Genomic DNA, 134,166 nt, shown 5'->3' on the forward strand with positions numbered 1-134,166 from the left:
CTGCTGCGACCCTCCGGGAAGCCTTCCCTACTTCCCCCCGGAAGCTTCTGTCCCCCAGCCTCTGTCCCCCACCTAGGAAGACTCCTGGGACGCCCCTTCCTGGGCTGTGAGCCCCACAAAGACAGAGGTTCCCATGGCCCATACACAGGATGTCCGTCCATGGGGCCAGCTGCCTGCTAGAAGCCTTACTCTCTAACACACCTGGAGGAAGTAGAAGGCGGGTATCAGCTGGGGACTCCCAGTGGAGTGTGTTCATTTTAAAAATGAGAGGACTGGACGCAGCCTAAATGCCCACTGGCGGGTGAATGGATAAAGGAGACGGGGTGCATATACACAGTGGAATGTTACTCAACCATGGAAGGGAACGGAATTGGGTCATTTGCAGAGATGTGGACGGACCTAGAGACTGTCATACAGAGTGAAGTAGGTCAGAAAGAGAAAAACAAATATCGTGTATTAACTCATATATGTGGAAGCTAGAAAAATGGTACAGATGAAACTGTGTTTGCAAAGTGGAAATAGAGACACAGACGTAGAGAATAAACGTATGGGCACCAAGGGGGGAAAGGGAGGGTGGGATGAATTGGGAGATTGGGACTGACATATATATACTACTGTGTATAAAATAGATAACTAATGAGAACCCACTGTATAGCACAGGGAACTCCACTTCGCTGTACAGTAGAAACTGACACGACACTGCAGAACAACTATAGCCCAATAATAACAAACAGACAAAAAAATGAGAGGACTGAAGGTCAAGGAAGGAAAGCAACTTGCCCAGCAACACCAGCCTCCAGGCAATGCCCAGCTCTGAACCCACTGACATGCACTCGTCATACCCCATCAGGTGGGTACCTCCTCCTACAGCCCCAGGCTTGAGACCCTGAGCAGCTGCTGCGACGGTGGCAGCGGTGCCCACTCCCCACCAGGGACTCTGCCCCCGCGCAGCCCCGTGGAGGCTTCCCGTGCTGCCTCTCCCAGCTGCTGGGGCACCTGGATAGCCCCTGCTCGTGTCTGACACTGCGCCCCAGGTGAGGGGAAGACACCTGTCCTGGCTTTTCCCCATTCGAACAGGGCCCTGTGGGATGCTGGCTGCAACCGCATTTTGGGAATTGAGTCCACAGGCTTCTTTAAAAAGGAAAGAAAAGCCAGCCGCCTGCTGGCGGGTGCACAAGGGGGCTGGCAGGTGTATGGGACCATCTAGCACTCGGGTTACAGGGAAGTTTCCGTTCCTGCCCCTGAGGAAGCTCCCTGGGCCCTGATTGGCTCGGGCTGAGCGGCTTCTGCTCTCTCCAAGGAGAGCCCGGTATAATAGAAACCCGGGCCGTGAGCTCAGACCCGCGGAGGCCGGAGGAAGCACCTGGGGCTCCCTCTTCCCGGGCCAGGCGTGCCCACCCAGGTGCCCGGCGGCGCAGGGGGTGCGCCAGGGCCAGGAGGCTGACACGGCCTAGACACCCCACAAGTCCAGCGGCACCCCGAGGCCGCGGGACCCCAGGCGGGGAGAGCGGGACCCCAGTCCCGTGTCCCCGACCCTGCAATGATGGGCGAGGCCCGGGCCGGTGGGGACCCGGCGCTGCGCCGCCTCCTGAGGCTGCACCGCACGGAGATAGCCGTGGCCGTGGACAGCGCCTTCCCGCTGCTGCACGCGCTGGTCGACCACGACGTGGTCCCCGAGGACAAATTCCAGGTGGGCCCCTATCCAGACCAGCGACCCAGCAACACGCCCCAGCCTTCCCCACGCCCGCGCCCAGGAGCGGGCAAGGTCGCGGAAGACCCGTTCCAGAGGGACCCTCCCCAGCCCCGCCCCTCCCCACTCTCCCGCCCCCAAGCCCCAGCGCCAGGGTAAGGTCCCTGCCGCTAACCCGCAGCCTGCCCCACGCCCCACCCGCCAGCGGAGCGAACGGTCTCCAAGACAAGTTCCGGTGCCCCCCCAGATCCCCAAAGCCCCCTCCCAGCCCTCCCCAAGCCTCCCTCCAAGTTGAGCCCAGTCTCCTAAGATGAATTCCAGGTGGCCCCCCACCTCACCCCAGCACCCCCCTGCCATCCCCCACCTGCCCCAAGCCAAGGGGATGGACACAGGTGCCCAAGTCTCCAGCGGCCTCCTCGGGGTCAGCATCTGCCCTCTGGTCCCGCAGTGGAGCCGGCAGGAAGGGGGGTACCCGGGAAGGGCGGGGCCCCCATTCCCGCTCTGCTTCAGGAGACGCTGCGTCTGAAGGAGAAGGAGGGCTGCCCACAGGCCTTCCACGCGCTCCTCTCGTGGCTCCTGACCCAGGACGCGGCCGTCATCCTGGACTTCTGGAGGGTCCTCTTCAAGGACTACAACCTGGAGAGATACCCCCGGCTGCAGCCCATCCTAGACGGCTTCCCCAAAGGTGGGGGGCGCTGGGGGCTGGGTCCCGGCCGCAGCCCATCCTAGACGGCTTCCCCAAAGGTGGGGGCACTGGGGCTGGGTCCCGGCCGGCTCGGCCTCCCTCCCTGGGGCTGGCAGCAGGAGTCATCCTCTGAGCCCCAGCTGGACTGTGAGAGGGGAGGCGTGGGGCTGTTTAGGGAGCCCCGGACACCACCTAGACCATCTTGGCTTCTAAGAGCAAAGAGCTGAGGCCTCACCTGCCTGAACGGGGCGTCGGTTCTGGGCTTGAAGCTCAGCCTCCGGCCCTGCACACGCCCGCAGATGTGGACCTCAGCCAGCCCCGGAAGGGGAGGAGGCCCCCGGCTGGCCCCAAGGCCACCGTGCTGCTGCCCAGGCCTCCCACCAAGAGGAAGGCCCTGGAGGAACCGAGGGCCACCCCGCCGGCAGCTCTGTCCCCGAGGGGCACCTCCAGCCCAGGTACCCAGCTTGAGGAGCCGGTGGGCTCACAGATCCCCTCACGGAGCCCTACACCCCCTGACCACTCCCCCTCCCTGACCTGGTCCGGGAGCATCTGTCCCTCCTGCTTGGCCCAGAGTCAGCCTGGCAGAGGTCCCTCTGGGGACTTGGACGGACCCCCTGTATGAGCCCCGCAGCCCTTGTTGACCCCCGGGCCCTGTGAGTAGGCAGGTGGGTGTACTTCCTGTCTCCTGATGTGGACACCAGAGCCCGGTAAAGCAAGGGGACACACCAGAGTCCGGGAGACCCCACCTGGCACTCTCCCACCTGCGCCCTGGCGTTGGCCCAGCAGCGGGAGGAGGGCCAGGCTGTCCCTGCTCCCCGACAGGCTCCCACATCAAGGCCAAGCCCTCCAAGAAGTCAGAGAGCAACGCAGAGCCACAGCGCCTCCCGCTGGGCAACGGTGAGCCAGGCCCCAGGTCTGGGGGTCAGGGGTCCGTCTTGGGAGCTGGGACCATGCTGGCCTGGGGTCACCCCACCTATGCCCCTCTGAGTGCCCCATCCTTCAGGGCCAGCTCCGACCCTGCTTCCTCCAGAGAATACCCCCTGTCCCTTGGCCAGAGGCAACCTGGGACCTGGAGACCTCCCATGGGCCCCTGGTGCTGGCCTGAGGGCAGGCTCTGGGGACCCTGCCTCCCTCCCAGCCCAGCCCAGGGCCACATCCCAGCGTCTCTGTTCATTCCCGCCAGCTGGGTTCGGACGGCTCGTACACCACACACCAGACCACACCACATACGTGTACACGCACACGCACACGCACTCCATGGCCCGTCTCTGCACTTACGTGTGGGCTGGCTGTCTGTCTGTGGAGGGGCTGGACACCCTCCCCAGCCTGCCCTGTGTGGAAAGAAGGAAGGATTCTGCTGCCCAGACGCCCCGCACTCCCCACTGCCCGTGCTCAGGAGCCATCGTCCCAACAGGTGACCCCCCGTTTGGTGCTCCTTTCCCCAGGAATTCAGGCCATGTCCGCTTCAGTCCAGAGAGCCATGGCCGTGTCATCTGGGGACGTCCCAGGAGCCCGTGGGGCCGTGGAGGGGATCCTTATCCAGCAGGTGTTTGAGGCAGGTAGACGGCGCTTGGGGAGGGGCTGCCAGGGATCCACGTCCCGCTCAGCTCCCCGGTGGCTCCGGAGCATGGACAAGGCACCCCTACTCCCTGCAGTGGGTCTGCCGTCTCTGGAGCGGATGCTCTGGGCAGGGCTTGGGGAACTCCTGGACTCTAAGCTGGACAACCTGCGGCCCCAGCCCCGCCCGCCCCATCCTTGCAGCTCCTCCTTCCTCCACTCCCTGTGCCGCACACCCTCTGGGGACGCCGAGGACCCTGGGAGCTGGTGCGGGCTCCAGGCTCACCCACAAGGGACGGTCCCAAGTAGTTTCCTAGGGCTGTTATGACGAGTTGCCACAAACGGGGTGGCTTAAAGCAACAGAAACACCAAAATCAAGGTGTGGGCGGGGCCGGGCTTGCTCCCTCCGAGGCTCTAGGGCAGAGGCTTCTCTGCTTCCTCCAGCTCATGGCAACCCCCATGCCCCGGCTTGTGGTCACATCACTCCAGCTCCTCGCCACAGAGGCTCCTCCCTGTGTCTCTCTGCGTCCTCTCGTCTTCTCATAAGGATGCTGTCCTTGGACTTCGGTCCAGTGCAAGTCCATCTTAACATCTACAAAGACCCTACTTGCGAATAAGGCTGCATTCCGAGACTCCGAGTGGATGAGAATTTGGGAGACGTGCTTCCCCCCAGCAGAGAATCCCTGCTGTGTTCAGGACCCGGGGCCCAGAGCTGACTGGGGTGGGGTTTGTGGGGGGAGGAACAGCCAGCTGTAGAGCCTCCCTGCCAGGCCCCCCCCCCCCCGACCCGTCTCCTCCCAGGTGGCTCCAAGAAGTGCATCCAGGTTGGGGGGGAGTTTTACACTCCCAGCAAGTTTGAAGACCCCAGCGGGGCAAAGAACAAGACCCGAAGCGGCAGCAGCCTGAAGACGTTGGTCCGAGCCAAGGGGACCCAGGCTCCTGCCCCTGTGAGCGCTGCTGGGACCGCCCCTGGGGAGGCCTGGCCCTCGGCCCCTCCCCCAGCACCCGGGGCAGCAGCGTCCTGTCACCTCTGGTGGGGAGCTCTGCTGGGGCTGGGGACTGCCCCTCCCGCCCGAATGCCTCCCCTGCTGGTGACCCTCTCTCTTCTCCCTGGCAGGGTGGAGGCGATTCGAGGGCAGGCCAGCGGGACAGGGCCCCGGGACCCCCTGCCCTTCCCAGTGAGCCCCAGCTGCACCAGGTAACGCTCAGAGCGCCCCCAGGATCCTGAGGGCGGGGCCTCCTGCCGATTTGCCGCTTGTCCAGGGCAGTCACTCCAGGGACCGGAGGACAGAGGTCTAAGCTTCTGTTCACAGGGTGGAACACTTTACTTTTAATAGCATTTTTTTCTGATAATACGCAATTGTAAAAATTCACATAAGTTAGAGCACGTGAGTCCTCCCAGGCTCTTAAAAGCACAGCGCTCGGTCCAGCTGCCAGCTGCCCACGCCTCACAGTTGGGCCCTTGGTATGGCTGCGTCCCCTGCTAGGAGCCAGGAACCCAAGCGTCACGTACGCCCTTGGGCTCCCAGCACCGTTTCTGCCGGGGATCCCGACACCCCCGCCAGGCGCTGTGCTGGCCCCCGGGGAACGAGGAAATGAGAAGGACTCACGCCTGCCCCCAGGAGCTCCTGGGCTGCTGGGGCCTGGGGGGGGGGTTGCTACAATGAGTGCGCTCATCACTGTGAGGGGCTGCCCAGCCCTGTAGTCCCCGGGGGGCTTCTGAAGGAAGTGGCGTCCAGGGGGGCACGGTGGGTGCTATCCAGGCAAGGGCGCAAGCAGGCCTCAGGCGGAGGGGACAGCGGGTGACCAGGGCCAACGGGAACACCGCTGGGCCTGCCCCTCCGCTGCCCCGTGGGTGTGGCCGTGTGGTCTTGGGGCCGCCTGGAGCACAGGCACCCGCGAGGAACCAGCCTTCCTTAAGGACCGTTCTTCCCAAGAGGGATGGGCCAGCAGGTGTTCGGGGCTAGAGTCTCAGAGGTGGGGGGGCCTTGGGGAGCCCTGGGGAGCAGGCAGTCAGGGCGGGATTTCAGCAGGGAGCCGGCGAGGGGCGTCTCTCGGGGAGGGCGCTGCCCCATCCCGGGTCTTCCAGACGCCGCGTGTCTCTCACCCGCGCCAGAAGAACGAGGATGAGTGTGCGGCGTGCAGGGACGGCGGGGAGCTCCTCTGCTGCGACGGCTGCCCCCGCGCCTTCCACCTGGCCTGCCTGACGCCCCCGCTCCACCAGATCCCCAGGTGGGCCTGGCCCCGCCCAGCCTCCTCACTGGCCCGCCCTGAGTGGGAGGCCGCCAGCAGTGTCTCCACTCCAGGGATGGGCAGTGAGGCCAGCCTGGGAGGGGGCCTTGGCTCAGGTCGCCGGCCGGTGGGGCTGGGGCCCGGGATCCTCCCACCCATGTCCCCGCGTGGCCGCGCTGTCCCCCCCAGCCTGGCCAGCAGGCCGCTGAGGCCCAAGGCAAGGGACGGCCGTCCCGTCCCATCTCGCCCCATCTCCCCCAGCCCAGAGCGCCACAAGCAGCCGACCAGCGGCACTAAGCAGGGTCTGACTCCAAGTCGGGCTGGGGAGCACAGAGGCCGCAGAGCTGCCCCCCAAGGGCCGGTGGGGGCCCAGGCTAGGTCCAGCGCAAGGCCCCCTGCCCCGGCCCTCCGGGACAGCGCTGTCCGCTACCAGCAGCTTCCGCAGGTCAGGGCGGCCTGGGTGCAGGGCGGAGCGCTGGGTGGGCATTCTCGCCCCGACCCTGCCCCGCTCACCGCACGACCTTGACCAGGTCACATCTCTGGCCGGGTCATCCCTCAGCTCTGCTCAATGCTGCCCGCCTTCCATTCTCTTCCTTCCTGCCCTTGACCGGCCCCTGTTCTGCTGGGCACCGTCCCCCCGTGGAATCGAGGGAGGCCAGCCTCGGGAGGCCCGACCTGCAAGGCAGGGCCCGCGAGAGCCAGGCACAAGCCAGGCCGCGGCAGGTTCGCGGGTGTCGGGAATGCTTGGGGCTCATCCGAGAAGCACTCGGGGGACGTGCCAGGCTGGCGAGGGCCGCCCCAGCAGGCTTAGCTACCCCAGCATCCCGGGCTCTCCTGCTCACCGGCCGGGCAGGCCCTTCCCCCGTGGCTCTGCCCGTTCCCCTTAGTTTTCCCATCGGGGAACGGAAAGGGTGACCTGGAGAAGCCCTCAGGCCTCCCCTGTGTTGCGGGCTTGGGAGTCCACTGTCCCCTCTGCCTCGCCCTGCATGTCTCTGGCCGGTGACAACGCGACCAGTGGGACCTGGAGGTGCTCCAGCTGCCTCCAGGGAAGAGCCCAGCGGGACCTGCCCCGGACTGAGGAGCCCCGGCCCCAGGAGCCGCCTGCAGAGACCCCGGTACACACAGGCCCACTCCCAGGCCCTCTGTCTGCCGCTGCCTGCCTCCTGGCCGCTCCTGTGGGTCGGGCCTGCCCCAGCCAGAGAGCCACGTGCCCCCCACCCTGGCCTGGCCCCGTCAATTCCGCTTTCTCCTGTGGGACCACGGGGGCGCAGGCCACCGGGAAGTGGCCCTTACAACGGCCCCGCTTCTCAGTCCTCTGCTTCGGGGGCCTTCAGCTCCATCAGCCCAACACAGGGGACGCACTTCGACCACCGATAACATTCTCCGAAAATGTTTTAAGTGTTCTGTTACCGCAAAGTCACAACGGATACGATGCGTGCCCCAGCATATGCCGAGTGTGTACTCCGACAGCCCGTGAGGGCCACGGGGCCCCGCCTTTAGATGGGGAAAGGGTCAGGGAACTTGCTGGGACCACAGAGCCGGGAACGGCACCCGGGCCTTTCCCACCCAATGTGGCGCTCTTCCCCACGACGCCAGCCCCCGGTTCCCAGGGCCCCAGTGGTCACTAACTCCTGGGTGGTGCTGGGCAAGTCCCCTGCAACACCTCTCAGAACCGACCCTCCGGTTCCAGGTCCTCCTGGCACTGAGGTCAGCGGGAGAGGAGGCCAGGGGACCGCCCAGCGAGCGCCCCACTGGAATGGATGCTGCGGTCACCTACAAGCACCTGCTGGCCTCACCTCCTGCAGCCCCCCCGCTTGTGCTGGACCCCTCGGCCCTGCACCCCCTCTTGTGTGTGGGCCCTGAGGGGCAGCAGGTGAGCGGGGTGATGGGGTCAGGGTGGCTGTCTTCAGGGAGCTCAGGGTCTACAGGGGCAGCCCGGTGAGCCTGAAACAGGACAGTGACAGGCGGGGGTAAGGAGGTAGGATTCAGATGGAGGTTAGGGGTGGGGGCCGCGGGGAGGGCGGGTGGAGGAGGCTGGAGGGAGGCCCAGGGGCTCTTGGGGTTGCTAGATCACCCAGAACGAGGTGCGGGCTCTGTGGGGGAGGGTGAAGGGAAGGGGGCTGCTGGAGGGATTCCAGAGGACGCGACCGTTCTCTCATCACTCTCGAAAGCCCCCTCACAAGGGCAGGACGATAAAGTGGGTAGAGTTCGCAGCCCCAGGTCTCCCAGGCCCTCCTGCCTCCTCTGGAACGGACGCCCTTCTGGGTTCCCTTGACTAGCCCTGAAGGGGGTCCGGGCCCACCAAGGGGGACCAAGACGGGACACCTAGTTTCACCAAGCTGCAGCCCAAAGGTGCTGGGGCGCCCTTGACCTCTCTAGTCCTCGATCCCGAAACCTCGGACTCGCCCCCCACCCCGTGCGCCCCTCCCCGGCCCCCGGTCACCCCGCCGTGGTCCGTCTGCAGGGCCCGGCGCCCGGCGCGAGGTGCGGGGTGTGCGGGGACGGCACGGACGCGCTTCGGTGCTCGCACTGCGCCGCCGCCTTCCACTGGCGCTGCCACTTCCCCGCCGGCGCTGCCCGGCCCGGGTGAGTACGGGGCCGGGACCGGGAGGAGGAGGGGGAGGGCCGGCGACCCCCCAACGGCTTTAAGATTGCGGGGTGCAGAGGGCACTCCCAGCCCTGCCCCAGCCCCGGCAGCCTGCAGCCTCTCCTCCGCTCGCCAGGGCCGCCCCGCGCTGCAAATCCTGCTCCGGAGACCCCGCCCCGGCCCCCGGGGAGGGGCCGCCCGCCGCGACTCCCGCCCTGAGCCCCGCCCGCCCGGCTCCCGGGACCCCCAAGCTCATCGCCAAAGCCGCCGCCGCCGGCCCTGGGGCGCAGGTGAGGGAGGACCCCGCATCTCCAGGGGAGGCCCCGGCCCGGGCGCCAGCTTCGCGGGTGTGCACCAAACCTGACCATGTGTTTATTCTGTACATACGATATATTTGTTTAAATCGACTCCCGTCTGATACCTTAAATCTGCAGAGAAAGGCAACCCTCCCAAGCCACAGCGGCTATGCAGCCGCCGGTTGGGGTTGGTTGCAGGCCCAGAGCTCCGCTAACCCCCCAGCTGCCCTGGCCCCTTCCGCACCCCCCGGAGTGCCCTGTGCAGGGAGCGCCATCCTCATCCTCGCGGTGGGGCGGGGCAGGGGAGAGCGGAAGGAGAGACGTGTGACTCCACCCGTGTCATCTCGCCTCCAATCCTCCAGCGGCCTTGGGCCCTGGGACCTTGGGGAGGAGGGACCAGCCTCACTGGACCTTCGCTTCCCAGGGCTCCCTCAGAGGCAGGGAGGCCCGTGTGTCTCCTCCTCAGAGGCCTGCGGAAGGTGGCGCATCTGCCCCGACTGCCCACAGCAGGGGCCTTCCTGCCCACATCCCTGCCCCCGAAGAATCCTTGGGGGCCCGGGGTGGTGATGTCCTACCCCCGTCCATGGTCCGTCCTACCTCCCAGTCCCGCCTCGTAATCCCCTGCACGCATGGTGGGTGACAGGGCACCCCAGGCGCCGGGCACAAGAGGGCTCACACCTACTGGCGTTCCGCTCCTTCTGGAAGCCTCTCTCCGGATCCCCAGCCCTCTGCACTGTGTGTGCCAAGCCCTCACCCAGGGCTAGTGGCATCAAGGGCTGGAGAAGGTCCCGAGGTTTGGCTGATCTGAGCTACAGACTGGGCCATTGCATGTGGTTCCACTTAGCACGGCCTCGCTCCGCCTAGCCCGCGAGCCAGGGGGGGTGTGCCACGTCCCCAGCTCTGGCCCTCGCCCCTCAGGGGCACGGTTGGCCCCGCAGGCTTGTTGGGTGGCTGAAGGGTGGCTGTGGGACCAGGCTCTTTCCTGTCTGGGCCTCACGTTTCCCATCGGTGACAGGGTCCCTTCCAGCTGGTCCTTGCCCCAGAGGGGTGGCAGGGACCTGGCCAGGCAGCCCCGAGCTCACCCGCGCCCACTCTGCCTCCGGAGCGGATGTTAGAATTCAGTTCCCGGGGTCCCGCCTGGAGGAGCGCGCAGCACCCCACTGCCCTGGCGCGGACACCGCCTCGAACCGCTGCTGCTGCCTCTGTAGGGAGTCCTGCTGCTGTGGGGATGAGCCCGGCAGGGGTGCGGAAGGTGGCCTGACCTCCTCCCTTTGCTGGGTTCCAGGCGGGGGACGATTCTGCTGTTCACGAGCCAGTTCTGCACAGGGATGACCTGGAGTCCCTCCTGAGTGAGGTAACACGTCACCTGGCTGGGGCCACACCCGCCCCCCTCCGCCTCCGCCTCCGCGGCCTCTGAAGCAGCCAGCTCTCAGGCCACGGGAGCAGCTGGACGCCACAGGCCCACGTCACCCCAGATGGCGCTGGCCCCTCCGCGCACAAACGAGCCAGAGCGGGCCCCAAGCTGCTCCCCTTTCTAGCTGCCCTGGAGGTCCCGGGGCCTGGACCCTGGAGAGCTGGCGGCTGCAGGAACCTGCGCCAGGGCCACTGAAGCCTGATGTGGAGGCCGTGACTTTCCCTGGGGCTAGGCACTCTGGGACCACGCCCCCTTGCACATCCCTCCCTCCCCCTCCTCAACCCAGGCCCCTCCACCCGACGATGAACAGCTAGAATCACTGGGAAGAAAAGGTGGCTTTTAGAAAAGGTTAAAGTCCTCCAGCCACCCCCAGACCCCAGGTGGCCAGTACGTGTCCTCAGGGGCCTGGCGTGGCACCTTGGGGATCCCAGCTGACCACGGGGGCCCTGCCTTGGGTGCTGGGCCAAGCACGGGCAGTCCCAGACACTGAAGCTGTCTCTAGAGGCCCCAAGAGGGCCAGGGGTGACCCGAGGTGCCAACATAGGTGGGCAGAGTGGGGCAGATTCACCAGCCCCTGTGGAGCAGGTCACCTCCGTTCTGCTGGAATATCAGGCATTCCCGCGGCGCCTCCAGTCCCGCTGGAGCGTCAGGCCCTGCGCAGAGCTGGGCAGAGTGAGGGAAGGAGCTGGTCCTGCCGAGACATCCGGGAAGAGGCCACCAGTTGACAGAACAGCCGTGGTGGCTGTGCCTGGGCTTACGGGAAGCTCGGAGGAGGAGTGTGGGATGAGGCGTGCCCCCCGTTTCCGCATCTCTGTATAGGAGGGCTGGGTTGGGTAGCACCTTCCCACCACGATGTTTATGACGCAGGTGGCCCTGGAGGCCAGGGCAGGCACGCCTGTGCCCCGAGGTTCTGGCCCAAGCCCCGCTCTCTGCTCTGTCGTGCAGCACTCCTTCGACGGCATCCTGCAGTGGGCCATCCAGAGCATGTCCCGCCCGGTGGCCGAGGCGCCCACCTTCCCCTGCTGATCCAGGACCCCCGCCTTCAGGCAGCGTGGGAGGAGGCGGGCAGCACCTGAGGACGCCGCCAGCGCCAGAGCAGCCCTCACACGCACGGCCACTGGCTTGGAAAGGGACCGAGGGGGAGGTTAGGACCAGGCGCTGCGACGTTCCGAGTGCCGTCGACAGCCAGCCTGTCAGCAGCCGTGCCCGTGGCGGCACAAAGCCGTCGTGTGCGCTGAAATTAAAGTCACTTCTGTGGGTTCGACATGCTCTCCAGTGCAGTGTGCTTGTTTCGGGGCGGGGGGGGTCTGTTCCCCTGTGTTTCTGGTGCCCGTCGTGTAGGCTGAGCTGGCTGGAACAGGAAGAGAATGCCCGGAGCAGGAGTCCCTCTGCTCCACCCTCTGCTGGAGCCCCCAGGGGCTTGCCCTGCCCCCAGCACAGCCCCTGCCCCACGTGGCCTGGCCCCACCCCCCACACGCTCCTAGCTCCTGTGCTCCTCGAAGGGCCAAGCTCGTCCCCACCCCAGGGCCTTTGCACGGGCTTCTCCCTCTGCTCAGAGCTCCTCTGCCTTGGTGCTCCGCATGTCTGTTTTCTCACCTGTGAGATCTCAGCTCCTCGTTCATTCATTCAGAGTCATTTATTCGGGAAACCTTTGCTGTGGCTCTTCTATATGCTGAGCATTAGGGGTCCTAGAGGGACATGCCGGTGACAGGCTACTCACAAGAGGGGGCGACCTCACACAGAAGCAGGAAAGAGGACGGGGTCGGGGGCTGGAAGCTAGAGTGGTGTGTCCGGGGCAGCCATGAGGTCAGCTGATGGGAGCACCGTGGCCGCTGTGGACAGCGCTGTGTTTATTTCGCTCGTGGCACCCACCGCTGGGAGACAGCCCGTCAGAATTGAGTCCTTTCCTAGTGGTGTCTGTCTGCCCTTAAAGAGGCCACTGTGGGACCTGGGACCCTGTCTGGCTCTCAGCCATGTCCCCAGGGCCTGGCACAGATGCTGGGGCGGTGTTGCCTGAAGGAGATGTCAGGGCTGTCGCAGCCCCACCTGCAGAGCCCCCCGTGATAGAAGCCCTGACGGGGGTCAGAGCCCTGCGGAGGGAGGGGTGGCTGCAGGCCTCATGGGCTCTGGGGGCAGAGGCGGGACGTGTGCTGATTTGGCACTTGTGGCTTTTGTCCCCACCCCAGGTGGGGGGCCGGCAGGCAGTAGCAGCAGGAATGGGGGTCCCAGCTCAGGACACACAGCCCTTGGACTTCTGGGGCCTCGTGGCTCACTGAGCCCCTCTGGAGCCCCTCTGTGCCGGGCACACATTAGGTGGCCTCTGCGGGGGCGGCACAGGGCGCGTCGGCCCACCCAGGACAGTACTGGGGAGGGGCTGGCCGATGCCCTCCAGCGGAGGGGGTAACTGCCCCAGGCCACAAGGTCGAGCTGTTTATTCAAACAGGGACGCACTGGTGAGGACACTAGCATCATATGAATGAGTAGACAGCTGTTCCAGGCCGGGCCGGGCTAGGTGGGCAGCAGTGGGGCGAGGGAAGTGGGCAGTGACGGCAGGAGGGACACAGCAGCCGTGGCCGCATGTGGAGCGTCCCAGCTTGGAGGCCAGATCACATCTGTGGACAAGGGAAGGGCCAGAGCGGGGAGGAAACCAGAGTTGAGGCTTGGTGGGGGTGGGGGGATGCCCTGGGCAGGGTCCTCCGGGGTTGGGGGGGGGAATGCCCCAAGCAGGGTCCTCTGGGCTGGGGGGTGGGGAAATGGAGCGGAGGCCCTTCCCGACGCGGCGGGGGTGGGGGGGGCCCTGCTTACCTGAGAGCTGCTCTTCCCCACAGAGCCCAGCTGCTGTCTCTGCCCCCGGCCGCCACCCACCCACAGGACGAAGCAGGGCTGGATGAAGTTTGCAGAGGCCGGTGGGGATGACGTGGTGTGGGTACCATGGCAGTGGTGGAGGAGTATATCGGGGAGCTGACCAGGGTGAACACAGGTGTCACAGACCCCCAGCCCATCGTTGTCACACCCTCCCAGGACCCCCACCGCTGCTGAGCACAGCCGCGGCCGGCCCTCCTCTGAGCCCACTGCAGCCCCGGCACCGCTGGGTCTCACGCCAGGCTCTGGATACCCGGCCTCGTCAGAATCCTTCTGTGGATGGGTCCATGGAGACCCTCCACCGGGGGCTCAGTGCTCCCTTTGGTGGCCTCCACTGCACCCGTGTCACTTTCCACAAGTTCAGGAAATGTCACTTTTGGGAGCTGAGCACGGGGGGCGGGGGGGGTGGGCTCGCGGCAGTCCCGAGTCCCATCTGTCTGTCCGTCTGTGGTGTGCATGGAAGGAAGTGTGGGAAGCAGGAAGCACGCAGGGGCCGTGAGCTGCATCCTTCCCTGCCGTCAGCAGCCTGAGTTTGCTGATGCTGTGTTCGTCCTGCATTTTAAGCAAAGTGGATACAAGGACGAGACAATGACTCCCTGCCCTTTTGCAGCCCCTGCGCTTTGCTTGCTCCTCAGGGGCCGACCGTCCATCCCCTGCTCCTGTCTGTCTGTCTGTCTGTGGGGCCGGAAGCTGGCTTGCACAGCCAGCACCGAACGACTGCCGGCCACGCGACACCCTGAAGCGTGTGTCTGCCCAGTGGGTGAGGGGGCAGCAGCCAGCGGTTTCACGTGTACAGCCCGTCCCCGGGCTCGTTTCTTGGGCTGCTGCGACAAAGTGCCACTGACCGGGGGGCTCAAATGACAGACGTTTATTCTCTCCCAGTCCTGGAGGCTGAATTCCCACATCCGGGTGCGGCAGGGCTGGTCCCTCGCAAAGCCCCCCTCCTGGGCGTGTGGACCACTGTCTCTTCCCTGGGTCCTCACATGGTTGTCCCTCTGTGCAGGTCAGTGTCCCGATCTCCCCTTCTCAGGGGGACACCGGGGCGCATCCTAACAACCCCGTTTACCTTGGCCACCTCCGTGAGATCCTGCTTCCAAGTACGGCCACGTTCTGAGGTGCTGCAGGCTGAGGCTTCAGCGTGTGAGCTGGGTGGGGGCACAGACGCTGCCCTTGACCAGACTCCACCCGGGCTCCTCTGAGCTGGCTCAGGCTTGGCCTCTGTCCTTGGTCCTTAGTTTTGGCAAGAGTCTTGCCAAGTCATTTTCGGGGAGATCCCCATCCTTGGACTCTGATGTCTCTCGATATCTGCTGCATTTCTCATCCCCACCCTCAACAGCTGGTCACCTGGCCCGCCCTCAGGAAGGGCCCCGTCGAGGGGCTTAGCCGCATCCTGCTCTTTGTAATTTCCATCCACTGGCCTCACCTTTGCTCCTTGGCCATAAATCCCCACTTTCCACGTTGTATTCAGAGTTGAGCCGGACCTCTCTCCCCTCCTGCAAACCCCAGTGCAGGGGTCCCCCTAGAACAAAGTTCCTTACCACCTTAGCAAGGGTCACGAGTACCTGTTTCTTTAACAGGGACAGGATTTGGCCATGACACCAACGTCGTTCTTTTCATCTGCACGGGGCTGGCAAAGGTCTTATTTTCCCGCACTTGGTTGGAGGCTTAGCTGTCAGTGTTCTGAAGTTGTTAACAATCTGTGAACAAGGGGTGTGAATTTCATACCCTATCGTGCTGGACCCCTGGACGGGGTCGGGGGTCATCACTAACAAGCGGTGAAGAGCCCGGTGCAGGCGGACGTGTCGGGGGCTGGGTGGGCTTGGGAGCAGACAGCGCTCTGGACACGGTCAGAGTCGAGATAACCGAGCGGGGCTGAGCCCTTGGCGGGTGGTCTGAACTGGACTCGCCCTGTCACCCGAGCTCCGGTCATCTGACTGTCAACCTGAAGCTTCCAGGAGGGTCGCCTCACCTCTGTTAATTCTCTCAGGACGTGCAGTCCCTCTGGGAGGTTGGTGGCAGCACCGCAGGCAGGGGTCTCACAGGGGTCCCGGGGACAGGCACTCAGGGGGGACCAGGCCCCCGGGGGGGCTCTGACAGCCGCTCTGCTCCACCTGCGGCTTTTCCTGCAGCTTGGCTCTAAGCTGCCGGGTAACTGATGACCGCAATGGTGAGCTCCATGCAGCCCCGCTGAAGCCCCCCAGCCCTCCGACAGACACCACCCACCAGAGGACGCCCATCCCAAACATAACACACCCCAGTCTCAGGGAAGCCCCTCGTTCTCGCCACGCCTCCTCTCCATCCCTTCAGGACACAGTCCCCTTTGCCTGGCCACTTGCTCTCTGACCGTCCCCTCCAGACGGTACGTGCCTGGGGCAGGTTTGCACAGAGCCCAGGCTGGCCAGCGCCGCACAATTAGTGAATCCGACTCTGAAAATGAACTAAACGTTCAGTATCCAAGGAGAAATAATCCCAGAGGTTGGGATGTTATCCAGACAGACAATAAGAATGATAACCAAAGCCCGGTGGGTGAACAAGATACTTATTAAATTATATTTATATGTATGTAAAATCCACGTATACACACAGAGTGCATACGTGTGTACATACACTCTGTCCGTCCATCCCCTTATCTCTTTATATATAGAGCGTGTACGTGTGCACTTAGAAAGTGTCTATCTCTCTTCCTATCTATCTACCTATCTATCTATGACAGAGTATGTACAGTTGACCCTTGAACAACTCAGGAGTGACCCCTGTACAGTTGAAAATCTGAGCATAACTTTTGACTCCCTTGAAACTTAATTACTAATAGTCTACTGTTGATCAGAAGTCTTACCGATAACATAAACAGTTGATTAACGTGTATTTTGTATGTTATATGTATATATATATATTTTATGCATTCATGACGTACTTAACTTTTTGGATAATTCTAGGTTATGTGGCTCGTCTGCAAGTTTTTTTTAAATGATCACAAATTTCCAGAAGTTTTTCCAATATATTTATTGAAAAAAGTCTGCATATAAATGGACCCACAGTTCAGACCCATGTTTTCAAGGGTCCCCTGTATATTTATATAGAGACAGAACGTATATAAAAAGAGAGCATATGTCCATAGACGTGTGTATGAATATATGTGTGTACACGCATGTAGACATGCATACGTACATGTGTGTGTATATGCGTGTGTGTGTGTGTATATAGAGGGGAATACTGGAAGAAAACACTGAGAAGATGAGGACAGTTGTGTTGAAACAAGGATTAGAGATGATGTTTCCTTTGTAAACTGTTCTGTCACTCTGGTTGATTTTTAAATAACTTAAAAAGTATGAATTCCAAAAGGCACAGCTGCTTGCCACCGTGTCCCTGCGTCCTGGCTGAGGCGGGCTGGTGCAGCAGGTGGCCAGGCTGTGCTCTCCGTGGCTGGGCAGTCGCCCCCCTTCTGCCCCGAGCCCCGGCTGCCTGGCTTCACGGATCCCTGCACGAGCGGATGTGGGAAAGCCAAGGGCGTCTTCCTCCCGTGTGTTGAAGGGCAGCGTTCCATCCCAAGGAGGCTGAACTCCCGGCACCCTGTTCTCTGCAAATGGCTCCCGTCATTCCAAGGGGGGTGGACGTTACTTTACGGGGCGATCAGGGGCAGCCCTGGGGATGGGGGTGGGACAGGTGCAGCAGCAGTGCTTCCAGAGCTAAAGGGGCGCCCGGGAGGGCAGGGTGTCAGGGGGAAGAGGATCTCCAGCCCCGACTGCCCCCCCAATCTCCCACGGCATGCAGTAGCCCCCCTCCCTCGTTCCCCACCTGCACGCCCAGACCCTCCTGCTGGGCCTCTTAGACACCTCACAGATCTGTCCCCTCTCCACCATCACCGCCCCAGAACAGCCATCACTGCTCACGGCCCCCAGATGCGCCACCCCTCCCTCCATCCTCCACTCAGAGCCGTCTTCCTGAAATTCCTACCCTGTCCTGAACGGAACATTCGGGGGGCTGGAGAGGGGGGCACGGGGCCATCGTACTGCTCTCTCTGCCTACGTGCACGCTTGAATCCTCCACGGCAAAATGGAAAAGCAAGCCAACAAACCCCAGACCACAGGCCTTCAAGGCTCTCCCGAGTTGCAGGGGGATGATCAAAACCCCTCTTCTGCTTTCAGCCAGGTCTGCCCTGCCTCTCTCCCGGAGGGGCCATCCTGGGCACTCACGGTCCCCCCGTCCCCCACCTCCCTGGGCAGGGTCCCCTCCCCGCGTCTCTGTCCAACTTTGTACCCCATGTGCAGCACCTGTGTCTCCTGGGCTCACAGACTATGAGCCTGGAGCAGGCAGACAAGGCTTGTGGTTGGAGCCCAGGAAAGGGTCGTCCCTGTGGTTGACGGGCTGGGATCTGAAGTGCTTCTGCAGCCGGTGCGAACAACCAGGCTGGGCCAGTACAAGGTCGGGGTCCCCCAGTATGCAAGCCGATCTACCCCTCACAGTCTTCCAGAAGAACGGCGGGCTTAAACACGGCCCCCCCGGCCAAGCGTTGAGTGGTCCTGAGGCTTCTGCCGATGAGCCTGGTGGGAGAGGAGGGGTCAGGCTGGCTGATAAATGGAGCCCCCATCCGTCCCTCTCCCCAGCAGAGGTCAGGAGCTCTACTCTGGAGGTCGGGCAGAGTGTCTGGACCTGGGAATGCCATAAACAACTGAGGCAAGGGGTCCACATGGAAAGTGAGTGGCCAGATCACCAGGCAGAAGGCTGCATGAGGGGCTCCAGCCCCTCTTCCAGCTCCTGACGCGATCTTCCCTCCAGACAAGAGGCTGGAAGATTCTTTTCTTGAATCTGACCAACCTAAAGGGACAACAGTTCTGGGGGTTACCCAAAAAATGGCCCAGAAAGCTCACCCTACAGCAAGACTCAACAACCAAAAGTCACATTCAGAGGTTCTGCCTCTTAATCACAGATAGCCAAGGATTCCCAGACATTGGAGAAGCCCCTAGGATGGCAGAGACCAAGACAAAAGGAAAGAAAGAAAGCAGCACAGATGAAAAGAGAGACTCAGAAGGGAGGAATGAATGTTAAAAAAACCAAATAAAACTGTAAGATTCTTAGAGAGATAGGCCCTGTATTCATGAAACAAGAACAAGACTCTGTTAAAAGGAACAGCTCTTGGAAATCAAAACTGTGACGGCAGACACGGAGAACTTTACACCAGGTTGGCGTGGCAAGCTGAAGAAAGCTCTCTGAACATATAGCAGAATGAGTTATAAAATAGGAAAGTCAAGCTAAGACTTTCTAAAAATGGAAAGTAAAGGATAGGATATCAAAATGTAAATACCAGGAGTTCCAGAAAGAGTAAAGGGAAAACGCAGAGAGGAAAGAGTTGTCGGGGAAATGGTGCAGGAACTTGTCCTGGATAGAACACACGCACTGCTGCCGTGGAAGGACCGAGAACGTGCCCGGCCCCGCACTGGGAAGCAGACCCACACAAGGCATTTCCTGTGGAATTTCACAGCCCCTGGGAAAGGAAGGTCCTGCACGCTTCTAGGGAGGAAATATTGGGTCCTGTGCACACACAGAGGAGTCAGGCGGCTTTGAGCTCCCAGTTGCAACACTGGAATCAAGGAATGATGGAAGCCACCTTCCAAGTTCTGTAGGACGATGATTTCTCATCCAAGATTCTACACACAGCCAAGTCTTCAATCAAGTAACAGGGTCGAGAAAGGCCAATTTCACACAGGCAGAATCTCAAAACGCCCTGAGCCCTTTCTCAGGAACCTCCTGGAAGATGTGTGCTCTGCCCAAACGAAGGAGGACGATTTGGGAGCTGGTGACCACGAAGTCCACAAGGGAAACTGATGGTGACAGAGACCCCAGGACGACAGCTGTGTGCCCAGTGGTGAGGCCACCATCCACACAAGGGCGGGGGGCCTCGGGGCACAGAGAGTTTGAGGGCTGCCTGTGAGACCCTGCCATTCTTCCATCTTCTTAACCTGAGGCCAGGAGGTCAGTCAAGTGGCCCAGATTCTTATCCGTGCCTGACTTGGCACAGCTGTGACTAATGAGGTCCCTCTTTCCCCTCTGTGATAATTTAAGAAATATGTGCTGTTACTCGTGATAAGAACACTTAACATACGTGTACCCTCTGAGCCACGTTTTAAGTGTCCACTACAGAATGATTAACTTCCAGCACCAGGCTGGACAGTGAGCTCTGGGACACACTCGTCTTGCAGAACTGAAACTCTCTCCCTTTGACTCATACCTCCCCCTGCCCCAACAATGGAATATTTTTACGTAAACTTTGTATTAGAACATAACATATATAAAGAAAAAGGGACAAATCATAGGTGATCAGCTTGTTGAATTTTCATAAAGCAAACACACCTGTGTCACCACTCAGCTCAAGAAACAGAATGCTACCGGGACTGCCCTGGCCGTCCGGCAGTGAGGCCTCCGCACTCCCAAGGCAGCGGGCCTGGGTTCAATCCCTGGTCAGAGAAATAGATCCCGCATGCCGCAACTAAGGGTCCGCATGCCGTTACTAAAAAAAAAAAAGACCCTGCACACCACAGTGAAGATCCCGTGTGCCGCAACTAAGACCCAGCACAGCCAGATAAAAAAATAAATTAATTCAAAGAAAGAAACAGAATGTTACCCACCCCCACCCCCAGCCCCCCACCCCACTGGGTGTCTTGGGCCCTGTCACGATGGATGCCTTTCCTCAAAGCCCCCGATTTGGTTCACGGGGACTCTCCCACCAGCGACCAGTCTTCCTGAGGGCAAGGGTCCAGTCTGTTTGGTGACTGGGCTGGAGTCCCACCTTTCGGGGGACCTGGATCCGGGGAGGGGCTTCATGGCTCCGAGTGACTGACCCACTGACCACCCAAGATAGAGCCCCCTGTCCTGACCCAGGTGCCCACCCCACACGATGCCTGGTGTGCAGGTTTCCAAGGGTCCGGCAAACATTTACTGAAGTAAGGGATGCATGAATGGATGGATGGATGCTGGCTGGTTTTCCTCTTAACTCTTTTCGCATCTTAATCATGCACCCCTCCGGGTGGGAGGGCCATCACCAGGGGTGCCCCGAGTCGGGGTGGAGCTTCTGTGGCTCCTGCAATGAACGAAGTTGAAACAGACCGGCGCCTGGAATAAGAAATTCCTGCGGGAAGCCGGGCAGGCAGCGATTGGCAATGGGACTCGTCTGGCCTCCCTTGGCTGGCCTTCCCTCGGCTGGCCTTCCCTCAGGTCTGGTCACCGTGCTTGACCAACTTTGCCGCAGGGTGTGACTAACAGACCCAGACGGCCGCGATCCGCCCCCTCAATAAACGCGCCCCTTGTTAGACTGAACAGGTTTAGAAACTTGAACAAAAAGGCCGGCGCTGCCGGGTCGAGCCCCAGTTCCGCCGCCCAGGTGCCGGGTGCACGTCGGCCCCGCCCCGGCGTGGACAGCGGTGACATCACACAGCGCGGGGCGGAGCGCAGGGCGCGGGGCGGGGCCAGCGACAGCGGCGGCGCGCGGCGGGAGAGCGAGTGCGGCCGAGTCGGCGCCACCATGGCCACCGTGGATCTGGAGAAGCTGCGGATGTCCGGGGCCGGCAAGGCCATCGGCGTGCTGACCAGCGGCGGCGATGCGCAAGGTGGGCGCGGGCACGCGGGGGCCGGTCGCCGGCGGGCGGGGGTGCTGCTGTCCCCGGGTCCCTGGGGCGCTCCCGCTCCCTCGGCGGCACCTGGGGCACGCGGTCAGCAGGTCCTCCTCCCGGCCTGCGCCTCCCGCCTCCTCCTCCCCCTCCCAGCCCCGGTCCCCTTCCCGGTCCGCGTCCTGGACCCGCCCCCGCGCGCCGGGGGCCCGCGTACGTGCCGCCCACCACGGCCTCTGCGTCCGGCCCGCCGGGGGTGTGTCCGCGCTGCCGGCCGTGGCCGGACAGGGTGCTCTCGCCGGCCGCCGCTCCTGCCGACCCCAGGCCCTCCCCGCACCCCTTCCCGGTGGCGCGTCTCAGAAGCACCATTTCCTGGAGGCCAAGCTGAGCGGAGGCCAGTGAAGGATGGGCAGGTCCCCGCAGGCCCACAGAGCCCCGGCTCTAACCAGGTCGTTATGAAACACGACTCGGGGGCACCGTGCTTCCCCCAAACCACTGCCTCCAGGGCCGCTCTGGGGCATTTTCTTTAGTGCAGAGCTGTTCCCACCCCCCTTGTACAGGGGAGGCCAAAGGTGGTGGCCTTCCTGCTGACCTGCCCAGGGTCCTGCAGCTGGGACCTGGCAGAGCTAGATGAGTGCCCCTCCTGGGGTCTGTCCTGGTGCCCTGGACTTGTCCTGACTGCTGCTCTCCTCAGCACCTCTGGCCTGGGATGGCCAGTGTCACACCTGTCGGGCTTGGCCGTATGGCCACACCACACACCTTGAACCTCAGGAGACACCTTAATTAGCCCAGGAAGCAGGCCTGGAAGGAGCCTAGCCGGCACTCTCAGGCTGCACAGGCGGGCCTGATCTGCCTCCTTCCAGATCAGAAAGTCCAGACGCAGAATTGCTCTCCCTGCCTCAGGCCCCCGACTCCCCGCTCCCCGCTCAGAAGCAGGGAAGAGCTAGAAGGAGCTTTCACAGGAGCAAGCCCAGGAAGGCAGAGACATCAGCCACTGTCTGCGTCCCGGCCTGTGTGGGTTTGGGCTGAGCCCTCCGGACCTGGTCTGGCGGGCGGACAGTGTGCTCCGCTGCACGTCCGCAGCCCCGCGTGGCCAGAGCGCTTGCCTGTTGCTGGGCAGCGGCGGCTCCCTCTTAGGGCACGGCCAGTGGGCCGGGGCCAGGTGGGAGGAGAGTGGTCTTGGGGAAGCATTGCCCTGTGAGATTGGACCACGGGAAGGGCCTGGTATGTGGGGGACAGACACTTCCTGAGAGGCTGGGCCCGCCTCTCCAGAGAGGCCCTTCCTCTGCGAGGCCCCAGCTCCCCGGCTCGAGCAGGCACAGGGGTCTCCACCCAGGCTCCTGTCTGCACCATGGAGACAACAGCACTGGAGGGAGGGCTGGGAAAGATAAATGCACGTTGAGGCAGGGGAGCCGAGCCGGTGGGTGGCACAGACTAAGCAGGACGAGGGATCAGTGGGGGCAGCTGAAGGGCCAGGGAGGAAGAGGCTGCCGGCCTGGGCCGGCGGGCCAGTGGAGGGCAAAGCCTGTATGACCTGTAGGTCTCCCCTTGGCCAGCCCGGCCCTGATGCCCCACATGGAACGAGCAGTGCTTCCTGGACACCCAGGAGTGTGGCCGTCAGCGCACTGCCAGCTGGGCCGGCCACCTCACCTCGCGCTGTGTCCTCGCTTCCCTAGACCCCTGGCTGTAACGTGGTTTTCTGATCGGGGCTGCGAGAGAGGAGGGCTCTGCAAGCTTCCCCAGTTTAGGGCTCGGGCTGATGCCTGGGGGAAGATGCCAGGGCCAGCTGGCTCTCTGGGGGGCAGGGAGCCTTTCCGTATTGTAAGTTCTGAAGGCCAGCCTGTGGGTGTCCGCGCCGGGCCTGCGCCCTCTCGCCGGCACTGCTCCGGGGAGCTGGCTCCAGGCGATGGGTTCTCGGTTTGCCCTCAGGGGCCCCCGGGGCCTTCCAAATAGAGGCCGACCTCTAGGGACCTGATGGTGCCGGGCGGCCCTCCCCGCGGGCCCCCCCGGGTGGGCGCGGGGCTGACAGCCGCCGTGGAGAACGGGCACCCACCCCGACCTGCACTTGCCTCCCCGAGGCTCAGGTCTGCATTTGTTGGAGTGAGTGGAAACCAGCCAGCCTCGCGGCAGTGGGCGGCGGGGGAGCGGGCAGACCCTGTCCCGGGGGGGCCGGCCTCCACCAGCTCTCTGACTTGACCCGAGCACATCCCTCGGGCCTCAGTTTCCCCTTCTGTAAACAAGACAAGCCACCTGGCAGGTTCCTTCCAGCCAGCCTGAAAGTCACGTCCTCTGCCCTTCCCGTTGGCAGGGAGTAGGTGTCCGTGCGTTGAGGGAAGGTGGTCGTTACGGATGTTACTTTGTGCAAAAGTGACTAGAAGACTATAACACAGCCCCGCCGCCCACTGGTTCCACGCCTCGGTCTCGCCCCTGGGGCGGACCCCACCCTGTCCCTCAGTAACGCGCAGGACCTGCCTTTTCTGGGTGGATCCGTGTGGACGTGGATGTCCTGTATTTGCGGGTGAGGACGGCCCCCATCTCGTTATGTCCCAGCCTGGCTCCAAGTCTTCACATCGACTGATGCTAAGTGTGAATCTGCGGGGCCCCGTGTCCTGCCAGGATCACCTCTTTCTTGTCCATTTTGTTTTCCCGGAAGCTAACTGTGAAGAGAAGTCACCTTATGAACAAAGGCATCCGCCTTCGGACATCAGTTTGGCGGTGGTGTCGGTTTCCTCCAGCAGGAAGTCATCTGTTGCAGTGTCCCTGGCCCATCGGAGGCTGGAGGGTGGAGTGGAGGGTCCAGGGCTGCTCCTTCAGCGGGCGATGCAGCTGCTCTCCTCCCTGCTCCTCTGGCCCTGTGGGGCTTGTGGCTGCCACCCTGGGTTTATTTTGAGAAAGAAAAGCAGATTAAAGGGCAATAAAAAAGGCCCTTTCAGGAAGGCAGCTTACAGTGAGGTTTACAGGGAAACCCACGCCCTCAGGCCTCCGTATCCATGGTAGCTGGCACAATTCCATTCTAAGATTGAAGAGTTTTCCTGTGATATGGTCATTTGTTCTTTTCTACAAGACTGAGCACACTACCCTAAGCCTGGGGCCCTTTGCAGTCCCTGGGTCTCCAGCCACTGCCCCCACCCCTCCCACCGCCCCATCCGGAACTGCTGGCCTCCCTCCAGTTGCCAGGGGGTGGGGCTTGGACTTGAGCCTGCAGTGAGCCCACAGTGGCCTCACCCCGGCGAGGGCAGCCGGGGAGGCAGATACCTGAGGGTGGAAAGCCTGGGCTGCCCAAGGCCCCAGAGGCGGCCGAATGCTTCTGCAGGACCAGGGCCTGCTGGGGGCCGGGGGGGCAGCTTTGCAGCTGTCTCATGTCCCTCCGTGTCCCTGCCCTGCCCCCCGCCAGCGAGGGCAGGCAGGGCAGGGAGCTTGCAGCTCGAGGCCCCTGACCTCAGGCAGCAGGACTGTCAGCCCTTCGGATCCGGTTCCTGGGGCAGCCGGGCTGTCTGGGGGTGGGGGTGGGGTACACTCTCTGGGCTCCTACCCCTAACTGCAGTCACTGAAACCCCACTTCCATTCGTTTGGGGGCCGTGAGACTTTTATGATTTCTTTAGAAATGGGGTTCTTTCGCTAAAGGCAGGTGTGTCAGCTGTGAGTGTGGCCAGCTCAGGGCCCTTCTGGCCTCTGCTCTGCCAGCCGTGACATCTGGGCACCTCGGCCCCGGGAGTCCCTGGCTCTGGACGTCAGAGAGCAGGAGCCTCGGCTGCTGGCTGGGGACAGGGCAGCTTGCCGAGCCCAAGGAGGGTCCAGGGTACATCCTGGCACTGCCCTCACCTGCCGGGGTTCCAGCGGCTCCCCTGCCTTCCCTCTGGGACCTCGGTTTCTCATCTGGAAAATGGGGGCAGTGGCAGTGGGCTGATATCCTGGGAGCCCGGTGCCGTGAGCCTGCACTGGGGTAGGCTCTGCCCGCTGGGCTCTTCCTGAGGTGCCCATATGCTATATAGCCCTCCACGGTCCTCTGGGAGCTACGGGCTCCCCCTGGGCCCGCCTTCCAGGCTGGAGACGGGGTGAGACTAGTGTAAGTACGGTAAAGGTCGAGAGTCTTTACGTCAGGGTCACCCTGTGGACCACACAAGCTACGAGGGACCCTGGGGGTGACGGCACTCCCGCAGGACACCCAAGCTGATGGGCACTGCCCGTCCACCAGCTCAGAGCGCCCGGGGGTGGGGCAGGGCTCCTGGGGCCTCGGCCACCCTTGGCTGGGGCCCCGCCGCCTCCAGGGAAAGGCTTTCACAGCTTAGGGACAGGACCACCAGGAGGAAGCCGGGGGAGCAGGGGCGGTCCTGGGCCAGACCACGTGCAGGTCATGTCCGCGATCCAGCCTCCAGACCCAGGGTCAGAGGCTGGAGCCCAGGGCAGGTGACTGGCCAACTGTCTTCCTCTCTGAGTACGTGGGGGCCGCCCTGCCTGCCCCTTTGTATCGAACCACTGACATCTTTTGTGACGGGCAAGAAGGTTTGAGGCAAAGTGCCTGCAGCCACTGATTCCAGGCTCCTGCCCCCGCAACCCTTTGCCCCTCGCCCGTCCCTGGGCCCCAGCCAGGTGGCAGTCAGTGTGGAGGCTGGGCCCGCCCCAGGTGCCCGCACAGGGCCCCTGACCTGGCACTGTCCAGGCCTGCAGCAGCTGCAGCCCCGGGTGGGGCCGCGTCCCACCCACAGGCAGGGCCGGGCCACGGCGTGGGCCGCTGCTGGTGCTCGAGTCTCTCGTGGAGCTGCCCACGTTGTGCCTTGTGAGCCTGACTGTGTGCGAGACCCCGGGGACGCAGCGGGACGGCCCCCCCGTGGAGGGACACTTTTCCCTTCTCTGGGTCTCAGTCTCAGAACTGACCACGAGGGAAGGGGACTGAGGTTCCTCTGGGCTCTTCTGAGCATTTCCTGCCCCCTCGTCCTGCCCCACGAGTGTCCGTCTTTCCAGGAAGCCTATACTGCACGGTGGCTGCTGTAGACGGGGGCTGGGGGCTGGGGGTCCCAGGGCTGGGGGACAGGGAGGAGAGGTGACCCGCTGAGCCTGGTGGCCCCGGCGTATGTTTGCAGGCTAGGGAGCAGGGGCGCCGGCCCACTCAGCTGCACTGGGGCCGTGCGACCCCCAGGAGCCTGAACTTGGCCCTAGGGGGTGCTGTCCTCCTCTCCTGTCTCGCGGAGCCCACCCTGCAGGCCAAGGGGCAGGGGGCTCACGGCCCCAGGGCCACAGGCACCGACCTCAGGGTGCTCCCCAAGCTGCCCCCCGGGGTGGTGGCCCAAGAGTAGCAGCGGCTGCGGGCGCATTTGGGAGGCGGCTGCCCCCGCGTCCCACCTGCCCCGTTTTGCATCTTGGGGCCATGTGCCCGACCTGCTGCGATTCCCCCAGGGCCCTGGGGGCCGGGGCCGGGGGCTGTGCTGGGCAGCAGAGGCCGCAGGTGAGCGTGGTGGCGGGGATGCGGCCGGAAGCGATGTCGCACGTCTGCAGGTGCCTGTGCTCCGGGCTCAGGAGGAGTCGGGCCCTGGCGGGGACCTTCCCGGTTTAACTCTGGGGCGGCTTATTTCCGAGTGCGAAGCCGATACAATGCGGGGGGGCTCACCCCGTGCTGGACTCGGAGTCCTGGCTCGGCGCCCCCCGAGATGTGGGAGGGACGGTCCAAGGCGCCCACGCTCCGCGTCTCCACTGACGGCGTCTCCCGGCCCCCTTCGCAGGCATGAATGCTGCCGTCCGAGCCGTGACGCGCATGGGCATTTACGTGGGAGCCAAAGTCTTCCTCATCTACGAGGTAAGGTGCGGGCAGGGCGGTCGTCGCCCCACGCTCTGGCAGGGAGCAGTGCGGGGAGAGGGGTGAGGAAGGCGGATGGGGCAGGGCTGCCAGGCTCTGGGGTGTGGATGGGGAGTCCGCCCTCAGCCTGGGCGCTCACGGGTGGGCGCGTCCCCTGAGAGAGAGGAGGGTGTGAAGCTGCTGTTCTCCTCAGAGGCCGGGACCTCAGCCCCACCCGTCCTCCGACGCCCAGCCCTCCTGTACCCTCATCACCTAACCCGAGCTCGAGCTACCCTCGTGACAGCAGAAAACGGGCTCCTTACGCAAAGCAGCAGAGAATCATGGTGCCACTTCGCTCCGGCTAAAGCTGGTGCGCCCTTCGCCTTAGCCCCCGTTCCTGTCCCCCCAGGTCACACGCGCACACACACACTCTCTCTCTCACACACACACACACACACACACACTCTCTCTCTCTCTCTCTCACACACACGCACACACACTCTCTCTCTCTCTCACACACACACACACACACACACACACACACACACACACACACACACGTCCTGGAGTTCTCTCCCACTGCGTTACTTTGTTTTCACTCTTTGCTAAAGTGTAGCGAATCCCAACCTGCTCTGCTCTCCCCAGAGCTTCCCTCCTCCCATCTTGGGTGTGTCCATGTCCCGTCCCTTCACTCTGGTCCAGGTCCGGCCCTTCCTCCCCAGCCTTGTCTGTATGGGGCTGTTGAGTGAACAGATGGGCGGGCAGTTCTGCAGACCCCTCCCTCCTGCAGAGTCCAGACCCTCAGGCCAGGCTGGGACGACCAGGACCCTGCAGAGCCTTAGGTCATGTTTCAGGAGCACATCTCAGAGTCTCAGGACCTGTGGCCTCAGGAGCTGGGCAGGTGGAACCCATGCCCTGATAATGGTCTAGAACCTTCTGAAGGACAGGGTGAGATTCTTCAGGGAGTCGCCTAGTTTTGTGAACAAGTGGTCTCCAATCAGGGCGGGGTGGGTCCAGGGCGCGGCTCCTGGAGGTTGTACACATGTGACAGGGGCATCCCTTCACCTCCCTGACCCTTGGTTTCTTCTATGAAGTGGGGATGTTAGGGCGAAAAGCTAATGCAACACTGAGAGTTAAGGCACTTTTCACGGCCCCTGGCGCCGAGAAGGGGTCAGTGAACGGGGCTGCCTTATTCACGTGACAGCCCAAACTGCACCTGCGGGCTCAGAGCTGCCACAAGGATGGCTGCTGGAAGTGCCCTGGGCCTGCGGCCAGTTCTGAGGCTGCCTGGGTGCCCAGCCAGGTGGGAGTGGAGAAGGCAGAGGAGTGGGGAGGGGAGAGGGGAGAGGTGACACAAAGTGGCTGGAGGTGTGCAAAGACATTCCAGAAGGTTCCCAGGCCAGGAAAGGAGGACTGTGTCTGTGAGACTTTGACTCCAGCCGGGAGCACCGTGGGGCTGGGGTCTTGCGGACTCAGGGTGGCCTCTTTTGTCACTTGCTCTGGACAGCGGCTGTGGGTTTTCAGGTTACTTTCCTGCTTCTCTGTGGGGAGGGGGTGGGCGCGGCGGCGGGGGGGGTGTGTCCTAGTGGCCAAATTCCTGACCGGACAGAGAGGGGCGAGGGGGGGCCAGGCCTGGCCTGAGCTGGGGAGGGTAGCTTGGCGATCCCTTAGACGGGGGTCTCGTCCTGAGGCCCTTCTCCCAGCTGCTTCCCCCTCTATTCCCAGGGGTGGGAGCATTTGCCCCGCCCGCCCCCAGGCCCCGCTGCCCAGGACCCTGCAGGCCCCGGCTGATCTAATGCCAAGTGTGGGAACGGAGGAGGCGGGTCGCAGAGCCGAACCCAGGCAGGGGCGGTGGCTCGTGCTGCTTCGTTGGAGGTGCTGGGAGGGCTGCACGGAGGAGGTGGCCCCGCTCACTGCAGCTCGGCGGCGCCTCGTCTTCTCACCATTTGTGAAAGCACGTGTCCTCTCTGCAGACTCTATAAAGAGCTCCTGCTAATAAGAAGGGGTTGGCCACACGAGAACAGAAACAGGCAAGACGCTGGAATGGTCGCCCTCGCAGAGGCTGTCCAGGTGGCCTGTGGCTACGTCATACCCGAAACAGCATGTGTCGTCAGGGAAACGCAGGGGAGAAGCCCTGCGGGGACCACATCCAGCCTCCGGGATGGGAGACGCCCTGCAGGGACCACATCCAGCCTCCGGGATGGAGACCAGCAAGGGCCAGCGCGGGGGTGGGGCGCTCTGAGGCCCTGGCCGCGTTGCTGACGGACGGGGTGGCCACCGGCGCCTCTGGGCACTGTGGCAGCGCTGTCGGTGGCCGCTTGCACACCCGGTGACCCAGGAGTCCTTTCCCGGGAGATACAGAGCGTTATTTCCAATAGCCCCAAACCGGATCCCTCCAGAGTCCATCAGCGGTGGACAGGTCACAGACTGTGGGAGTGCGCAGGGGACTGCCGCACGGCAGCGAGCGCAGACACAGTCGCACGTGACCTCGTGGGGCCTCGCAGATGCCCGGCCGCGCGAAGGGGGGACGCAGAGGGGACGCTGTGCTGTCATTTCCGCATCTAATCGGCACCCTTGGGAGGCAGGGAAGCGGGTGTCTCTGGCAGGGAGGGTCCTGGAAGGCAGAGGGGCTGCCGGGCGCTGGGCTGGATCTGGTTCTGACCCGGGCGCGGTGACCCAGCTGCGGCTCGTGGGCATACGTCCAGGGCTGCCTGCGACAGGAGCGCTGCCGGGCAAGTCGTGCTCTGTCTGTAACGCGCCCCCTGCAGGCCCCACAGATCGTGCCTGGGAGGCATCTGGGCAGCCCGGCCTCTCCCCTGACACCCCTGACCCCAGCAGACCCTGGCTTCGTCCCCCAAGGCCCTGGGGGTGGAGGGGCCTCTGTGCTCAGGACCCCTGGGCCCACTTCCTGCCAGATGGGCTTTTGGCCGAGGTTCTACGTGTCCTGCTGCTGTGGGCGCCCGTCTCACGCCTGTCCCCTCACTTTCAGGGCTACGAGGGCCTCGTGGAAGGGGGCGAGAACATCAGGCCAGCCAACTGGCTCAGCGTCTCCAACATCATCCAGCTGGTGAGGCCCACGGCCCTTCCCGCCATGAGCACACGTGTGCACCGGGGACGTGCACACGGGCACATGGAGGGACGCACGGAGGGATGTGCAGGTGCACACACACGCACAGACACACAGGGACACACAGAGACACACATAGAGACACACAGGCACACAGAGGGACACAGAGGGATACACAGGTGCACACACCAGACACACACAGAGACGCACACACAGGCACGCAGGCGTACACGCCATCCCGCAGGGGCTTGGCTCCCGGCTGACTGTCGTCCGACCGCCTTGGGGACGCAGGAGTGGGAGGTCGTGGGGGTGCAATGGCCCCGGAATGTCTCAGCTTCCAGCTGCGGGCTCTGGGAGGGGAGGACACCCTGGAAGAGGCATGCTTGGCCTCAGCGGCCTCTCTGCGCCTCCCCCGCCTTCCCCTTCGTCATCCTACTTACTGAGGGCGGGGCGCTGAGCGCCTCGCTGGGGCCAGGGGTTCCTGGGAGCGGGGATCTTTGAACCAGGTCTCTGTAGGGAGACCCGAGTCCTCCCACAGAGCAGGGCCCGCTGTGGGGCACCTGTCACCTGTGTATCCTAGACCCCCAGCTGATACCTGCTTATTTAAGAGGCCTGTCGTCGTCACACGCTATGTATGGGTCAGCGGAGCAGTGGGCGGCGGGCCTGGACCCTGGGTCATCCAGGCACAGCCAACCCTGCCATGCCACCCAACCCTCCTGCCCGGGGTGGACGTCCCCAAGGGACTGCGCGCTCCAGGCGCTCGTGGGAGCGGCCCGTTTGCTGAGCCCTCAACGGTCCAGTGGGGCACAGACAACCCTGTTCTTCATCAGAGCCCCCCACCCCGTGTCCTTCTGCTCTGGTGCGGTGCTCCCTGACCCCGTCACGGGTGGGGCTGCAGCCTGGGTGCCTCGTCCTCCACCCCAGGGGTCCAGGGAGGGCGGCCATCACGCCTCAGGCCTGGATCCGGCCGTTGCTCTGCTCTGAGCCTGTGTCTGAGGACGGCTGTGGCCTCTGTCCTGAGAGACCGCCCGGGGAAGGAGCCTTGGGCCAAGTGTTAGCTGGGGTGTGAAGCTGCATGAAAGGTGGGCAGGTGAGGATGCGGGCTGGTGTTGAGACGGGTGGGGAGCGTAGAGCATGGGGGCAGCGGGGAGGGGCGCAGGGGAGGCTGGGCTGGGCCAGGGCCAGCTCTGATGTGCGTTTTCCGTGAAGCCCGGGGCCCAGCCCGGTGCTCTCGGTGGTCTGGGGAGCAGCACATTGTCCCCACCAGCTGGCCGAGCGCAGGGGCCGGCAGTGCTGCCTGTGGGCAGGGCCTGGGGAGCCTGGGCTGAGGCTGAGCCGGTGGCAGGGGAGGGGGGCACGCGGACGACGGCATGAGCTGCCCAGGCACGTCCCTGCGTTGGTGCCCGGCCGTGTGGGCCAGAGTGCGTGCATGCGAGCGTGTGTGCACGCCTTACAGACCTCAGAGCCTGCTCACCCCTTACCTGTCGAGCTCCCCGAGCCCGACGGCGGACAGTCTCCTCCTTGCACACGTGAGGAGAAAGTCCAGGGGGTTGGGGCAGGGGGAGGCGGGCACCTGCCCAGGCTTCCGAGGAGCCCCTGGACTTGGCCCTCCGTTCCTTGGGGTCTCCCAGGCCGCCCCTGCCCAGTACCCGGGTCCCCCTGGCGCGCCCCGTTGGCCCAGGCTGCCCCTCCTCCGTGCAGGGCGGCACCGTCATCGGCAGCGCCCGCTGCAAGGCCTTCACCACGCGGGAGGGGCGCCGGGCGGCCGCCTACAACCTGGTCCAGCGTGGCATCACCAACCTGTGCGTCATCGGTGGGGACGGCAGCCTCACGGGTGCCAACATCTTCCGCAGCGAGTGGGGCAGCCTGCTGGAGGAGCTGGTGAGCGAAGGTGGGTCGGCGGCGGAGCAGCTGGGGCCGGGAACAGGCAGGACCAGAGGAAGCGAGCTGCTGCTTGGCTGCTGGCCGGGGGTGGGGGCCTGGCCTGAGACCAGGCGGACCCTCGGTGGCTCCAGGAGCCACGGGCCCGGGTTTGGCCGGTAGTGAGGCCTGTGGGGACCCAACGTCAGGGACCCCCAGGCAGTGCTGTCCTCCTGGTGCTGGATGGCAGTTCCCAGGCTGACTCACCTGCGCTGTGAGTGATTCATTCCCCAACGTGGCTTACGGCCTTGTCACAGGTTGCAGAAGTGTGATAGTTAAAATTTGGTAACGTAAGACACAGAGTCCTGGGGGGTCACCAGTCGGAAAGTGACCTGCTGGAGCTTCGTTGGTTCTGTGCTGCTCGTGGGGGACCTGGAAGTGAGGGGTGCACTCACCAGGGCTCCCCTGGACGTCTCCCAGAGGGTGACAAGTCCGTAATCAGCGGTTCGGCCACGGCCGCCCGGCCCCAGGACCCCTGCTGCGGGCCCTGGGGACCTGACCAGGCCGCACTGCCGGGTGGGCTGGGGGAGGGGGTGGGGATCGGGGTCCGGGCCCCGTGTTGTGGCCAAGGGGGCCGGGTGGGGCTGCTGCGGCTGCAGCTGGGCTGGCCTCCTCCTTCTCAGGCAAGATCTCACAGAGCACGGCTCAGACCTACTCGCACCTGAGCATCGCCGGGCTGGTGGGTTCCATTGACAACGACTTCTGCGGCACCGACATGACCATCGGCACAGACTCGGCCCTGCACCGCATCATGGAGGTCATCGACGCCATCACCACCACCGCCCAGAGGTGAGTGAGGCCTGCGGCCCCCCCGCCCAGCCAGGCCACCAGGCAAGAAAGCTTGGGATCCCGTCTCCCGACGAGGGCTGAGGCTGCCCTTCTGCAGGGTCAATGGCTTGTCGGCGTAATTCCACCCCTAGGAGCCTGTACTGGCTGCCCCCAGCCCCCGTGTCGGGGGAGACTTACAGCGGGGTGAGCAGAGGGGCTTGGGGGTCTGGTCCCCACCCTGCCCTAGGTGGGCAGGGGCTCTGACAGGTCTCCGGCCCTGGGGCAATGGTGCACCCCACAGGGGGTCCTCAGGCTGCTGGCTGGTGACGGCCAGGCCCCAGCAGGGTGAATGGCCTTCAGCCTCAGGAGCAAAGATCGGTGAAAACCAGCGTGAAGCTGGCCGTGAGCCCGAGACAGAGGTGGCCCTTTGCCCAGGGCCTTGGCCGCCCTGGGAATGACAAGGGCTGTCTGTTGCTCCCACATCCTCTGTCTCTCCTGGGCACGCCCTTGGCGGAGCTGGGGCCATGGGTGGTGTGGTACGAAAGGCCAGGCTTCGTGGCTCAGCTCCGCTCAGGGGGACTTTGCACTGATGCCATCTGCCCTTTCCACGTCCACAGCCACCAGAGGACCTTCGTGCTGGAGGTGATGGGGCGGCACTGTGGGTAAGAGGGCTGCCCGGGTCAGCCAGGGGGCCCGGGGCTTCGGGGCAGTGGGAGCAGGGTGCAGCGCCTCCAGGGCTCCTGGCACGTGGCAGGTGCTCACTTGACACTGTGGGTGTGAGAGCCGGGGTGTGGGGAGTCCTGACTGTGGGGCTGGGTGCCGCTCAGAGCTGTACCTCCCCTGTGACCCAGGGACCGGGGCCGTGGTGTCGGGTCGGGGCCCACCTACTGCAGCCCCTCCCCCTCCTGCCCCTCCAGATACCTGGCCCTGGTGTCCGCCCTGGCCTCCGGGGCCGACTGGCTGTTCATCCCTGAGGCGCCACCCGAGGACGGCTGGGAGAACTTCATGTGTGAGCGGCTGGGTGAGGTGAGGGCCAGGGGGTCTTCTCCCAGGGTCCCTGCCGTGAGCTGCGTGGCCTGTGTCCCCCACGAGAGTGTCCCTGGGGTCACGTGGCCAGCTTTGGCCGATTCACTTCTCTCTGGTTCAGCAAGCATCTGCACGTATCCCCCCCGGGGGCGCCAACGCCCATGGACACACCCGGGGGCTGCCCCGGAGCGCAGAGGGGCCTGAGGGGCACACTCACCACTGCCCCAGGCTGGGCTCTGCGTGGTCAGTGCTGACATGGGCGAGGGGTGGGAGCAGGGACATGGTCAAGCTGGCTCCCTCGGGCCCCGACCACTGAGCCTGGGCAAGGGGAGGTGGCTTTGTGAAGATGGGTGGACGGGAACCTGGGGCAGTGGCTGCAGCAGAAGAGGCTGTGGAGGCAGGAGCAGATGGGGGTCTGAGGCCTCATCCAGGAGAGATGAGCAGGGGTGCCTGAGACGGGGGGCCTGGAACGCGGCTCTCCAGGCCCTTCAAGGTGGAGCTGGGGGCTCTGGCACAGAACAGGCAGATACTCTGCCCCGGGCATCCCCGAGGCCCCCCAGCTAGGATAGGCTGGGCCCTCGGCTAGGCCAGTGGTGGACTGGAGGGCTGTGACAGGGGGGAGGCGCCTTCAGATCAGGGGTCGGGGGGCACTCGAGGGCTGCAGTCTGGATTCAAGGCAGGGGAGCCCCTGAGACTGTGCACCCCAGTTCGCACTCGGGCCCAGCCTGGGGCCCTAACGGGCGGTGTCTACCCCCCAAAGTCCTCTGCAACCTGGCCCAAGGGCAGGGCGAGTGTGGAGGCTGCCCGGGGCCGGGCCTTTTGTTTGCTCTGTTGTCCTGGGAGGTCAGTGCCAGGCCGTTTCCTGAGGGAGAGGCGGGCGGCTCGGGGCTGGCTCTGGAGCGTCCGTGTCCCCATGTGACCGAGGTGGTGGCATCACTCCCGTCCGCTGCCGGAGGCTGCTCTCCCCACCTCCCACTCACACCCCAGGGTTTTGTACCCCTGCCCAGGGCCGTGGGAGGGGCCGAGGGCCATGACTGGCCTCTGGAACCTTCCCCAGTGAAGACAAGGGTAAGGCCGAGCTGAGCCTGGCAGCGAAGCTGGCCAGAGGTCTCTGTCCTCTCCTTGGGGGACGTCCTTGCACCCCAGGGTGGCCTTGTGGCCTCGCCTGGGTAGAGGGGGCCTCTGGTGGTGACAGTCTCTGGCTGACCTCGGCCTTGGCCTACTCGCTGAGAACTTGGGGCTGGGTCTTCCTGGAAGTGGCCTGGACTCAGGCCTGGCCTCACATTCTGGTTCTTTGCTGCTGTGTGTAAGGCCCCCGCCCCACCCCGCCCCGGGGTTCCCTGAGCTTCAGTTTCCCCACCTGTTACGTGCAGGTGTCACCCTCTGCCCTGCCCACCTCCTGGGCTGCAGCGAGTGAGGCTGAGGGAGGTGTGGGCTCTTCTGGCTGTCTCCCTTCACTGCACCGGCCCGCCTGCTCCAGGCAGCCCTCTGCTCCTGGCTCCCCCGCCCCTCTGTACCCGGGTTTGCAGGAGCTGCTCTGACCCTATCTTTCTCTCTAAGTCTCTCCGGGTGCTGTGGGGCAAACTTCTGAGGTTGGTGGATCAGAGTGAATCCCACAAACATTTGCTGAGGAAATACATAAACAAAAAGTACTTTCAAATCCCCAAAGAGCTTTGCCTTTGCGACAGTTAAGTGCCGCTCATTCGTCCATCACCAGCTGATGGAGGGAATCTTCCCGCAGTCCGGGGAGGGGGAGGGGGAGGAGGAGTCCTCCAGTCGCCCAGTCTCTACCCCCAGGAGGGGCAGCGGGGTCCTGGTTCACCCGCCTCAGCCCACCCATCGCCCACGTGAGCCCCGCGGCGTGGACCCGGGGAGGGCTTGCAGTCGCGACCGTGTCTGGGGCGGGGTCTGCGGGCTGGCGGCTGAGCGCTGCCGCGTCTCTGACCCAGACTCGGAGCCGAGGGTCCCGATTGAACATCATCATCATCGCCGAGGGCGCCATCGACCGCAACGGGAAGCCCATCTCGTCCCGCTACGTGAAGGACGTGAGTGTGGGGGCCCTGGGGAGGGGGCTCCCCTTTATCTCCAGTCCCCGAGTGCTCTTGCTGGGGCCCCACCCCCAGCTCCTGGAGGGAGCTTTCTTGTCCCTAACGATTGCCAGATGTGGGGTGGGTGCAGCCGGGACCCCTGAGAAGCCCCGGCCCCTCTGAAGCTGAGGTGTGGCTCCCGCCTGCTGGGAACCCCCAGCCCTCTGGTTTCCAGTCTTCATTCAGACCATCCCCCATCCTAGGGGCCCTGTCCAGCCCCCCACTGACAGGGGAGCCCACTGCCTATCCAGTGCCAGATTCATAACAGAACAACTTTGGGGGGAATCCTTCGTCCCTGTGAGCGGCACCCACCTGCCGGGTTCTGCCCAGGGCCCTGGGCCCCTGTCCCCCAGTGGGCCACAGCCCCTGGGAGCCCCCACGCTCCTCACTTTGGCCGCCCACCCTGTCCTTGAGTCCCAGCCAGGTGCTGCCAGGAGCTGGCCTCTCCGCCGACCCTGTGCGCTCTGCTTCCTGCCACAGTTCCTGGCAAGGCCTGACCCGCAGGGGCTGGAGACCATGATGAGCTCCTGCAGCCGGCACGTGTGGGAGCACACGCCCACACACTCACATGGAAACACACACCCACACACACAGGAGCACACGTGCACACGCTCAGGCTGTAGGCGTGAACCCTGGGCTGGCTCTGTGGGGCCCCTGGGGAGCTGACACCCTGAAATCCCTGAGGCAGGGTTGGAGGGGGAGGGGAGAGGGCTGGGGGCCACAGGGTGGTGGGACAGGGGGGTAGAGTGGCAAACTCAGGAACCCCCTCTCTGTCCCCACGAGCAGCTAGTAGTCCAGAGGCTGGGCTTTGACACACGTGTGACCGTGCTGGGCCACGTGCAAAGGGGAGGGACCCCCTCGGCGTTCGACCGCATCCTGGTAGGTGGGGCGTCCCCCTGGTGCACGGGTGGTGTGGTGGGTGTGCATGCGTGGGTGTGCGTGAACATTTCTTCACTGCTGCTGGTGCTTGTGGGTGAGACCACGGCCTGGCAGCCTAGGCCACACCCTCCTGGCGACGGCTTTGGCAGGACCTTGGGAAAGGAGGGCCGGGTGAGCGGCAGGTCGACGTCTGGTTGTTCTGAGTCTGGCCCAGGGCCTGGGTGCCCAGCTCCGGGGCCTGGGTGCCGAATCCTGATTACCGCTGGTCCCACCCCATCCTCTGCAGGGTGGGAGTCATGCTGCAGCCCCACAGGGCCAGGGCCCAGGGCCAGGGAGGCCCCGAGGTGGTGAAGCGCCCGCCTGTGAGGCGCTGGTCGCCGGGACTGGGGGCTGGAGACTGCAGGGCTGGCCGGAGCTGTGCCTGGGCCACCGTGCTGGGTGAGGCCGGGTGGCCAGCGTGGGCCTGGGGGAGCCGCTGGACCGAACCTCTCCCAGGAGGCCTCAGTGCGTCCCCATCCCACACAGAGCAGTGGGGACACTGGCCTCAGAGGGGGTCTGGCCCCAGGGGTGCACTCGGGACGGAGGGTCAAGCACTGGCCCTCCACCAGGCCTGGCGCACAGAAGGGGCTGGCGAGTGCCAGCATGGGCCCGGGTCTCACCTGGTGGCAGGAGAATGGGCTCACCTGCTGCTTTTGCAGATGGTGGAGACACCGGAGGCCTGGGTCGGCGGCAAAGGGGCTCCAGAGGCACAGCTTACCGCTGGTCCCCGAGCCCAGGCCCTGCAGGGCGACACCTGCCCACAGTGGGTTACAGGAGAGCGGCCGTCACACGGTTCCCGAGGGACACAGGAGCATTCTCCAGGGCTGCTCCCGACACCCACCTGACCAGTGTGGGAGGCCAGGGGCGCGGTCTGGGGGCGCCAGTGTCTCGCCGAGCTGAGCCGCGGGCCTTGGTCTCTGGCGCGCCTGTCTGTTCCCGTTGGCCGTGGCAGAACCCCTGTTTGTGATTTGTCTCCATGGAGGGCGGTCCTTACCTGACCAGTTTTAGCTGGTCCGGCCCGCCAGCCCATGCCCAAGTTTGCACACACACCGGGACAGCTGTGACAAAGGAGCCCCAAGCGAGAAACCTCGTCATAGTGGAGAGAACTCCAGAAACCCCAGTCCAGCCCTGGCCCTGCCACTGCAACCCCGGGGTGCAGGGGCCACGCCCTCCTAGCAGGGCCGGCTGAGACCCGGTGAAATGGTGCCGGGGGGCTGCTGTGAAACGTGGTCATGCTAAGTCACCATTTCTAGAATAAACAGCGTCGCTGACTCCAGAAGCTTCTAGCGTGTGCGTGCGCGTGCGTGTCCGTGTGCGTGTGGCTCTGAGAGCCAAGGGCGTGTGCGTGGCGTGGGGCCGGCTCCGTGCGGCTGTGCCCGCCTGAGCCCCGCCTGCCCTTCTTTCTGCTCAGAGCAGCAAGATGGGCATGGAGGCGGTGATGGCCCTGCTGGAGGCCACGCCCCACACGCCGGCCTGCGTGGTCAGCCTCTCCGGGAACCAGTCCGTGCGGCTGCCCCTCATGGAGTGCGTGCAGATGGTGAGTGCCCGCCGCCCGGGCGCCGGCACGGGGGCTTCCCGGGAGGTGCCCCTTCCAGGGAGGGGAGGACCTGGCAGGCCAGGTGGGGTCCCCTTGCCCCTCAGCCCTCTCGATTCCGACAGCTGCCCGGCGGGTCTGGGTCAGGCCCCCCGCGTTGGGCTCAGACGCATGTGCCAGGCCTCCGCCTCCAGCCTGTGCGTCTTGTTTTCTTTAAGACCAAGGAGGTGCAGAAGGCCATGGATGAGAAGAGGTTTGAAGAGGCCATCCAGCTCCGAGGCAGGTGAGGGCCTGGAGGGCCTGGTGTTGGGCAGCTGTCTGCTCAGTGGGGCCACAGCAGACTCCGAGTGGCTCGCACACGGCCACCCCCCGACACGGGGACGTGCCCACTTGCAGAGGTGGCGCTCTGAGACCTTCCTCCTGGGGCGTGCATCGTGTAGGAGGGACAGGGCCCGACAGTGTCGGAGAAGTAGGCAGGCTGTGTGCATGCGCCCCGCGGGGCTGGTGGGGCCTGCAGGGCGCTGGGGGGATGGGGGGGCACAGCACAGGGAGGGTGCCTGGGAAGGGGGAGGGGGAACTACAGAAGACAGCAGCGAGGCAGGCCAGGGGGGGCCAGGTCAACTGGCCCTGCAGGTCTGCTTCCTGTGGTTCCCGTGGCCACGCGTCCTGCCCCACTGCGGAGCCGCCGAGACCACGCAGGCTGAAAGCGGGCGCTCGCTTTGCGGAGGGGGGCGTTGGGATCGCGTGTCCATGGGAGCCTCTGCCGCCCGGCGACGGCGCCCAGCCAGGGTCCGTGGCGACAAGAGTGGGGAGGGGGGCCGCACCCGTGTCCAGTCCTCTGAGGCTGTGCTGCCGGCGCCGTGCTGTGCTGAGCTGTCCCGCTTTCTTTCCAGGAGCTTTGAGAACAACTGGAACATTTACAAGCTGCTTGCGCACCAGAAGATCTCCAAGGAGAAGGTGAGGGGCGAGCCGCAGAGCCCACACCTGGCTGCGCCCTCGGCCTCCTCCCGCCTGCCCTGCCACCCCGCCAGGGAGCGGGGAGCTGGCGCCTCTGAGCCAGGACCCGCCCTCCCGTCTGGGGTCTGAGCTGTGAGCTGAGAGGACCACACCTGGCCTCTGCTTGACCAGCAGGTCCCAGACAGGCCTGGGGATTACGCTGGCCTGTTGCTTATCAAACAGCAGGAGGAATTTAAGTCAGGAGAGGAGGTTTAACTCAGGAGACGCGGGGTACAGTGTTATGACACATTCCAAAATAGGTAAAACCCTCAGGAAATGGACTCTCTTCACAATAAAGATGACAGCAGGCTTCGTTTCTGAAACCACAAGGGCAAGGAAAGGGTCCCACCAAGACAGTCTTGGACGGTGGGGTCCTGGCCCCCCATTCATCCCGGGAGCTGGTCAGGGCTGGGCATCGGCTTCTGGCAAGGCAGGGTGGTCCCCATATCCCCTTCCAGAACCGCCTGGGGCATGACCACCTCGGGCACGTCAGGCTGGTATTACCAGGACCCACTAGAGCCAGGCTGCCCAGCAGAGCCGGTGGCCACACGTGGCTGAGGAGTGCTGGCAACATGGCTGTCCTAGTGAGGTGTCCCTGCATGCCACGCGGGCGCAGGTTCTGGGCAGCAGCGAGGGAAACGGCTGTGGAAGCGCCCGATAGCAAAATGTCTTACACTGATTCCGGGTTGAGGTGATGACGTGTTGGTTCTGTCAGGTTCCAGTAACCCTAGGATTGAAAGAGCATCGCCTGCTTCTTTGCACTTTCTTACCGTGGCTGCGGTGGCCCCCTTCCCTCCACGCACCCGTGTTGCTCGCCAGGGACTTTCTGGGGTGCTGCTGCCCTGAGCCCTGAGCGTGGGGTGGTTGCCCAGGGCCTCCAGGCAGGCGCTGACTCTGGCCTGAGCCACTGCTGCCCCGTGAGCCGCGCTTGGCCGACAGCGGCCCGAGTCCCGCTCCTACCTTTGGCCGAGGACTTTGCGGTAGCGAGCGGGGCCTGCACCGCAGCTCATGTGGTCTCGGGCACAGCCTTGCGGTGTCAGGAGGACAGGCCTTTGTCGTGCCCAGGGGGGAGTCCCATCTCTGGGCTGTGTCCAGGCTGCCACGGGGACTGGGGGGAGGACAGGCCTTTGTCGTGCCCAGGGGGGGTCCCATCTCTGGGCCGTGTCCAGGCTGCCACGGGGACTGGGGGGAGGACAGGCCTTTGTCGTGCCCAGGGGGGGTCCCATCTCTGGGCCGTGTCCAGGCTGCCACGGGGACTGGGGGGAGGACAGGCCTTTGTCGTGCCCGGGGGAGTCCCATCTCTGGGCCGTGTCCAGGCTGCCACGGGGACTGGGGCCTCTTCTCCGGAAGCGGCTCTCTGCTGACTTCTGTCTGGGTCGGCGGTCCCCAGCCCCGCGCTGGGGCTCATGCTCTTTTCTCCCCACCTTCTCTGAAGACCAGCTTCTCCCTGGCCATCCTGAACGTGGGGGCCCCAGCGGCTGGCATGAACGCGGCCGTGCGCTCGGCGGTGCGTACCGGCATCTCCCAGGGCCACACGGTGTACGTCGTGCACGACGGCTTTGAAGGCCTGGCCAAGGGGCAGGTAGGTGAGGCCGTGCCTGAGGCCGGGCGGGGGGCGGGGCCTGCGGGGGTGGGCCCGTGTGTCTTTGGTCAGTTTAGGACGTGTCCCCGGCTTGCTTACGAGCAAACAAGGACCAAGGGGCTCGCCATGTGGGTATAAGGGCCAGGCCAGGTCCTCTCCTTGGGGTGGAGGGGGAGCACCTGGGTCCACTTTAGCCCGGCCCAGGCCCCGAGACCCCGCTCTGACCTGTGGTAGGACGGTCAGTGCCAGGCACGGCCTCTGTCCCCCCTCCCCCGAGGACGTGTGCTCCCCGAGGACAGGTCCATCACCTGAGGAGGGGTGGGCCAGCACCCCTGGTCTGCCCCCCCTGAAGCCGCGCCTCGCCCTGCAGGTGCAAGAAGTGGGCTGGCATGACGTGGCTGGTTGGCTGGGGCGCGGTGGCTCCATGCTGGGGACCAAGAGGTGAGCACCTGGCTGCCGAGGGCAGCAGGGGGGTGGGATGCAGGCGAAACCAGCCCCGTGGCCCCGGGCTAGGTCTCCTCTGGCTGGTAGCCTGTCCAGAGCGGAACACAGACCCTCCTGCCTGGGGCTTCCTGGCCAAGAGCTCCCTTGAAGTCACCTGTGTAGAGGAAGGCTGCTCGGGCGGCTCCGCACCTACAGAAGGGACCTCCTCGGGCAGGAAGTGAGGCTCACAGCCAGGCTGTCGGGAGGGCAGTGGCCAGTGCCCAGCAAGGGCGTTGAATAGGCGCCAGGCCGCTGGTGGGCCCTGCCGCCCCCGGGTGCCTCACCTTTGCGTCCACCTCTAATTGGGAATCCCACCGCCACGCCCCAGGCCTGCCTTCTCCCAAGGTCAGGCACGGTGCAGACGTGGGTCCTTCCAGCCTGGCGTTCTGTACAGATGCAGCACGTCCATCTCATTTATCTCCCACTGCAGGACACTGCCCAAGGGCTACATGGAGAAAATTGTGGAAAACGTCCGCATTCACAACATCCACGCCCTGCTGGTCATCGGGGGCTTCGAGGTGAGGGGGCAGCTGCCGGGGAGCAAGCGGGGGTGGAGGAGGCCCCAGGGTGTGGGCCGCCGAGGTGGCCCTTCCGGAAGCCCCATGTGCAGGAGGTTACCTTGAGCCAGCTGGACTGATGGGGCCACCAGGGTGAGTGTGGCAGGGCTGGTGAGGAGGGGGAGGGGGGCGGGAGGGGGAGGGGGGTGGGGCGGGAGGGGAGGGGGAGGAGAGGGAGGGGGAGGGGGGAGGAGAGGGAGGGGGAGGAGAAGGAGGGGGAGGGGGGAGGAGAAGGAAGGGGAGAGGCAGGGGCAGCTCTGACCGCAGGGGAGGGACAGTGGGGGTGAGACGGCCCAGGCAGGAGGGTCGCGTGGCCTCAGCCTCCCGCTGCCGAGGCGGTGGTCCAGAGTGTCTCTCGGCGGAGTTCTGGGTGGTGGGGGGCATGTCGGTGTGATGCTGGGGCTTGGTCAGCCCCCGTAAATGACAGATACCCACTCTTGCCCTTTCGTGAAGGAGCCCAAGCCCCCGCAGACTGCATGGAGTGGGCTGGGGTCAAGGCAGGGTGGGCGGGCCTCCTTCCTGTCCTCCTTGGAGTCCAGTTTCCCCAGTGAAGGCGGCTGCAGAGCTCCAGGATGGGGCCCGCCTGGTCTCGGTCCTGGGTTGTGGCAGGTGGGCCCAGACGCCCATCGCCAGGCACACAGCCGGGAGCAGGACCCAGGGGCCCCTCCTCGTGCCTCGTCCGGCAGCCCGGCCCCCCCCGATTCCTGCAGGCCTACGAGGGGGTGCTGCAGCTGGTGGAGGCCCGCGAGCGCTACGAGGAGCTGTGCATCGTCATGTGTGTCATCCCCGCCACCATCAGCAACAACGTGCCGGGCACCGACTTCAGCCTGGGCTCGGACACCGCCGTCAACGCCGCCATGGAGGTGGGGCGTGGGGCCGCTGCCCCCACTTAGGCCGGCAGTGGGCGGACGGGGCGCCTGGGGGGGGAGAGCGCCCAGAGGGTCTGCCGAGGGGTGGGATGGGGTGCGGGGCCCCCACCGAGGCTGGCGGCCTGCATGGGGAGTGGGCAGGACATGGCTGCCCCCGAGGTCTCAAGGATGGCAGAGAGGTTGTGACTCTGGGGTCACCAGGGTGTGATGATGACGGTGGTCAAGGCTGCCACTGACCTAACTGAGCTACTGTACTGGTGTGGACGCCGGGCCACGGTTCTGTCCGGTGAAGCAGCCACACGTGGCTCTAGGGGAAACCCAGGGCTCCGGCTGGGACATGGGAGGGTGGGAGCTGGGAGCCCGGTTCCTGGAGGGGTCCCAGCAGGCTGGCGCCACCAGGGGCTCTCTGGGGGCATCCCCACCGCTGTCCCCACTCTCTAGACCTTTCCCACCTTCGACTCTAACCCCACATGAGCCTAGCTTCCCCAGGGGTTCATCATCTCCGTTTTGGGGGGATCTGAAGCTGGAAGGGGGCGTGTTGCTCAATCAAGTGCTGCGTGTTTTTAGATGGAGGAGAAAATACAAGTGAAACAAGAGGCTAAAGGAGATCCCACCCCACCCCCATCTCCTGACCCAGAGTCCCATGATCCTCAGGGGTTTTCTTTGAATTTACCTCCCATCTGAACTGGCTGTGGGTCGCCCACGGCCCCTCTGAACCTTCTGGTGCCCCTGCCCCTCACCAGATGAGGGAGGACAGGGTTCGGTTTTCATTTGCAGCTCTGATTTCTGGTTGAATATTTTTCTATATGTTTATTGCCCAATTGTCAGGGGGTTTTTTTGAAATTATCTTTTTCCACCATTTGCCTATTTTTCTCTGGGCACGTTTTCTTTTTTATTTGTAAACGTTGTTTACATATGTAGGCTATAGACCCTTTGCCAAACATTGCAGCCGTTTCCTCCACTTTGCTCTTCATCTGTTATCTGGGGTCTATCCTCATAGTTCAGACACCAGTAACCTACATATCTGTTTTATTTCCTCAGTTCTTTATTTAATGCTTGAACTTCGTTGAACTGTTCAGTTAGGATTGTCATCACTTGTCGTGTTATCATTAGCGTCTGCAGAGCACTCACTTCACGTCGTCAGGGCCCCTATTTACGAAGACCCTGCCGTGGCAGACTGTCTTCCCCCATTGGCACATGAGCCGATTAAGGCCAGTGTGTCCCTGGTCCAAGGTCAGGGAGAGCCTCCTAGAGTGTCCCTGGCCCCTACCCACTAGATGCTGGTGACGCCCACCTTGTCCTGGGGGCACCAACGCCTGGGCTGAGGACCCAGTTCCGTGTGGCCGCGTGGAGGGCGTGTGCTGAGGGCTGCCAGTGCCCTGGGCACATGGGGCAAGGGCTGTCCCAGCCGCATTGGGAGAGAGACCCGGGTCCCCGCAGCGTCGTGGGTCCCCGCGGTCCGAGGGGAGGGCTCTGACCCGCACCCTGGCCCTCAGAGCTGCGACCGCATCAAGCAGTCGGCCTCGGGGACCAAGCGCCGTGTGTTCATCGTGGAGACCATGGGGGGCTACTGTGGCTACCTGGCCACCGTGACCGGCATCGCTGTGGGGGCCGACGCCGCCTACGTCTTCGAGGACCCCTTCAACATCCAGGACTTAAAGGTGAGCCGAGCCCGTACCCTTCTCCCGGCCAGGCTGAAGGGGCCCCTCCCGAGACGCAGTGGGGCAGGCCTGCAGAGGAGGCGGGGCCCTGCCAAGCAGCCGCGGCCCGGCAGGCTGGGGCCTCGCTGCCTTCGAGGGGACACAGCCCGTGACCCTCTGCACCCCTTCCCCGACCGGGCAGTGCTCCTGCCTCCCTGTGGCCTCCGTGGCTGGCCCCGGCCCTCCCCCCGGGGCTTCACGGTCCAGCCACAGGCCCACACCTGCACCACCCACACAGCCCTCCAGCAACCGCAGCCTGGTCCCCGCCCCCCGCCCCCAGGCTGATCTGGGTCTTCTCAGCCCCACCTGTTGGCTAGTCCGGAATAGGCCCTCCCAGAGAGCCTCAGGCTGCGGGAAGGGGTGTGCAGTGCAGGCTGCTGCCCCCAACTCCGCTCAACCCAGGTCTTCACCCCACAGGCCAACGTGGAGCACATGACCGAGAAGATGAAGACGGACATCCAGAGGGGCCTGGTGCTCCGGTGAGGCTGCCAGCGAGCCTGCAGGGTCCAGCAGGGCGGCAGCTGGGTGGGGCAAGGCTGGGGGGCTTAGGAAGGAGTGGGTGGGGTCGGGCTTTCCTGAGAGCCTGTGGCCGAGCCGGAGGCCTCCCCGGCCGCCCCCACCCACTTCTTCCCAGAAACGAGAAGTGCCACGAACACTACACCACGGAGTTTCTGTACAACCTGTACTCCTCCGAGGGGAAGGGCATTTTCGACTGCAGGACGAACGTCCTGGGCCACCTGCAGCAGGTACGGGTTCCGTGGAGGGCTGCTCCCTGGCCCCCGGCCCCCAGCTGTGCCCGGGCCGACGGGTCCCAGGAGGCCGTGGCAGGATGAGGACCCCTCTCTGTGCCCCTCCTCATGGGGCACCTGGCTGTAGGTGCCCCTTCGTCCTCACACCCCTGAGCAAGGCTCGCGTCCTGCCCACGCCGCAGCCTGAGGAAGGGGCGGGGCCGGGAGCCACTTCCACCCTGACAAGCTCCTCCCCTTCTGGCCCCCTGGAGGCCCTGCAGGAAGCCCGCGCTGTGGGTTCCAAGCAGACTGAGGGCCGTGTGCACCCCTAGGGCTCCCCTCTCCCGGGGGCCTTTGCTCACTGGTGGTGGGACCTGCCTGCCGGATGCAGGGGCCCACGGAGGCCCCCCAGTCAATGAGTAGGCAGCCCACTGCCCGGCCTCTGGAGGTGGCTTTTAGGGGCTTTTAGAGGTGGGACGGAGAAAGGGGCCGGAGTGCTGCAGGTCGAGGGGACGAGGTGTCAGCCCGGCAGGGCTCACCTGAGGTCACGGCAGGGCCTGGTTGCTGGGCTCGGGCCAGGGCTCGGCTGCCTGAGGCCCAGCTCCTCCCTGAGGGCCAACACCGGGCCTCACCCACTGTGTTTCCAGGGCGGGGCTCCCACCCCCTTCGACCGGAACTACGGCACCAAGCTGGGGGTGAAGGCTATACTCTGGATGTCGGAGAAGCTGCGGGCAGTCTACCGCAAGGGTGCGTGAGGGAGGTGGTGGCTAGCGCGACCTGTCCCCGCCGAGGGCCCTGGGTGTGGGGCTGCCGGCACGTGCCTGTGTCCACAGGGCGGGTCTTCGCCAACGCCCCCGACTCAGCTTGCGTGATCGGCCTGCAGAAGAAGGCGGTGGCCTTCAGCCCCGTCACCGAGCTCAAGAAGGACACCGACTTTGAGTGAGTCCCTCCGAAGAGAGCGGTGGACCGCCGGGCCCAGACCTGCCTGGACCCCTGATACCACAGGGCCGCCCGGTCCCCACGCCCAGGGCTGACCCCGGGTCCCTGTTCCTCCCGACGGGGCAGAGAGTTGAGGGTGGGGTCAGCCACGGTCGGGTCTGCGGGCGCTCGCGGTCTGCCGACCCCTCCTGGGGGCGGGCCCCGGCACCTCTGAAGCGCAGGGGCCGGAGCTAGCCTCCACATGTCCCGGGTTCCGAGGTCCAGGTGTCCCGAGGGGGCGTGCGGGGCCCAGGTTGGGGCGGTGGCCCGGGAGCTGCCCCGCCCCGCCGCAGGCGCCGCAGGCCCCGCCCCCGCCCCTGACCGTGTCCCGGCCCCGCCGCTGGCACCGCCTGCCCCGCCCCCTGGCCCTGACCCCGCCCCGCCGCAGGCGCAGGCACCGCCCCCTGGCCCTGACCCCGCCCCCGCCCCTGAGCGTGTCCGGCCCCGCCGCAGGCACCGCATGCCCCTGGAGCAGTGGTGGCTGAACCTGCGACTCATGCTGAAGATGCTGGCGCACTACCGCATCAGCATGGCCGACTACGTGTCCGGGGAGCTGGAGCACGTCACCCGCCGCACCCTCAGCATCGAAACAGGCTTCTGAAGCCGCGTCCCTGCCCCGCCCCCGCCTGCGCCCGCCTCCCGCCGCCCCCCCCCCCGCCCCCACTTTGGAGCCTGGGCTGCTGCCGCCTGGAGCCTGCGGGCAGGCGGGCGGGGGGTGCACCCTGGCTCCGGGACTCTCACGGCCCCAGTTCCAGCCTGCTGTCCGCTCGGCTCTTCCCCAGGACACAGCACCCTGGGCACCCACTTTCCATCCTAGGGGTATGTGGGGGCGTCCGCGCTTGGACACCGCCGCCCCTCTGCCTCGGTACCCATGTGGCCCGGAGCCTCTGCCCGAGCCGGCCCTGCACCCTCACCAGCCCTGGGGGCGCAGCAGCCTGGGTCTCCGTGCCGGAGGGTGGGGAAGTGCCCCGGCGCGCCTCACTGTGCCCCTCTCCCTGTGTGCACTGGCCGCCGGGGCTGAGTAGCGCTTGTCACCTTTTTTAGAAATAAAATCACCCCGACTGTGGGGTGCTGTCAGTCTCTGGAAAGCAGGGCCTCTGGAACCTTCTAAGGAGGGTGGGCGGGCTGGTGGTTGGTAGCCCCCCACCTGCACACATGGGTCTGGGGGCCTCCTCTGGGCTCTGGGCTGAGCCCGGTCTCAGGGACACGGGCCCTCTGGGGCCGCACCCTCATCCCAGGACCAGCAGCCCCTGTCCATGTGATGAGCTGAGCCCCTCCATCCTGCGGGGTGACCTGGGCCCCCCAACCGTGTCCTGAGGGGTGACAGGCCTGGCTTCCCCCCCCTTCTTGGGAGGACTTCTGAGCCTGGTTCTTGGGCCCCAAGTATGACCCGGAACGTTCCCCCCGACTCAGCCTGGGGTCTCAGCAGCACAGCCGAGGATCCTGGGGCAGGTGGCTGAGGGCAGGCGGCCCTCGCTCCGCAGTGGCGCCGGCGCCAGGGTCCTCGGGAGCACGAACTGGATGTTGACCTCGTGGTCTGTGCTTTGCAGGTCCCTGTCACCCCTGCACAGGTTGCCCATCCACGTGTGTTCCCACTGCAGTCACCTGGGCCCTTCATCCAGGGCTGCTCTGCCTGCACTCCTGCCCTTGGCACCCTTAGAGGTCAGGACGAGGTTCTGGGACCCAGGAGGTTTTGTGGGGAGGCCCACAGGCCAAGTTGGGGGTCCCCGGGTGGGCGGGGGTCTCCCTGTCGGGCCCAGGCTGGGGCCCAGCGTCTCAGGCTGCCTTCGTGTGCCCACAGACCCCGGCAGGGAGCCTCGGTGACTCCTGGGCACCGCAGGCCTGGCTGGACTGACCTGTGCTGGGGGCCCACGCCAGCCTCACTGTGTTGCCGAGAGCCTGGGGGCTCCTGGGTGCCCATTTCTGGAGCTGGGGCCCCTCCGGTCTGCTTTGCCAGCCCTGGGGCAGGCCAAGGGGGGACAGTCCCCCAGCGGTCTGAGCCTCTGTCTCAAAAGACCAGGGGCAAGTTTCCAGGGCCCAGAAACCTGAGTGTGCGTGTGTGCGTGTGTGCATATGTGAGCGTGCCTGTGTGTGTGTGTGTGTGTGTGCGCACACGTGCACACCTATGTGCCTACATGTACGTGTGCACACGCGCCTATACACGAGCGGGAGGCTGGAGCTCAGGGGTGGCGTCTCCCTTGGGGGTGACCCTGGCTGGTGGCAGCCGTGTCCCCTCTGTCCTCACCACACGCCAGCCCCAGCCAGGATGCCACGCTGACCCAGGCACTGCCCAGTGCCAGCCTCGCCCTCGCCTGGCTCCGCTTGAGCCCTGTGGTGCTGGGGCCAGGCCCTCCCAGGGTGCCCAATGCCCAACCTGGGGAAGGCGGGAGGAGCGCTGGAAGGCTACTTTTCCAGGGTTTCCGGGTTGGTTTGGCTGAAATGTGCATTGTTTGCGGATGCCTCAGCAGCCGTGAAGGACCTGGCCCCGTGCTGGCCTCCGACGCGCCCTCCAGGGCTGCCGCCTGCCTTCCGGACACTCAGCCCTCCCCAGGGCGTCCCACGCGGGGCACACAGGAGGCTGCCTGCCAGGCTGGAAGGACGTCTGCGGCGCCACCGGCTGCCTGTCCAGCAGCTGGGAGGCCCAGGCAGAGGCTGCAGCAGCTGCAGAAGGGCCAAGGTGTCCGGGCCCAGTCCCTGCCCTGCTTCCCCCTCCCTGTCGCCCCCCTTCCTCCTCTCAGCCAGCGCCTGGGCTCCCCAAGCAAGAGGGGGCTCCCCGTTCGGCCGGGTTTGGTCTCAGCTGGACCTCGGCCCTTCTGAGCTGCCTGTTGGTAGAATCCCAGCGGCAGCAGGAGGGTGTCCGCTGCCCCTAGTCTCTGAGCTCAGGGAGGGAAGGCCCACGGCCTCCTTATCCCTGATCCGGGGATGCCTGGAGCGGGGTGAGGTGGGGTGCCGAGGTCACCGGATTAGGGCAGGCCCACCAGGACACTGCCTTCTGTTAACTCAGAGTCACCTGATTAGGGGCCTTAACTGCAGCTGTGCAGCCCCTTCACCTTGGCCATATACGGCCATATATCCATCACGTTCACGACTGGCCCCCCATTTGGGGGTGAGGATCTGGTAGGGTGTACATGCCAGGGGGCTGGGACCTGGGGCCACCTCAGAATCCTGCCTCCCGCCACAGACAACAAGACTGGGCCTCAACTGCAGGAAAGCATGTGTGCAACAGTTTCTCAGAACGGGATGGGGGTGGGGTGTGAGGCCAAGGGCGCGTTTCAGGGGACATGGCTGGGGAAGGAAGGTGCTGCAGGCCCAGGAACGGGGTGAGCCGGGGACCGGGCATCACTCTTGAGCTCCCTGAGACCAGGACAGGGCTCTGGGAGGGGCTGGGTGGGGTCCGCTGCGCACTGGGGTGTGGTCTGGAGAGCAGGGGTGATGACCCCCCTGCCTTGGGAAGCAGCCGGATCCCCACGATTCCTGCAACCCCTCCTCAGCCCCACTGGTCTAGGGCCACCCGACTGAGCAGGCTGGGGAGGGCTTGAACCCTGAGCCCCTCTCAACCCTAGCAGCACCCCCGAGGCCCAGGACGGTCCTGGAGGGCAGCTCCCCCGAGGCCATGGCCCCCTCCCTGAGCCTGGTGCCCACCGGGGAGGATGCCAGGCAGGCTCTGGGACGCAGGTGACCACAAACGCATCGTTTTTCTGTCTCAGCGTTCTTGCATTCTGTCTCGCTAGGCGGAGACTATAATTTTAGGCCCTGGCAAACACTGCAATTCCTGCGAGCTTCCGGGGAACACAGCCCACGAGTCAGCCTTGCGGAGGTGATGGAACTTTGAGAGCGTCCGCCAAAGTAGACGCTTGTGCAGCAGGTTCAGCTAGAGCCCTTCTCCGTAATTCTGCCGGTGGCAGGGCTCGGCAGGTGCTGGGGAGCGTCGAAGGCCACCCCAGAGGCTCCTGCGCAGGTGCACTCACGACAGGACTGTGGGAGGGGCCTCCCCTGAGGGCCTAAATGCAGGGGGGTGGGAGAGGCCCTCGCACACTGTCCCAGACCCTGGACAGTCCGGCCAGGGGACATCAAGGCCACGTGCAGTGTGTTTGTCTCAGTCTGATGGTTGAGTCGGGCCGCTCACCTGTCAGGGCTGCTCACCTGTCAGAGTGCTCACCTGTTGAGGTGCTCACCTGTCAGCAGTCCCGCCCATTGGGCACGTGGGGACGGTACAGTGACACCGTACTGGCTTGCCTACTTGTCGTCATCCTGAGGAAGGGTTTACGCAGGTGCTACACCCCTGGCCTGGCTAAGGTTCATAGGTTTGTCTCTTCCAGCCCTGCCCTGCCCACCAGTCCCTGCAGAGGGGGCAGGGCACGTGTCAGGCCCCTCAGACGAGCTGTGGCCACCCACCTCCCTCATGTGAGGCTGTGACGGGCAGCTGTGCCCTTTACGTAGAAATAGCAAAAAGTGACAGCCCTGCAAGAGGAGAAAGACGCCGACTTCCCAGGGACCAGGCCCCGTGTTGAACAGGGATGAAGACACTCAGGTCGGCGACAGCAGGACACAGACCAAGCTCGGGCTCCCGCGTGCCCACGCCGTCCTGGCTGGCTGAGCGGCCGCAGGAGCGCAGGGCAGGCACAGCTCGTCCTGGCGGCGCTGCTGGCCTCACTCAGCCTGGCCACCGTTCGCATCCACTCCTAGCCGGGCCAGCGCTCTTCCTCGGCCCGAGAAGATCCGATGCTCGCCATGGTGGCATCCCGCTCGGCGTCCCCAGGTGCTTCCACACCCTGGCGGGGCGTCTCAGGACCGCAGGCTCCCCGGGAAGACAACGGAGCCCGTGTCCATTCACAGCGCCCTGGAGAACCACTGTCCTCGGGATGCTGGCAGCCAGGACCCCTTGTTTCTTGTCTAATTTCCCAACTGGTTTGACGGGGGCCCCGTGAGCATCCCAGAGGCCCCACGAACCTTCCCGGAGGATATGACCAACAGAGGGAAGCCCCAGTGTCCTCCTGCAAACAGGGCAGCCCTGGACTCGAGGACAGGGCGGGTAAGTGGCCCCTGCAAGGCTCCTGTCCACTCCCGCTCCTCCTGAAACTTGCCCCCAGTCAGCACGGTCAGAGGGCGCCCCCACTGTGTCCTCCCCAGAACTCAGGGCTCACCTCCTGACCCACTGCGGGGTGGGGGGAGCGGGCTGAGGGTGGAGGGTCTGCAGCTCAGCAAACTGGGGGGCGCTCAGGGTCCCCACCCACCCGGCGGCCGGGAGACGGGGTGTCGCCTCCACGTGGGAGGCTCTGGCTGCGCTGCAGCCTGGCCCAGCGCCCCACGTCAGGTCAGGACCCAGATCTCGGCCTGTCCTGCCACGAGTGTTGGACGCTGCGTGCAGCACAGGGGCTGCTGGCGCAGGCGACCCAGTGGTGGGGTCCGAGATGCAGAGTGACCGCCCTCGTTCCTGGGCAGCAGCTCCGTGGGGAGCACACAGTGCGTCTGGCCCACCTCTGGCTGCACTGACCAGCGTTTCAGACGAGCGATGTGTCCTCTTGGGTCTCAGCCCTTTCCTCCTTAAACGGGGGCCAACAGGACAAACACACAGGCCGTAATGCCAGCACCTGCTTTGCTCCGAAACCCCACCTTCAGGGTTACCTGGGGCGAAGTTCAGAGCTGGGACTATGACGTGCCCATAAAGACGGGCGGCCTGGGATCCAGGCCAGGGGAGGATGCGCTTCATCCTCGGTCCAGATTGAGGGCTTCAGACGGGCACCGGGGGAGCAGGTGGCCGGGAGTGGGAGCCGGTGAGCTGACAGGAGGCTCTGACTAGGGGGTGGCGAAGGTGGGATGCAGGGGGAGCTGAAGAGTCAAGGGGCTGAGGCGGGCAGCTCACCCCGACCGGGGTCTGAGTCGAGGGTCCCTGACTTAGGCGAACCAGATCGTGGGGCAGGGGAAGTGGGTGTGAGCCGTGCCTCGCGGGTGAGGAGAGGGAGGGTGTTAATGCAACCTAAGCACACACAGCTTGTTCTAACCAGGACGGGGCTTTATCGAAGACATCCAGCGTCCCGTAACACGAGAGAAGGCACATGCGCAGGCCACGGCCACCCGTCCTAGACGGCCCCGCGTGGCGAGTCCTCGCTTCCCGCGGCCAGACCTCACCCCCTGCCCTGAGAAGTACAGGGGGGCCCCAAGGTGAACCACCACCTTCCCCGCGGCCCCCCATGAGGCCAGCGTGAGACGGCTGCACCACGAGTGCGGCTTCACCTTCCCGGAGCCGGTGGTCTTTCAGGCTGGTGTCTTGCACACGCTGTGGTCAGTCCCCCTTGGGTCTGTGCGGCGCTCATGCAACCTGACACACCCTCGGCTCCCACAGGGACATGGACGTTCCTGTCCCAACAGGACGCCAGTCCCTGTCATTTCAAGCCCAGCAAGAAGGCACCTCCCCTAACAGCTCGGAGAGCACCCTCCTCGCCTTGCACTGGGGGCACCAGGAAGGACCCCAGGGCTGCGGAGTCACCGCCCGCATCCTGGTCACCGCAGCAAGGCCTGCAACTCTTCCCAAAGGAAGAGAACATAAGACGCCGTTCCCAGAAGGCTGTCCGTTCCCACGCGGCTGCTTCAGGTCCCCAGACAGAAGCGGCAGGCCTGTCGTCCAGGTCTTCTCACCCGGGCAGCACAGACCCTGTGTGTCGTGCGGGGCTCTCAAGAAGGGACACGGTGCCCTGCAGACAAAACGTCCCTGGAGGCGGCAGGCAGCCCACCCCTAAGGTTGCCACCGTTCTGGAAGTCTTCTATGGTCAACAGAAATCCATCCCGTGACAGCGTCAGACAACTGGCTGAGAAAACATGCGCGAGCGACTGCCCTTACCTTTAACAAGAATGTCAAGGCCGTGCCTGTCATTCAGGACACATCTGCTTCCAGGTCAGACTTTGGAAAAATGTTTATTAGGGAGGACGGCTGCAAAGCCCACCTTCAGGAAGAGGCAAGTCGAGGCGGCCCTGCCATACAGGAGGGCACCTGGCTACGGCCCCTCACAGCAGAGGGCACAGGGGCAGGTCTGCCCAGCCAGCCCCTCCTGCCCTGGGTGGTGCCCATCCACAGCGCAAGCTCGGCTTTCCTGGGTGGGCGAGGCTTCCTAAGGACGCAGCCCTGTGCGCCGAGGCTCAGCCTGGGGTCGAGCAGAGGCCGCAGCTGTGACCCCACCCTCCCAGGTGTTCGGGAAGACGCCGGACTTCAGCTTGGGGTCCCCGCTGACAGTCACTCCATGGCCTCCTGCAGCTCCTGCTTCTGCAGGGCCTGGAGCCGGCTGACCACGCGCTGGTGGACGGCCTCCAGCCCCTCGCTGTCTAGTTCCCGCAGCAGCAGGAGGACGGCGGTCAGGACGTTGTTCTGGGGGCAGAGAGTCACTGGGTGAGCATCAGGCCTGCGAGGCTGGGCCGCCCACACCGCGACACATGCGCACATCGCGGGAGCATAGCCTGCAGGAGGGCGGCCCTGCAGGCAACAGGTGGAGACTCCGGCAGACGGAAGCCACAGTCGTGGCACGGGTGTGGCACTCACCGCCGGCGGGGACTTCCTACGAACTGACTTACCTCCTGTGCACAGCCCTGAGGCCCAGAGAGGCTGGGCGGCAATGCAGCAGAGGCCTGCCGCAGGCTCTCGGCAACACGCACTCAAACGCACACGTGCTTAGTGTGTGATGCACCCGTGTCCACATGGCTACACCTGGTTTCCATCTGCATTTGAGCAGGGAAACACTGCCATTTCTACTAGGAAAATTCTGCAAGGATTTTGCACAGGCGGCTACTTGAGCCGATCCGTCTTGTGGGATGAGCTGAGGCACAGCCGCACGCCAGAGCGTGTGGCCCATGTGGACCCGTGAGGACGTGGCTCAGGGGCTCACGCCTGGGGTGCCGATCCCTGGCTCTGCAACGCCCCAAGACTCCTGCTGCCCTCAATCTCACCAGCCCTCCCCCGTGTCCCCAGGTCTTCCTGGCCACCGGCACCTCGCACTCAGAGGCTTGTGGGGGGCTTCATGCCCACAGGGACACCCAGCCTGGCCGGGACCCTCGGTGGCAGAGCCAGGCGCCTCTGCTCTCTGCTTTCAGAGCAGGTGTCCCGTGTGAGCAGGTTTGATGGTCTTCCGTTTGCACTTATGGCAGGCGCGGAGCTGAACCAGTGTCTTCAATCTCTGGTCCGCTCTGCGCTGCAGAGGCCCTGGGGTGGGAGTGAGGGTGCGTGGAGCTTCAGGCCTTAGCCTACCTGCTGGGCAGACCTGCCACTGGGGACGGTACATGCCTCGGGCTCCTCCCAAAACATGTAGGAAGTGTGTGCAGGGACCCTGAGCTGCCCCACGCGGCCACCTCATTGAGGAGAGTGTTGCCACGAGGGGACAGTGACCTGCCGGGGTGGGGCGGGGCGGGGGCGACTGCTGCCTAGGTCGGCCTTCAGCCTGCGGCCACATCTGTCCACAGCCCTGGGGGCTGGTACTTCCAAGGGCGGGGCCTCAGTCCACCCACTTCTGTACCTCCCGTGAGCTCTGCACGCATTTCAAGTGGCCACCGCATGAATGAGAGAGGCCCAGCCCGTGGCTTCGGGCAGCCCCGCTCGGACTGTGGTGCTCCTCTTCATGATGCCACAGGGAGGTCACAGCGCCTGACAGCTCTGGTCAGGCCGGGCCAGGGGCTGGAGCAGGTGCTGGGGGGTCACGGGCCTCCCCACAGACCCTGGTTCAGACAGCTCCCCTTCCCACGTAAGCCGGGGGCGAGGGCCCCTCTGGGCTGAGCTGACTGGTGACCCATTCCCCTGCCAACCACCGGCTCAGGGAACCGACATCGAGCCTGCTGGGGGGCAGGGGGCGCGTGGGGAAGATGTTGCACTGGTAAGAGGACACACGGCAAGAAACGGCCCCACCCTTCTGCCGGCCGCGAGCCTGGAGCAGGGCGTCACTGTGAGCGCGGGACGAGCCCAAGCACAGGCCGGAGTGAACGAGAGAACTTGGAGGGACCCGGGTCCTCGCTGATGTCACTCAGCTGCCTACACGGCCTACTTATTGCTCAGCCAACAAGCCGTGGTCCTTACAGGGGTGCCTGTGGGGCCGGGGGACCTGCCGCCTGGTCACTGCACTTACAGGGGTGCCTGTGGGGCCGGGGGGCTGCCGCCTGGTCACTGCACTTACAGGGGTGCCTGTGGGGCCGGGGGGCTGCCGCCTGGTCACTGCACTTACGGGGATGCCTGTGGGGCCGTGGGGCTGCCGCCTGGTCACTGCACTTACGGGGATGCCTGTGGGGCCGTGGGGCTGCCGCCTGGTCACTGCACTTACAGGGGTGCCTGTGGGGCCGGGGGGCCCGCCGCCTGGTCACTGCACAGGGACACCACCGCCGCCCTGGCCAGGAGGGGCCCTGCTTCTAACCGCAGGCGCGAGGCCTCTCCCCAGGCAGCAACCTTCCCGCCCCCAGACCACCCTCGGCACAGCCCCAGGTGCGGGGGCCCCCGCTGCGCGCTCAGGCGCCCCTCCCCCGTCTGCCCCGCCCAACCAGCTTAGATGGAGACACAGACACTGGACCCGGATGGTCGGCTTCCCGCCCTCTAGGGCCTGGCTTCGCGCGTCCCTGTGGTGTCTCCAGCCCCCGCCCCCCGCCCCCCAGCCCCCAATCTCCACATTCCGGGGCCTCTTCCGGCCAGAGCAGCCTCCGTCACACTCACCCTGTTCTTGCGACTGCTTGTGGCCACCCTCTGCGAGAAGGAAGGAAACTGGTCCCGGGAAGGGCGCTTCAGGCCGAGCTGCCCCTGGGTGCTGCTGGCGGGGGCGGGCGGGGGGAGGACAGCAGGGCGTGAGGCCCGAGGGGCGCGGAGCCCCGCCCGCACTGTTCACATAACATCTGTGGGTCCGGCGCCTCGGGGAACAGCGAGGAAGAGGCTCCTAAAAGTGAACCCCACCCCGTCCGCAGGGAAAGCCCCACTGCAGGACTCTGCTTCTGGGGGGACAGGAGCAGTGGACGGGGCGGCCGGGGCAGCTCTACTTCTCTGACCCCTGGGGTCACCTCCCTGCTCCTGGCGCTCCCCCCGGAGCCGGGGGTGGGGCACTAGCACAAATGCTGCACGAGCCCCGGCCACGTGCCCTCCCCCTCCCGCCGCGGGACAGCAAGGCGCGTGGGCCGCATCTGTAAGCGGACGCCCGGCCTGGGCCCCGCTGTGAACAGTGGTCTCCACCACGTTCCCCAAGTCCAGTTTCTGCCCGCAAACGTCTGTGACAATCATTCAATTGAGGTGCCCTGTGGGTCAGGGAGGGAGGGCCCTCCCTCAGCCCACACGCCCCGCCGTCCCCGGGGCTCCTGAGGCCACACAGAGGCTCGGCCGGCCACGGCCATGGCCACGAGGCTTCCCTCCTGCCCAGGGGGCCCTGCACGCCCACCAGCCCACCGCCCTGAGTCCACCACTCCCTGCGGAGGGCTGGTCCCACACTCGCACGAGCTCCCTGCCCTGGGCCTTCTCCTGGCCACGTGGCTGACCCCAGGCTGGGGGCCCCTGAGAGCCAGCCCAGAAACAAACACCCGCAACCCCATCCAGCCCCAGAGGCGCAGCCTCGCGCGGGAGGACCGGGCAGGCCCGCGGGCCACACCTGCTCTCCTCGCCGAGGCTCAGCGGGTCCCGTGGCATCTCGGCGGCGGCGTCCTCGGCGCTCAGGGTGTAGGACAGCTCGGGCGGGCCATTCCCTGAGTGCTGTCTGCTGGGGGCCGTGACCTCCTCTCCCTCCACCAGCGCTCGGGACACCTCCTCCTCCGTCACAGCTTGGGAGGGGGAGGGGGCGAAAGCATCAGTGGCCTCACCGCAAGCGAGCCCCGCGAGCCGTGGCCCCGCCGTCCCCTCGGCGCTCAGCACGGTCTGCTTCGGGGATGAGGCGGCTGACTGTCCACCCCGACGGCCAGCACCCGGGAGCAGGGCTGGGCCCCCCACCATTGCATCCCGCCCTGGAGGTGCTGGAGAAACGACAGATGGCCAATGACTGCTTGTGAATCTGAATTTCAGCATTTGCCAAAAGCAGACAGATACTTATAAAAAACTCTAAACTAAGACAGGTTTTTAAAAGGAATAGACCACACTATGTTTCTTCTATTTCACTCACACGTGACAGTTTATCTGAAGCTTATTTATATTAAAGTCATTCACCTAGGAGAAAATAATCGTGCACATAAGGGTCAGGAACCAGCACAGAGAACGCCAGGGGATTCACAGGAAAAAGGCCTGGCCCTGGACACGAGCTGGAACCCCAGAGGCGGGAGCAGGAAAGGCCCACACACGTCGCCTCGTGCGTGATGGAGGAGATGCGGGTTGAAACGGCAGGAAGGCGCCCCCCAAACCCCCACCCCACCCCTCCAACAGCAAGGCAACCCGGGGTGGGAGGGGTCAAGGACCGATGGAGCACCCTCACCTGCTGGCATCACCACCTTGGGACCCTGTCGACCAGCAGTGATGCTGCCCGGCCACCCAGACCGTCACGCGCTCCCGGGGCAGGTGGGTGAGCATTTGGAGCAGAGGGTACTTAGCAGGATAAAAAGGAGAAGCAGCAGCTCAGCGCTTCGACGGCGGGACCGAGAAACAACGGTGCGGGTTCAGCTGAGATCCTGCACTCCGCGAGGGGCCGCACCGGGCGGCAGACGGCACAACCTGGGGCATCCCGAGGAGGCCGGCCTCCCCGGCACCTGCGAGAGGGGAGGGCTGGAGCCTGCCCGCGTGCGACCCGGCCCGCGGGCACCTACCCTGGTTGTCCAGCTTCTGCAGGTGAGGCAGGTTGCGCAGGACGGTCATGCGGTAGAGGTGAGGGCAGGCGCCGCAGCAGGGGTTCTCCGCCAGCCACAGCACGCGCAGGCACGGGAGGCCCTTCAGGTAGAAGAGCTCCGCCAGGCTGGAGATGCAGTTCTTGCGCAGGTAGAGCTCGCTCAGCTGCCGGCAGCGGCTCACGGGCTCCAGGGTGGAGATGCTGTTGACGCTGCAGGGAGATGGCCGTCAGTGCCCGCCGGGGCACCCCCGCCCCACGGAGACGAGAGCACTGCTGGTCCAGTGCCCACCTGCCCTCGCCTTAGAAGTAGGTCAGACCCGGCTGTGGCCAGTCAAGTGCAAGGGAGGGCCCGGGCCCAGGAGAAAGCCCTGGGGGCGGGGGAAGCTCCTCCAGCTGAAGGTGGGAGCGGCAGCCCCGGCTCTGTTGAGGCCGCGAGGAGTCAACCTTGGGGGTAGGAGGTCTCAGCCCCCTTACAGGACAGGAGACTGCGGCCTCCCCGGGACACACCAAGCCCAGAGCTGGCAGTGGCCAGGAAAACCCATGTGACCGAGAACCGAGCACTGAACTTCCAAACCCAGGTTCACCAAAGAAACAGCCACGGGTTTAAATGATGAGTGACCCAGAGACAGGACAGCAGCCAGGCGCCCGGCAGAGACCTACAGGCTTGAGCTGACGGGACGGGATCACCCCCTGCACACCCAGTCGGACCAGCCGGCTGAGCCCGAGGGGGGCAGCCGGCAACCTCACGCCCTGAGCCCCAGGCCGCAGGGGACCCTGCCCGACGTGCCAGACCGGTCTAGACCACCCTGTGCTGGACGCCGCATTTGTGCCGGGCAGGCTGTCCCAACTCCTGCCTTAGGGCCGCTGCTGCCCCACCCGACGCTCACTTGTCAACGTGGTTGCTGGTGTGCTCGGCACCACCTCGCCCGGCAGCCGGGATGAGGCTGACGCCGTCTCACCACGAGCAAACCCAGGCTTTGGAATCCTCACATCAGGGAAGCTGCGCAGGCCACGGGGTGAAGCGAGAACTTCAACCTGCAGCGGCCTGGAGCCCCTCCTCGCCCACCAAGGCTGCCGCTGCTACAGACCGAACGTGTCCCCCAGATTCAGATGCTGGGATCCTGACCCCCAGTGCAGTGGTGTTAGGAGGTGGGGCCCCCGTGAGCGGGGTCAGTGCCCTTATAAAAGGGACCCCACAGAGCTCTCTGCCCTTCTGCCAGGTGTGAGCCAAGAGGCAGCCCCTCACTAAGACCCTGACCTCGGGCTTGTGGCCTCAGAGCTGCGAGGAATCAACATCTGTAAAATCCCACTAGAGCAGCCAGAATGGACTAAGCCTTCCTGCCCGTGGGCACCGAGACCAAAGCCAAACGCACTCATCTCACAGGACGGCCGACCCGCATCCAAGCAGCAGCCCCCACACGGCGGGGGTCCCGCCAGTTCAAGCGGCCAGACAGCCCGGCGACAGCCCTGGGCACTGTCCTCCCCCGGCCGCAGCGGTGAGAACCCCTGCTGCACGACGAGGGAGGCCCGGCAACTTGCCCCAGATTCCTCAGACAGCGCTCGGCAGCGACGAGGTTAAGTCCGCAGCCCGCTGCAAGTTTCCTGCTACTTTTGGGTAATGAAAGTAAACACTTGTTTGTCAGGTAGGGCCTTCTGGGGCATGGGCTCAAATCCCAGCTCCACTGATAATCGTACCAGGTGAGTGACAGTGGACGGCTGGCGCCCCACGTGCCCCACTGCACGTGCTCCTCCTGCCTCCACCCCACCCCACCCCGGGGCCGCTGCTGCCTTCACCCCCGTCCCACGGGCCTTGCAGCCAGGGAAGCCAAGGCACACAGGCCCGAGCTGGGCCCCGGGCGGGAGACCGGTCCTGGGCCCACACCTTCATTCATTCCTTCGTCCCGCAAGAAGGTGCCGGCCTGAGCCTGTCGGGTCGGGACTGGGGGTGCGTGAGCACAAGGTGGGCGGCACGGCACCCACCAGGTGACCTCGGAAGGCGCAAAGGAGGCCGAGCAGAGGGCTGGGGAGGGCCAAACAGGATGGCCGGCTGTGTGACGAGGAAGGTAAGTGACGGGATCTGCACGGGACCAAGGGCCTACGACCCCACATGCAGGGCGAGTCCTGCGACCTTCTGAGCTGCCAAACAGGGAGTCTGCCTTCCTTACAGGGCTTAAATCTCCCTGAGGTTTTAGGTGTGGGGACCTGCAGAAAGCACCCACCCCGGCATCTGGCAGGGTCAGCTCCCTCCGGGGCCCAGAGCAGACAGGACAGAGCTCAGGGCTGGAGGGCGTTCCTCCCTCCGCCTGACCCTGCAAACTCCCCAGGCGCCTGAAGCCCCAAGGACAGTATTTGGTTCTTTCAAGGTTTCCTTTGTTAAACCGCTAATGATTCTGGAAGAGGTCAACTATTACCAAGGACAGATCGTGTGATGCAGGGAAGCTGGCAGAGCTCCAGGCAGTGAAGGAACCAGGAGGGCAGGAGAGGCTGGCGCACTGGGGCAGACGTGGTCACCCTGGGGCAGCTGCTCACCACTAGGAGGGCGGCACCCACTGACCCCAGGACGGGCAGGGTGAGCTCAGGGGGAGGCCCGGTGCCCTCCAGGAAGGGGCGCGGAGCTGCAGAGCGGCCAGGGCCTCTGCTGCCTGGGCCTGGCCTGCAGCAGCGGCCCTCCCACACCTTGGTTGGGAATTTTCAGGTTATCTAAGGGCCTGCAGGAGGGATCTGAACATTCTCCTCCTCTTCCAGCCCCGGTGACTTAAGAGTGGGGCGGGCCGGCATTTACTACCTGAGGGTGATCACTTCCAGGCTGGGCATTTCCCGGCATATGGAGATCTAGGAAGGAAAAGAATGTGATTTTGCAGAAGTCGCTGGCACTGGCCCTGTGGCGTCACCCTTCTCCAGCAGCCAAGAGAACCAAGTTGGAGCTGCAGTCCACCCCACGCCAAGGGCCTAAGCAGAGGAGCCTCCCTCGCCCCAGGAGCATGCAGGGCTCTGCATCCCGCTCCCCTCTGCAGCCCAGACGTCCCCTCTACCTGATGGAGAAACGGGCACCCTCTCCACGACTTTAAACAGCATCTTTACTACCAAATGCTGCCAGTCGTCGAGACGGAGCATTCCTGATTTTAGATGCCCTCAAAGGACACCAGTAAGGGGAGCTGAATGGACAGAGCACCTTTCTTCTTGCTGCCCCTGACATCCAGGGAAAGGACAGAAGCCGCTTCTGGCCAACAGAGCTGTGCCAATAGGGAGACAGGCTTGAAACTGGATCTCAGACCATCTTAACACTGAGTGAGTGGAAGAGAGCAGCGGGGCTCAGGATGGACCACACAGGCTCCCTGACCCGTGAGGCTGATTAACGGTGAAGCTGCAAATATCTGTGTGCCTGCCAGACCCCACGCACGGGCCAGACGGGGTCCCTCCGTCAACAAGCGCACAGTCTGGTCAGAATGCTTCACATCTGCGGTGGCTCTGTTCTCTGTGACAGTGGTGTTTGGCTTCGTTTGTTTTTGCTGCTGAATAGGCAGCACTTCGGCCGCAGAATGAGGCGGAACTGGCTCTTCTGGGCAGCCCTGACAGCATCTCCAACTTTGTTTCTCAGAAAAGGTACAGTTCAAGGTACAAAACGGAAGTCAGTAAGAACCCGCTGACTAGCACCCACACTCTGTGCGAGCTGGAGACATTCATCCCAGAAACGGGCGGGCGGGGGCAGAAATCTATTCATGGACATACAGCTCAGCCCAGCGGCCCAGCTCCGTGCTCTGCCCCCACCCAGGCCCCATCTCTTCCTGCCATGGGAGTCGGGGTGAAGCTGGATCTGACCAAGGGGAGGAGCTGAAGTGAAGGGGCTCCTCGGGGACGTGAAGTCCAGGAACCTATACGAGGAACCTCCGGCTGAGTGCACTGCTCCCTCAAGCCAACCACCCAAGCCCCTGGGGCTCTTCCCCAGGTGGGAGCAGGTCTGTGCCCTGGACCTGCCCGCTCCTCCGTGAGGCCTGCCTTTCACTGCAGGAGAATGGGTGCAGGAACACCACAGTGCACTTGGGTCCTGTAGAACTTTTTTTTCACGAGTGGTTCTGCCTTACAAGAACTGCTCAAGGAACACAGTACTGGTCGGTCGCCTGGACCAAATGGGAGCCGTCTGTCAATTTAACCAGCCTCCTGGGGACCAGGAATTGTCTGGAGACGATCAGCATGATACTTACATCAGTGAGGCGGCTGCCCCTGGGGAGAGAAAAAGACATACGCACCTTTATTTTGTTAAAGTTGAATTTAAAACATTAAAAACGAAAATTAATGACAAACGTCTACAGATTTCAAGAGTCTGTGATTTTAACGATAAAGTAAAAGAAATCTTTCCCAGATAACTGACAAAGGTGCCAAAAATCGTTTCCTGGTTGATTTTGGACAAAACTATTTGATACTGGCGGGCTCCTTCGCAGACTAAGGCACGGCAGAGGTTGCCCCATTTGAGGGACACCAAGAGGTACTCATTCTCAAGGCTGCTGCACTGAGGGGTAATTCCCTCACTAACGTGCATAAACAAGGGAGTCTTTGTAAGGGCCAAGTTCAAAGGCTAAACATGAGACTTATGAAACACACTTCAGAAAGCCTGGAATAGGGCTGTTGTGCCTCCCTGCTTAGGGGAAGAATGACCGCCCCATGCACAACAAAGGCACGTATTATTGAAAACAATGACAGGGGTGCCGTGGCCAAAATACCAGATGTGCAGCGCAAAGAGAAAGGCTTTAATGAACAGGCAGAGCTCACTGCGGCCAGTCTGCCCGACAGCAGTGGGAGGACGCTCTGCTTCTGGCCGAGCGCCACCTGAACTGTCCAGTGTACAGGGCGCGTGGAGCCGTGCTCTGAACCCCCTGTGAACGTGTGCGGACCTTTCCGGAGTTTCAGAAGTACTTCTGGTCCTTCCTCGGCTCAGCTAGGCCTGGCCGCCCTGCCTTTGAGCCTGTCACCTCCCGGACAGTAAGTCCCCTGGGGACAACCCCTCTCCGTACCCCCCCGGAGCTCAATTACAAAAATGTTTACTGAAGCAGCACTTTAGAGTCTCAGTTTCCTTTCGTTCCCCAAGCAAGGGTGTCAATCACCTTGATCTCCCACCTTATCAGCAGGCCTGGCTCCCAGGGACTGCTGGCAATGTCAGAAATGAGACCTGTCCACAGAGGGAAACGTCTGCCCACTAAAACTACCTAGAAGTCCAAGAACAGTCTTCAAGGTAATTCCAACCGTTTCCAGCAAGGAGGGCTGCTTTGGAGCTGTGTGTGAAATACCACTGCTCAGGAGTGAAAATTCTGAAACGACCTTTCCCCAAAGGCCCCCTGAGCTTACGGCATCACCTCCCAGAGGCTGTGAGCCCCTGGGACCGGGCACACCAGCCTGGACAGGGGCCAGGAGGGTGAGGCCAGAGGTGCCCCCCCTCCATCCTGAACCCCTCTGCATCCTCCGCAGGCCCTTCTCGGTCCCGCCCCAGAGCAGAGGGGGCGGGCTGGGGTCCCCGCTCCAGGGCCGAGGTGCTGGGCAGGGGTCTCCATTCCTAGACGGCTCTTCCCAGCCCTGTCCCAGGGAGGGGGTCCCGGGGAGGGGTTGCCGGGCAGCGGGCAGGACACGCGGGGAAGGCCCCCGGCCCCTGGGCCTCACCAGCAGTTGAGCTTCCGCACGCTGTGCAGCTCCGAGGCCTTGGCCCGGGACAGGACCATCTTCCGCGTCAGCTTCATGACGGCGGGCAGCCCGAAGGCCTCAACCCGGCCCCGCTCTCAAACCGCCAGCTGCCACTGAGGCCGTCCGCCAGGCGACGGAGCTTCTCCAAGGGGCGGGGCCCGCGTTGTCAGGGGCGGGTGCTGAGAGCCCATTGGCCGGCAGCGAGGGGGCGGGCCGGCGCGAGCGCAGTGGGGCCGCCAGAGCCTCTGCTCCGCGCATTGGTTCCGCCGCACATTGGCTCCGCCTCGCCGGCTCCGCTCTGTCCCTGGCGCCGCGCGCCCGGTTCTGCGCATGCGCATTGTGGGGGACACCTCTACCGCCCCCCCACCCCCGGCTCTGACGCGATTCTGGCGCGACTCTGGCGCGATTCTGAGGCGACAAGGTTGGAGACTGCGGCCAGACGCGGGACGCCGGTCGGGTCCCGAATCCCAACCCCCGGCCCCCAGCCCCCTCCCCGATCCCCGAACCATGGACACCAACCCCGGGCCCCAGTCCCCGCCCCGAGTCCCAAATCCCGAACCCCATCCCCTGGCCACAGCCCCTGGCCATAGCCCCCGCCCAGAACCCCAACCCCGGGCCCCAGTCCCCGCCCTGAGTCCCGTGCATTAGAAGTGATGGTCTCGTAACTGCCCTGAATTAGAAAGATTTGAAGTGTTGAGAGGAGAACTCCAGGACAGTCCCAGGGCTGCGTTGATCCTCTCCCTCTCAGCATTTAAGGAAAGGCGGCAGGTGCCAAAGTTACGGGCCAGCCCTAACAGAGACCTCGCCAGTACTTACACATTTTAGAAATCAAAGGTTACTTGGGCTGCAAAGTACATTAAGACAGGTACCGGGGATCTCAGACCCGTTAGAATCGACAAGACCAAGCTCAGCCTCCTCTGGGACCTCTTTCCCATTAGGCCCTGGTCCAGTCTTTGGCCTGCCCAGCCCAATCTCAGCAAAGATCCTGCTAGGTGACCCCCACCCTTGATCTCTGATCGCCCTCATTATCTGATTAAGCGCCTCATCCCTCCCTCACAAGTGGTAGCTAATCTTCTTGGCCTGTAGTTTGCAAGATCCCCTGCCCTTGAAGTCTCTTAGTAACTTTCCATCCACTGGCCCCTCACCGCTCCTTGGCTGTAAATCCCCCTTTTCCTTGTTGAACTTGGAGTTGAGCGCAAGCTCTCTCCTCTAATTGCAGTATTCTTGAATAAAGTCTTCCTTACTCTTTTAACAAGTGTCAGAATGATTTTTTCTTTCACAGGGGTCAGAGGTTGCTTTCCCAGGGTGTCACAGCCACATCCGAAGCCCAGGGCCCTGGAGAGTGGTGAAGGACCTGCATGTACGAGGGCCCCCTGGCAGGACCAGAGGTTGCAATTCAGTGGGGGGAGTGGAATTTTGCTATAGGATCTCCCATCCCATCCAAGCCCACCATTTTTATTGTAAAGACAATACAGAGAATTCCAAAAACAGAAAAGCATCTCCACAGTAGTTTAACAACTGCTGCGTTTTCTGTATTTCATCCTGTGTGCTGTATTTTGCTGGGACACACCGTGTTGTGAGGGGTCTACCAGTCAGTTCTTGCCCTGAGCCCCCTCATCCATGCCTGGGTCCTACCGTATGGTGGATGGGCCCGGAAACAATCTTGAGTGAGTGGAACCGGGTGCGAGGGGCGTGGGGCCGAGGGCACAGCTAGCTGGAGCACAGGTGGCCCAGACCCCCAGGCCACCTCCACCGTTGTCCCAGTGCCTGTGGCCCCACAGGGGCTCCTCTGATCAGCTGGTGAGGGATGGCCGGCTCAGTGTGGGGCTGGAAACTGCAGGGAGCTGCAGGATGTCACCCTCGGGTGGCCCTGAAAGACTGGTGAAGGCTGATGCCCGCAACAGGCAGAGTTTCGAGCAGGGTGTCAGCCTGGGCTTTGGTTTGATCCCACTTGCAGGCTGGTAAGTCAGCCTGTTACTCCTTCGCGGGTGCCGGCAGGAGACGGCGGCTCCTGAGTCGGAGACAAAGGACGGTTTATTCCTCGTGGCGCTGGCACGTTTGCGTCAGCGACCCGACCCGAGCTCCACGGGAGCGACGTGAGGGGCTCAGTGGTTGCTCACTGCCCACGCTGTGGGTCCATGCGGCAGGTGCCAGGAGGGGTCAGGGAGCTCTGGATCCACTGCTTTTCCAGCCACAGTGAGCAAGCCTCATCCTGGTCCAGGGGCAACATCCCTCACGTCTCGCGGTTACCAGCTGTAGGAACAACCCAAGGAACCGGCCGTGCAGCCTTAGCACAGCAGCGAGACCTGTAGGTGAGCACGACGTCCCGGGAGTGCAGGCCCACCACGTGGAGCGCCTGTTCCTCCACTCTGGGGTGGGAAGGGCACTGACTTTGGGTCACGCGTGGACTCACAGGTGGGCAGGAATGGCCTGACCCTCTGGGTGGTGGTGGGACTGAAAGGAGAGAGACGGGAGAATCGGGGACCGGGAGGTCTGGCGGAGACACTGGGGGTGGGCCGCGGTGCAGAGATCCTCATACCCAGCAGTGAGGCCACCGGGCACCGCCCACAGATGAGGTGCTGGACGGCCAGAGAGGGCAATGCCTTGGCCAGATGATGGCCATCAGCCTCTGTCCTCAGCCAGCCCGGTGCTGGCTGGTGAGTCAGACGGGGCAAGGCCATGGTGGCCCAGACGGAGGCCACACACGGTACCATCCCTCGGAGAGACGGGACGGTGACGCACTCGGGCAGGATGGACACGTTCTGGGGCTGGCCTCGGCTTTCCCACCCGCAGGGCCTCAGGCAGAAAGCACCGTGGTCTGAAGGCTCGCTGTGGTTTGATCCACCAGCACGGGGTCCCACAACATCTCGTCAGATCAGGGGACCCACATCAGGGGCACGAAATCCCTGCGTGATCTGGCGCCTGGCCCCTCCCCTCATCTCGTGCCCCACTCCCCTGGCGCACTCCACGGCCACTATGGCCTTCCTGGTGGTCCTCAAACACACGACTTAAGTTCACCTCGGGGCCTTTGCACCTACTCTTCCCTGGGTCCAAATGGCTTTCATCGGATTGTTCTGGTTCGATCCATCACACTTCCTTAGAAAGTGGATCACTTCCTCAATGCACCCTGCTGAGAAAGGCCGTCCCAGCTTGCCTGACACTGACCCTGTGACCTCCAGCTCCTGCCGCGCTGAACTCTCAATGTTTTCCACGCCCTGGGGTGGTTTATGTCATTCTTCCCCTGGACTGCGGGTCTGGGCTCCTCTTTTCCCCAGAGCCCCAGCCCCTAGACAGCGTCTGCCCACGGTGAGGCTGGCTGACCAACGTGCATGCAGGGTCTGCAGGGGCCTTCGGATGCCAGCTCTGGCAGGTCCCCGAGTCACCGCTCCCTCCCCACCCACTGGGGGTGAGAAGGTTTCCTTCCACACTGGGTTTGAGGACTGCCAACGGACGTGGGAGCTTAGCGTGGCGCTTGGCAAGCGGACGGGAGCTGGGGGGTGGGGGGACCGGCCGAGCGATCAAGCCTCTCTGCCCTCATCCACCGACGGTGATGCCGGCCGCTGCAGAGAGCGGTCCGGACGGACAGACTCGGCTGCAGACCACAGAATGGACTTGTGGAAGAGAAGTGAGGCCTGTGTTTATTCATTTTATTCTGTGTCCTGACCGTCCGGGGCATTTCCGTCTCCGTTCTCATCCTTGTCGCTGCAGAATGAATGGGCCACCTGGTAGAGCTTTCTGGGCGGGCACACAGCCACGAGGGTGTCCACGGTCTCTACCCTCCTGGGCAGCACCACCATGCCCACTTACTTCCATGGGCAGTCCCTTTGGATTAGACGTTTCTGGAATGCAGTTCATCCTTTGACCTCAGAAATGAAGTGATGGAGGTTGTCCCCCAGCATGAAGCCCACTCCTCTTGGTCCGCTCTCTAGACGAGGGTCAGCACCCCCAGCCAACAGGCCAGATCCAGCCACTGCCTGTTCTTGTAAATAAAGTTTTATTGGCACACAGCCAGACCCATCCGCTTCTGTTTTGCCATCGGCTGCTCTCTCGCTGCGAGGGCAGAGTTGAGTAGTTCCAACCGAGACCATCGCCTGCAAAACCTGAACCATTAACCACCCGGCCCCGAACGAAAAAGTCTGCGGCAGCTGCCCTAGGCTCTGGCCGTGTTGGCTCCCAGCCCCCAGCCCCTCCCCTCCTTCCTCTGCTCTTCTCCAAGGAGCCTGCAGCCTGGCCTCTCCTTGCTCCTGTGTATTATTCATGAGCAGGGCTCGCCACGCTAATCGCTTAGATCACTATCTTTTCAGTGATTGTGGTTTTTCACTCGCTGCCAGACCAGGGGGCTTTATATCTCGGGCATGACGTCCGCGCGGTAACAAAGTCTTCTGCGCCGCGTTTCCTTTATCTGAACTGGAAACAACCCTCGGTCAAGATCAGTACTTGCTGCTCTTGCACTTTGCGGTTCCTGCTTCGTATTTTTATGGAAACGACATTTCATAATTGCTCTTGCAGCAGTGTGAAACATGTGGTGAGACATGCTGGTCTCTAGGAGGGAAAGAGCCCCACAGGGAACGATGTGGGCACATACGCTTCGTCAGAAGCCTGATTCACGAGATACCTCACCTTAAGCAATGTTCCCACAGAGGCCCTGGGGTACCTGGAAACGAGAGCCAGCCCGTCTGCACCTGTCCATCGGATGATCCTGCAGTTACTTCTGTCTCATGAAATATTAACTTCCCCTCAGTGTGCTTTTAGTCATGATGGCTCTTGGGCCAGAGGGCATCAAGGGAGGAGCCCTGGGTGAGAGTATGGGCACAGCTGCTGACGAGCAGCTGCAGACGCGGGTGGGTCTCCTCTTCCTTTGCCTGTTAACTAGGGTCTGAGATGCCTGTCCGGGGTTGTGGCCGTCCTCGTAGCAGAATACGTCCCGTGGCGGCCACTCACTGAGCGCTTGCTCCTTGCGGGCTCTGAGGATGCAGCAGTGATGTCTGGAAGGCTGTGCCCCCTGTAGCGTGCAGTCCTGCGGGCCAGAGCCGTCGGGTAACACCCACTGTTGCTGTTCTTTAACTCCGTGGTGCCAACCACCTTGGAGGAGTGGCTCCAGCTGCCTTTAAAGTGTCTGGAAAAAACGATCAAGCGCCGTACAAGGGGCTCTGCTGGGTTCCGACACGTTCCCCCTTAGGAACCTCCTGAGGACCGGAGAGTGAGACAGGGGCCAGCCTTTGGCTGGTGGACCCATGGCACTGCCGCTGGCTACTTTGTGGAGAGGCAGGGGCGGGTGGGGGTGAAGCGCCTTCCAGAGGAGGGTGCTCCGGGCAGGAGTCTGCACACTAGGTCAGCACGGCCAGGGGAGGAAATGAGGGTCAGCAGGCAGACCCTGGGCCCTGGGATCAGAGAGGCACAGGACCCTGTTCACTTCCCTGGACCCTGAGCAAGGGCCCGGGAGTGGCCGTGGGGCCTTGTGGGGTGGCAGCTGGGAGGGAGAGGGCAGAGGGCCTCTGTTGGCTAAGAGACTTGTGGCCCGGGAGTTTGGACCTTTAGGGAAAGTTGGGATCAGTCTTTCAGAATCCAGTCCCCTCTGCCCTCCAGCCAGGAGGACTGAGCGGGGCAGGGCAGCCAGGGTGGAAATCAGGCACCTGAGGGCCCAGGGGCCAGCACGTGGCAGGATGGACACTGTGCGGTTGCATCTTTCCGGCTCCCTCGGTTCCTGCCTTCCCGGGAACGGTCTCCTGGCTTTGGGGCCCCCACGAAGACAGGTGACGGCAGGGATAGGCCGGCAGGGGAAGTGGCTCACCCGGTGCGGTGCCGGGGCCCCCTGGGTCTCCAGCTCTGGCTGACACAATCCCCACCCAGCCCTGCGCGCCCCGCCTCCCAGTGCTCTTTGGACTTGGCCAGAATCGCTGCCTCCGGGTTTACACGTGCCGCCAGCCTCTCGGGAGGGGGTCTGGGGAGGCTGACCTCCCAGCTCGGGCGTCTGGGAGACCCCGCTCCTGCGGCTCTTCTCTCCTCTTCGGCTCTGGCCTCGGGCGCGGGACGGGGCGGGCTGCGCTCTCCGGAGCCGTGACGCAGAGCGCGCTGCGGGGGCCCGAGATGCGGGCGGCCCCGCGGGGCCAGGGCTGCAGTCCTGCGCAGCGGCGCGCGAGTGACGCGGGGGCGCGGGCCTCCCGGAGCAGGTAGGCGCGCCGGCCGGGGTGGAGGACACCGGGGTGCGGCGAAGGCGCCGGTCGCGGAGAGGATGCGCAGGGGTCCAGGGGCGCCGTTCGGGCCGGCACAAGCGGAGCACAGGCTGGGGTGCGTGCGCCGCGGGGTGCGGGGACCCAGGCACCCGCCTGGGTGCAGGCGCGGCGGCGGGAGCTGGGGCGCGGCTGGGGTTCGGGGACGACTGCAGGCTCTGGGGTCTGAGTGAGCCGGGGCGCAGAGGGCTGGGCGCGGGCCCGGGCTGGGGAGCTGGTGCGGGGCTGCGGCGGGCGTGTGGGGACGGAGGCAGGGACCCAGGCAGCGCGGGTGCGGGCGTCCGCTGGGCTGCGGCGCGGGACGCAGGCGCTGCGACAGGGCTGGGCGCGGTCTGTCCGGGGGGAGAACAGGGACTTGGCCATCTCAGGCTCTTGCTCCGACACCCGCGCCCCCCGCCCCCGCCCGAGACCTCCCGGCCCAGTTCTGCGGCTGGTACTTCCTTTGCCCCTCACCCCGCGTGTGGCCATTTATAGCCTGGAAAGTGCTTTCACAGCCAGCATTTCAAAGGATGCTGGAGCCGAGCCGCTGGGAGCAGCTGCAGGGTTTAGAGAAGTGCAGAGGGGGGTGCACATAGGGCCGCAGCCAGTGTGCCCAGGCCCGCTTGCGGTTCTGTTTCCTGGTGAGTCTTCCGGGCTGGGGAGGGTGGAGTGCCAGCAGGAGCCCTGTCTCGGTCCCCGTGGTCTGGACCCGCGGTCTTGGGTGGGACATTCACCCCCTCAGTCCCCTCCACGGTAACAGCTTCACCTTCTTGTCAGTGTCCTGTGCTAGGTGACGTTTGCGGTGTGCGTGCTGTGTGGCCGTATATTCAGGCCCATGCAGTCAGATACTCTCTCCCTCTTCTTGGAAGTCATTTACTTTTAGCGTTTTCTCAACACGCCTGTGCTAATTGCTTATGAAGAATTTTAGCTATAACACAGGGTGGCCAGATTTGCTTTTAGGTGATATGTGAAGAAAGCAACTGATGATAAGATTCTGGGGAGAAGAACCCCAGAGAAGGTTGGACGGGGGGCTCTGTAAGGTCACTGTCAGCCCTGGGTTTCCGGACTCTCCCAGGGCCTAGGCTGGTGGACGGGAAGCTGGGCATGGCGGGGCTGGGTTGGGGGGAGGGACGGGGGAGGAGGGAGGAGAGGGTCAGGCCAGCATCCCCCCTGCAGCTGGGCACGGGGATGGTTACACACGGCCGGCTCTGTCCCGTGAAGTCTGATGGGGTGGTGGGTGGGAGGAGTGGCGTTTGACACGTTTCCCAGGGGCCTGTTGGCAGCTGGAATTGGAGAAAATCCGCACAAGCCCCTGCGGGTGAGCTGAGATGGGCAGCTGTCTGAGAAATGTGAATCTGAGCACACGCACTTGAGTTTCTTAAGACCAAGTCCTTTACGGCTCATTCTTTAGCTCCTTGTCCTGTACAGGACCGAGCCTTGGGGGGGGGCGGGAGCCGCCTCTAGTCCAGGACCGAGCCTTGGAGGGGGGGCGGGAGCCGCCTCTAGTCCAGGACCGAGCCTTGGAGGGGAGGCAGGAGCCGCCTCTAGTCCAGGTCCCCTTACAGACTAGCGGCCTGGCTGTACGCTTTTCAGAGCCTCGTTCTCCTCTTTGGTCACCTGGAACATTTCCTGCTCATCTGCTTCCCTGAGAAGCTGGTTGTGAGGCCAGGTGAGCTGCCATATAGGACTGCAGATGGCCCTGTAAGGGCCACACAGGTATAAGGCCCCCTCCGCCCTGAGTGCTGTGCCAGGAAGCCCTGCAGGGGCTGCAGAGCCAGCACTGCTGACTGCCGTGTCTCAGTCCATCCAGGCCACTGTAACAAAATTCCACGTTCGGTGGTTTATGGACAGCAGGCATTTATTCCTCACAGCTCTGCAGGCTGGAAGTGCAAGATCAAGGTGCCCGCAGGGTTGGTGAGGGCCCCCTTTGGGTTGCAGGGAGATCTTGGGGGTTTCTTTTATAAGTACCCTGATCCCATCCACGAGGGCTCCACCCTCCTGACCTAACTACCACTCAGATGCCCCACCTCCAAATGCCATCGCATTTCGGGGGCCGGTTTCAACGCAGGAATTTTAGGGGAACACAGTCAGACCATAGCATTCTGACCCCCAAAATTCATGTCCTTCCCACATGCAAAATACATTCACTGCATCCCAACAGCCCCCAAATCTTAACTCATTCCGGCGTCCACTCCAAAGTCTGAGTCCAAAGTCTCCTCTAAATACTACCTAAGTCAGGTGTGGGGGGACTCGAGGTAGATTCATCCCGAGGCAGAGTCCTCGCTGGCTGTGAACCTGGGAAACCAGACAGTGTTACCCAGTGCAAGTTCGTGTGCCCGACGGACGCACAGTGAGGCCAAAACAAACCGAAACGTCAGAGTCTGGAGCAGAGAAAGGTTTATTGCAGGGCTGAGCAAGGAGATGGGTGGCTTGTGCCTCCCCAAACCCCAAACTCCCCAATGGCCTTCAGCAAAGCATTGTTAAAGGCCAAGTGATGGGGGGAGTCACAGGGTCTGTGATCAGCTCGTGCACAGCTCTCTGATTGGCTGATGATAAGGTAATGGGCGGGGTCACAGGGGCTCACATGATCAATGCTCAGGCTCCAGTAGGTCTGGGGGCTACATGCTCACAGTCATCAAGTAGTTAGCGTCTTCCACTTGGTGGGGGAGGGGGCCGGGTGGTTTCACAGTTGTGAAACAATGCAGGAAATGTACAGCAGAGGGTGTGGGGAAAGGGCCTGCCCCCGGAAGACGCCATAGGGTCCTGCATGCCTACAACAGGCTGTGTGCTCCCAGAACACAGTGGATGCGCAGGCGTAGGGAGGACGTTCCCATTCCCAAAGGGAGAGGTTGAAAAACAAGGCAGGGTGGCAAGTCCTGAGCAGGTCCAAAGCCTTGAGGCCCACTGGGGGGTGGTCCTGCCCCTCTGCTGTGCTGGGCACCGTCCGCTGTGCACGCTCCTGGCCCGGAATCACTGGCCGGGGGCTCCACCGGTCTGGGGCTGCCCTGCCCCACACACTGCCCTCGAGGCAGCCCTCTGCCGGGGCGCGTGCCTTGGGCTCTGGGCACCTCCATCCTTCAAATCCGGGGGCAGGTAGCCACGCCAACCCTGGGCCCCCAGGGCTGTGCACGCTTCCCATCGGCAGAGACAGCATCTTGCAGGCGCTGCCACAGCAGACTGGCCGGGGCCACACTCCTGCTGAGGAGTCCAGGACGGGAGGGGTGCAGGGCAGCTGGGCCCCTCTTTGAGATCATTCTGCCCCTCACGCCCTCCCACTCTGGGCCTGTGCTGGGAGGGCAGCCCCGTGAGCTCCAAAATGCCTTGGGGTCAATCTTCCATTGTCGTGGACGTGGGTCCCGGCTTCTGATGAGACGGCTGACCAGTCTCCCCAGCTGGAGGAAGACAAACAGGCCACCTACATCCTTAGAGACCTGGCCACACCCTCCATCTTCCTTCCTGGACAAGCTTTCTCATTCCTTTCCTTGTCTGTAGGCTGAGAATCTCCCAACTCTCTGAACTCCGAATCCTTTTTGATTAGAAGTCCATCTTTAGGTCATTTCTCTCGCCTCACAATTTGCTATAAGCATTCAAGAGAAGCCTTAGGGCTTCCCTGGGTCGCAGTGGTTGAGAGTCCGCCTGCCGACGCAGGAGACACGGGTTGGTGCCCCGGTCCGGGAAGATCCCACATGCTGCGGAGCAGCTGGGCCCGTGAGCCATGGCCGCTGAGCCTGCGCATCCGGAGCCTGTGCTCCGCAACGGGAGAGGCCACAACAGTGAGAGGCCCGCGTACCGGAAAAAAAAAAAAAAAAAAAAAGAGAGAAGCCTTAGCTGTACTTTCAACACTTTGCCTCAATGCTTCCTCAGCCAGATTCTCAGTTTCATCACTTACGAGTTCTGTCTTCCACAAAACACCAGGAGAGAAGCAGTTCGGCCAAGCTCTTTGCCTCTCTATAACACGATCCCCCTCCTCCAGTTTCCAATAACATGGTCCTCGTTTCCGTCTGAGACCTTGTCAGAATGGCCTTTACCAACCACCTTTCTACCAGCGCCTGCTCGCGAGCACTCAGGCTTCTCTAAGGAGGCTGAGGCCCTCTCTCCAGCTCTGCTCTCCTCTGAGCTGCCCTCCCCAGACTTGTCAGCGGTGGAGGCTTTTCCTGGCGCCCCTCCGAACTCTTCCGTTCTGCGCATGGCTCGGTTCCAGAGCTGCTTTTCCATTTGCAGGTGTTTGTACCAGCAGCCCCCACTCCTGGTACCAACGTTCTGTGTTATCCCGGTGCTTTCATGTGAGGGTTTGACTCCTTCTTCTGAGAAGGTGTGGGCGCCTCTGGGAGTGACCCTGGCCCAGGAGCAAGGGGGACGGGAGCCGCCCGGAGGAGGGAATGAGACTGCAGAGGTGAGGGTGGCCTGAGCCCTGCGCACCAGGGACTGGGTGGCTGAACCCCAAGTGCCCAGTGTTGAGCTGAGCGGCCCCGAAGAGGGTGGGCCAGATGAAGGCTGGATGGGTGCCTCACTCCCTGCAAATCCCCGCCCCTCCCCAGGGCACAGGGACCGCATGCTGTTGCTGGACGAAGGGTGTTAGGGAGGGGAAACTGCCTCCGCTGCCCCTCTAGGGTTCTTGCGGCTGGACTAACAGTAAAATCTGCACAAGACAGATTAGCAGGAGAGAAAGAAACTAATTTTAATTCAGAGAAACGGCACCTAAGAAGTGGCCAAAGCAGGCAGCTTTTATACTTTTTAGTATAAATGTGTAAAGAATTGACAGGACAAAGAAACTCAGGTTTTGGGTGCCCAACAAGTGAAGGATCTGAGCAGAGTTTGGGCGTTAGTCAATGAGAGAAGTCATGAGATTGGTTTATACAGTCTTCTCGGCCCCGAATTCCCCATCTTTGATGATAAGGGTGTCCTTCGACCTCCAGGTGCAGGGGTGCACCTTTCACAAGAGAGACTTATTTCCTGCCCTCAGGGAGACAGAAAGGAGGGTCAGAGTGTCTCTCTTGCATTGGTCGTTTCTTAAGAAACTCGAATTCAAAATAATCAATATACCTTTGAGGCATATTTGGGGCCACCTACACTGGACCCCAAGAATGGGCAGAGAAAGGCCTGTCCATCAGTGACCGTGATGTGTGGGGGAAGGTGATGTGGCCAGAAAGGGCTTCAGGGCAGGAGACGGAGGGAGACCTTGTGACCTGCTCTCTGCCCCAGATGGCCCCCGTTCACACCCTTGGAGCAGCTGGGTGGGGGGTGCCTCCCTGGATGACACCCTGGGGTGATAGGGGGTGACATGATGGGATATCATCATGGGCATCATGGCTCCAGGGAAGACCTGTGGGGTTCACACACATTTGCTTTTCCTGTTTGTAAACTGAGGAAAATGGTCGGGCTGCTTACGGAGGTCTCGGTGATGGAGACCAGGTCAGAGCTGGAGCAAAGCGTTTGAGGAAATGAGATCTGTTCTATTTGGAGGACCTGTGTGATGGAGTGCAGAGCCGTGCCCCTCCCTGAAACCAGCTCTGTGGGCAGTGGGGGCTTTTTTCCTTTTTGGAAAACAAAAGAAGTGGATCCTGGGACTTCCCTGGTGGTGCAGTGGTTAAGACTCTGCACTCCCAATGCAGGGGACCCAGGTTCGATCCCTGGTCAGGGAACTAGAGCCCACATGCCTGCTGAAACTAACGAGCCAGAGAGCCACAACGAAGACCTTGCACAGTCAAAAAAAAAAAAAGTGACCCATGTCTGGAAGCAGGAGGATGGGACCCCAGCGCGAGCACCACGTGTGATGACTGGGGGGTTTCCCCCCGGCTCTGGGGGCTCCTGGGCACCACCGGGCACACAAGGAGTGGTGGCGGTGGGATGGCGCTCTTTCTCTGGCCCTTCCCAGTGACCTGAGGTTATGAGTGGGTGGCTGGGCCCCAGGGATGCACATGTGCCTCCAGACTGCCCAGGGCCCGATGGGGCTAGAGCTTGGGCAGCCGGGAAAATGTACAGACCGGCGAGCAGATGGGGCCCTGCATGAGGACACATCTGACTCGTTTCCCCTGATCCACTGCAGCAGCCCCCATGGGCTGCTTCTGACCTCGAGTGGCCGTGGGGTGTGGCAGCTTGAAGTGGGATCTCAGTTCCTTGACTGGGAATTGAACCTGGACCAAGGTGGGGAGTGTGCCGAATCCTAACTGCCAGACCACCAGGGACTAGTGGCTAGTGTCAGCACCCTGGTTCCTGTCTGCTTTGAAGAAAGGAATCAGCAGACAGAAAGTAGTGAGGCAAGGAAAGAGTTCATGAAGAACAGAATACCTGCAGATAGACACACGGGTGGGCTCAGAGAGTCACGTGCAACGGGGTGGCTTAGATCACTTATATGGGGCCGTTTTCCAGGTCTTTGTTTTCCTCTGGCCAATCATCTTGCTTTGTTCCCATATCTGGGCTGACTCGGGGCCCTTCCCTGTGTGCGCGCAGACCTTCTAGCCAAGATGGCTTCCAGTGCGAGGGTCTCTGGGAGGTTGACAGGACATATTAGGGGCTAATGCCCTCTCCCTTTCTGACCCCTGAGGAACTCTTCTGTGCATGTGCAGTTGGGGAGGTCTCCTTGATCTCAAGAACGAAAAACATGGTCGTCTTATCTTTTTACTGCATCAGCGCTTAGCTCCCCTCTGCTTCTGCTGTTAAGTTTTCCTTGAAATGTCTAATAGCTCAGACTGATAAGCTTCACCTGCTCAGCCTGGGTCCCATCTACCTCCTACCTCACTTCCAGGCCCCTCAGCCTTGCAGGCTAGAGAAGAGCCCATTCTGAGGGAGCAGGACAGAGCCTGCTCTGCGGAGCCAAGGTGGGGCTGTCAGGATGGAGCCGGCCATGCTGAGGCGTCGGGATGGAGCCGGCTCCAGGCAGGAGGACGGCTTCGGGGTGCAGCCCAGGAGGGTGGCTGACCTGGGCATGGTCCCCAACCTCCGGCAAAGCAGCAGCAGTCTCTGCAGGAGCAGGAGGTCGCAGTACCCCTTCGGCAACTGTGAAAAGGTAGGTCTGGGGATCACCGGGTCTGCCAGGGCCCTGGTGGGGTACAGTGAACACCCAGGGAGGGCAGAGACCCGGCTGAGCTGGGGGCTCCAGCCCAGAAAGGCCCTTTAGCGGAGGGGACTTGGAGAGAGCGCTGGGTGGCTGGGTCTGTGCCCGGGGACTGTTCCTGTCCTTGGTCTGCATGGGAAAGTGCTGGGTAGGCACTAGGGTCCCGGGCCGCCCTCACAGAAAGCCCTCCACCCACATCACTGTGCAGTGACTGCATGTCTTCTCCCAACAGGGAAGGTCCCGGGCTGGCTTCACGGAAAGCCCCGGCAGGCCTGTGTTGGAGACACTTGAATGTCACAGCCCCTGGTCGGGTGGGAGGAGGGTGTCTCATGTCTCAGCCCGCAGTCCCACGACACGTAGGCAGGTATCCTGACACTCATTGGCCGCCTTTGCACCACATCACGCTGTTCCTGAGGAAGGTCCCAACCTGGAAGCACAGTGCTTCCCAGTTTATAGGCAACATTGACCTATAAACTGTAAAGGGCTGTGGACATTCCCTGGGGCCCAGGAGGAAGCGATTCCTCAGGCTCACTCTTCCCTCCCCGATCTGCGCCTGAGGGCCTCCAGCAGGGGATGGGGAGAACTCGGTCTCCCATCTCTGAAGAAAGACCCCTGAAGTGTGCCAGGGCGCACAGGCGGGTCTGAGTGAGGTGTGGGATGGGGTCTTTGGAAGAGTGTTGATTTGACTGTCTCAGGATCTCAAAGTGCCCTTTTTACCCTCAGCAAGGAAACCTTAGTTCATGGATTCCTGAGAACATCAAGAAGAAAGAATGCATGTACTTTGTGGAAAGCTCCAGACTGTCCGATGCTGGGTGAGTGGCTTGTTCTGTGTTTACGGCCCCTTCCCTGTTGCCACGTGGAATGGCTGAGCAGAGCAGGGCCGACCGAGGGGCCTCAGTGGGGGACAGTCCCTGTGTCTGTACCGGCCTGGGATGCTCGGAGTGTTTCCAACCCCGCAAACAGGGTTGATTCGTGTTTGCATTTCCCCTCCGGACACACCCTCGTCTGCGCTGTGCCACAAATGGGCCTCGCTCTTTCTTACTTCCACTCCTTTGTCACCTGGTGACGCTGCCTCTGCCACGGAGCCCTCCCTGACCACACCCTGGGATGGAACCTCTCTCCCCCACTACACTCCGTGTTTCCCTTTTACGCCAGTTGCCGATGGCCCTGCAATCGTGTGGCTTTGTGGTCCTCTCTGAGCTCTGACCGTGTCTGAGTTACTTTATTACTTCCCTGCTGGACAGATGGCCAGCATCCAGCTCAGACTGTGAACAGTACAGGGAGGAAGGGTGTCCTCTGCGGGGATGATAGAAGAGGACGGTGATCTGGAACCAGACGTGCATGGTCACCGACGGTGACGCTGTTCCTGGGGTCCTGGGATGTGCCCAGGGTGTGATCACAAAAAGTGCCCCGTTTGGGAGTTCACGCTCCAGCTTGGCTCCGTTTCAGACGAGAGCCCTCCTTTCTCCCCGGGGGGTGGTAGGGGAGGACCCTCGCGTCAGAGGAAGTGGCCACCGTGCTCCAGATGACGGCCTCAAGGCTGGCAACCTCCAAAGTACTTGGTGGTAATCAGAGTTCAAGTTCACACCGATTATCCCGACAGTATGCAGAGAGTGCTTTGCACTGAGGTCTCCAGTTTTAGTTTTTAAAAATAGGTTTCGGGCTTCCCTGGTGGCGCAGTGGTTGAGAGTCTGCCTGCCGATGCAGGGGACACAGGTTCGTGCCCCGGTCCGGGAAGATACCACATGCCTCAGAGCGCTGGGCCCGTGAGCCATGGCCGCTGAGCCTGTGCGTCCGGAGCCTGTGCTCCGCAACGGGAGAGGCCACAACAGTGAGAGGCCCGCGTACCGCAAAAAAAAAAAAAAAAAGAGAGAGAGAGAGAGAGAGAGGAGGGAAAGGGTCTGTTCTAGGCTAACTGTTAGAACCTATGAGAAAGTTTTGGGTAGCCTTGGGCCAAGCTGGAGCGTGAACTCCCACATGGGGCACTTTTTGTGATCACACCCTGGGCACATCCCAGGACCCCAGGAACAGCGTCACTGTCGGTCATAAATCATCATAGAAGCGGTCCTCGTCCTGACCCTCCTTCCCGCCTCGGACCCAGCTCTCTCCTCCGTAAATGGGGGAGCTGACACGAGGTGCTCAGAGAGAGCCCGGTGAGTCTGCGAGTGACTTGAGTCCCTGGGGTCGTAGAGGAAGGTGTACGGGGCGTGCTGGGAGTTCCTTATGGCTGGCCCTGTGCTCCCAGCCCTGGGGGCCCCGGCCTAAGCAGTGGGACCAGGGGTAGCCAGGGACGTGCCTTGTGGGTGGAGAAAGGGCACCCAAGTGAGCCCAGGAGACTGAGGTACAGGGTGGGCCATGCCGTCTTAACCCGTCCTTGGTTCTCTGCACGGTTAGTTAGCCTACACGAATTTTATAAATTATTTCCCATCTAGAACCTCATTTGGCCCTCACAAGTTTTGCAAGCTCGAGGTCAGACAGTGTATTATTTTCCCCATTTAACGATTGAGAAGTTGAGAGTCAGAAGTCCCTACGGACAAGCACTCCGGAAGCAGCAGGGAAACTTGTTTTCTCTCTCTGAGTCCAGTTGTGTTTCCCCCACGTCATCGGCTCAGGTTTCACCTGCTTTGGGACTTCTTTGGTTTGGTCTCATCTATATCTAGTCTTCCAGGTCACTTGTTACTAGCAATAGCAGGACTCTAAAAGAAACGTGTAGATTTCCGATTAAACAAGCTGTAAAGAACACGGTTGCTGTCTTCTCTCCCTCCTGCAACCCCAAAGAATAGCCGTAAAGGAATAAGACGATTTCAACCCACGAAGACAAGGCAAGAGAGGAGGTGACAGTTGAAAAGGGGTAGCCGGGCGTTCTCTTTGGGGGAACCACGTGTATCGTGCTAGCCCTGTGTCCAGAAGTTTCTGCTTGGAGCCTGCACTGTGTGCTTTTTAAACCTTTTTATTTTGAAATAACTATATATTTATAGGAAGTTGCAAAGATACTACAGGTAGATCCCATGGTTCCACCAGTGGTTACACGGTCACCTCCTCTTCCCCACCATCTGTAACCCCTGGCAACCACTCATCTGCTCTCATCCCTATAACTGCTTCCTTTCCAGAATGTCATATAAATGGAGCCATGCACAGTGTGATCTGTTGAGATTGGCTTTTTTCACTCAGCAGGGTGCCTTTGACATCCATTCGGGTGGCGTGTGTTGATAGTTGCCTCCTGTCTGCTGCTGAGGAGCAAAGTGGCCGCCATCACAATATTTATAGTGAGGTTTTTGTGGACGGCAAATGTTGGGTCTTATTATTTTTTTTACCTGCTCTGCCAGTCTCTGTTTTTTTTTGATCAGTGTATTTAGAATGTTACATTTAATGTGACTGTTGATATATTAGGACTTAAGTCTGCCACTGTATTTTCTTGTTTACATTTCTCTCTGTTTTTCTTTTCCTGCCTTGCTGTGAGTTACTTGAATCATTCTTAGAGTTCTATTTTGATTTATCTATGCTGTTTTTGACCGTATCTCTTTGCATAGCTGTTTTCTTTTTAGTGGTTGTTCCAGGTATTACGTTATATATCCACAACTCATCGCGTGTTACTGACGTCTACTTACCTACTGATGTATCCAAAACTCACCAGAGTCTCCTGGTGTTGACATTTACCACGTTGAATCAAGTGTAGAAACAGTCCCACCTTTTACAACACTTTGTCCTTCCCCGTTTATAATATAATTATTTACAAAATTTCGTCCGCATGCACTGAGAATTATGTTCGATCATGGCGCAATTTTTCTTCAACAATCACACATACTTCAGAAAATTCAAGAGGAGGAAAACGTGCTATATTCACCCATACTTTTATTCTTTCCATTGCTCTTTCTTCCTTTTTAATATTCCAAAATTCCTTCTTATAACGTTTTGTTTCTGTTTAGAGACCCTTCTCTGGCCAGCCTTTTTGGGGTAGTTCCCTGGTTTCCTCTCATCTGAGAATGTCCTGACGCCCCTTTCGTAGGTGAAGGATAGTTGTGCTGGGTGTAGAATTCTGGGTTGGTAGTTTTTGTCTTTTGAAAAATGTCGTGTCACTTCTTTCTGGCACTTGTTTCTGGCTCTGATTCAAAGTTGGTTGTTGGAATTATTTTCCCCTAATAGGTAAGGTGTCATTTCCGACTTTCAAGATTTTTGTCTTTAGTTTTTAGAAGTTTGACGATTGTGTGTCTCCACCGGCTCTCGGCTGGGGTGCCTCGTTCGCCCTGCTGGGCCGCCAGTCCTGACCCCTCTGGGCCTCCTCTGACGCTCGCAGTGGGGCGGGGGCAGGCGCTGGTCACCCGTGGTGACCGAGTGGCTTTGCAGGAAGGTGGTGTGTGAGTGCGGCTACATGCGTGAACAGCACTTGGAGGAGGCCACCAGGCCCCACGCCTTCCAGGGCAAGGAGTGGGACCCGAAAAAGCACGTCCAGGAGATGCCAACAGACGCCTTTGGTGACATCATCTTCACGGGCTTGGGCCAGAAGGTGGGAAAGGTTGGTTTCCATGGTGACTCCGTTGCTCTTACTGTGGACCAGAGCCCACTGTGGGTGACCAAGGTGGCTGGGACTCCCTGGGGTAGGAGTGGGAGGCTGGCGTAAACCTGGGGCGGAGCCCACCTGCCCAGCACTGAGGGCGGAGTGGGTGGGGCTCGCATGGCGAACGGGAGACACACGGTGCCCTCAGGGAGCAGGCTGGGCCACTGCTGGTGCTCTGCAGGGTGTGGGCAGGGTGGCCCGGATGGCTTTTGTCACTGCCAGGAGGGAGTGGGCGAGGGGGGGGGGAGGGCAGTGGGGAGGACCTCGAGGATGGGGCGAGACCCAGGAGCAGAGGCGAGAGTCCTGCCAGTGGGGGGCGGGGTCCCAGGCCTGCCCGGGAGCACGAGGGCAGGGAGGGCGGCAGCAGCCGGAGGCCCAGGCCCCGCTGAGCTCCCAGCTGCTGCAGACTCAGAGGGATCGCTGGACCAGCAGTACCTCCAAGCAGAGTCTTGGACCACCCCCAGACCTGCTGAATCGGAGGCCTGGCCACCCTGGTCTCAAGCAGCCTTCCGGAGGATTCCGTGGCAGCTCTTGGGCCGCACTGTCCTGGAGGGTCTGGTGTGGCCACTTATTTCTGTGCTGGGGTTCTGGGACCTTGAGCTTCTTGTTAGCCGGGTGTGACCTTTTCCCTCAACAACTCTGAGTCGCGGACGCTGCCCACTTGGCCCAAGAGGCTGAACAAGGAGGGTCGGGCTGGGGTGGGCACCGGCCCCAAGCCCTGCCCCTCGTGAGCCAGTGTCGGGGCAATGCCAGGCCCCCCCAGGCGCAGCTGGCTTAATCTGAGAGGGGCGTCCTCTGCGGAGCATTGGTGGGAGCGGGGAGGGGGGAGGTGGTCTTCTGCAGCATGGGGGCGGGGCAGGTGGGCAGCAGCCGGTCAGACCCTGTGGAGGTGATGGCGGGCGTGGCCTTCCAGGGAGACTGGACTTGGGCATGGGGCTCAGGCTGGGAGTGCTCCCAAAACAGGGGCCAGGGGCTGGTCTCCTCTGGGCAGCCTCCCCCTTCCCTCAATCAGTGTCCGCTCGGGTGTGGCCACTTTTACTCGCGGGGTCTGGACCCGGGTGTGAGCGTCCACCCGCCCAGCTGGGGCTCCAGACACTGCTGGTGCAGGACGGCTGGGCTCCGGGGCGGGGGTGGCCGCTCCCTGACCCTCTGGGGTCTTCTGACCTCCCCGCAGTACGTCCGCCTGTCCCAGGACACGCCCTCCAGCCTGATCTACCACCTCATGACCCAGCACTGGGGCCTGGACGTCCCCAACCTTCTCATCTCCGTGACGGGTGGGGCCAAGGACTTCAACATGAAGCCCAGGCTGAAGAGCGTCTTCCGAAGAGGCCTGGTCAAGGTGGCCCAGACCACAGGTAGCACCAGACCACAGGAGGGGCTCAGGCCTGGGAGTGATGGGCGGGAGGGAGCGTCCCTGGGAGGCCAGGCCCGGGCCGGGGGGGGGTGTCCGGTCAGACTCACCCCCCCCGTCCGCCGCTGTGCTTGGCTTGCGCGTGGCGGCCGACGCAGCTCTCCACTAGTGATGCTTTGAAGTAGACACATTCAGAGACACTTCTGAGATGCCGTGCTCCCGAGAGCAGGACAGAGGGATGCAGCAGGGAGGTGGGGAGAGAGGGCAAGGCCTGCAGTCAGCGACGGGGGTCCTGTCCTGTCCCCGCCCCCGCCTGAGCAACGCGGGGAACCGCGGCTCCCAGCTGCCGCAGGAGGACGTGATCGTGGCGGGGCTTCCCTGAGGCCCTGGTTGGGGTAGAGGGTCTGCAGATGTGGGGCAGTGAGCACCGGAGACGCACAGGGCGTGGGCATTGGCCGTGTGCGTGGCAGGGCCCTCTGCTCCTTCCCAGGGGCCTGGATCATCACCGGGGGGTCCCACACGGGCGTGATGAAGCAGGTGGGAGAGGCGGTGCGCGTCTTCAGCCTGAGCAGCAGCTACAGCGAAGGGGAGGTGGTCACCATCGGGATCGCCACGTGGGGCACCTTGCACAAGCGGGAGAGCCTTATCCACCCCGCGGTGAGCTGGGGGCTGCTCCCGGGGCGGGCGGGGGCGGGGCGCAGCAGCGTGTAGGACCCTAGCGGGTGCTCAGCGGACAGGCCACCACCTGGGCAGCAGGGTGAACGCAGTGTGGAGGGGAGTGGCTGGACAGGGACACAGGAGGCCCAGGCTCAAGCCCCACGTCATGGAGCCTGGTGACCCCAGGCGAGTAGCTACCTTGGTTGGGTTCTGGTACCTTCCCTTGAGATCACGGGATGGGTCCACACAAGAGTCTCTGGAGCCGCCACTGGTCAGGGGCTCCTCCTGACGCCTCCCTGATGAGACATGGACTTTGCAGAAGGCGGAAGCTTGGCCGGGAGCCCACAGCCAGTGAGCATCTGGGGTGTCAGATCCCAGGGCCTGGCCTTCTGGCCCCAGAACCGACAACACTCTGGTTCCCCTACTGAAGACAGAGCCTTCCTGCGTCCGTTCACCTGGGTGCAGCCCTGAGAAGCGATCGCTTAAATGTGGGGCTGTGAGTGGAAGAGATCATTCGATTCATTCAGTGAGATTTTGGAGGACGGTAGATGTGACATAATGAGCACATGTCCACCTACTTCATGGAGTCAGGAAAGTTTGGGGGAAACACTGGCCCCAACGACAGGTCTCCTTGACTTGCTGAGGAGACGTGATTATAGCAGCCCCGTGAGGGCTGAGTTATGAACGAGCCCTTGCCCTTCCCGGCCGGCGGCGGCAGCCTTCACTTCCTGGGGAGAGCGTCCTCTGGAAGGTGATTCCTTGTGTCCGTCACAGACGCTTGTCATCGGGCCAGTCTGCCCCTCGGCCCTTGTCCTTTTGTGTCAGCGTCAGAGATGTGCTTAGTGGACGGGACCGGTTCTGTCTTGAAAGCTTGTTATACGGAGTGGAAATCTGAGGCCACGGGAGACGGGCTGACTTCCAAGATCACTCTGCACTTGTCTCCCCATTTCGAGTTCAGAAGACTTCCTGCGATACCACCTGCCGTCCTCTGTGGACACCAGGGGCCGTGTGCGCAGGTCCGGCAGCCACCCCTCCTGCATCTGGGTCCTGGGCCTGCTGGGACAAATGACCACAGAGCTGGTGGCTTAAAGCAACAGAAATGTACTCTCTGACATTTCTGGACACCAGAACTCCAAGACCAGTACCACCCGGCCAAAATCGGGATGTCGGCAGGGCCAGGCTCCCCCAGAGACGGTGGGGGAGGAGCTATTCCCTGCCTCTTCCAGCTGCTGCTCTGTGGCCGCATCACTCCAGTCTCTGCCTCTTGGTCACATGGCCCCCTCCTTCTCCTCGGCACCCTCTTCTGAGGACACCTGTCATGGCATTCAGGACCCCCCTGGATGATCCAGGTTAATCTTCCCAGGCTCAGACCCATAGCCTCATCACATCCACAAAGACCCTTTCTCCCAATGAGGGAGCGTTCACAGGTTCCAGGCATTAGAGCCTGACATCTTGGGCGGGGGGCGGGGGGGGTCACTTATCCAGCCTGATGGAGTGCCTGTTCTTGGTGGGAAAGACGTAGAGCTTTCCGTCTGTCCGTGCCCACCTCTCCACCCCCAGGGCGGCTTCCCAGCTGAGTACATCATGGATGAGGACGGCCAAGGGCACTTGACCTGTCTGGACAGCAACCATTCCCACTTCATCCTTGTGGACGACGGGACCCACGGCCGCTACGGCGTCGAGATTCCCCTGAGGACGAAGCTAGAGAAGTTCATATCGGAGCAGACCAAGGAAAGGGGAGGTGAGCGAGGCACGCTTTCCAGGGTGCTCGGGGGGGAGAGGGGAGCAGGCTGGTCCAGGTGTCTGGGGCTCCGCTGGCCGTGACCAGGACATTCGGCAGGTGGGGTGCTGGGGGGGGCGTGGTCAGAACACACACTCGTTCAGGGGTTCATCTTCTTGCGTCCCTTTTAACCAGCAGAAGGAAAGTTCGGGCAGGCGCTGAGGTCATAGCATCCTACGGTCACTTTACATCACAAACACGTCTCAGTTCAGAAATCAGAGCGTGCGGTAGTCAAAGCTTGGACCTTGGCGTCTCTTCCCTTGTGGGTGGGATGGGGTGGATTCTGGGGTGTTGGGACGTCACATACATTCGATTTTGCACACGATTTGCAGGCTGGTTGGACACCTTTGAGCCGAGGTTTTCAAGCTTCTTTGCACATCAGGGGTCCCCAGGGTATGGGTTCACCCCCAGGGTCTCTGATTCACAGGTCCGGGTAGTGAGGACTTGCATCTCCCAGTCCCCAGGGGACACGGATGCTGCTGGCCTGGGGACCACACCTGGAGAACTTGTTTTGACCAAGAGAAGCTGGGTGGGGAGTGTTGGGGGGGTGTGAGTGTGTGGGGACGGCGAGGCCATGTGGGCTCTTGGAAAGAATGTTTGCTTCCCAGGGAAAGATGTTTCTAGAATCGTCACAAGCCCTCCTGGTTGCCAGGCTGGATGAAAGGCTGAGGGTGGGGCTGGCTGGCCAGAGGACGGAGTTGTGACGCCGTGCTCCCGCGCCATGCCTGGTGCCCGCTGGCTTGACATGTCCCCAGCCCTGCCCAGATTCGAGGCGCCACGAAAGGGCTGCAGGGAAAAGCAGGCTGGTTGCGGCAGCCGGCCGGGCAGAGCGGACCAGCTGAGGATGGTCTACAGCCCTCGCCGTCCCTCCACCCCAGAAAGCAGGCTGCTTGTGGTGGCCAGTGGGGCAGAGCGGACCAGCTGGGGATGGTCTACAGCCCTCGCCTTCCCTCCACCCCAGAAAGCAGGCTGGTTGCGGTGGCCAGCCGGGCAGAGCGGACCAGCTAGGGGAGCCTTGGGTGCCTTCCCTCCACCCCAGAAAGGGACTGCAGCGGGCAGGGGTGGGGGCCCCACGATCCTAAACTGGGCTCTGTGCTTCGTCCTAGGTGTGGCCATCAAAATCCCCATCGTCTGCGTGGTGCTGGAGGGGGGACCCGGCACACTGCACGTGAGTCCTGGCTGGGGGGGGCGGGGTGTGCTTTTGGGGGTCAAGTCCTGCTGCAGGTGGGACGACTGCCCCAACTGCTGTCACCAGCCCCGCAGGGGGGTCATCAGCAAGAGGGGACAGGGATCCTGTCCACTGGGTGGGGGGGTCGGAGCCCTTTGAGTGGCCCTGCCGCAGGACGGGTGCTCTGGCTTTGGCCCTGGGGCTTGACCTGCACAGAAGAAAGAGGGGCTCCAGAGGGGCCTCGGGCAAGGGTGGAGCCCATGCCCCCCTCCCAGGACCCCCGGGCAGCCCATGGGGGGTTTCTGCAGCTCTGCACCCAGACTCCCGGGCGGGGCTCTCAAAGTACAGCCCTCGGCTGCCCCTCAGCCCCGTGGGACCAGCAGCTAGATGTCAAGCAGGATCCTCAGTGGCTGTGACATGCTGCCGTGGACCTTTGTTCAGAACCCACTCTCTGGCGTGGAATGGGCCTCCCTTGGGGAACGCGGGCCAACTTGACCTCTGCTGTAGTAACACACGACATTACAGCCTGCAGATCTGGGGCAAGAGCGTGACGTTCTGTTTATGGGATCATCGAAAGTGTCTGTTTATGTTTAGTAACCGCAGGAGGTCAGCGCAGGATCCTGGGGTCCCTGGGAGGACGGGATGCGTCTGGTCCCCACTCCCACCGTGGCTCTCCTGCAGCATCACCCAGACAGGGCGTCCTTCCTGCTGGGGTAGAACCCCTTCCTCAGGTTGCTCACCCTGGGTCTCCGGGGGTCTCCCTCGATGTCCTGGTTAACGAGGGGGCGGAACTCTGGCAGTGCCCCCTCCTTCTGGAGATGGTGCTTCCGTCCACACATCAGAGGGTGGAAATATACAAACCTTTCGTGACAGTGGTGTTGAGTGACAGGCCTGAAGGAGGTGGTGTATCGGTGTGTATCCCACGTACAACAGGATTAGCCACTTTCCCCTCCGAGCGGTGGGATGCTACCAAACAAATGCCTTCTGTAAACTCGCAGTAGCCAGACATCAACTCTGTTTGAGCATCTCTGTATTAGAAGGTGTCCGTGCGGGTGTGGAGTCAGGTCCCGGGCTCACGGTCAGCCCCTGTTGTTGCAGACCATCTACAATGCCATCACCAACGGCACCCCATGCGTGATCGTGGAGGGTTCGGGACGAGTGGCTGACGTCATTGCCCAGGTGGCCAGCCTGCCCATCTCCGAGATCACCATCTCCCTGATTCAGCAGAAGCTGGGCCTGTTCTTCCAGGAGATGTTCGAGACCTTCACCGAAAGCAGGATTGTGGAGTGGACCAAAAAGGTGAGGCACGCGGGCGCATCAGTCACCAGGCGTGGACCTGCAGCCGGTAGGTTAGACGCTGTCAGCCTGGTAAGCGGGACCAGGGCACGCCAAAACCAGACGCGGAGACCCCAGCGGGCCTGGGGCGGGCACGGGAGTGATCTGCAGAAGGTGGGGGGCTGTGAGCCTGGAAGGCAGTGGGCCCAGGGCAGGTGGGAAGCCCTCAGCTGAGGCAGCAGGCTGTCCTCAAGGGAGGACGTGCTCAGCCTCTAGCCTGCAGAACTCCGGGCCTGGGCCGGTACCGCAGGGCATGAGGACCCTGCTGCACTGGGCGGGCAGGAGGCTGGCGCTGAGGCCCCGGGGGAGGCAGAGGGGTGGGGAGCCCAGATTCCGGCAGAGGGGAGCTGCTAGGGATGGCAGTGGGTGGCAGGGTCCGGCCCAGCCTCCAGGCCTGGTGACCTCAACGCCACTGGGGAGATTAATGGAGACCTTCTGGGGTCGGCAAGGCGGGCAGACGTGCCAGATGGGGGCCCATGCGTGGTTCCGGGAACCATGTGGTGATCTGGGGCTGCTTCACGTGCACCCTTAGATAGAGGCATCGGAGGCTGGGCCCATCCTGGGACCAGTGTTCTGGGGGACCCCCCCATCTCCAGGGGGTTTGGAGACTTGAGACCTGGGAGGGAGCTAGTTACGCCCAAAACGGGCATCCTTTCTGCTCTGTGGGCAGGAGGTACTGAGTGGAAGCACAGGGAGTTGGGGACATGACCCTGCGGTGACAAGTGCAGAGAGAGACCGTCAGAAGGGCGACCTCAGCTTTACTTCACGTGCCGGCCTGTCCTCTCTCTGTCTTTGTTTTGTAATAATTTTAGATTTGTGGAAAAGCAGCACAGGTAGTGGAGGGTTTCTGTCCGCCCTTCACCCAACTCTACTGCTGTCAACACCCGACATCAGCCCGGTGCGTTTATCAGAACCTAGAAGTGAACTCTGGTTCATCCCTGTTGACCAAACTCAGGCAGTTCGGATGTCATGTTCATCTACTAGTGGCCTTTTGCTGTGCCGGAGTCTGAGCCATTAGCTTGGTCTCTTCATTGTCCTTTTTCTTTCTTTCTTTCTTTTGTTTTTTTTAAGTGTGGCATTTTCTAACTAGCCCACCGGATTCCAGAGATTTTCTGGAACACCATCATATGAACTGGATGAAAGTGGGCTGCTCTGGTTGTGGGCTGGGCTGGGGGCTCTGGGGCCTCGCTTTCTGCCCATCCCCTCAGCTCCTGAGCCGTGAGCCTCGTGGGTGCTACCACCCCCAAGAGCTCTGGTTCGGTCCTTTCTCCTGACCCAGGGAGACCATGGCTGTTACGGCCCAGGACCATAATTGCCCTGCATTTCAGTATTTCTGCTTTAAAGTGCATTGGTATTTGCTCTGTCATAGCTACAGTGGGAGATAACACTGGTTACAGATGGGTGTAGACTTTGCTAGCATCCCTTATAGACGGGGTCCTCGGTGGACCGGGGGGAGAAATAGCGCAGGAATGTGCCTACGGAAGTCTCTCCAGGTCCTGAAAAGAAGGAATTTCTCTCTCACATCCTCCGAGGCTGTTTGGCTCAGTTGGGTGATCTGGGGCACTTGGAATGGACCTCAGAATTGGCCATCTCCCCAGTCCAGATTTCAGGGCCCCTGGTGAGCTCTGCAGAGGGACACTAACCCATGGCCCCCAGCCTCCAAGGGGGGTAGGTGTGAAGGAGAGCGCTGGCTGAGCCCTGATCACCCACGAAGCCCTTGGCCGGTGGAGAACCGCCGCACCTGTGGCCCCTGTGGTCCTGCTGTTCGGCCGCACTCTGGGCCCCGGGGGCAGGGGCTCACCCGCCCCGAGGTCACCTGACCTCTGTTTCCTGGCAGGATCCTTTGTGGGATGGGGGCAGTCAGTGCCTCTCTGACCCTCGGTTTCCCCAACAAGTTGGGGCTGACAAAGCAGTCAGGGTCTGTGACTTTCATCCAGCTCCGTGGATGCTAAAGCCAGGCTGTAAAAACTCATGGAAATTCCGTTTTAAGTGCCTGACACGTGCCTTTCAGGGCACGTCTGTGGAGCAGCTGAGCCCCCACCACGTCCAATTTCAGGCCGTGTGGACGGTCTGTGCCCAGCAGCCAAAGGCCACGGGGAGGGCTGGGACCCCGGATGGGGGCTGGGGAGGGGGAGGGCAGCGGGCCTGCTCCGAGGGGAGCCAGGCGGTTTTTGTGGGCGGCACAGTGACCCTGCTCTTGTCTGTCTTATTGTGGCCTCAGAGGACCTCCTTAGAAGCCAATGTTCTGTGAGATTGTTTTCGCTGTTGGCGTCAGCTCGGCTGCCAATGGACATGGAGGGGATTGGCTGGCCGGCTCTGTGGCCTTTCCTCAGTTAGTCTGTAAATTATTCAGGCAGTTCTCAGAAGCGGATCTAACCTGCCTAGGTTTAAAGGGGCCCGTGTTTTCAATCCCTTGCCAAGTAGAGGCCTTAAAGTGGTGTTTCATACACACCAGTCTCAAGCCAGGGGCTTGCCCTCAGTGGTTGTTCTCGTTCAGTGGGGAGAGGACCCCCAGAGCCGTGATCGCTGATTCACTCCACAAACCTCAGGGCTGGTCTGCCCCATGGCAGGTACTTGGGTGTGGCCCTTGGCGGGTGTGGACATCTGCCATGGGGGTCTCGTTGCCAGCCCGCGGCCAGCACCACATACCTGGGGTCGGAGGAGTTGCTGGCCCTCTCTCAGCAATCCCGTTTTCTTATTTGCAAAATAGGGGTAATTGGTACTTAAACGCAGAGGATGGAGCAAGGTCACCTGGGACAGTGCTAAGTGGTTGTCAGCACATACACGCTGACGGTAGCTGCTTCATCCTGTGAATCAAAGCAAGGGTTAAATCCCGGAGCGATTTCAGCTGGAAGATGGAATTGGGGTTGGGAAGAGAGACCAGGGGTATTTTGGAGCTGACATGAAAGCTGGACCCCGAGGGGTTAGGGAGGTTGGGGTCTTAGAGGTGGAGGTGGGGTGTGCAAGGGGCCCTCTAGGTGGGAGCGGTCTGTACAGAGGCGGGAGCTGCATGGCCAGGCTGCGGAAGGAGGTGGGAAGGCAGGTGGGGCGGCCGGGAGCTGGGGGAGGAGCCTGAAGCTGTGGGCGTGTGGGGAGCTAGTGGATGGCTCCCCCCCGTCTCAGGGTGAAGGGTTCAAGGCAGGGCAGCTACTGGTGGCAGACACGGCAGCTGAGAGATGATAGATACGATAGGTGATAGCTAGCTAGACGGGTGATAGGCAATAGATGATAGGTAGATAGATAGATAAAATAGATACATAATAGAAAGATAGATAGATAGATTGGAAGGGTGGGTAGCTAGCTAGGTGTATAGAGAAGTAGGTAGATAGATACATAGGTAGATGGGGCGACTAGCTAAATAGATACATGGGGTGGGTAGGTAGATATATAGAAGAGTAGGTAGGTAGGTAGGGTAGGTAAGTAGGTAGACAAGTGGGCAGGGTGAACAGTAGGTACATAGATACGGACACACACATACCTACAGACATACATGCGTACACACACAGACTGATGGATAGCTAGGTAGGTAGGTAGATGATTGGATAGACGAGTGGATGGATGGAAGGACGGACAGGTAGGTGGGTAGGTCCTCCCCCAGGCAGGAGGACCCGGGGAGAAGTCTTCAGTTAAGTGACGCTGAGTGTTGATCAGTGACCGATCAGTGAGGTGAAGATGCTTTACACGTGGGCTGTGTTTTCCACCCCACAGGCCACTCGCAAACACCGTGTGTTTGGTCCTCATGCATCTTTCATCTTCACCGTCTGGGGTGCGGGGGGCGGGGGGCCCTGGCTACACAAGCAGTTAGGACTCCTGCCTGGGGCTCTGGCTCCGTGTCCAGGGCCCTGGTTCTGAGGGTGCCTTTGGGGAGGCGGGAGGCACCTCACGTGGGGACCGTCTTTTGCAGATCCAAGACATCGTCCGGAGGCGGCAGCTGCTCACCGTGTTCCGGGAAGGCAAGGATGGCCAGCAGGACGTGGATGTGGCCATCCTGCAGGCCTTGCTGAAGGGTGAGGGGCAGGCAAAGTGGGGACAAGGGGGAGGAGCCGGCTGAGGGTTCGGGACCCTGAGTCCTGGCCTAGAGGAGCCAGAGATGCCACCCGTGGGCAGATGCGCTGGTCAGAGGGCAGCTGGTGGTGGACCTCGCCAGGCCTACCTCATGCTCCCCCTGGGCAGGTGGGCGCCCACCAGCAGTGTTGGGGAACGGGCTCCTTTCTCAGCTTACCTCCTCCCCTGAAATCTGAGTGCCGTCTGCACTGATCTACCCCTTAGTGGTCATCAGTTTCTCATAAAATTCTAGCATAGAAAGAAAGAGCCTTGAAGACTGCTCCTGTCTCCCCACCGTCTGTCTCATGGTTAACGCCTCTGCCCCCAGCACAGGGCAGAGTCCAAACACAGGAGTCCTCAGGACCAACAGAGCTCTCGACCGACTTCTGCTCCGTAGTCTGACCTCTGCCCTCCAGCCCGTCCTCCCCGGGCCCACACTTCACTCTTCCCTCTTCTCCCACTTCTTGTGGGGGAGGGAAGCCAGTGCCACCCTGCCCTTCCCGCCGGTGTTGCCATGGCTGAGACATCCCTGGTGCCCAGAAGCCTTTGCTCTGCGCTGAGCAGCCCCTCACCCTGGCGGGACACCAGCCCCAGGCCAGCGCTGACGGCAGAGCAGGGGCTGTCGTAGCAGAGGATAGCTTTCGCTTCTCTGTGCCTCCGTCCACACGCCATGGATGCGGGGCTGGGCTCCTCTGCACCCTTGCCAGCACTTGGTACTGTCAGTCTTTGAAGCTACAGCCCTCCTGGTGGCCGTGAAGGGAGATCTCGGTGTGGTTTGGATTTGCGTCTCCCTGGGCTTCCTGGCCATCTGTACTTCATCTTGGGGAAATGTCTGTCAAATCTTGTGTCTGTGTTTATTTGTCTTCTTATTTTTGAGGTGTATGAGTTCTTGACATATTCTCATACAAATCCTGTGTCGGATCTATGTGTTGGGTATATTTTCTCTTGGTTCATCGTCTGATTTTTTTTTTTTTTTTTTTTTTTTTGCGGTACGCGGGCCTCTCACTCTTGTGGCCTCTCCCGTTGCGGAGCACAGGCTCCGGACGCGCAGGCTCAGAGGCCATGGCTCACAGGCCCAGCCGCTCTGCGGCATGTGGGATCTTCCCAGACCGGGGCATGAACCCGTGTCCTCTGCATCGGCAGGCGGATTCTCAACCACTGCGCCACCAGGGAAGCCCTGCTTTTTTTTTTTTCAATAAATTTATTTATTTTATTATTTTTGGCTGCGTTGGGTCTTTGTTGCTGCGTGCGGGCTTTCTCTAGTTGCGGCGAGCGGAGACTACTCTTTCTTGCAGTGCATGGGCTTCTCATTGTGGTGGCTTCTCTTGTGGTGGAGCATGGGCTCTAGGTACGTGGGCTTCAGTACTTGCGGCATGCGGGCTCGGTAGTTGTGGCTCTTGGGCTCCAGAGCACAGGCTCAGTAGTTGTGGCGCACGGGCTTAGTTGCACTGCGACGTGTGGGATCTTCCCGGACCAGGGCTCGAACCCGTGTCCCCTGCCTTGGCAGGCGGATTCTTAACCACTGCGCCACCAGGGAAGCCCCTCGTGGTCTGCTTTCATACGTCCTTCGAGGTGTCTTTGGAGAGCAGAAGGCTTGTATTTTAACACATTTTAGTTTACTAACTGTTCTCTTTATGATTCACGTTCTTTGCATCCCCTTCTTTGCATTCACGTTCTTTTGCATCCCCATCCCCTGGGGGAAAGGAAAGAAATCTTCTCCTTTCCCCCAGCTGCACATTTTCGTCTGTTTCACTGTGGAAGCTCTGCAGCCACAGCTTTTATATTAGGTTTATTTTCTGCCTCGGGTTACTTTTTCTGTGTGGTGTGAGGTAAGGGTCCAAGTTCTTTTTTCTTTTTCCCCAAATAACAACCCATGTTTTAAAATGTTAACCCAGCAAGAGCAGAAACTAGTTGGGCAAAATACTTGCACTGAGAACCTGGGTGAGGTGGTGGTTTTGCAAACAGGGCAAGGGAAGAAAATGTGATGGTCTTTGTGGTCCAACTTTTGAGTGTGAATCTGAAACGCCTGCCTTTCAGAGACCCGTGTCTAGTTTAAACTTAGGGTGGGGGCTTGACCAGGAGCTGGGGACAGAGTGGAGGGCTGGGGTGAGTGGGAGTGGTGACAGAAACCCAGAGATTCTCTGATTCTACCACTGAAAGGAAAAGGGATTTTATAAGGGTGCGTGCAGGGGAAGGGTGGGGGATGGCGGTGATTTTGTGACCTTATCTGTTCAATTAAAATGATGGAGACGGGTGGTGACACACCCCTCCCTCTCTGACTTTGATAGATGGGGAGGGGCTTGGAGGCCCAGATCAGAGCCCCTGACGCGTGTGCTTTAACCTGCAGCCTCTCGGAGCCACGACCACTTTGGCCACGAGAACTGGGACCACCAGCTGAAGTTAGCAGTGGCGTGGAACCGCGTGGACATCGCCCGGAGTGAGATCTTCACGGACGAGCGTCAGTGGAAGGTGAGGCTGTGGGGGGTGCCCTGGGGAGGGGCGTGCTGGGCCTCGGAACAAGGGCAGGCCCTGAGGTGGCCTCGTCCAGACCCCAGCTCTGCCCTCAGTGAGGGCGGCTGGCACGTCTCCTGGCATCCCCGTCTCGGGGGCACCGAGATAAGGGTTATGCGGGGCGATGACCACATGCACGGCCCCCCACGGCCCGCTCTCAGCCCTCAGAGCTGTACCCCATGATGACGGCCGCCCTCATCGCCAACAAGCCCGAGTTCGTAAAGCTCTTCCTGGAGAACGGGGTGCGGCTGAAGGAGTTCGTCACGTGGGACACGCTGCTCTACCTGTACGAGAACCTGGAGCCCACCTGCCTGTTCCACTACAAGCTGCAAAAGGCGCTGGCCGAGGAGCCCGAGCGCCCGGCGCCCCGCGTGCAGATGCACCACGTGGCCCAGGTGCTGCGGGAGCTCCTGGGGGACTCCACGCAGCCGCTGTACCCCCGGCCCCGCTCCAGCGACCGCCCGCGCCTCCTGCTCGCGGTGCCCAACATCAAGCTCAGTGTGAGTGCTGGCCGTGTGCCATGCGCACCGCTGTGTCCTCGGACCTTTGAAACACGGGCTTTATTTTCACTGGGAAAGTCAGCTTGGGCTGCCGTAACACAGACGGGGCGGCTTACACAGCAGGCGTCTTTTCCTCCTTGCCCTGGAGCCTGGAGTCAAGGTCAATGTGTCGGCAGTGGGCTTCCGGTGAGGTCTCTCCTGGCCTGCAGGGGACCAACCATCTTCTTACCCTGTCCTCACACGGCCTGTCCTCAGTGTGTCTGGTATCGTTGCCTCTTCTCCAAGGAACACTGGTCCTGTTGGATGAGCACCCCACTCTCATGACCTCATTTAACCTTGATCACATGCTTGAAAGCCCATCTCCAAATTACAGTCACATTAGGGGATGGGGCTTCAACATATGAAATTTGGGGGACGCAGTTCCGTCCATAACTCTCCCTTTCTGAAGACCTCCAATGGTACCAAAAGTTATGTGGGGAGAATGCTCTCGCCTGTGCCCTGTACCCCGAGCCCTGCTCACAGGTGCAATCGGTGTCTGTGTAGCCAGGTCAGCATGTCCCACGCGTATCTCTGTGAGACGCATGTGTGTTGCAACAGTAGGACAGGGGCTTTTCTCGTCTGCATCCTTATTTGATGGGAATCCCGCAGCCTCTCGACACGAAGTACGACGCTGGTGTTTGTATTTATGTGAGGGAGCCTCTTCTTCCGACTTATTAAGTTTTTACAAACGAAGCCTCAGTGCCGATCTTTGTCAGATGCCTTTTGAGGAGTTGAACTGCTCTTCTTTGACGTATGAATTTGGTGAATTATAGGTCGTTCTTATTTTTTGATTCCTGTTTTGAATCTCAACTCGACTGCAGGGTAACATGTATTCAGTATGGTGTTGGATTCCCAATATTTTCAGGGTTTTACATCAGAATGTTTAAGTCTTTAATTGTAGTTTTATTTCGGGGGGGGTGTATTTGTCAGGTTCTGGTATCAATTTTATGTTAGCTCTGTAAAAACATTGGGAAGCCTTTCTTCTTTCTCTGCCCTGGAACAGTTTATGTGGCCGGAGTCCACTGCTTCTTACAAGCTTGGCAGACTCCCCTAGGAGTCCATCAGGGCCCGGTGCCTTTTTGGGTAGTAACTGATAACTTTCTCATTTTCTTTCCTGATGGTCCCGATGTTTAGGTTTTCTGTCTGTTCTAAGATCATATTTGATTTTGTTTTTCTCCTGCTAGAAAATTATCCACTTCCTTCAGGTTTGCAAATCTGTCCATTGTCCTGTGTGAGCTCTTCCTGACCCCTGAGAATGATGTGGCTGTGGCTTGGCTTTATATATTGACAGTTCTGCTTTTCTTGATTCCACTGTGTTTAAGATGTCCAGTTGGAATGTGCTCAAGTGGAAGCTCACACAGACCATGTCTGTAATTTAAGAAGATGAACTAATTTTTCTTTTTTTATAAAGATGAGTCTTCAGGCGATTTCTAAAATCACTTAAGGAAAGTGCAGTTTTGTGTGTGATGTGGGAAGTGTGTTGTTTGCTTCTGGGAATTGTTTCCAGACTGTCTGAGGATGTGTTTATTTACTGATGGGCCAGGAAGCCTGGGTTCTCATATCACTGTAGGCTGAGTGTGTCTGGGGTCAGGGCCTTCCCACTCACACGTGGCTTTGTCTGTCTGGTGTTTCTTGCTGACCTTCTCTGCAGGAGACATGGTGTAGGTTCCCTTGAGGAGCTCACAGCATGAATCTATTAACAGACCGTGTTAGAATTTTACTTCATAGAAGAAGGCTTTGATGCCAGTAGATAAGAGTAGGAAACGTCGGGGTGCCTGGCTAGCAACAACTGTCTACAGATATTGGTGTGGGAGGTAACTGGGTATTGCACTATTGGGGCGTGTCTCCACGTCTCCGGAGTGGTGCTTTAAAAACCCCGGTGTGCATGAGAAAGATTTGGGTGTTGCTGGAAATGCAGCTTGCAGGGCTCATCCCCCAGGGACGGTGGGGCTGAGCTCAGGACCCTCCATAGGCCCCGGGGTCCTGATGCTCGTGGGGCCCTAGGTGAGGCTCTAACTGTCCGCTGCTCACCAGGTGCAGGGAGTGAGTCTCCGGTCCCTGTACAAACGTTCCTCAGGCCACGTGGCCTTCACCGTGGACCCTGTCCGTGATCTGCTCATTTGGGCCATCATCCAGAACCGCCGGGAGCTGGCAGAAATCATCTGGGCTCAGGTACCCAGACCCGCCTCCTGGCACGCATGGCTATGGGGGGACCAGGGACAGGGCTCTAGCTGGGGCTCCTGGCCAGAGAGCCAACCGCAAGGGGTTGGTCCGTAGCACAGGGCCATGCGGGGAGGGCAGTGGGTGTCCACAACACCAGAAGGAGCTCAGGGTGTCCAGGGTTGGAGGACAGAGAGCTTGGCCCTAGGCCCTAGGCAAGAAGAGAATTTTTAACAAGGAGTGCCACATGGTCTCCCCCTGTGGTCTGTCTGGGCCAAGGCCCACCTGGCACACACACCAAGCAGGCCGCCCTCTGGGACCCACACGTTCTGGTGGTCAGCGCACGTGCTGGGCCCCCCACCCTGCCCCCCCGGTCTGTAGGCTCTGCAGGCAAATTCCATCCCCGGAGGGGCGGCCTCTCTTTCCATTGATGGTTGGGGGTCTCAGACACAATCTGTTACTGAGAGGGGCGCTTCCCAGGTGCCACTGCCCTGAGCTGTTGGCAGGCCGTCTGGGAACGCCTGCTGGCTGGCCTGCCGGGTCCTAGTCCCTGGGCCTGTGTGCGGCCTCGTCACCCGCCGCGGGGGACCTGCCGGGGAGCTCCCTGAGAAACAGGGCACCCCAGGCCCAAGTCTTCCTGTGTGGCTTTCCTTTAGTTCGAGCTGACTCTCCTCGTAACGGGAAAGTAAAGTTCTGTCATTTTTTCTCAGAGAGGCCCCGCTCTTAGGTGCTGGCATTTCCAGGCTGCTCTCGAGCCCGCTCCCCCCAGGGTCCCAGCAGAGGCTCTGGTGGCTCCCCGCTTGTCCGTAGTTCTGGGAGGTTTGCCCTCGCGCAAGGTGCTTGGGGGAGGGGTCGGCGACAGAGCTGGGCCCGACTGTGGCCTCACAGTCCTCCTGGGATCAGTGGCAGCAGCGAGGACCCCCGAGAGACCCCCTTGGGGCTCAGGGGACAGAAAAGCCAAACCCGGGCTTCCAGGCTCTGACACCAACCCCTCGCCCGGGCTGGCACTGCCCTCAGACCCAACGCCTCCGGGCTGAGCTTTGAGACCCTCCATGAGATCTTCCGGGCCCCCACGCTGGTGCCTGGGACTGGCAGTGCCCCCGAGGCAGGGCACCCCGGCTTTGGACAGGGACGTGCGAGGGCCTGGGCCCCGCCTCTCCCGCTCAGGTGCTCCATGCATGAGGTTAGCCGGACCCCCGGGGAGCTGTGGGCCTCGTGCCGGCAGGGCTGTGCCAGCACCAGTGTCCAGTCCACGTTCTGGGGAGGCAAGTGGGCTGCCTGGTAAGCAGACCACTCTACCGGCCCGTGCAGGAAACTGGCCACCAGCAGGACTTACCTGTGATGTGGGTGAGCCCAGTGGTTTATATGGAAGGAGCCACAGTACTTGCTCCACAGCCTGTGCTGTCTCGGGGCCTCTGCTCTCATCGCCCTGGGCGGTGTGTCGGGGGCTCCCGGGGCTGGGCCATGCAGGTCCTCACGGTGGCTTCTCCTGGTGCCCAGAGCCAGGACTGCATCGCTGCGGCCTTGGCCTGCAGCAAGATCCTGAAGGAGCTGTCCAAGGAGGAGGACACGGACAGCTTGGAGGAGATGCTGCTGCTGGCTGACGAGTTTGAGCAGAGAGCCATCGGTGAGTTCCTGGGGCCGCGGCCTCGGGCCTGGGCTCAGCTCCTCATGGGTCCCCCTGGGGTCCTCGCCCCGAGTCTCAGTGCCATCCCTGTTCAGGCTGTGTCACCTGGAGAGGCCCTGCTCCGACCCTGTCCTCGGCTGTCACTGCTGGGGACACGGCTGCTGTGACGCGGGCTTCCTCCCATCCAGGGGTCTTCACCGAGTGCTACCGCAAAGATGAGGAGAGAGCTCAGAAGCTGCTGGTCCGCGTGTCGGAGGCCTGGGGCAAGACCACCTGCCTGCAGCTGGCCCTGGAGGCCAAGGACATGAAGTTCGTGTCCCACGGGGGCATCCAGGTGACCTTCCAGAAACACCTGCCGCGCCGCTGCAGGGGCAGACGCGGCCTCCCGCTCACACAGACGGCACAGGAGGGCCCTATGTGGGAGCCCCCAGCAGGCCCCCAGGAGGTCCCAGGGACAGGACTCGGACGCCCACCCCCTCTACCTGGGGCCTCGCGAGGGGCACGTGGGGGGCGGGGCACCCTCCCGGAGCACCTGCCGGCGCTCTGGCGTTTCCTTGGCGACAAGGCGGGCGTGGCACACAGTGGTGTCCCTCGGAACCCTGGTGCTTCCTTGGAGCACAGCCTCCTGCTGTCAGCACGTCCACAGCACTGTCGTGTGCTGTCCGTGCTGGATCCCAGGGGCGTGGCGGGGAGGGGGTCCTGTCCACACCCCCACCCCCAGAGAGAATTCAGAGGCGCCAGCTGGTGGGAGACGGGGGGACGGAAGTGCTGGGCTTGAGCCCTGCTCTCCGCCCCTTCTGTCTGGGAGAGCGGGCCCCGCCCTGCCCACAGGGAGCCTCTTCCTCGGCCTCAGGGAGCATGGGGTCAGGGGTGGGGGCCGCCCATCACGCTGACACCGGCGCCCGTGTCCGCAGGCCTTCCTGACCAAGGTGTGGTGGGGTCAGCTCTGCGTGGACAACGGGCTCTGGCAGCTGGCCCTGTGCATGCTGGCCTTCCCGCTCCTCTACACGGGCCTCATCTCCTTCAGGTGCCGGCCTGGCTGCGGGTGGGGGCCGGGGCTGGGGCCCGGGGGTCCGGACCTTCCATCCCAAGCACCCTCTCTCGGGGGTCCTCACCGCTGCCACTGATCCCAGGACGGAGGGGAACCACGCTCGGGGGAGGGCCCCCCCGGGCCGAGACCTGCTGTCCCCCAGTACCCGCGGGGGGCCGAGCGCCGCCCTGCCCGCACCACCACCGTGGCCTGAGTATTTTGTTACAGCCCGAAAGGAACCCGAGGGCCCTCTGGGGACCCCTCGTGGGGCCGTCTGGCTGAGCCCCCGCTGAAGCCACGCGTGCAGGGGCAGCAGCCGCATGCGGGTCCCGGGCCTCCCTTCTCTGCGCTGTGGCCTGTGTCGCCGTCAGGCGCCTCACGGCCGCGCCCTGCCCCGTGTCTGGCCCAGGGACAGGCGGCTGCAGGCCGAGGGGGGCCTGGCCCGCATCCGCGCCTTCTTCAGCGCGCCCGTGGTCGTCTTCCACCTGAACATCCTGTCGTACTTCGCCTTCCTCTGCCTCTTCGCCTACGTGCTCATGGTGGACTTCCAGCCCAGGCCCTCGGGCTGCGAGTGCCTCATCTACCTCTGGCTCTGCTCCCTGGTGTGCGAGGAGCTGCGGCAGGTGGGCCCTGCCCAGCCCCAGCCCCACCCACTGACCCTCCCGCCCCCGGGCAGCTCCCTGGGCTCGGGCACTTTCTCCCGGTGGTCCTTGGCCCAGTGCCGACCCCGGCGAGACTCACGGGGCCGCTGAGAGCGGGCAGGGCCCCTGGGAAAGGGCGGCCTGCGGTCCAGCAGCCACACCGGCCCTTGCCCCTCCTCCACCTGGCCACCCCTCCCCAGGCGCTGCTTTTTGCTTGAAACCCTCCCTAATCACCCCAAACGGGGTGCCCTCACCACGCGGCCTCCTGGACTTGGGGGGCTGTGAGACCCCGGCCGCGCTGTGAAGGGCACTGCAAACTGTGGGGTCCCGAGACTGCTCTTGGGTTTGGTGATTCTCCAGAAGCACCCCCAGTGCCCTGAGCCAGCACAGGAGGCCACAGCTTAACATCGGCCGAGGGTCGAGGTGCACGGCAGCGTCCGTCCAAGGATTCTAGACACAGAGCTCCTGTTGCCCCTCCCCTCGGGGGGCAGGGTGTTTCCCGGGGGTCGGTCAGGTGCTGAGGGGTGGCCCACCACAGTGTCCAGCCCCCTGGAGGCCAAGCTGGCCCTGCGTGGCCCAGGCCCCATCCTGAGTCCCGCCGTGAGACGACCTGGTGAAGAAAGACCCCTTCCGGGCTCAGAGGCCTCCTCGGAGGCCCGGGGCAGAGGGAAAGGCTGATCCTCACGGCTCGTCCGCCCCCCCGTTCCCACACTGTCCCCACCTGCCAGTACCTGGAGGCAGCGGTGAACGTGAGCCTCAGCTGGCGTGGGGAGGGGCCGGCCCGCTGAGAGACGCTGCTCAGACGCGCCCCTGCTCTCTGCACTTGGCAGCCACGAGCCCCGAGATAAGGCCCGCTTAGCTCACAGGCATCAACGCCACCGCCTGCGGGGGACCCGAGGGCACCGTCAGGGTCCCCAGGAAGGAGGTGCAGGGCGGGCGGCCGGGCCTGGGGCTGCGCTGGCTCCGCGGGCCTCGCCTCGTCCCGCACGGCCTCCTGCAGCAGAAGCCCCCAGTCCCTGGGCCCCAGCCTCACCGCGGGCAGCCCCAGGACAGAGGGCAGACCCTTCTCCTGGAGTCTGCCCAGCGGTGCCAGGGAGGGGACCCGGTTGCTCCCGTGGGGCCGCCTGCCCCGCGCACCCAGCTGCTGGGGTCTGGGGTGGGGACTCCCGCGGGGCAGGCCAAGCAGGGCCACGGTCGCTCCACCGTCTCTCCCTCCTCTGGGGACCGCTGCAGGGGTCGGGGAGCGCGCCCTGTGGGAGAGGAGCTGGCCCCTGACGCCTTCGCTTGAGGCTGGGGCGAGGGAGCCCACGTGTCCTGCCCGTGGCCCCTCACCAGGAGGCCGTGGTTTGCTGGTTGCTGGGGCTGTGAGAGGCATAAGGCACTGGGCCCGCTGTGTCCCCCCCCCAGCTCTTCTACGACCCGGACGAGTGTGGCCTGATGAAGATGGCGCTCCTGTACTTCAGCGATTTCTGGAACAAGCTGGACATCTGTGCTATCCTGCTCTTCATGGCGGGGCTGATTTGCCGGTGAGGAGTCAGCCGCCCCACAGGGCTGGCTCTGGATGAGGCCACAGGACAGGGACCCCCGCGAGGCTCAGCTCCTCTCTGGACGCATCTGTCCCGAGGGTGCCCTGCCCCCGCCCGGGGCCGGTGAGGGAACCAGGGCGGAGACTCGGGGCTCTGTCACTGCGGGTGGCTGCCGCGTGCGAGCGCCTGCATCCCAGCCTGGGGCTCTGACCTCTCCACTGCCCGTCAAGGCTGCGCGTGTCTGCCCTGCCGCGACCCGCTTTCTCCACCAGGCGAGACTGCCCAGCGCAGCCTCTGGTTCCCGGGACGCCCACGCGGCCTGGCTTCTCTGCCCGTGGCTGGGCTTCCAGACCCTCCTGGAGGCGCTGCCCCTGAGCTCACACCCAGCTTTAGTACTTTGGGGTCCCAGGGTTGCCCCTGGACTGGGGCAGGTGAGCAGGAGGCCGGGGCCAGGCCCTGGGGGCGGCCGGCTGAGGCCCCTGCTTCTGCCCGGCCAGGCTCGTCCCCTCGCTGCTGTACCCCGGGCGCATCGTCCTCTCCCTGGACCGGGGCAGGCCCTGGGGGCGGCCGGCTGAGGCCCTGCTTCTGCCCGGCCAGGCTCGTCCCCTCGCTGCTGTACCCCGGGCGCATCATCCTCTCCCTGGACTTCATCATGTTCTGCTTGCGTCTGATGCATATTTTCACCATCAGCAAGACGCTGGGGCCCAAGATCATCATCGTGAAGCGGATGGTGAGGGGACAAGGGGCCCCTGACGCCAGTTGCAAGTGAGGTGCCCCAGGGCTTCGGCACACCCCGTGAGATCCCCAGTCCCGGCCTTGCCCCTCGGGCTCCCACCCCCGGGCACGCCCGTCTCGGGTCTTTGCCTGTATGTTGCCTCCTCCAGGCAGCCCTGCCTGATCTCCACAGCTCATTCCTGATCCCGGTTACAGCTCCTATCACTCCCCTCCTGGGTCATGGTCACGTTGGACCCTTCCCGCACTTCAGGGGTGCCCGGCGCACCTTTGAGGTGTTGGGGCAGCCCCAGGGCTGTTCCCCCGGAGCTCCTGGCTCTAGGCGTCCATGCCGTGGGCGTCGATGGAGCCCCCCTCCGCCGCAGGGCACACAGGAGCCCACCTGTGGGCAGTGAGGGTGTGGGGCTGCAGCCTGGTGTCTCCCTGTCCCCGCAGATGAAGGATGTCTTCTTTTTCCTCTTCCTGCTGGCCGTGTGGGTCGTGTCCTTCGGGGTGGCCAAGCAGGCCATCCTCATCCACAACGAGAGGCGGGCGGAGTGGATCTTCCGGGGGGTCGTCTACCACTCGTATCTCACCATCTTCGGGCAGATCCCGGCCTACATCGACGGTACAATGGGCCCTGACAGCCTGGGGAAAAGAGGGGCCAGCCCGGCGGAGGTCCTGCAAGCTCACAGAAGTGGGGCAGGGAGGGCCCGGGGACCGTGGCCGAAAGAGACAGGTGCACACTGGGTCCAGCTGAGCAGGGAGGGCGCCAGCTGGCGGAGCCTGAGCCGTACCTCGCAGCTTCGGGGAGGTGGGGCCCTGGGGCATCAGCTGACCCCCACCCCCCAGCATTAAATGCTGCCCTATTCCTTCTGTTCCTGCCACTGCAGTCAGAAACAAATCCTCCTTCTCTGGACACAGAGAACTCGCTCTGTGTACTGAGCTTGTTCTCTTGAAGAGCTTCACTGAGATTTAATTCACATTACCGTAAGGCTCGGCGGTATGAAATGTTCGCTGCAGTGGTTTTTAGTATATTTACAGAACCTAATTTTAGAACATTTGCATCACCCCAAAGAGACACCCAGTGCCCATTAGTAGTCACTCCCCTTCCCCCTTCCCCTCAACCGTAGGTGACCTCTTATCGACTTTCTGTCTCTATAGAACTTGCCTTTTCTGGACATTTCGTATAAAGTCGATCATGTAATACATGGTCTTTTGTGTCTTGCTTCTTTTATTTAGCATAATGTTTTCAAGAGTCGTCCGTATAGTGGTCTGTGTCAGCATTTAATTCCTTTCTGTTGCCAAATAATATTCCATTGGTTGGATTTGCCACGTTCTGTTTATCCATCCATAGGTTGGTGAACATCTGAGTGGTTTCTACTTTTTGGCTCTTATGACTAATGTGACTGTGTTTTCTGTAAATTTTTGTGTGGACACGTTGTCATTTCTTTTGGATGTATGCCTGGGAGTGGAATGGCTGGGTCACATGGTAATTCTGTGTTTCACTTTTTGAGAAGCTGCCAGACTGTTTCCCACAGCAGCTGCACCAGCAATGTATGAGGTTCCAATCTCTCCACATTCTCGCCAACACTTGTTATTATCTGTCTTTTCTGATTCGAGCCACCCTACTGGGCGGGAAGTTCTCTCACTGTGGTTTGATTTGCACTTCCCTGATGGCCAGGGATGTCGAGCATCTCCTCATGTGATTTCTGAGCCATCTTCTTTGGAAAAATATCTGTTTCTATCCTTTGCCCATTTTTCAAGTGGGTATTGGTCTTTTCATCGAGTTGTAAGAGTTCCTTACATACGGTTACCAGTCCCTTATCGTATATATGATGTGCAAGTTATTCGCCATTCTGTGGGTTGTCTCTTCACTTTCTTTATGTTGTCCTTTGAAACACAAAAGTTTTCAGTTGTGTTGAAACTCACCTTGTCAATCTCTTTGATCATGTGTGCTTTTGGGCTAGCCAAGGTCAGGAAGACTTATGCCTATGGTATTATTCTAAAAGTTGTATAGCTTTAGCACCTACTCTTGGCCTTTGATCTGTTTAGATTAATTTTGTATACAATGTGAGAGTCATTCTTTTACAGCAAGCATTCAGTTGTTCTAGCCCCCTTTGTTGAAAAGACCGTTCTTTCCCTGTTGAATTGTCTGGGCACCCTTGTCAAAAATCAACTGACCATGAATGAAAGCGTTTATCTCTAGGCTGTCAGTTCTATTCCGTTGATCTGTGTCTACCCTTGTGCCAACACCACAGTCCTGGCTAGTATAGCTTTGTAGTAAGTTTTCAAATCAGGAAGCATGAGTCTTTCAACTCTGTTCTTTTTTTCAAGATCGTCTTGGCCTCTGGGTCCTTGGGTCCACATGAACTTTTGGGTCATCTTATCAATTTTTCCAAAAAGAGCATCTAGGATTTTGACTGTAAACATGTGATGTCTTCCACTTATTTAAATCTTTCATTTCTTTCCATAATATTTTTTCATTTTTCAGTGTGTAAGTTGCACTTCTTCTGTTAAATTTATTCCTAAGTGTTTTATTCTTTTTCATGCTGCTGTAAGTAGAATTGTTTTATTAATTGGATTGTTTACTGCTTGTGTATGGAAATACACTATATTTTGTATATTGAACTTGTATCCTGAAACCTTGCTGAACTTCTTTATTAGTTCTAATAGTTTTTAAGTGCACTTTTTGGAGATTTGCTATGATGATGTCATCTGCAAATAGAGATAATTTTACTTGTTCCTTTCCAGTCTGGATGTCTTTTATTTCTTTCTCCTGCCTAATTATCCTGGTTAGAACCTCTGGTACAGTGTTGAAACGTATCAAGAACACATGTCTTTATCCTGTCCCTGATCGTCGGGGAAGCTTTCAGTCCTTCACTACTAAGTGCGATGTGAGCTATGGGTTTTTGTAAATATCTTTCATCAGGTTGACGAAGTTCCCCTCTATTCCTAGTTTCTTGAGTGCGTGTATTGTGGAAGGGTGTTCGGTTTGTCAGATGCTTTTCCTGCATCAATTGAAATGCTCATACGGTTTATTTTCTTTATATTATTAATATGGTGTTTTATATTAATTGATCTTCAGATGTTAAACGGACTTTGCATTCCTGGGATATATTTCGCTTAGTCACGGTGTGTAAATCTTTTTATACGTTGCAGCCTTCAGTTTGCTAGCATTTTGTTGAGCATTTTTGCATCTATATTCTTAAAGGGTGTTGGTCTGTAGTTTTCTTTTCTTGTAATGTTTTTGTCTGGTTCTGGTATGAGAGTAATACTGGCCTCATAGAATCACTTAGAAAGTAGTCCCTCCTCTCTTATATTTTGGAAAAGCTTATGAAGGATTGGTCTTCATTATTCTTTAAATATTTGGTCGAATTCACCAGAGAAGCCATCCAGGCCTGGACTTTTCTTTGTGTGAAGTCTTAAAATTACACATTCAATATCTTTACTTGTTATAGGTCTATTTATATTTTCTGCTTCTTTTTCAGTCACTTTTGGTAGTTTGTGTCTTTCTAGGAATTTTTCCATTTTTTTTAAGTCATCTAATTTGTTAGCATAAATTTTTTGGTAGTATTTCCTTATAGATTTTTCTGTTTTTGTAAGGTTGGTTGCAATGTCCTCTCTTTCAGCTATGATTTAGTCATTTGAGTCTTTTTTTTTTTCTGCATCAGTCTAGCGAAAAGGTTGTAATTCTGTTCATCTTTTCCAAGAAAAAGATTTTGGTTGTGTTGATTTTCTTTATTGTTTTTGTCTCTATTTCATTTATTTGCATTCTGCTCTTAATTATTCCCTTCCTTCTGCTTGCTCTGGGTTTACTTTACTAAAATGGAAGGTTATTTTATTGATTTGATCTCTTTTTTAAAAAAATATAGGTATTTCTAGCTATTATAATGAGTTTCTATCTTAGAAAATTAGTAGCACTGTCAAAAATACATTTGATTACAGAACAGTGCATACTGATTGCTAAAAAAATTTTAAATTCAAGTTAAGTATAAAGAAGAATGTTCATAATCCCACCTCCCAGAGTTAACCACTATTAACTTAGTATATTTTCTCAGAGATTTTTAAATGCACAAACAGAATATATATTTATGTTTGTAATCTTATATTCCAAATATTATAATAAAGGATAAATATTATCCTTTACTTGTCTGCAGTTGTGTGGCTATATTTTGTTTTGTAATCGCTCGTTCCACATATAGGAATGCTGCCCCTGCAGCGTTTTTCCTTTCTTGTGTCTCCCTTCTCTTTTTGATGGTTGTTCATTTCCTCTTTGAATTCTTTCCCACCGCAATTTGCTCCCCCGGGTTGGGACCTGTGTCTTATGATGACACAGCCCCTCCTGGTGCTGCCCCCGCCTGGGGCCCAGAAAGTGCCCTGGTGGGATGGCTGGATCTGGACAGGGGCACGTGCCCACCTGGAGTACAGGTCTGGCTCCCGGGCTTCCCTTGGCAGCCGCACTTCCTGCCCGCGAGGATGCCTGGGTGTAGATGGTTGCCCCTCTTTGGGCTGCCCTCACGCCTGAGCTGACAGCTGAGGTCACCCAGATGTGGGGGTGTCCAGGTCTGCGGGGTCATCGCCCGAGGACCCTTGTGCTTCCACTCGGCTTTCCTGGTTCACCTGGCCCCTCACTCCCGTCACAGGCGTGAACTTCAACCTGGACCAGTGCAGCCCCAATGGCACCGACCCCTACAAGCCCAAATGCCCCGAGATCGACGCGACCCAGCGGGAGCCCGCCTTCCCCGAGTGGCTGACGGTCACCCTGCTGTGCCTCTATCTTCTCTTCACCAACATCTTGCTGCTTAACCTCCTCATCGCCATGTTCAAGTAAGCGCCCTGTGCCAGCCTGGCCGGGGGCACGCCCCTTGCCCTCCCCCCATCCCCCTGGGGTGCGGGCGGGGTGGAGCGCAGGACCCGGGACCTGGCTCAGCCCAGGTGGACCGTGTGCGGCCACGCTCTCTGGTCACCGCCGAGTCCGTCAAGGCACTGCTGCTGCGGGACCAGTGCACGGGCCACTCGGAGTGCCCGGAGGCTGCGGGCTGGGGCACGTGGACGTCTGGCTCCTCCCACCCTGGAGGGAGGGGGTGCGGGGCAGCGACCTGGCCGCCCGACTCTAGATGTGGAGGTGCGTGTCACACGTACTGAAAATCGGACGAGGCAGGATCACCTGTATTTGCCTTCCATGGCTCAGGGCATCGCCAGCCCCTCAGCGCCCCTCCCGGCCTCTGCAGGAGGGCCCCTGGGACCCGTGGTGACCCTGGTGAAAATCCCTTAATTCCTGGTTTGGGCACCGTTTCTCTTCCCTTTCATCAGCTAGCGTGATGAGGTCGCCACTTTCTGATTTACCACGTGTTCTGAACAGTGAGAGACCCTGACCTGTGCTGGGCTGTGATAGAGACAGAGAGGTCAGATGGCCGGCGGGCAGGGGCTGCATCGTGGCCCTGCCTGGCCTCCCTCCCTCCCTCCGAGGGCCTCTCTGGCAAGGATTCGGGTCAGTTGACGTCCATCCACAAGACACACACGTTGCAGAGAATAAATGTGTCAGGCTGTTGAAGACACCGTCCCTTCTGTTTGTCAGATCCAAGGGACGAGCCCCTCTTAGAGTCCAGTGCAGGACACTGTCCCTCTCCCAACACATGCAGCTCTGTTTTACTCTCTAACGAGGTTTGTAGAACCTAAACTCTAGGTCTTCTTTCTTCCTTCTCCCCTTGGCTCCCAGGAAGCTCAGAATTCTGGGGCTGGCCGTTCAGCTGCCTTTCCCTGCATCTGGAGTTGCGCCCCTGGGTGACGTGTGTGCTCTTCATGGGCCGTCACGGCAGACACGCCGGGCAGGGACACGGATGTTTTCGTAACCGTGTTTGGGTGGCCCGTGCTCCCCTGTAACCAGTGCTTCCTGCCCCTGCAGCTACACGTTCCAGCAGGTCCAGGAGCGCACGGACCAGATCTGGAAGTTCCAGCGCCACGACCTGATCGAGGAGTACCAGGGCAGGCCCCCCGCGCCGCCTCCCTTCATCCTTCTCAACCACCTGCATCTCTTCATCAAGAGGGTCATCCTGAAGGTCCCCGCCAAGCGACACAAGCAGCTCAGTAAGCTGCCGTCTCCCTCATCCCAGAGCCGCGTCTGCGGCGGAGCCAGGGTGGGGTGGGGGCAGCAGCTCCTTGGAGAGTTCTGGAAGCTCGGTGGGCGTGCAGACCGCTCAGGCCACCGACTTCCCACCCTGCCCACTGGGGACGGGTGCGGACTGGCTCCTCCGGCCCCTCAGGGTCCCGGCCCCTCCCTGCGGGACCCCGAGTGGGTCAGAGGCTCCCCTCCCCCGACAGAGAACAAGCTAGAGAAGAACGAGGAGGCGGCCCTCCTGTCCTGGGAGATCTACCTGAAAGAGAACTACCTGCAGGACCAGCAGATCCAGCAGAAGCAGAGGCCGGAGCAGAAGATCCAGGACATCAGTGACAAGTACGGGACCAGGGCGGTCCCCTCGGGGTTCCTGAAACGTTTGCTCTTTGTCACACAGCACACGCGGCACCGGGCGGGGGGCGGGGGGGGGGGGCAGACAGCTCAGGAACCCCCCCCCCCGCGCAAAAGACAAGAGCGTTTGGAAGTATTTTTCATATACAAACAGAGGCCGCCTTGGGTGCAATTCCTATGTTGTAGCAAAAGAAGACAGAGACCAAACAATTATTCCCCAGACAACGGTGCTGCGTCCTCCTTCCAAAGTCCCCAGTGGTGCCCAGCGGTAGCTTTCCCCATTGTGACTCGGCTGTGGAACTCGTGGCAAATCGAGGCAAGGAGCCAGGCGTGTGCGCGTCTGCACACCTGCGCCTCTCGCCCAGCCATGCTCCCCGCAAAGCCCGGGGCTGTGGGGGCAGCCCTGTGAGCCGGGGGCATCCGTTGGCTGCGAGATCTTCCCCTTGGGCCACTAGGCGGTGCTCATTCTATACGGAAACGTATGGTATAAATACTTTCAAATTAAGAGGAAGATGCGTGTAATTAAGACCAACAGAGCCTGGGCTGCTGGACCTGACAGGCCACCCACCTGCAAAGAGGCGCCAGGCTTCCTTCACATCCCGCCCCTGGCTGGCCTGCGGGGCTCAGCTGCGTCCTCTTGCAGGGTGGACACCATGGTGGACCTGCTGGAAATGGCACATCTGAAGCAGTCGAGCTCCATGGAGCAGAGACTGGCCTCTCTAGAGGAGCAGGTGGGTTCCGGGCTGGGACCCCTGTTTCTGGGCACAGCTCCGAAGGACCTGGAAGGTCGCTCTGTGGTGTGGTGGCTTTGAGAGTGCACATACTGGGAAACCACCCAGGAGAAGGGGGCGGCGACATCAGGGCCATTGCTCCCAACTGGCAGGGGCACCTTCTCCGTCCTCTAGAGAATTCCACCAAACGCTCCCCTGCCTGAGCTCTGCCACACCGCACTGTGTGGCGGCCACATCAGGGGCTGGTCTGAGGGAACAAACTCTTGACCTTCCCCTGGCCTCCTTGGAACTGTCCTCTGAGACGCCGCTGTCTCCAGACTCGGCACCTGGAACCTGGGAGGGGGCCGTGGAAATTACTAACAGCCCTTGGCTGCCTTCTCAGGCTGCCGGCTATGCTGGGAGGGAGGGAGGCCACGGGGTCAGCAAGGGTGCGTATGGATGTCCTGGACTGAGGGGCAGCATCAGAAAGCAGCGTGTGGGTGTCTCAGAGCAGCTCCAGATGAGAGAGCGGTGGCCGGTGGGCAACAGGAGAGCAGCCTCCACCCGCCCCTCCCCCCTCAATGTCCACTGACAGCCCCCCCATCAGCTGGGCAGCCCTGAGTGGCCTCACATCCAAGAGGCATTGCCTCATAGGCCAGCTGGGCTCAGGTGCCTGAGTGATGCTGAGGGACAGTAATGTGTATTAGTCCATCCATCCGTCCATCCACCCAACCATCCATCTGCCCCTCCATCCACCCAACCATCCATTGATCCATCTGCCCATCCATCCATCCATCCGTCCATCTATCCATCCATCCATTCGTCCATCCATCCATCTATCCATTTATCTGTCCATCCGTCCATCTATCCATCCATCCATCCATCCATTCATTCATCCATCCATCCATTCATTCATCCATCCGTCCATCCTTCCAGTCATTCATCCATCTATCCATTTATCTGTCCATCCATCTGTCCATCCATCCATTCATCCATCCATCCATTCATTCATCCATCCGTCCATCCTTCCAGTCATCCATCCATCTATCCATTTATCTGTCCATCCATCCATCCATCTATCCATCCATCCATTCATCCATCCATCCATCCATCCATCCATCCATCCATCCGTCCATCTATCCATCCATCCATTCATCCATCCATCCATCCATCCATCCATCCATTCATTCATCCATCCGTCCATCCTTCCAGTCATCCATCCATCTATCCATTTATCTGTCCATCCATCCATCTATCTATCCATCCATCCATTCATCCATCCATCCATCCATCCATCCATTCATTCATCCATCCGTCCATCCTTCCAGTCATTCATCCATCCATCTATCCATTTAACTGTCCATCCATCCATCCCTCCCTCCCTCTATCCATCTGTGTGTCCATCCATCATCTATCCATCCATCCATCCATCCATCCGTCCGTCCATCCCACGTCTCCTGTGTGCCTCCTCTGTGCCTGTCCAAAGCTGGCCTTGAGAATGTCAGGGCGGCAGGCATTAGCTCATCCTTGAGGATTCCCAGTCGGGGGAGGCACAGACATAAAGGTTCATTGTCACAATGTACTTCAGTAGGCACAGTGAAGGAGGTGGATGCAGGCGCTTTGGTCAGGGAGGCCTTGGGACTCCAGGACGAGGAGGGGTGGACAGGCAGAGGCCAGGTCCCCGCCCCTCCATGCCCTCCTGCTGTGCCTTGACCCTGTGCCCCCCAACCCCGTGGGCCTGCCCTGGGTTCCCCTCCTCACTCTGGGTGCTCTGGCCCCAGGCCTGTGCCTTGCGACACAGTGGAACAGGGTGGGTGGGAGCTGGGCATTCCGTGTGGGGGCAGGTGTTGACCAAATCTTGTTTGGGACGTGCCTTCCAGGTGGCCCAGACGGCCAGAGCGCTGCACTGGATTGTGAAAGCCCTGAGGGACAGCGGCTTTGGCTCGGAGGAGGGCGTCCCCACCCTGGGTGAGTGGATGGCTGTACCAGCTGCTGGTCTCTACCACCTGTGCTCTTTTGCGTCCGGGGGTCCGTGGGGAGGAGATGCAGCAGGCCCAGTGCCTCGGGGAGCATGGCCCACCCCACAGGTACATGTGCAGAGTGTGGCCAAGTCCCCTGCTTGACCGGGCTGGGGACTTCCAGAGGTCGCCTGGCCCACAGCCCCATCCTCCTGTGCATCAAGGTACAAAGTGGGGGCAGCTCCAGCAGATACCCGAGACCCAGTCACGTCGACTGGGTGACAGAAAGCAAGTCTTTGTTCCTACATTTGCAGTCGGCCAAGAAATGGGCATGAGTAACCCTCCTGGGGTGTTGCTGGCCCGGAAGGAGCAGCGTGCTCTCCTCAGCTGGCCAAGCTTCTGTAAGGGCCTGTGCGTCCAGCTACTTACTGAGAGCTCTGCTGGGAGCTGTCCAAGGTGGTGGTTGCCTGCCCCCAGGTCTCTGTCCTCCTGGGCCGCAGTGCTGGGGGCCCTGGGGAGGGTACCCTCTTTGGGGCTGGCATTCAATCCAGGCTTGGGGAGATAGAGGCAGCCCAGAAGTTTGGGGGAAAGGACCATAGAGGATGGCCCCGTCCTGCGCGCCTGGAACCCAAGTCCGGGCCCAGCTTTGCCCACAGCTCCGTGGGGCTGTTCCCATTCCCAGCACCCCAGAAGGCCTCGGTGGGGCGGGACCCTGAGCTGGACGGCGGGCTGAAGGTGGAGGACCCGGGCGACGCCTACCACGTGGATGCCAGGCACCTCCTCTACCCCAACTGCCCCGTCCAGCGTTTCCCAGTGCCCAACGAGAAGGTGCCCTGGGAGGTGAGTGCCTGTTCTGCTGCGTCCACCAGGCTGCAGGGGCCTGGTGTCCTGGGGGGAAGCAGTCCAGCCCCCTGGGCGGGATGAGCCCGCTGAGGCCTCACAGGGACATGACAACAGATGAGAAAACGGAGGCACGCGGTCCACGTGGCCAGAGGGGATGGAGCTGGGGTTTGAGCCAGGACGCTGGTGGGCCTCCATCCACACACAGCTGACTGCCCTGCTTTTCCGACCCCCTGTCCCCAGTGAACGGTCCCTGCCCTGTTTCTGAGTGCCAGGGAGGCTGGAGGTGGAGAGAGAGAGGGAGAGATGGTTGAGGCATGTGGGTGCCCCCCCGGTCTTCTCTCTAGTTTTCCTTGGAACATTCCAGGCTGTTACTCTTCCCCAGTCTCTGCCACTGGGACCCCTTCTCCCCTCTAGAGCCCAGCCTAGCCCCTCACCCCCATCCTGGGGGCTGGGCCGGGTGTGTGTGTCCTCAGGTCTGCTGAGCTCGGGCTCCCAGGCCCTTTGGGCCGTCCCAGGGTCTTGGGCTCTGAGGTCAGCCGTCCTGGGTGCCAGCTGCCCTGGGGTGGTGACCGACTGAGGGGAGCCCCCATGTCGTGCAGACGGAGTTCCTTATCTACAGCCCGCCCTTCTACACGGCCGACAGGAAAAACAAGGACCTGGTGGACCCTGTGGGGGAGTGAGTGCCCTGCTTCCCGCCTGGACGGGTGGCCCGTCCTCCCTGGGGGCTGGGCCATGCTGGGAGGGCTGCGGCCGGGGAGGGGCCCTCGTGGTGGACCCCCTGAGGGCTCACCACGGCCGCTCTGCATCCCACCATCTTTGTCGGGGACGCGACCTCTCCTCTCGCTCCCAGCGCCCTGGAGCCTCTGTCCAGGATCAACTACAACGCGGTGGATGGATGCCTGGACCGGCGCAGCTTCCATGGGGTCTACACTGTGCAGGATGGGCTCCCTCTGTGAGTGCAGCCTGGCCCTTCTCCGCGGCGTCTGGGGGTTTCCTTCTGGGGTCAGGTTTCCTCTCCGGCAATGTGGGCGCTTTTCTGATAAAAACAAACAAAATACGGAAGAAAAGAAACACCCACATAAGGCGTTTCCTTCGTGGGGAGGCGGGGGCCGTGGGCTGGTCCCGCTGGCCTGGGCGCTGCGCCCTCGTCCCCCGATGTAACCTTTACGGCTTCTGTTCCTGTGGTGTGGAAATGGGGTAAGACGTGGACCGCCCGGCTGCCAGCTGCACCGATCGTGAGAATGAAGCGGGGGAGCTGTTAAAGGGCCCCTGGGGTTACGTGTAGGGGACGGAGGTGTTTCCAGGTCTGTTCTCTGTAGGGACGGGCACTGAGCCCCACTGTACAGGTGAAGAATCAGCATAAAGATGTCAGGTGACCCATGGCGTCAGGCCCAGCAAGCACTTAGTGGACGCCTACTGTGAGCCAGCCTGGGGTTTGGAGGTCAGAGGGCCTCTGATGGGGTTTGCTGGCGAAGCAGCACCACAGGGCGGAGGCCGAGGAAGCGGCAGTCAGCATCTGCGGAGGGACCACAGGTGGCCAGGACGTGGGGGCTCCATGAGCAGGCGGTCGTTGAGGGCACCTGGGGGAGGAGGTGTGTGGTGGGCCTCTGGGGAAGGTTCTGGAACAGGGAGCAGAGGCTGTGGAAGGAGGTGGTGGGAGATGGGTGGGGCAGGAGAACAGACGTGACCAGGAGCGTCTCCAGCCCTGGACAGGGGAGGGGACTAGGGGGACGTGGTGTTCAGGACGAGAGCAGGACGGAGTGTCACGGCGGGGCTGGGGGGACCGTCGGGTGCCAGGTCACAGGCCGGCTGAGGCCCTCGGACGCAGCACGATGGTCGGTCAGGCGCTCTCTTGGGGGGTCTGCGGTGGGGCTGGGCTTCTGCTCCCAAGGAGACTCCTTTCCTTTCCAACTCACGCCAAGGTGACCTGAAGCCTTGGAGTCCCCCAGGGACAGGATTCGGGGTGGACAGCCCCAGTGGGTGATGCGGAGTCAGCCAACCGGTCAAGGGGCCCGTGGGTGTCGGGGGTCCTCTCCAGGACTCTATACGGTGGCCTCCTCCCTGCTCCCGTCCATCCTGGGCCGGGGCAGGTGTGGGCGGCACCGGCACGTACCCCGTCAGAGGCCCCGCCTGCTGCCGCGGCCTGGCTCTCCAGCTGCAGGCGGCAGGCTGAGCAGACCCCTGTCCGTCCAGGAACCCCATGGGCCGCACAGGGCTGCGCGGGCGCGGGGACCTCAGCTGCTTTGGCCCCAACCACACGCTGCAGCCCGTGGTCACCCGGTGAGTAGCCCCGGAGGAGCACACAGCGTGCGCCACGCGCCCTACCCCGTAGTGGCCTGGATAAGCACGGGCGCGCCCCAAAACACAGGGCAGGAGCGCCTATGCCCCTAGGAAAGCCCAGGCCCTTCCTGCCCCCAGGCTGCCCTCATTTCCCTGTGGGTCCCCCTCCCTCAGAGGCCCCTTGGGGGAGGGACAAAGCCAGGGCCAGGGCTCACTACGCGGACAAAATGAAAGTCCATATCCATCTGCCCGTCATTTCCAAAGAGTCCCAGAGGTGGAAGGGCTGGGTCCAGGGCGCGTGCTGCGTTAAGGCTTTTGATAGAAAAATACTCTCCCAAAAGGCCTACCCGTTCTAGTCAGACCAGCAGTCATGGGAGCGGTGGTTACTATCTCTGTGCCCCTGGAGCAGGTGCTCAGGAGTGGGGGGTGCCTTGGCCTCCCCCGCAGCGGGGGAGGGGCTGACATCAGACCGTCCCTCCTGCAGCTGGAGGCGGAACCAGGACGGCGCCATCTGCAGGAAGGGCATAAAGAAGATGCTGGAGGTGCTGGTGGTGAAGCGCTCCCTCTCAGAGCACTGGGTGCTGCCAGGGGTGAGCCCGCGCCCGCCGTCCCGGGGCCCTGCGCGCCTTTGTGCGTTCCACCCAGCGAAGGAGCACCACCCGCCTGTGGTCGCTGCCCTGCACGGCTCAGACTCGATCCTTGGTTCTGAATGACAGAGGCCGGTCCTTGCCTTTTAGAGGGAATTCTCCCTCCTAGTACCTTGTTTTGCGGTTGTGAAAATGGGTTCAGGGGCTCTTCGGAGTGTAAGCACTAATTGAGCATGTACTGCATCCCGGGGGGCACCAGGCCCAGGGCTGGGGCTGCCTCGGAGGCTAGACTGGGTCTCCCTGCAGGGCTCAGGGGTTGGGGTCAGACGCGGCTCCCAGGTGGGTGTCTCAGGCGCGCACCTGCCCCTAGCCCTGGGGCCCGAGCTGAGCCTGGGGCTGGGGACGGGGGTGCACAGGCCCTCAGCTCAAGGGCAGCAGCTCCTTGCAGGAGTGAAGGCCGGCGTGCACCCCAGAGGCCTTGTGGTGACAGAATTGGGGTGTGGAAGGCCCTGGGCCTGTCCTATCCAAGCGGGCCCAACCGCTCAGATTCTGACCCGTCAATCTGCCCTCTGCCCCCCACGACCCTGTCACTGCTCTGGGGTTGGAGTAGGCTGACCCTGGCAGGAGGACCGTGTCGCCCACCAGGCCCCCGGCGGGTCTCTGGGTGCAGCTCTGTCCGGGGTCCCCTCCTCTGAGCCTGTACCCGGGAGTCCGTGATTCGCCCAGCTCAGCAAGAGGCCGTCGGGTTTCCCCACCACCCACCCAGTGGCCCAGCAGCTGCTCTGCTGTGACAGCAAGTTAATGGGTGTGTGGGGGGCAGTGGTGCCACTGAGGGTCTTCAGGCCCCAACCAGGATTCCAGGGCCCTGGGCGGCTCTCGTTCCCGCAGCCATAGCCCCTGTGCCCTCGAGCTGAGGGAGCGCGGCTCTGAGCCCAGGCCCGGCCCTCTCCTCCCACGGGTTCTCTGGCAGCATTCAGCCTCCCTCTCTGGCACTTAGGTCTCTCCTGCCGACGGGCATCTTCTGAGCTGTGTCCCTGTGTCCCCGAGAGCCAGCCCCCACCCCCCCAGCGAGGGGCTAGGGCGTCTCCAGGGCCTACGTGGATGGACTTGATGTGGACTGAGAGAGTCCCCTAGATGGATGGAGAGGGGAGTGCGGGTGCAGGCCCGTGTCTGGGGTGTCGGGAGTGGCCGGGAGCCTGGTGTGCGAGAGCAGAGGCTGGACACGGGGACAGGGATGCACGCAGACAGGACACAGCCCAGCTGGTGCGCAGGGTGGTGGAGGTCAGGGGGCTGCCTCCCCACAGTGCCCTGTGCGCCTCAAGGCTGGGCCACCCTCCTGCCCCGCGGGCTGACGTGGACTCTGGGCTCTGGGCAATGTCACTCCAGCCCCGAGGCAGCTGCTGTCAGACACTCGTCCGCCTGTGGCTCCAGGGGGCTGGCCCGCTGCCCACGCTGGGCAGGTGGCCAGAGGAAGCAGGTCCCCAGACAGCCGTGCTGACCCGCCCCTTCCTCCCTCTCTGCTCAGGGCTCCCGGGAACCAGGAGAGATGCTGCCCCGGAAGCTGAAGCAGGTCCTCCGGAGAGAGTTCTGGCCTTCCTTCGAGAGCCTGCTGACGCAGGGCATGGAGGTGAGGTCATCTTTCTGCTCTGCTCACACCTGTGCATCTGGGGCCCCAAGGTGCGGGTCGTGACAGCTGCAGGGCGGGCCGCGTGGAGCTGGGGAGCCTCCTGGAGGGACCCACGTGTCCGCGGCTCTGGGCCCCTCGCCTTCTCTCTCTGTCTGGGTTTGCTCCTCCCGAGATCAAGTGGGGGGCCACGGCCTCTGCCGCCCTGGGGCCGGGGCACGCCTGGTGTCCGGCCCACACTCCCTCTTGCCCTGAGCACAGCTGGGCACAAAGACGTAACTCGCTTTTCAGTTAATTTGCAAAGGCCATATTTTTAGGTCCACATTTCCGAATCCACCTCGCTCTTTTTCAGGACCACATAATATTTTGTGCCATGATTTCTTTAAATAGTCCTCCAAGTGGGCATCCGAGTCGTTGCTGGTTCTGTCTCTGCGGCGTCTCAGGATGCAATAGACAATGGCTGACGTTTACGGTTTTGCCCTACAAACCAAGCAGTTTCACAGGCTTATCCCCTGCAGCCCCGCAGGGAGCACTGCCATCTCTCTTTTCTCTGCTCTGTAGAAATAAACTTCTTTATTTGTTGAGGTAAAATCCAAACAACAGAAAAGGAACCACTTTGAAGTGAGCAGTTCAGTGGTATTTAGTACACAGACGGCGTGGTGTGGTCACCACCTCTGTCTGGTTCCAGAACATTCCATCACCCCAAAAGGAAGCCCATACCCGTTGGCAGTCACTCCCTTCCTCCCCCGCCCCGGGCACCCGCGAGGCTGCTTTCGGTCTCTGCGGACTTGCTGCTCTGGACGGTTATTATAGGTGGAATCACACAGCGTGCAGACTCTGGTGTCTGGCTTCTTTCACTTTGCGTAATGTTTTGAGGTCCACTGGCCCTTTTTAATCCTCCCAAAGACAGTCGAGGCAGGTCTGGGTAGCAGGCCAGAGACCAGAAGGGAGATGAGTGAGGCTGTGGGTCCCCACGATGTGTCAGTCAGGCTGAAGGTGGTGTTGGGGGCAGGTGGATGGGGTGGGGGAGAGCCAGGAGGGGCTTGGGTGCAGTGGACAGCTGTGCTCAGAGCATCCCAGACCCGGACCGGTTGCAGAGAAAGCATGGGGCCCCTTCCTCTGGGAGAAAGCCGGGGGCCTCAGGGGGTCCATCAGGCGAAACAGCTCACACCTGTGCTGCCTCCCAGGTGTACAAAGGGTACGTGGATGACCCAAGGAACACGGACAACGCCTGGATCGAGACGGTGGCCGTGAGCGTCCACTTTCCAGACCAGAGCGACGTGGAGCTGAAGAGGCTGAACTCTGTATGTGGCCTGGGTCTCAGGCTCTGAGGAATGGGGGGACCGGGGGATCAGTGCTCCAAAGAGCCTCGGGGTCTATAGGGAGGGGTCTGAGGGGTTCCGGGGCCTGGGGCCAGAGCTGGCCAGGACCAGAGAGTGGGAGCTGCGTGGGTCAGAGTTGTGCCCAGAGGGTACCAAGGGGGCATCCGGGAGAGGCCAGAGGGCCTCAGAAGGAGGCTGGGGCGCAGTCGGGGCTGGCCAGGAACCCTGGGGGCCTCCAGGCTCACACCCAGGGGAGGCTGGTTCCAGCACTTATGTGGGGTTGCCATCCCCAGTACTTAGATCAGTCCTACGTATCCCTAATCCAGAACTGGGACCAGGAAGTCCCAGGGAACAAAACCCGGGCTGTGTCTGCAGACAGAAAACCCCGGAACAAGGCTGCACCTCTTCTCTCTCCTCCTTCAGGGTTTTTAAGGCTTTGTGGGCATTTTCTGATTCGTGCCTGTGCAGCAGAAGCATAAAGCACGCGGCCATCGGCCAGGCCTGCGGCAGGGCCAGGAGCCAGGCCGTGGGGCCCCCGTCACCCCCTGACGTCTGTAGTCTCGGGGTGTCTGGGTGGGGGCAGGGCCGGCTCAGGAGGGAGTCAGGATCTTACCCCTGTCCTCGCAGCACCTGTACTCCTGCGATGCGGGGGTGTCCATCCGGTGGCAGGTGGTGGACGAGCGCATCCCTCTGTACGCCAACCACAAGGCCATCCTCCAGAAGGTGGCCGCCTTGTTCGGGGCCTACTACTAACCTGGGGACGCAGCCGGGCAGCTCTGCAGGGGCCGGCAGAGCTGCTCCACCCACGGCCCGCCCGGATCAGCAGCCCCTCTTGCCCAGCTGTTGAACTGGGAGGCTTCGGGGTGCCCTGGGAGGAGAGCTGAGCAGGGAGCAGGGGGACTCCGGCCACGAGGCAGGGCCTCAGGGTTGAGGTGGCCACGGGGACTCCACCAGCCAACACCGCTTCTCCCGAGCCTGCTGGCGGCCAGTGGACACCCTCCTGGCCGCATCCTGTGAGCAGCATGTCCACCATCAGAGGCATCTCCACCCAAGCCTGGCACCTCCTGGAGAGTCGGGGTTCCCCTGTGGCCTCCTGCTCAGGCCCACACCCCCGAGAGGGCCTCCACCGGGACCTAACTCAGCCCCTTGCCTGGCCTGGGGCGGGGCACCATGGGACCCATTTCCCTTGGCTGTCAGGGCTGAGCCCCTTAGCAGCGCAGGACGTGCAGGCAAGCTCCGGCCTCCTCCCGAAATGCACAGGTCTCTGCCTGTGTGCTGCCCCGGGACCCAGGCGGGGAGGACGCAGACGCCCCGTGCGGGCGGGGGCTCTCCTGCACATGGTGCCCCCAACCCCCACCCTGAGAGCCCGGGAGGAGCGGGCGGTAGGTGTGGACTGAGGGGCCACCCAGTTCAGCATCAGCGACTCATAGGCCATCAGGAGCCGTGGAATGTTGTGAAAACCCCACATTAAATCTGCTTTCCTACACCAGCCTCGCCCGCCTCTTCTGTGCTTCCCTCAAATAAAGTTATAGACACAAGCAGTGGTCAAGGGCCTGTGTCTGGGTCACCAAGACCTCACCCAGCCCACAGCCAAGCTTCCTGGGGCCTGAGGGGGTCTCCTGTGGACAGCCTGCAGCCCCTCCGGTCCAAACTCATGATTTCTCCTCCAATCAACACCCCCCCAACACACACACACACACACACACACACACACACACACACACACACACACTACCTCTTCCTCATTTCCTAGACCCCGGCTCTGGCCCCCAGCTTGGGACTCAGCCCCTTGCGCCTCCCCCCTGGCCCCCTACCCTGCAGGCGCTCAGCCACTGTGGGGGCCTTGGTTTTTTATCTAGAATCTCATATCCAGCCAAACTAGTGTTCACGTGGCAGCACCAAACAAAGACCTTTTAGAAGCATAAGGACCCAGAAAGTGTGTTCCTCATGCACCCTTTCTGAAAGAATTTCACAAAGATGAATTACAGAAAAGCAAAACACACTGTCTTGGTCAGCTTGGGCTGCAGAACAAGGCACCACAGATGGAACATTCACTTTCTCACAGTTCTGGAGGCTGGGAGTGGGGGGTCAAGGTGTGGGCAGGGTGGTTCCTGGTGAGGGCTCTCCCCTGCTTGGCCACAGCCACCTTGAACTCTGTCCTCAGGTGACCTTTCCTTGGAGTGTGCAGGAGAGAGGTGGGGAGCTCTGGTTCTTCTCTTATAGGGGCACTAATTCTATCAAGTCAGGGCCCCACCCTTATGACCTCATTTAACCCTACTTCCTTAGAGGTCCTCCCTCCAAATGAGGTCACACTGGGGATTATGGCTTCAATGTAGGAATTTTGGGGAGGGACAAAAACATTTAGTCCAACACACACACACACACACACACATGCATGCATGCACAGACTGAGCTCTGTGGAAGCAAAGGAACCAGTAAATGTAGGGCCAAGTCCTGCCATTGTTGAGGCATAATATAAAAAGAAAATTTAATGATAGCTTCTTGTTGAAAGCCCAGCTGGTCTCCCTGGGAGCCGGCAGGAGAACAAACGCAGAGAATCCAAGTGCAGCGCAGGTCTCCTCTTGCTCATGAGGAAGAAATAGATACTGACTGGGCATAGCGCTGGGAGAGAAACGCAGGCGGTGGGACCTGTAAGTGTATCTATCACAGGCCCAGGGTGACCTCCAGAGGATAGAAAGAGAGGAATAATGTCAAACCACCGGAGGAAACAAAAGGAGCGACCAAATCAAGGAAAGAAAAAATATCAATAGAAGATGGTTCACATAAAATAACATGGCAGGAAGCAATTACGGCACAAATTGTGAGTCATATTGGGATAAAAACTAAATTAAAAAATTTCTTTTCTTTTCTATATGTTTTTCTCTATCACCCAAAAGACACATCTACTAGATGACAGCACAAGGGATGCATCCTAGCAAACACTCCCAGAAGGAACACTGGGGAGACAGGTCCAGCAGAGGACAGAGCCCAAGGCTCGAGTTTGTCCTTTTAAGGACAAAGGGGAATATTTGAGTGGGAAAAGGTATAAGTCCTTGAAGAAGGTAGCACTTTTGTGAACTGCTATCCACCTAGAACAATACCTTTTTAAATATATAATCCAAAATTGATAGAAATTCATGGAGAAATGGGCAAATTCACAGTAATGTTTGAGACTTTTCTCTCAGAAATCAAGGAATCAAGGAGCAAAAGAAAAATAGGGCGGAATTTGAATAACGCAGCCAACAGGATTGAGGTCACTCTGTGTGGCGTGTGTGTATTTCTCTATAAATACATATTATATACATATATATTATGCATAACTTGCACATCCATGTGTTTATGTGTGAGTCGTGTGCAGTATGTTTCTTTAGGTACAATGTGTGTAGAGTAAATGACGTGTAATAGGCGCATATATGTACACACAGTCTATGGCGTGTGTGTCATTCTGTACCCACCACCACCACAACATGGCCCGGAAGAGACACATGGTTCTCAGACACGGAACATTCACAGAAGTGGGCGTGCATCACACCCAGCAAGTGTGTGGATCTCGGCAAGTCTCCAAGGGAGCTCCATCGCTGAGGCCACGCTCGGCTCACAGCTTCCGAAGCGTAATGTTAGAACGCAGCTGTGCCCCGGAAGAGGACAGAAGATACATCAGTGGTTCCACGTGGTTCCAGGTGCCTTCACGGGACGTGAGTGACCAGTCCCCTGACCACGGGAAGGGAGCTGAGGCGGCGTCGGGCAAGGCCACTGCGGCGCCCCACCCTCTGCCCTCCCTGTGGGGGGCTTCCGTCCTCACTCCGGAGCCTCTAGTTTCAGGGCAGGAGGACCAATGGGGAGCGGCAGTGTCTCTGTGGGGAGAGCGCTTGCTGTCCCTGAGCCTCTGGTCGGCACTAGGTCCAGGGCCACCCCTGCCGCTCGGGATTTGGGGCAAGTGAGGCCTGCGGGCTGGGTGCCGCATGTGATTCCACGCCGTCCACCTCCCGCCCGAGACCTGCACCCTCCTGGGGAGCAGCCAGAGCCAGACAGTGAGAGTCCCAGGTCCCAGCCCAGGGCTGGGGCTGAAAGTCTCGGGAGGGAACAACTAGGACCCTAAATGCACTTATCTGAAAATGAAAAGAGTGAAAGTAGGGCTTCCCTGTTGGCGCAGTGGTTGAGAGTCCGCCTGCCAATGCAGGGGACACGGGTTCGTGCCGCCAGTCCGGGAAGATCCCACGTGCCGCGGAGCGGCTGGGCCCGTGAGCCATGGCCGCTGAGCCTGCGCGTCTGGAGCCTGTGCTCCGCAACGGGAGGGGCCACAGCAGTGAGAGGCCCGCGTACCGCAAAAAAACAAAAAAAAAGTGAAAGTAAATTATCTGAGATTATGACTCAAGAAGCTCAAAAAATAGCTACAGCATCAACCTAGGGGCTCAGGCAGGGACCAAGTCAGCGTTTAATGAGCGGGAAAAAGTAAGAACTGGCATGTGGTGAATATATTCAGAACTCGGCTCTTGAAACAAAGTGGACAAAACTTGGAGAAGAGGAAGAGTGAGAGACCTGGGCGGGGGGCTGTGTGCTGGGGCGGGGGGCGAGGGAGACTGCCCTGGAAAACCCGAACTACTAGATAAGGTGCAGGTGGCCTCCACTTCCCTGGGAAATGGGCCGCCCTCTGCTCCCACACTGAGGCGTGAGGCCCTTTGGTTCCGAAGGGCTTCGGGAAGGGCGCGGGGGGCTGGGCCCTAGCTGCTCAGGCCCAGTGCTCGGGAAACCCTCGAGGGGAACCAACGTCAGGGCTTTTCGATCCAGGAATTCCGGGAGATCCAGGGAGTGTAGGAGGAGGCCGAGTCTGTCCCAAGCTGCTGCGGGTAACGTTGCCCAAGGCAATCCATCCATCAAGGCTCGTTGGTGAGCTCAGGCCCTGGTTTTGTGGTGCTGGGCAGCGAGCGGGCTCTGTCAGGTGCTCTGGGTCCAGCCCCTACCCACGAGCTGGCTGCAGTCAGCAGAGCCTGGCCGGCCTGGGGTTCTGTCTGAGGGTCCCCACGGCTGCACGAGGGCAGGAGGCAGGGCGGCTGAGGGCCACGCTGCTGACTGTGGACGGGCAGGTGGGGGAGCAGGGCGGTGAGCACACAGCTAGACGGCCGGCCACGCCGCAAGGATGGCCCGGTCCCAGGCTTCTCTGAGGTGTCTTTGTGGGCAGGCAAGGTTTCGGCCTTGCCAGGATGTTTTATTCATCCCCACCATAGTGGCTGCAGCAGGCTCTGCTCCCTCCCACCCCCTCCCCAGGGAGGTGCACGCAGACCTTGCTAGCAAAGCAGCCTGCCTGATGGGAAGCAATTAACCAGCGGGAGCATCGTGCTTTCTCCCTGGAGTCAGAAGGCCTGGGTTCTAGGTGGATAAATGGGTGACGCAATCAGCGCGGAGCCCAGTCACATCTATAAGGGCAGCTACAGTGGGCAGACCACGTGGCCAGGATGGCATTAGAAGGTTTCTGGTATTTCTGAGAGCAGGCTCGTGGTCTGGAGTAGACAGTGAGCCAGGCTCTCGCGTGGCCCTGCGGCCTGGACCCGGCCGGCTGCCAGCACCTTCAGTGGAGACTCCGACGTCATCAGCTAGTGAGGCCACGGACCAGTGAGGTGCAGGAGGGCAACACTGCACCTGAACGGACCCATGCATCATTCCGTCCATCACCTACATGCGCAACCACCTGGGAACGCACACGTGGCCAGCACCCCATTGTTCTCTTTTATTGAGGAGTTACGCGCCCCCAGTCGCCCGCCCACATCTGAAGGGAGAGCAGCTTGGTGGGCTTTTTACTTATGTTGACAACCAGCACCCAGATCAAGACGCAGAACGTGCAGCCCCAGCAGCCCCCTCGCACCTCCTCCCCGTCCCTGCCTCCACCACCTGATCTTGACCTTTCCATAAACAGAAGCCACAGCATGAACTCGAGTGTCTGTCCCTCCCCCCACTGCATAATGTCTGTACTTTTGGGTGGTGACCACATTCATGTGTTTAACTTAAATATTAAAAATATTCCATAATTTGGGGCTCCCCCTTCAATCTACTCTACAATAACATAGCGGCAGCTGCACGGCTCGTCTTATTTATATCCCTTTAAAAGACTGTTGATGGTAAGATTGGAGGGGCTCCTACCCACGTGGATGTCCACTGCACGGCTGGGGACGGGCACACCCTGCAGGGATCCCACCCTACGCGGCAGGTGGTCTGATGTGACCTGACGCGGTCTGTGATGAGAAGTGACAGCTGACACCACCCCCTAAAGTGGCCACTGGCATAGCAGTGAAGAGTCCCAGCTAGGAGTCAACTAGACGGAGAAAATGGGCTCAAAAAGGACTCAGTCCGGAAGAAGGCAGGAAAAGAGGAAAAGGAAACAGAGCAGAGGGACAAATGGGGCAGAAACAGAGGACAGACGGGAGCTCACGGTTCCCGTCACCCTGTGGATGTGGGTTACCAAGCCATCACCTGCACCGCCAGCCTTATTGTGCGCCCCGTTTCCCCACTGTGCCCGGGGATATTCCAGGATCCCACATCCCATTTAGTTGCCATTTCTTGTCTTTTACGATCTCTCCAGTTTGGAAGCGTACTGATCAGTCACTTTGTAAAAAGTGCCTTTCAATTTGGGTATGTCTGACGTGTTCCCACGATTGGAAAGAGATTGTGCGTTTTGGGCAAGAATACCATGGCAGTGATGCCGTGTCTTTCTCAGTCCGTGGTGTCAAGGGCTACATGATGTCAGTCTGTATTATTACTGATGATATTAACCTTGGTCACATATGTAAGGTAGTTTCTGCTGGGTTTCTTCACTGTAAAGCTATTATTTTTCCCTTTGCAGTTAATATATGGAGGATGAAACTTTGATGCCATGGAAATCCTGAAGGAAACTAAATATAAAGACATAGGAGGGGGGAGGGGTAAATTGGGAGATTGGGACTGACATATACACACTACTATATATAAAACGGGTAACTAATAAGAACCTGCTCTGGGCTTCCCTGGTGGCACAGTGGTTGAGAATCTGCCTGCTAATGCAGGGGACACGGGTTTGAGCCCTGGTCTGGGAAGATCACACATGCCGCGGAGCAGCTAGGCCCGCAAGCCACAACTACTGAGACTGCGCGTCTGGAGCCTGTGCTCCGCAACAAGAGAGGCCGAGATAGTGAGAGGCCCGCGCACCGCGATGAAGAGTGGCCCCCGCTTGCCACAACTAGAGAAATCCCTCGCACAGAAATGAAGACCCAACACAGCCAAAACTAAATAAATAAACAAACGTGGGGTTTAAAAAAAAAAGAAAAAGAAAGAAAAAAGAATATTATTAGAAAAAAGAAAAAAAGAACCTGCTCTATAGCACAGGGAACTCTACTCAATACTCTGTAATGCCCTATATGGGAAAAGATTTGATATACGTATATGTATAACTGATTCACTTTGCTGTACACCTGAAACTAACACAACATTGTAAATCAACTATACTCCAATAAAAATATTTTTTAAAAAGACATAGGAGGTTAAAAGCAAAAGGATGGAGGAAGATATCCCATATCTTATCCCATATCTTATCCCATACGCTAACCCATCAGAGAGCTGGAGTGGCTGTTAGTGTCAGAAAAGTAGAATTCAAGGCAAAGAATCTGGGGATAAGGAAGCTCTTTTCATAATGATAAAGTGGTTGATTAATCAAGGGGACATACTAATTTGAATATAAGCCTTCAAAATGCGTGAAACAAAAAATGATAGAACTGCAAGGAGTAACAGACAGATCTCAGGAACCTCAACACACCTCTGTCGATAATTAAGAAGCAAGTAGATGGAAAATCAGTAATCATACCGTCAGCAGACTTGACTTCACCAATATTTATAGAATATTCCTCTGAGCAATAGAACACATATTTAAGTACACACATAACAATTTTTAACATGGGCCATATTCTGGTCCTTAAAATGAGTCTAAATAAGTTTAAAAGGATCTGACGCATACAGTGTATGTTCTCTAACAACAATGGATCTAAATTAATAATCAAATGCAGAATAATCTCTGCAAAATCCTCAAATATCTGGAAATGAAATAACGTCCTTCCAAACCCATGGGTCAAAAAGATATCAAAAGGTGTATTTGCAAATATTTCAAACTTAATGAATATGAAAATACAACATAGAGTTTTTGGGACACAGCCAGAGCAAGACTTGGAAATTCATACGCCTACGCAGGCGTAACTTGTCTTACTGCGCTTTGCTTTATTGCAGTTTGCAGATATTGTGTCTCTTACAAATTGAAGGTTTGTGGCAACCCTGAGTCGAGCAAGTCTATTGGCACCATTTTTTCCAACAGCATTTGTTCACTTCGTATCTCTCCGTAACATTTTGGTAATTCTTTTGATATTTCAAACTTTTTCATTGTTATTACATCTGTTATGGTGATCAGCGATCAGTAATCTTTGGTGCTACTACTAGACGATGGTTAACGTTTTTTTTAGCAATAAAACATTTTAAAATTAAGTTATATAAATTTTTTTAGACATAATGCTATTGCACCCTTCATAGACTACAGTATAGTGTAAACATAAGTTTTATATGTACTGGGAAACCAAAAATTTAAGCGACTCGTTTTATCTTGATATTCACTTTATTGCAGTAGTCTGGACCTGAACCTGCAATATCTCCAAGATATGCCTATACTAGAGAATAAGAAAGGTCTCAAATCAGTGAGCTCATCTTCCTCCTTAAGATACTAGAAAAAGAAAAGAAAATTAATGTAAGTAAAAGATTAGAGTAGAAGTCAATGGAAAAAAGAAAAGGAAAAAAATAGAGAAATCTATGAAACTAAGAACTGGTTCTTTGAGATTATCAATAAAATTGACACACTTCCATACTGACTGGTCAGTAAAAGGAAAGAGAGAAGACACAAAGCACCAACATCAGGAATGAAAGAGGTGACATCACTTCATACTCTATATTGAAAGGATGAGCAATTTTATGCTGATAAATTCAACAGATTTGATGAAATGGGCAATTCCTTGAGAGATGCAAGCTATAACATTCAGTCAAAGAAAAAAATAACCTCAGCAACTCTGTATCTATTAAATAATTCCACAGCATGTAAAAATAATAATACATCATGAGCCAGTGAGATTTATTTCAAGGACACAAGGTTGATTTAACACTTGAAAGTCAATCAGTATAATCCGTCATATTAATAGACGAATAAAAATATTCTTCATAGATGTAGAAAAAAAGTTTGACAAAATCCAACATCCATTCCTGTTAAAAACTCTCAGCAAACTAGTAATCGAAGGATGCTTTCTTATACTGATAAGGACAGCTACAAAACCCTACAGTCAACATTATTCTTAATGTGAAAGACTGAATGTTTCCCCTTAAGGTCAAGAGGAACAAGGTTATCTGCTGTCACTCCTCCTATTCGGTATTGAACTAGGGCTCTAGCCAGCACAGTTAGGTATGAAAATGAAGTAAAAGACATTCAGGCTGGAAGAAAGCAGTAACACTCTTTTTATTTGCAGATAATGTGACTGTATATGTAGAAAATCCTAAGGCTTCTATTAAAAAGTTACTAGAACTAATAAGTGAGTTTAGCAAAGTTCAGATCAGTATATAAAAATCTATTTTATTTCTATATATTAGCATTTAACAAAGATAAATTGAACTTAAAATACCATTTACAATAGCATTAAAAAATCAGAGCTAAATCTGACAAAAGATGTGTGAGATCTGTAAACCAAAAACTACAAAACACAAATGAAAGAAATAAAAGAAGCTCTAAATAAATGAGAAGATATACCATGTTCATGGATTGGAATACTCAATATTGTCAAGATGTTAATTCTCTTAAACTGATCTGTAGATTCAATGCAATCCCACACAAAAGCCCACTAGGCTTTTTTGTTTTTGTTTTTAATTTTTGGCTGCACCCCGAGGCATGTGGGATCTTAGCTCCCCGACCAGGTATTGAACCCACACACCCTGCATTGGAAGGCACAGTCTTAAACATTGGACTGCTGGGGAAGTCCCCACTAAGCTTTTTGGGTAGAAGTTGTCAAGCTGATTCTAAAATTCATGAGGAAATACAAAGAATCTTGGATGACCAGAAGAACTTTATAGAAAAACAAAGTTGGAAGAATCGTACCTCACACTGTACACCAAAACTAACTCGAAATGGATAATAGACCCAAATGCAAAATATAAGTGCAATATGTAAGATTTCTTACATATGACACCAGAAGAATGATCCATAAAATATAAAACACTGATAAATTGGACTTCATCAACATTAAAAATTTCTCTTTGAAAAACTTTAAAGAGAATGAAAAGACAACCCACAGAATCAGAGAAAATATATACATATCACATATCTGAGAAATATATACATATCACATATCTGGTACAAATCACAAGGAATTCTCAAAACTCAAAATAAGAAAACAACTCAATTAAAAGTGGGTAAAAGATTTGAACAGAACACTTCCTTAAAGATAGACGGCAAATAAACAGATGAAAAGACACTTAAGTCATGAGTGAAGTACAAATTAAAACCACAATGAGATATACCCTTACACACCTATTAGAATATGTAAAATTAAAAAGAGTGACCATACCAAGTGCTGGTGAAGATGTGCAGCATACGCAGCACAGGAATGTAAAATCGTACTGTCACTTGAGCAGTTTCTTAGAAGTTAAAAATAAGCTACTGTATGATCCAGTCATTCCACTCCTAGATATTTACCTAAGAGAAATGAGTATTTCAAACAAAGATTGTACACAATTTTCATATCAGCTCTCTTTGTAATAGCCAACAACTGGAAACAACCCAAATCTCCATGAGCAGGTGAGTGGATATACAAATGGTGGAACATTCCTGCAATGTCTCATTACTCAGCCCCAGAAGGAATAACCATTGATAAACGCATCAGCACCTGGTGAACCAAAATGAATTATGCTGAGTGAGAGAAGCTAGACAAAACGTACACACCCACGATTCCATTTATATAAATTACAGGAAATGCAAACTGATCTAGTGATAGAGCAGATGAGTGCTTGCCTGGTGATGGGGATCAGAGGGGATGGATTGCAAACGGGAAACTCTGGGGTATTTACTATCAATACTTTGAGGTGGTGATGGTTTCACGGGTGTATACAAATGTCAAAATGTATCAAATTTGAATATGTGGTTTACTGTATATCAATTACACCACAGTAAAGCTGTTATAAAAACCCTAAGGATGGCTCAATCCCCACATTGCCTACGCGCCTTGGACGCCCATGCATGGACCCTAAGACGCGAGGTGGAGGAGTGGGGGTGGGGCTATGGGGGGTGGGCAGGAAGAGACCCAGGTGGGCGGAGACCTAACTCCATTAACGCTTTGGCAGCCACTGGCACCATACCTGAGACAGACGCTCTGGGGTTTCGCGCTGACCCGAGGGTCTCCAACTTCCCCGCCCCCGCCCCCGCCCCCGCCTCCGCCTCCGCCTCCCACATCCTGGAGCCAGAGCCAGGGGTGGGGCTGGACACGGGCAGGGGCGGGGCTCGGGGGGGGGGTCCCCCCACGACCCCGCCCACAGCTCAGGAGACACACTCCTGTCTAAAATCCTGATCCGAGGCCCGACTCACGCCTTCCCACAAGCTAGGCTCCCAGGCCCCGCCCCGTGTAGCCTCTACGGCCCCGCCCAAGGCCACACCCTTCGTCCTCAGGACCCCCTCCCCCATCGTCCAGGCCCCGCCCCACTCAAGACTCCGGCCAGACCTCGCCCTGGCCCCACGGCCCATCTTTAGGCCCCGCGATGTCCTGGCCGCGTCCTGCCACACAAGCTCCGCCCATGCCCCGCCCCTAATTCTCAGGTCCTGCTGTCGTTCAGGCCCCGCCCCGCTCCGGACTCCGCCCCGCCCCACAGCTCCGCCCCAGACTCCGCCCAGGCCCCGCCCCGGGAGCGCAGGCCGAGCCGCGTGTGTACCCAGGGGCCGCAGACTTGGGCGTAGGCCTTCGGGTCGCCGCCGCCCTCCAGGCGTGGCGCCGGCTCGGACTCCGAGCGGCAGAGAGCCTCAAGCACAGCAGCCTCCGGACGCGGCCGCGCAGGTAAAGCTCCCGTCTCATCCCGGAGCGTGGACACCCCCGCCCCCGTCCATCCCCCAGCCGGGAGTCCCGGGGGTCCTTAGGGTCCGGAGCCTGGGGATCCCGAGGTCCGAGGTCTGGGGTCCCCCCGGGGCCCGAGCCCCGCCCGCCCAGGCCCCGCGCGGCCCCGCCACTCCACGCCCAGCGCGGGCCGCGCGCCCAGGGCTTGGCTTTTCTCTTTTCTCATTTCCCTTTTTCAAACATAATTGAAATAAAAGGCGCCGACCGCGATGCCGGTGCGGGTGGCTGTTCCCATTAGGGCCGACAGAGAAGAGCTTTAATGTTATAATTGTCAAAGGGATTGTCACAATTAGCAAAGCGCTGAGCTTCTGACAGCAGCCTAGCCCCGCGGGGATGAGGGTGCCGGCTGGGCTCCCAGCGGTGGCCGGCGGTCGCCCTTGCATTCCAGTTTCTTATGAAAACCCTGCAGCCCAGTCTTCCTGCTTTCCAGCCCTGAGTAGCTAGGAGGGGTGGACTCCCATCACCCCGTGCTGTCCAAGCCCCTGACCCCCAAGGTGTGCAGTGGGTGTGTCCAGGGCAGGGTGGCAGTGTTCTCGGTCGGCTTTGCTGGGCACAACCCCCAGCCAGCAGTCAGCACAGCCTTACTCTTCTGGGTGGCAGTGGGAATATCCAGGAGTAAGTCACAGAGACACCCCCCCCCCGGTCAAGTGTGTCCGTTTGGCTGTGATATCTCCCCCAAAGTCAAAGTGTGCCCCCGGGTCCCCAGCCAGGCCACCGCCGGCGACGCTGACTGCTCCTCTCTTTTAGGACCGAAAGAGAACACCGTTCTTCCTGGCACGTGAGGAAGCAGAGTTTCTGTCTGTGTGGGATGGTCCCTTCCGCACCGGTACCGGGGAGCGGGGAAGCGTGTAGACTGCAGCACTGAGAGCAGCGTGCCATCTGTCCGCAGGTGGTCAGGATGGGCCCCATGGGCAGACAGGGCCCGTCCTCCCTGCCGGTCCCCACGGGAGGCTCTTGCCTCCTGCTTCTCTTCTGCCTGCGGTTGGGCGCCTCTTGCCCGCAGAGCTGCCAGTGCCCTGACCATGCCGGGGCCGTGGCCGTCCATTGCAGTGGGAGGGGCCTGCAGGAGATCCCCAAGGACATCCCCACTGACGCTGTGCTCCTGAAGCTTGATGCCAACAAGATCGTCCGCATCCCCAACGGAGCCTTCCAGCACCTGAACCAGCTGAGAGAGCTGGACTTGTCTCAGAACGCCATCGAGACCATCGGCCCCGCCGCCTTCTCGGGCCTGGCCGGGGGCCTGCGGCTGCTGGACCTGTCTCACAATCACATCCGCAGGATTCCTAAGGACGCGCTGGGCAAGCTCAGCGCCAAGATACGCCTGTCCCACAACCCCCTGCACTGCGAGTGCGCCCTGCAGGAGGCCCTGTGGGAGCTGAAGCTGGACCCTGACTCGGTGGACGAGATCGCCTGCCACACCGCGGTGCAGGAGGAGTACGTGGGGAAGCCGCTCATCCAGGCCCTCGACTCTGGCGTCAGCTTCTGCAGTGTCCACCACAAGACCACCGATGTGGCCATGCTGCTCACCATGTTCGGCTGGTTCGCCATGGTGATCACCTACGTCGTGTACTACGTGCGCCAGAACCAGGAGGACGCCAGGAGGCATCTGGAGTACCTGAAGTCCCTGCCCAGCACTCCTGTGTCCAAGGACCCCATCAGCCCTGCGCCCTAGCGCCCGATGGCTCGAGCAGGCCGAGGCCCACCTGTCTCCCGTCACTCTTGTAGTAGATGGTGACTGAGTCCCGCCTTCGATGTTCCCCCCGGGGAGGGTGACACGGCTGCTTCTGTCCAGTGTTTCACTCTGACAGAGCACTTTCCACAGGACACCTTCAGGTCAGGCAGTTCTGCCATCAGACCCAATGACAGATGGGGACACGGGCTCAGAGAAATGGAAGTGATCCAGCTGGGATGTAAAACCGGGCCGTCCATCCTGAGACGTCTCTTCCGCGCTGGGAGCCTGCCCCGCGGGGCGCCGCCTCTGAGCCCCCAGCATTCAGAGGAGAAAGGGTGCGTGCCCATGAGTGAGGCTCCCCGAGGAGGTTGGGTGCATTTTGCTGGTTGTAGGCACAGGTCGTCCTGCCCCGTGGAACTGGTTTGCCTTTGCTTCCCCAGTATTTCCTGAACACCTCTAACCACCGGGCTCTTTCCACAGCCAAGTGGTAGAGACCGGATTTTTCTCGGGAGATAAGTGGAACATGTAACCTTTGAACAACTCTGTCAACTTTGTTTATTCTCAGAATGTTTGTTAAGAGTAACACTTGTACCAAAATTTCAGTCCAGTGAGAAGGGAAAAAAAAAAAATAACAACCCAAAACCAAAAAAATTAAACCATGGAGAGAAACCTGAGGAAGGTCCATAGTAGCTCCTCAGGGGGCCGTGTTAGCAGCCTGAGAAGTGTGGCCGGTCCCCGATTCCTGCTCCTGCGGCTGTGGCCCGCCCCAGGGAGCCTGTCATCTTGGGTCGCTCCATGCCTTGCTTTTCTACTCACTAAGCGGCTCCTTTGCAGTGGATGGGAGGACCGACCTCTGTTTCAGGGCTGTTGGACAGGTTGCTTCGTTTCCTCCAGCGACGGGGACTCTGTCTCCTTTTCAGCTTTGCTGACAGGACTCTCAGTGCTATGTTACTGCTCAGTTTTCTTACCTAATTCATGTTCAGGGTAGACTTTACCTCCACCTGTGTAACCCTGATATGTCTTTCCAGTTTTATTTTTCATGGTCTTTTTGTATGAGTGTTTATATTTTAAACTACTTCAAATATTTTGGGGGAAGCAAGTCAGGGGTACATTGCTCATGGATCTAAGGTATAAAGGACAGATGCTTAGAAAGGGTAAAAGTCGAGGGAGGTTTGTACTCGGAAAGTGTCACGGGACTGGCAGTGGGAAACACATTTACGCGTTGACGCAGCGCGTCACGATTTTTCAGTTGTGGTGCGTTAAAAAACAACCAACAGATGCCGCTGCCCTCCCACAGCCCGGCGCCGCGCCTGCGGTCACCGGGGGCACAGCACGCAGTGTGAACCGGGGGCTCTGTGCTCTGAGTGTGGGGTGGGCCCTTCTCTGCCCACCGCCCAGACCAGGGTGCAGGAGTGGGGGGCAGGGCTCAGATGAGGCTGCGAATGGTGCCGGGGTCCTCAGGAAACCAACGGCCCACCCACCCTTCCAGTGGGAACTAAAAACGCCGAGCAGCCGGCCTGGGTGCCGGTCCACTCGTGGGACAAACGCCACGGGAGCAGGTACGTGTGGCCGCCGGCTGACCAGCGGGACACGGGCTCTGTGGGTGAATGGGGTCCCCCTTCCCCATGCATCCCGGGGAGCACACAGTGGGGAGAGGGGTCAAGCCGCACAAGGAGCCGTCACCTGGCGGGTTTGCCCGATGGACGTGACCCTGAGTCCCTGGGTCAGGGGAAGAGAGCAGACTGAGGCCTGGATGGAGGGGGGGGCAGATGTCAGGGTCTTGCCGTTGCGGCTCGTGTCCCATAGGTGCCAGCCAGCCTGGGCACTTTGGGGGGCCCTTTCCTTGCTGCCAGGGAACTCTTCATTTGCTCTTACACAGAACCAGCCCAGAGCCTGATGCCAGCCAGATGCTCTTCTGGGGGCGCATGGGGAGAGAGTGGGGCTTCTTTCCCCCCAGCCTTTGCTGGTACCCAGCGCCCAGCCAGCCTTCCCCCTGGTGTGGGCCTGCCGGGCTCCTGTTCTGCCCTGCTGGGAAGAGGAAGTGGGCCCAGGAGCCCAGAGCACACCCGAGGGCCCACCCCCTCTCATCCCGGGTCCAGAGTCAGGGCGCTGCCGGGCCCCCTGGCCTTTCTGGCTTCCTCGCCCCTCGTGGGGTCTCCCCGGAGAGCATACCTCTCTCCCAAGCCCAGCAGGACCCGGAAGCTCCTTCCTGCTCATGGCAGCTCCCGGCCCTGGTGTCTGGGAGCCCAGCCCTCCCCTTGCCCTTTTCCCCCTCCTCCTTTCCTCTGTCTTCCTCTCCCTTCCCCTAAGGGACTGCTGAAGGCAACGCCCTG

The 134,166-nt window shown here is 60.7% G+C and overlaps 5 protein-coding genes across 7 annotated transcripts; 4 read left to right on the plus strand and 1 right to left on the minus strand.

Moving 5' to 3' along the window:
* Positions 1-1,540: 1,540 nt before the first annotated feature.
* Positions 1,541-11,499, plus strand: AIRE (autoimmune regulator; the record flags this gene model as incomplete). Its single annotated transcript, XM_079921475.1, has 14 exons — positions 1,541-1,690; positions 2,201-2,375; positions 2,675-2,830; positions 3,198-3,272; positions 3,821-3,934; positions 4,734-4,879; positions 5,050-5,130; positions 6,049-6,164; positions 7,180-7,279; positions 7,855-8,037; positions 8,629-8,750; positions 8,888-9,041; positions 10,333-10,401; positions 11,407-11,499. 14 exons carry the CDS (start codon positions 1,541-1,543, stop codon positions 11,485-11,487), a joined length of 1,722 nt encoding a protein of 573 aa, XP_079777601.1. The 3' UTR covers positions 11,488-11,499.
* A 9,055-nt stretch (positions 11,500-20,554) lies between these two features.
* Positions 20,555-46,987, plus strand: PFKL (phosphofructokinase, liver type). Its single transcript, XM_079923140.1, has 22 exons — positions 20,555-20,924; positions 26,642-26,715; positions 29,684-29,761; positions 31,463-31,652; positions 32,305-32,470; positions 33,067-33,111; positions 33,367-33,475; positions 35,425-35,520; positions 36,349-36,441; positions 37,892-38,017; positions 38,233-38,297; positions 38,908-38,971; positions 40,446-40,592; positions 40,963-41,033; positions 41,506-41,593; positions 42,343-42,495; positions 43,998-44,162; positions 44,619-44,680; positions 44,836-44,947; positions 45,577-45,676; positions 45,763-45,868; positions 46,361-46,987. The coding sequence occupies exons 1-22, from the start codon at positions 20,840-20,842 to the stop codon at positions 46,506-46,508; spliced, it is 2,343 nt and encodes a 780-aa protein (XP_079779266.1). The 5' UTR covers positions 20,555-20,839; the 3' UTR covers positions 46,509-46,987.
* A 5,005-nt stretch (positions 46,988-51,992) lies between these two features.
* Positions 51,993-63,954, minus strand: CFAP410 (cilia and flagella associated protein 410). 3 transcript variants are annotated; one of them, XM_079922004.1, is made up of 7 exons: positions 63,307-63,954; positions 61,860-61,878; positions 60,443-60,489; positions 57,638-57,867; positions 56,500-56,857; positions 55,584-55,674; positions 51,993-53,267 (listed from the first exon to the last, which is right to left on the minus strand). In XM_079922004.1, the coding sequence occupies exons 1-7, from the start codon at positions 63,381-63,383 to the stop codon at positions 53,136-53,138; spliced, it is 954 nt and encodes a 317-aa protein (XP_079778130.1). In that variant the 5' UTR covers positions 63,384-63,954; the 3' UTR covers positions 51,993-53,135. The 3 variants fall into 3 exon arrangements, with proteins under 3 accessions (XP_079778130.1, XP_079778129.1, XP_079778131.1); XM_079922003.1 differs by having other exon boundaries at positions 55,584-55,677; XM_079922005.1 differs by having other exon boundaries at positions 51,997-53,267; positions 55,584-55,677; positions 56,500-56,668.
* A 5,317-nt stretch (positions 63,955-69,271) lies between these two features.
* TRPM2 (transient receptor potential cation channel subfamily M member 2) lies at positions 69,272-119,476 on the plus strand. Its single transcript, XM_079923060.1, has 33 exons — positions 69,272-69,497; positions 76,282-76,542; positions 77,314-77,402; positions 80,935-81,103; positions 82,320-82,500; positions 82,987-83,153; positions 84,714-84,894; positions 86,040-86,101; positions 87,200-87,400; positions 91,341-91,443; positions 93,828-93,949; positions 94,153-94,491; positions 96,565-96,702; positions 98,191-98,317; positions 98,506-98,651; positions 99,232-99,344; positions 99,757-99,970; positions 101,396-101,514; positions 102,112-102,244; positions 102,682-102,853; positions 106,872-107,055; positions 108,134-108,315; positions 108,550-108,682; positions 109,338-109,425; positions 111,285-111,372; positions 112,045-112,202; positions 112,805-112,881; positions 113,056-113,157; positions 114,399-114,485; positions 114,970-115,075; positions 116,598-116,699; positions 117,884-118,000; positions 118,646-119,476. Exons 2-33 carry the CDS (start codon positions 76,369-76,371, stop codon positions 118,769-118,771), a joined length of 4,500 nt encoding a protein of 1,499 aa, XP_079779186.1. The 5' UTR covers positions 69,272-69,497; positions 76,282-76,368; the 3' UTR covers positions 118,772-119,476.
* Positions 119,477-129,863: 10,387 nt separating this feature from the next.
* LRRC3 (leucine rich repeat containing 3) lies at positions 129,864-133,286 on the plus strand. Its single transcript, XM_079922328.1, has 2 exons — positions 129,864-130,104; positions 130,909-133,286. The coding sequence occupies exon 2, from the start codon at positions 131,060-131,062 to the stop codon at positions 131,831-131,833; it is 774 nt and encodes a 257-aa protein (XP_079778454.1). The 5' UTR covers positions 129,864-130,104; positions 130,909-131,059; the 3' UTR covers positions 131,834-133,286.
* Positions 133,287-134,166: the final 880 nt, after the last annotated feature.

The sequence above is a fragment of the Stenella coeruleoalba genome, assembly GCF_951394435.1.
Source record: "Stenella coeruleoalba genome assembly, chromosome: 5".
Taxonomy (NCBI): domain Eukaryota; kingdom Metazoa; phylum Chordata; class Mammalia; order Artiodactyla; family Delphinidae; genus Stenella; species Stenella coeruleoalba.

What these genes read in the sequence shown, in the direction of transcription:
- PFKL (XM_079923140.1), top strand. Translation starts at nt 20,840, where the DNA reads ATGGCCACCGTGGATCTGGAGAAGCTGCGGATGTCCGGGGCCGGCAAG. An exon ending in TCATGGAGTGCGTGCAGATG is followed by an intron (nt 38,018 to 38,232) that starts GTGAGTGCCCGC and finishes GTTTTCTTTAAG; the next exon opens with ACCAAGGAGGTGCAGAAGGC. An exon ending in AAGGCCTGGCCAAGGGGCAG is followed by an intron (nt 40,593 to 40,962) that starts GTAGGTGAGGCC and finishes CTCGCCCTGCAG; the next exon opens with GTGCAAGAAGTGGGCTGGCA.
- CFAP410 (XM_079922003.1), bottom strand. Translation starts at nt 63,383, where the DNA reads ATGAAGCTGACGCGGAAGATGGTCCTGTCCCGGGCCAAGGCCTCGGAG. An exon ending in CTGGAAGTGATCACCCTCAG is followed by an intron (nt 57,868 to 60,442) that starts GTAGTAAATGCC and finishes ATCTCCCTGCAG; the next exon opens with CGTCAACAGCATCTCCACCC. An exon ending in AGCCTCGGCGAGGAGAGCAG is followed by an intron (nt 55,678 to 56,499) that starts GTGTGGCCCGCG and finishes CGCCCCCGCCAG; the next exon opens with CAGCACCCAGGGGCAGCTCG.
- TRPM2 (XM_079923060.1), top strand. Translation starts at nt 76,369, where the DNA reads ATGGAGCCGGCCATGCTGAGGCGTCGGGATGGAGCCGGCTCCAGGCAG. An exon ending in CAAGGTGGCCCAGACCACAG is followed by an intron (nt 82,501 to 82,986) that starts GTAGCACCAGAC and finishes GCTCCTTCCCAG; the next exon opens with GGGCCTGGATCATCACCGGG. An exon ending in TGCTGACGCAGGGCATGGAG is followed by an intron (nt 116,700 to 117,883) that starts GTGAGGTCATCT and finishes GCTGCCTCCCAG; the next exon opens with GTGTACAAAGGGTACGTGGA.
- LRRC3 (XM_079922328.1), top strand. Translation starts at nt 131,060, where the DNA reads ATGGGCCCCATGGGCAGACAGGGCCCGTCCTCCCTGCCGGTCCCCACG.